The sequence below is a fragment of the Ylistrum balloti genome, unplaced genomic scaffold, assembly GCF_031769215.1.
Source record: "Ylistrum balloti isolate Yb309-2 unplaced genomic scaffold, AGI_CSIRO_Ybal_v1 Utg370568, whole genome shotgun sequence".
NCBI classification, from domain to species: Eukaryota; Metazoa; Mollusca; class Bivalvia; order Pectinida; family Pectinidae; genus Ylistrum; species Ylistrum balloti.
The window spans coordinates 123644-267822 of record NW_026782356.1 but is presented as its reverse complement, the minus strand read 5'-3'; the positions used below and the strand labels follow the sequence as shown (position 1 = coordinate 267822).

Below are 144179 nucleotides of genomic sequence, written 5' to 3'. Positions count from 1 at the left end.
GCGAATATTACATTGTAAGAATGAGAGAAAAAATAATCTGTTCGTCTCTTTGTTAACATTATTTCGTTATTTCGAATAATATTTCTTTATTTCGGAATGTTACTTGGGTTTAATGAAATAAAACAAACATGAAATATGTCAGTAAATGTGTTCCATAGACACGGGGAACATTTACAACAGTTATGCTTAAAGGATCATTAAAAACTATTGTATTAAAGATAATAAAATTTGAAGCATCATCTGTTGGGTCAAAGTTCAATGTTGGTATGGGTACCTATGAAGCTGATACACACCTGGTGTGCCATGTTAACATAACCAACTCCCTGGGCAGACTGACGTGTAATACAGCCTCTGAAAGCCAAGTCTGTCAACAGAAAGGTACGAAAAAGAGTTAGCGCTTGAACACTAGTTGGCAAGAGAACACGATGTAGTGTTGTTATACATGGACGATACGGTACATTGATCAATGTCTAGAGTCGTTACTGGACCTAATTTCAGTAAAACATTTAGCAAGATCAATCTGATCGGCGAACTCTCCGTAATTGATAGATAATGCACACTGACGAATGCAATGAAACTGTCAGACGACCATTGAGATGGGAGATAAGCGATGTTGACATAGCGTCATTTGTGTAGGAGGAATGCCCGTCATCAACGTAGCGCTGCGACGTCGGTAGAGGAAACCGCTTCATCAATAAAAAGAAAACAAAGACAGTAACTAACAAAATAATTCAGTGATGCTAGTTCACCAATAAAAGAAAATCAGAAAGATGAGGACACCGCGTCATCAAACAGAAGAAACAAGGTCAACGCGTCCTCGATACAGAAGAAACAAGGTCAACGCGTCCTCGATACAGAAGAAACAATAATGCCGCCTCATTGCGAGAAAAGAAACAAGGACACCGCGTCATTGGAACAGAAGAAACCAAGACACCGCAAAATCGAAACAAAAGAGACAAAATTATCGCGTCATCGATACAGAAGAAACAAGGCCATCGTGTCTTTAAACAGAAACAAAACCCAAAAGAGACGAGGATACCGTGTCATTAAACAGAAGAAACAAGGTCAAAGCGTCATTGAAACAAAAGAAACAAGGTCAAAGCGTCATTGAAACAAAAGAAACAAGGTCAAAGCGTCATTGAAACAGAAGAAACTAGGATACCACATCGTCGATACAGAAGAAACAAGGATACAGTGTCATTGGAGCAGGAAAAACATGGACGCCGCGTCATGAAAAGAGAAGATAGGACTGCACAGCATTGTCGAAACAAGAGAAACAACGAGGAGGGATCATCACAATCGATAATACTCAGAGGTAAACAATAACACATATTCTGAAAAAAATGGAAACTGAAGAAAGAGAAGATATAAGAACACAGCGTCTTTGAAAAATGCAAGACAAGGACATCGCGTCTTTGAAACAGATAAGACAAGACATCGCGTCTTTAAAACAATATAAGACAAGGACACCACGACTTTGAAACAGATGAGACAAGACAACGCGTCTTTGAAACATACAATACAAGGACATTGCGTCTTTGAAACAGATAAGACAAGGACACCGCGTCTTTAAAACAGGCAAGATAAGAACACCACGACTTTGAAACAGATGAGACAAGACACCGCGTCTTTGAAACATACAAGACAAGGACATTGCGTCTTTGAAACAGATAAGATAAGGACATCGCGTGTTTGAAACAGATAAGACAAGACACCGCGTCTTTGAAACATAAAAGACAAGGACATTGCGTCTTTGAAACAGATAAGACAAGGACACCGCGTCTTTAAAACAGGTAAGATAAGGACACCGCGTGTTCGAAACAGATGAGACAAGACACCGCGTCTTTAAAACAGGTGAGATAAGACACGCGTCTTTGAAACAGACGAGACAAGAATACCGCGTCTTTAAAACATATGAGAGAAGGACAACAACGTCTTTGAAACAGAAGAGGCAACGAAAACACGTCATCAAAAAACAAGAAACAACGACAAAACGTCGTAGAAACAGAAGAATAAAGGGCATTGTGTCATCTATACAGAAGAAACAATTCGTCATCGATAGAGAAGAAACAAGAACACTTCGTCATCGAAAGATAAGAAACAACGACGCTTCTTCATCGAAAGATAAGAAACAAGGACACTTCGTCATCGAAAGATAAGAAACAAAGACACTTCTTCATCGAAAGATAAGAAACAAGGACACTTCGTCATCGAAAGATAAGAAACAAAGACACTTCTTCATCGAAAGATAAGAAACAAGGACACTTCGTCATCGAAAGAGAAGAAACAATGACACTTCGTCATCGAAAGAGAAGAAACAAGGACACTTCTTCATCGAAAGAGATGGAACAAGGACAATACGTCATCGAAAGATAAGAAACAAGGACACTTCGTCATCGAAAGATAAGAAACAAAGACACTTCTTCATCGAAAGAGAAGGAACAAGGACACTTCGTCATCGAAAGAGAAGAAACAAGGACACTTCTTCATCGAAAGAGATGGAACAAGGACAATACGTCATCGAAAGAGAAGGAACAAAGTCAATATCCCTACAGGGGATGCTAGAAGTACACAACTTGTCGAATCAAGGAAAACAAGGAAATGCGTTATCAAACTCGATTTTACTCACCTATCCATTGATAAATAAAAATCAACGACATCGCACCATTAAACCTAGAAAATCAGGGGCTATTCATCAGCTTTAAGAAGACATAAGGACATATCACAAACGATATGTAAACTTACCTAATACAGGGAGCAAAAAGATGGTTCTTCAGTATCACAGGGCATGTAAAGACGTCATAATAGCATATCAAGAAACAGGAAACACAAGCACGCCGCGCCCTCATCAATGTCTAATCAATGAGAAGATTAAGACGCTGCATCTTTATTTACACGCCGGGAATATAATGACACTACGTTGCCATTTTTATACGGGGAGCATAAAACAGCCGGATAGTTACCGATGTACCAGGAGATAAGGACGAAACATCATGGCAACGCGTCATCAACACCAATATGGCGTGTCTTTAATACAACGTCGATATGTACATCACTAAGGGTGTTCTTGGGCGAATTACCGGGGATACAGACGCTCTGTCGTCATCAATGATACGCGGCAAGCATAGGGTTGTCGCGTCTTCATCAATACGCGCAGAACAAAAGAACATTAGGGCAGCGCGTCATCAACACCAGTATGACGTGTCTTTAATACAACGTCGATATGTACATCACTAAGGGTGTTCTTGGGGAGAATTACCGGGGATACAGATGCTCTGCCGTCATCAATGATAAGCGGCAAGCATAGGGTTGTCGCGTCTCCTTATACGCGCGGAACATAAGGACATCAGGTCTCATATATGGTAACTACATGCCATGTTACGGGCATGTCGTTAGGAAACACATTTCACATAAAGTCTGTTTTCGATGCTGATGAATGGCGGCTATAGTCATCTTTTTAAACTAGAAAATCTAAAATGAGAATATGCTATTTATGTAAAAATAATTGGAGAAATTTAAAGAAATTGTATTTTGCAATTATTTTTAACACGCCTTGACGTAGAGGCAAAACAAAAAACATTGAAAGTATTAAGAAAATATTTAATGCTTTGACTCCCTTGAGCCCGTGGTTGACATCCTGATAATAAGAATTAATGATAGCTGATTTTAATGAAAATCGTTTTACACTTAAATAGTACGGGTGACGTATTTACATGAATGAGAGCAAAATTGTGGTGACGACCTCTCCACAGAAACACCACGTGACAATGCTTCATTTAAACAATTGATACACACAGCCGCTATACCATCATCTACTGTCATATATCATGTCCTAAATCCAGCATTTCAAAACAAAATCCACTTTGATAAATATGCATTTGAAACGACTGAATAACTCTAAATTCATGGGAAAATCGATTGGCTCGGTGCTTATATCCTGTGTAAACTATTATTAAACAAATTACAAACACCAGTGTAATCGTTGTAATGATATTATTCAGGTGTGTTCTGAATATCAAAGAGATACAGAACTCCCAGTACGGGCGCTAAACTATCCCTAGCAACGTGTGCACGACACATGTCGACTCGAGCAACTTTGTCGTGTCAACTGCGCTTGTGCAGTCAGGTGTGTCCAGGTATATACATTATCAAATGATTTATCATCATCTATGGTAAATATTGACACACCCACTATCGTGTTAAAACGAGGCCTTAATTACTCCTCATTGGATAATATCAGAAAATACTAAATAACGTATTACATTATTGTCTACATTTTAAAACAACAAGCATCTTTATATATTTCATACCACTCTATCAAGGTTTGTAATAAGATTGATTTAGAATTTTGTTGAAGTGTGAATCCTGCCGTGGAATCGAGATTTGTTGCCCGAGCTCTAGTAAGTCTCAAATCTTAATCACTATGACTCTTTCCAATATAAGCATTTCTGTGATCCTGATTTAATCCTTTCTGGTAAAAAGGATTAATGAATCATTACGGAGGGAAAACAAAACTAAAACGTAACGTAAACAGAATACAAGCAGCAACGAAGACCATGTGGCAGACAATCGGAGCATTTACCAAGGACAGCAAAACGCTCTCCCAGTGTTCATCATAAACATAACTACGTTAATCTTTTTGACAAGACACCTCTCTCATTTTTAGATTAAGTAGATCGTGGCTAGTTATACCCAGGGGATGTAATTGGGTGTGATTGTCGCCAGCGACAGTGACCATTTGATTGGCTATTATCCGGCAGAAGTCAGATCAAGGACGAATTAAAGACATGAAGGCGTCCTTGGTTATCAAATGTGTGGAAAAAGTCAAAAGAATTATTTGTAACGTCTCGTTTGTCAAACTCCTCATTAAAGCAATTATATCGAAGTATAACGAAGTAGAATAAGTAATTAGTTTTCCAATCGTTCATTTAGAAAAGTCTAGAGGCATCTTGTGATGTTCATGACACTTGGATTGTAGAGAATGTTTGTCATCCATTTTCTGTCGCTTGATGCTGAAAAATTGCAATGAAAACACGTCAGCCTTATTATTTAGAAATATTGCGAAAAAGGGTTCAATTACGAAGATACTGATATATCAGAAATTGATAGCGTCAGAAAGAATGCTTGTCCTTCAAAGATCACCAGGGGATGACTGGCATTTTAATCGTATCTATGATAGTACGTAGGTCATACTTAACATTGGCAATACGGAAAAAACTGTTGGGATAGTTTTACAGGTGGTGATGGATCCAAGGACTCGAAGTTGAGCTCCTAAACTCATTGAATTATTTTTCCTACTAGTTAGCCCTTAAGCAATGTTGTTTAAAGATTAAGTGACATCTGTGATCATCTCGCGGAATTTACTCTCTTTATTTCAAAGCATTGGTGGCATACAATTTCCATATAATTTTCATTTGCAGGGTTTTAAATTTGCTGAGGCCATGGCTAAATTTGTGCTGTATCTGATGTGTATACGTCTGAATTCTTTTCGTAAACAGTCTGTGTCGTCTGTGTTAATTGCATCGTCCAAGGACATTTTAGCAAATTGATTCCAGTAGCATCGAATGGTATAATAAAGGACGGTGTGACAGGCATGGGGCTGGTTTTGATAGCTAATGACCTAATTCCATCTATAATTAATGTGAATATGCTTGATGGGTTGTCATCTGCAATTTGTCTAAAATTGTGCTTTTGTGACCCAGTTTTTCCTGATACCAGGTAGTTATTGAGTTTTACACTTTCAAATATTGATTTCCTTGATATGTGCTGAATGGCCGATGACAATTCGAATAAGTTGGACCAGTTAAAACAGTAACAATTGTACAGTATCTGATGTTTCCTACAAATTTCATAAAGTATAGTACCAATGTCCTAACCATTCCAACTGGAAGAATTCAAATTTACGTCATGTTCTGAAATAGCGAGCTTAGATTTGACTTCATATCTAGCTGCAACGCTATATTATATGTGAATGTGATTATATGATTAATGAAAATAACTGTTTTACGACAATTTTTACAGCCAACGTCACTTCAATGTCCGGTCATGATTTTTCGCCAGTATTAAACCCAAATATCACATGTTTGTGGTGAAACATCAGCATACTACATACTTTGATATCCCTGACATCTTTCCAATCGTCTCTGTACCTTTTTAGAGGCTAACTAAAGGAAAATATTCCAACTTTAATATTACACTTTCGGGTTCCCATATCCTTGAGGTACTAAACAGGAAATATTTTATTCAGAGTACTTAGCGCAGATACAGATTATAAAATTTAAAACTGTTCCAATAGGCTATAGAGCGCTTGTTTAGCTTTTTTCCTATGTGATATGTCTCATGTTTACAATGTAAAGTATGATATGGGATCAGATGTCTCACGTTTATATGTTGAAGTGTGATATGGGGTCAGATGTCTCACGTTTACAATGTGAAGTGTGATATGGGGTCAGATGTCTCACGTTTACAATGTGAAGTGTGATATGGGGTCAGATGTTTTAACAATGTGAAGTGTGATATGGGGTCAGATGTCTCACGTTTACAATGTGAAGTGTGATATGGGGTCAGATGTCTCACGTTTACAATGTGAAGTGTGATATGGGGTCAGATGTCTCACGTTTACAATGTAAAGTATGATATGGGATCAGATGTCTCACGTTTATATGTTGAAGTGTGATATGGGGTCAGATGTCTCACGTTAACAATGTGAAGTGTGATATGGGGTCAGATGTCTCACGTTTACAATGTGAAGTGTGATATGGGGTCAGATGTCTCACGTTTACAATGTAAAGTATGATATGGGATCAGATGTCTCACGTTTATATGTTGAAGTGTGATATGGGGTCAGATGTCTCACGTTTACAATGTGAAGTGTGATATGGGGTCAGATGTCTCACGTTTACAATGTGAAGTGTGATATGGGGTCAGATGTCTCACGTTTACAATGTGAAGTGTGATATGGGGTAAGATGTCTCACGTTTACAATGTGAAGTGTGATATGGGGTAAGATGTCTCACGTTTACGATGTGAAGTGTGATATGGGGTAAGATGTCTCACGTTTATATGTTGAAGTGTGATATGGGGTAAGATGTCTCACGTTTACAATGTGAAGTGTGATATGGGGTAAGATGTCTCACGTTTATATGCTGAAGTGTGATATGGGGTAAGATGTCTCACGTTTACAATGTGAAGTGTGATATGGGGTAAGATGTCTCACGTTTACAATGTGAAGTGTGATATGGGGTCAGATGTCTCACGTTTACAATGTGAAGTGTGATATGGTGTAAGATGTCTCACGTTTACAATGTGAAGTGTGATATGGGGTAAAATGTCTCACGTTTACAATGTGAAGTGTGATATGGGGTCAGATGTCTCACGTTTATATGTTGAAGTGTGATATGGGGTAAAATGTCTCACGTTTACAAGGTGAAGTGTGATATGGGGTAAGATGTCTCACGTTTACAAGGTGAACTGTGATATGGGGTCAGATGTCTCACGTTTACAATGTGAAGTGTGATATGGGGTCAGATGTCTCACGTTTACAATGTGAAGTGTGATATGGGGTAAGATAGTCTCCTATTTACATTGGGAATTATGATACGGGGACAAGTAGTCTAGTGTTTTCTTTGTTACACCCGACACATTCAATAAAACGAATTCACTTTTTAATAAAAGTATTTTTATACATTCATAAGAAGATGAAACACGAAAACGTCTGCGTCAGTGATATACAACTCCACAGACGAAAAAAGTAAGGTGAATCACAAATAATCTTATTGCTGAGTTATTGTCTATGAAAACGATAATAACTTCTATATACGGTACCGACGTGTGAAAGTGAGTAGGATACGACCGCGGGAATGTCTATACCCCTGTAAACAGATCGCCAATATCTGTACAATTCTAATAACAAGCATCAGGTTCTACTCAGCCCTTTGTAATAACCATCATATGAAGGTGTTATGACAGCAACAAGATAGAGTTTGGTAACAATAGTTATTATTGCACAAAAAAAGGTTATAAATTTGCAGATATATTTAAATTCTCATTTTCTATGTCTGCGATAACCCGACACAAGGTGATCCCGATAACTTTACGATAAATTACATAAACATTCAAATAAAGCTTTCTCTTCTTTTAATCTTGATATTTTTATAATCCCACAATATTTTGTTACAGTTTCATGAAGTTTCTGATGTTGATTCGTAGTCGCTTTTGTTAATAATTTGTAATTTTGAAATATTTTTCAGGAGTTGCCACTACGAACTTTTGCCTCTTTGATTTGCTGTGGTAACTGGGATCTCTGATAAGTTAAAATGAAAAAGTCTTGATGTTTCGAATCTGATTCAAAGTGTTAAGATTTTGATCTAAAATAGTTAATTTCACCTTGAAATGTAAAAAGCCAACATCTTCGTTTGCAATATAACAGGGACGTTTATGACGTCATCTTAAATATAATTTTATGTTGAATATTTCATCTCTTAGATGGGAGTTTGTTATCGTTCCGAGATGTTAGTTCACCCAGTGTTACTCCTTCGTGAGATAACCATGATGTGATATCGTTCCCATGTGTACTGAACTCACTTATCTTTTTATTGTGGGATGACAATGATGTGATATCGTTCCCAGGTGCAAGCTAACGCAATTATGTTCCTCTGTCAAATGAATATGATGTGATCACGACGATCAGATATCTTTTTCATGTATGACGACTCTGCGATAAAGAGTATAATTGTTTCCCCTTGAATGTAATACAGGTACGTTGAGAAAATATCTATCTTAAACACAAACTGTATTTGAAAGCTTTCAGAAACTTCTGTTTCCTTTATCAAGCAAAGAGTGCCTTTGCGAGCATTCGAAAAAGTCTGTTTTCTGTTGTTTAGCAAGGAAAATATAGTTATTTCAACACTGTTGACAACCGTAATTCAGTTCGGATTGGCCAGGACAAATGCAGTTTACTGCAATTTAATAGGTCTGCATTTTCACAACCTCTGCTGAGGGCACAGCAATGCACTCTTGGAAAAGTTGAAAATTTCGCTTCAGATGCTATACGTTGTTCAGGCATAAATGAATAAAAAAAAAACCCAAAACTTACTTTCATTCTTAAACCTTATATTTCACAACTAAAAATATAATGAATAAGAAATCGAAATCTCTAAAGACTCAATGGTTTCATTATAAATCACAAAACAGAATTTTAACGTTTTTCCGCACAATTTTATAACCAGATACAATGATGCTAAGGGAGTAAGTGACTAAAATTGAGTGACTGAGAAAAAATATCGAGATTGCTTTAAAAAATGCATCGATCCCCTATTTAATTTAACGTCGGATTAAAAACTAATATACAAAGATGTGTAAACATATGCTTGGTTAGGGAAGCATCTATGCTAAGAAAGCACTAGTATATTGAAAGGAACAATGTTACAATTGTTAATTATAAAAAAGGTAACGTAATCCAAAGTATTAAATTACGTACAATATCATTTAATGGCAGATATATGTATGTAATTATTTTGTATTATAGAGACAGTAATCAGAAAATAGTAAGTTAAATGAAACAAAAGACTTACACAGAAGACGAGTTGGACAGAACTATGAGCCATAGTGACAAAGATATCGTCTCGGCTTGATGATAAATGTGGCGTTATTAAGTATATCTAGGATATTGATGTGTGTGGTTGACCGTCTCGGATGGTAATAATGTGGCCAGTGAGGGGTGGATTGTTTTGTGCGTAGATGTCGTTGTTTATACCCAATGTGCAGTGGATTGATTCAGGTGTAAATGCTGTAAATTATGTCAGTGCGTGGTGGATTGTATCCGTGTTGATTCTGTGGTCAATAGATAGTGTGGGTGGCACTGTGGTACCATTGGCGATTCAAAGAAATCACTACCTAGGGGTGAATTAGCTCAATAATTGCTCGCCAGGTTTCGGATACCAGATATTTCAATATGACAAACTTCTATTTTAGGATGATAACAAACAATATTCTAAAAAGTAGTTTCATATCGTGTATTTATGGCCGTGAGTGTAAATCCTGACACATTAAAAGTTGACTTATTGACGTCCTCTGGTCATAAAGCCGAGATAATTCCCCGTACGCCATGATCAGCATGGCTTATAGTTCTGTCCAACTCGTCTTCTGTGTAAATCAAATATTTCTTTACAACTTGCCATTTTCCAATTACCGTCTCAGAATAATTACATATCTGTCATTAGATGGTACCGTGCGTAGTCTCATATTATGTATTTTGTCAGCTGTTTTATAATTGTCGGTTGTAACATTGCCCCTATCGACATACCTGGTGATTTTCTCCACAAAGACACTCCCTTTAACCAACATATGTTTTACACATCACTGTATACTTATTTCAATCAAACGTGACGTTCCTTTGAAATTATACACCGTTAAAGATTAAGGAAATTTAATTTGTAGTTGGTGTATTTCTTTCGAGCAAGTTTGATTTTTTTCCTCAACCACCTGTTCATTGCGCTATTAAGGTACTAAGCATCACTGACGAGTATTAGAAGAACGAAACAGTTGTATGGTGCACTTAGATTATTTATTGTTTGACTATATTGTATACTTTATCTAACTCTGAAATTGTATCGAAAAAGATAAAATTCTTATTTTTGGCTTATAATGTAACCATTGAGTCCTCAGAGATTCCGATGAAATCGGTTACTTCCGAAAGTATTTGAATGTTTAATTTTGGTTCGGTATCATTTGTATTTTGTATTGCTATGGTATTAGAAATTTATTTTTCTTGCAGTGAAATGTAAGGTATTACTACTATTACAATGAAATATGTTTCGATATTTTCACAAAGTTCTGACCAATCAGAGCACAGTATTTGCAATGAAAATGTCATATGCCCCAAGAGCGTATTGCGGTACCCTCTGTAGAGGTTGTGGAAATATAGGCCTATAAATTTGGAAAAAAAAATTATTGATCCTTGCTAATCCGAATTTGGTAGATGTATTGAAATAACTTATCTTATTTTGATTCTTTGGAGATATGTGTTTTGGATTTAAAACTACTCTATGTGTTCCGACGGAGTGATGATAACAAAGCGCTTATATATGTAGAGCGGCAAATTCAATCAGGCAGAACACAAATGTACACATATATTACTACATCTCTTTTTTATTTTTTTCTTGACATTACAAAAGCTGTAATATTTTGTGATAAGTATATAAAAAATCTTACATTTAGACCCATCTCATATATATATATATATATATATATATATATATATATATTTCAAAACTAAATTGATGATTTATGACCTATTTCTAGGTTTAGATTAGAAGTCACCATACAATATATCACTGTTGCTCTCCGATATCGTTACCCATGCCAAAAAAACAAAAACAAAACAAAAAAATCTCTCAAAAAGCATCACCATTTTTGTGGTTCATATAATCTGTTCATATCTGTTGTTTTGTTTAAACTGCCATGTTTCAAAATAAATGAATAAATAAAAAACTGAGAATGCCATAACATGACGCACACAATAGCAATAAAATCCAAAGGCACTGCGGCTTATCAACACAAAACATGCCACTGCGCTTCAGTCTGAAAGTTTCATTGGCTTCACGGTTTTTACCGCTGACAGGACAACAATCAACCGACACCAATTACCTTCACACGTGGTAAGCCATGCACCGAAGATCCTGGATAGAAGATCGATCCAACAGTTTACTATTAGATATCATTGTCAATATCAAAATCATTATGCCCTTCCTTATATTCAACATCAAATTTCAAAAGACTTTACAGTTGACAAAGTTATCACTTCTAGTTATTAAAATACAGAACAGTTCGACAAGTATTTTCCTTTACAAGACTTACGCGAGTGTTAGTATAGTGCTATTACGGTTTTATCTACGATTTTGATTCCATTTCATGTAAAATGGTGCCGATTTTTTAACTGCCCCGAGAAAACTCAGCAAAGCAAAAAGACACTCCATTGCAAGACAAAGCTTAATATTTCTAACAGGGATATTGAGATATGATACATTTGTCTAGTATGTTTTTGATCTTATATCGTTGGTTTAATAGAAACGCTTTCGTATATAGAATACAGTTATAAAAATAAACAGTGTGAAATCAAAACACTTGCATAAGAATACATTACCAAAATAGAATAAATAGTATGAAATAACTCACTTAACTAGGATATATCTACCAAGATAAAATAACAGTATGAAATCACTGAAGATATCACAGCCAAAATAATTATTCATTGTAGGAACGACTGACTACATAATCAAACTGGGTTTGTTACAAACAATGACCGTACAGGTTTTAATGAACAACAGACAATGTGTGTAATGGGTCTTTAATAGGTTAATCTTTATAACCTATTTTAGCATAAACTCTATTTTTAACGTGGTTGCCTCTTTTCTTTCAGAAATTATTAGATAGTTCTACACTGTAGGATTAGTTTTCCCGAAAATCAAAGTCTACTTTTATCAGAATAATTTGTGCTATGTTGAAATCATCCCGGGATAAAAAATTGGATTTATTTTGCAGTAAAGTTTCTTTCCACTCATATTTTCATGTCGACTTCGACCATGTTTGATTTGGCTTATGAAAACACACAATAATGTAAACTTTAATTTGTCGTCGGCGTGTGTTGATAGGGTAGAGACAACTCATTCTTCAGGTTACTAAATAATGTTTAAAAGCATTTTAGGGCTGATTTTTCTTAGACACATTTTTGTTTTCCTCTTGAAATTATTTCCCATGTCTTTTTTTCATTGTAAATTTGTCGTTACGATCCGTAGCATAATAATAATAATGTTCTTGTTAAATGTTGACAAAGTCTGTGGGATCCCTTTAACAGGTGGCACACTAATTTGACAGGAATTACAAAAAATCCCAACCGTGACTAGTCTTCTTTCTTATGTCGTATGTATCGCCATTGATTAATCATTTTACATCATTATTTTAGTCTATATTCTATAGCGTACACGTGCATTCCCAGGCTTTTTGTTTTGTTTGTTTGCTTTTGTATTTTTATATTTTTGTTTGTACATTTTTTAAAAAAATCAATTTTCTCTTCAACATCCAATTTGATGATGAATTCATTAATTTAACGTACATCATGTTTATTCGTCAGATTAAGCATCAATTCTAGAATTTCTAATTTAAGCCTCGTCACCATTTCGTTATTGAACTGAAAAATAAAAAAAATATAAATCGTCATCAATTAAGGTTAATTATATAGCGAAAATTAGACAGAGGCGAAAATTACCGATTACACAATATTTATAATATCATCAAAGTTTAAGAACACGTGGTACGGAATTGATGTATGTAGTAATATCACTTTGTTTTCACCATTTTTATATTCATTATTCCAAAGCTTGTAATTTTCCCCTAATATCGTGACTTCAAGAATTTAAATATTTACAGGAGTTGGACCACGTGCAAAATTGCTATTGATATACATAGGATCTCAACCGATGCTATTCTCAGTTATGTCTTGTCCAAGATGGAAACAGTCAATAAAACGCACAGCATTGGTATAAAAGAATACCACAAACACGACGTAGAATTCTCATACATACACCGTATACTGGTAATTTGTAGTAGTCTTGAACCGAATGTAATATCAAATATATAGTTTTATCCCGGAGCTTTCAGAAGCTCATTTGCATATATTGGGCTCGTAAATCCGTCAAGGCTGTCCATATAGTCTCCGGATGCCTTTGTGATGAGAAATAAAAGATAGGTTATGAGTATATGTTGAGGTAGCAGAGAGCAAAACAATCCATAAATTCTTCCTATCCATCACCTTGAGTACATATTACTGAGTTTCACAATAACGTTGTAGTTCCTACCTTTCTATTTAACCAGAACATAGCTCTTTTATTGAGATGATGCCGAAGGTTTGAATTCACATTTTCATCATAGCAACTTTATTACTATGATGTAATCAGAAGTGATTTTCGTTTCCGTGTGTAAAGCTATTTTCTCTCGCCTTTAGAAGTGTCCCGCTTGGGACACCGATGTTAGATTTATAGATGATCTCACTTGGTTGGGAGGATTAGCCGTGAAAACAAAATGTTTCTTGTCTGATCACATGGATGCATTGGACGTTTGTACTCTTTACAGTAAGTCTCCCCTGATCGCTGATGCAGGCTAGTTTCCATACAACACCAACCGCCAATTTTGACACTATCTTTAAGAGTCAGTTAACAGCAAATTGAAAAATATTAAATGACGAATTCCCTCGACCCCTCTAATTGGTAGTGACTCCCTGCTACACGACTACACGAAAGCACTTAAAAATGCAAATATATGATGACGTCTCCACTTTAAATGCATAAGTTGTATCTAGGTCAATTGCTCACGTTTATTAATGATTAACGTGTTTTTCGATGGATACGCACGTGCTGTTTTTGCGGTTTAACTCATTAGTTATGCGACCTGTTATGGCGTAAGGAAAAGATACGAAATAACGTCAATCACTCGTAGATTACAATATGACGATACAACAGAGACCATTAATATAGAGCCAATCTGAGCTTTGATAAAACCATCCTAAACTAATATAAATTTCATAAATGATACTATCTGACTTTATTTATTCTACCAAGTCTCATTGAAAAAAATCATCGTTCGCATATCAAACGGCTTTTGATAATAGATATCTATTAAACCAAAAACAAGATGGTAGCACTTCATTGATTCCTTAATGAAACCTTCTTAATCATGTAAGAAAAAAAATTGTGACGGTCAATTAGATATCTGTGAATCAGTCGCTTTTATTCGACGTTAGAGGTCAATGTTTTGTGTGACAGCGTTAGTAACGCGTGTGACCGCTGTTTGCATGGTTAACAACATTCCGGCATCGTAAGCTGGTGGATTATTCGAGGTGAGATGTTTCGTTCATCGTTCAAGGCTTGGGTCAACTCCAGCCAGCTTAATGGCTGATTCTGAAATTATCTCTCTGGCGAAAATGTTGTTTAATCCCCCTCCCTCTCCAATACCTCCACAAACCATCGCACTTCCACCCCTAAACAGATCCCTTTCCGCGACGCAGCCGTTCGCGTTAAACGCTCCCCTCACTACGTGTTTTCCGTCACCGTGTAAACAAAATCAGGACCCACAAAGAAACATTTTTCCATTGTCATAAAACCCAACGACGGGGAAGTCGGGTTAAGTTACCGCTATTGTTACGATGACGTCGCAACAAAATTGTCCAATATAGGGAAGCCGCTCGTTCAATTGGTAGACTTTCAACTTGGTTTGGTCAAAATAATGCACTCGTACGTTCCGATTCAAATGTTCAAGCGTAATAATAGTTTACGAAGGTTATCAGTAGCAGTTTTTTGCTGTGATTGGATGTTGAGCCCGTTTGATTTGGTTGCCGTAACACTGCAACCACAATGATGTACCACTCAACGCCGAGACTCCAGTCTGTGCCATTACTGACAGCAGCGGCAGAAAGGTAAAGTTGATAGATACCAAGATGAATTCCGAAATTCTGAGAACCTCCTGAAAAGATGTCAGTTTGATTTGTTATGAAATTCAAGCGAAGATACCAGTTAGTTGCTGTAAACCCCGTGGAGCACTTCCGTTAATACAGACTTTCAAACTTTAATGGTTTTGGTAACCCAGTAGGATTTTGTAATGAAACTTTTCATATATTGAAAATGTTATTTCGTTTTCACTCATTTACAGAATGAAAACATGTAACATTTTATTAAATGAGTATATCTGCAAAAAGAAATCAAGCGTAAAACAGTGTTTCAGAAACTCCGATTGAGGCCTGACCAATTAATCATAAGCAGGTTAGTTGCTACTCAGTCTATACTGAGAGAGACAGAGAGAGAACTTTAGATTTACCATCCGTCCACCCATAAGGTACATGTAGTATGTATCGCTTAATATCTGGGCATGTCCCGTTATCATTTGTTGGAGGAGGAATGCAGCGCTAAAATATTGGATTAGGGCCATTTGGAATCCTTAATTGCATTTTCACTTTCCTGCAAACGACAATCCTTCTTACCTGTTATCCATGGGCGATATTTATTTCCATGGCGTTTGCTTCACGTTCGTCAGTTTGATTGGCAATTTCTTGTTTGCTACATACACTTATTTTGAGAACGTTTCATAGCTTGAATCGACGAAGATTTAAAAAATGTGTTTTGTCAATGAAGCAGAAGACGCTTATCCATCCGGAACACATGACTGTAGTCTTGTACTGTTGCGAATGTCTCAATGTAAATATTTTTCTTTCCTTATTTTAAGGTCATAAGCTGTCAACTTCTGTAGATAAATCTTAAAAAAACATCACCAGCAAACAATTTTCCAAGTTCAAACTAAAAAAACAAATAAATGTTGAATAACAAATTACTAGTTAATTCGACTGATCCCACTTTATATAACGTTGAACATAAGTCTAGCTGAAGAAAAAACCCCTACTTCTATTTCAATATATATGCGCTGGCCTAAACAACATGTCCATCTTACTGAGTAAAGCAAATCAACACCAAGTGAACATCACGTCAAGGATATCGCTGCTAAAACAACCTCGTTACTGCGGTATGAAAAACTGCATTTTTTTTATCATCTATCTTTGTTAAGAAAATTTAGAATCGTTTATGAGGACTATCGGCGAGATTCTCGGAAATGCCTCAAGTTTTATTGCTATAAATATAGAACATGAGACCTATTTTAGAAAATCAATGGTTACGACTACTTCTCTATGTAAATCCTAAATTAACGAACATTTGCGAAATTTGTCGGCCATTACGTATTTATCCTCCGTGTCGTTCGATTATACTCGCTACATCCTTAACTAATTCCAACAATTTCCTTTAGAAATCCATATCACCATGGTTCCCCACGAGAGGACACGAGGAGGAGGTTTCCGGTATCTGAAAATAGATCTGCATAATTTTATTTTTAATACTCCAGAAGATAGTCATACCTAAATTATGTTCTAAAAAACCGTTGACAAGGGTATTTATATGTTAACATTAGTCGTTGTACATGGTTCATTTTGAGTATCCGATGAATAAACTTTTAAGATACTCCTTTTCAAACAATTATAACACCCCTGGTGTGGGATGTTTCTCAGAACATTGCCAAAATAAATATTTTAAAAGATTTAAGGTATTAAAACATATTTTTGATTTTTTGTTATTGAAAACTTATTCATATATCATTAGCACAGACAACAGCTTTCCCGAATCTCTGGTTTTCATATCCGTTCCCTGTGGCAGACTTTACCCCTATCTCTGTGCACACTCGAGTGTGACATGGAGTTCCAGCGTAATCTCCTGTTAACATAGGATTGTGGAGTATCAGTCAGGGGTTTACACCCATAAATGTCGCTGGAACCAAGCTCCGCCATAAATTGCTTTCATTCACTGACAGACGTAATCCCCATGTGTCTAGGTTTTGTTGCAAATTCCCTGAAAATTCTCTGTTAAGGTTGTTGGTATATTTTATGCTTTGGTTTACTCGGTAAATAATTTTTTATACGGATTGCGAGCAATTTAAAAAAAAGGATGCAAGTTTTGAGAAAAATACGGCAACAACTGTATACCATAGCTGAGAGAATAAAAATTCAACAGATCAATTTAGTTGAATACTTTACAAATATGCTCATCGTCACTATACGACCTGATCACGTTACGTAACCTAGACTTCGTGTGTGATTGCACGGGACTATACGTCCCTTGACATACAACTACAACCCTCGCCATTGGTCAACACCAGCCAATATATTGATAAACTTGCCGAGTGACATAATAGATTAGACTGTTACTTTGCAATGGTAATTAATACTGTGGTATATGTAAGGCCATGTTAGTGTATATATATACATGTACGATGTAATAGAGATTTACCCAAAGTATCTAATGTATTTACACCAGTCGCTGGTACCAACTTTGCAGCAACAAATTAAGTAAATCAATGATCATTTAACTCATTTTAATCAGTCAACCTGCTAGCAGTTTGGACCTGGATCTCACGGGAGATTGTATTTCGAGAGAAAACCAATAATTCGAACATATCATTTGACAATTACAACTGTTTCCGATTGTCATTGCCGCCAACATACGGTGTTTATATAAACAAATGAACATCCAATACCAACATCACGCCCATTCCTACTAATGCTTTTTAACATTGGCATTTGTACATGGTAACAGAAGGACAATAGTAGTAAAACTATGGGGATCACAGAGGTATTCCCGTGTATATGGCAAGATCAATCTGTAGTAGTGGCTCTCCTTTGTTAACACACAAGGTTACAACGTTATAAGTGGAGTGACTACACACCAAACAAGTGCTCCCAGGTAGCGCGTGCTGCCAGCCCCTTTCCCTACTGCTGCTAATGCTGAGGGTGTGACAATCACACCGGCATCGATCTGTCATTAACCTTCAATGGGAAGACACCTGTACAGCGCGCGGAGGTGAGAGGTCAGGCCCACTGAACACAGCCACTGACGTAGCACCAGGGACCGGCCAATTGGGAAGAAGGCCTGAAAACGGTGGCAGGGCACCTACGCTTTCTTTAGCGCTACATAAAAATGAAACCTGGACGACGAAGTGAGATTTTACAGACTAAGACAGATAAATTGTGGGTCGGTGGCTTTCCTTTGATACGTGGACTGTGTCCGTTTGAAGTGACCACTGTTGTTTCGTTGCTTAAGTAGGACCATGAAGGTGTCCCTTCCAATGTTCGCGTACTGCCTTATTCAAGTATTTGCCTTCGTTTCTCATGCTGCTAGTTTAACTGCTCTAAACGAAACACAACTTCTACTCTCAAGAACTTTATCTTCCATTAACTCAGCATTGACTTTTTTCAACAAAGAATATGAAAATGTCAACTTGGACACCGTTATCGGGACACGGATACTTGAAGGTAAGATTTGTAAAGATCGTAATCAGTGTTGTCCTTGTATTTGGGTACTCTGGACGTGTGGGTCATATCAAAGAAGATATTATTTATATTATTATATAAAATATATCGGTTTCCAATCAACATTTCAAATCATGCAATTTCAGATATTTTATTAAAACACATAAAACATGACATGTTTGTGATTTTTAATTGGGGTATTTGTTTTTGTTTTCTTTCTTTCATTCTTTACTGAATTATTTGTTTTTGTGTGTGTTTGTGTTTTTTCTCTCTGATTTCCTTGTTTGATGCTCATATGCTATTGTCAAAATAGAAGAAATGGATGAGAGACAAGCTCTGACATCTTATAGACTCTTTTCCAGATTTTTTTCTTCAGATTTTCCAGTATCATCAAGTATGATACATTCACATCGTCTGACAGAGAAATATACATCCATGTCTATGCATATAATAATGAATTTATATTAAATTTATGCCTTGGCAGATGTTTTTGTTTATATCAATTTGTAATTATGGTGCGATGAATTATTAAAACTGTATAATTTATCATTAGGATGCGATGAATTAAACAGTTTTGATACCGGCTGCACAAGTTTATTTGTAATAGCATACACTACCAAACGACATGCTAAACCCAACTAACATTTACTGGTAGGTCAAAGTAAAGACTGATTTTACGGACGATTTACATAAAATATCGTCTTCGCATTTGTTCAGCATTATTTTGGTACAGTATCACATAAAATGTTCGTTGTATAGAAACTTTCGTCATTTTCGTGGTTAGAGACAAACCACTGAAGAAAAGAAGTATGACTTAAGATGGAACAATTGTGTCCATAATTATGATACATCCACGAAGGATTTTCCCCAGAAATTGTGACTTCGGTGAAAACAGCGAACGACTCATGAACAGCATTTTTTATGTTATAGACTTTTGTTGAATGTTGAACAGGAAATATATTTGGAAATAAGATAACTTAGTTGTAGATAAAACAAAAAGACAAATAATACAAAAAAGATTGTGAGAGTTTACTTTTATGGATTTCAAGTATGAAACAGTTAAGAAATATCTACATAAACACGACAATTTTAAATAACTAACGTTATGATGTTAAATAAAATCGACAGATTTGGTGAGGTATCGGGAGGTTTTAATCCTTAACTATCACAGGTAAGGTGAAACATTTGTAGGCTTTGCTCATTTACCATCATAGGAAAGGTGAAGTGTCGGTAAGCATTACACATTTACCATCATAGGAAAGGTGAAGTGTCGGTAAGCATTACACATTTACCATCATAGGAAAGGTGAAGTGTCGGTAAGCATTACACATTTATCATCATAGGAAAGGTGAAGTGTCGGTAAGCATTACACATTTACCATCATAGGAAAGGTGAAATATTGGTAGGCGTTACGCTTTACCATCCAGGAATGGTAAAATATCTGTAATTTAATCCTTTACCATCATAGGAAGGGTGAGATGGCGGTAGGTTTTAATCCTTTACGATCGCAAGAATGGTGAAATGTCTGCATGTTTTTAATCCTTCGCCGTCGCAGGAATGGTTTTACTCTTTTAGCATCACTAGAGTAAGCCTCCTACACATCGTAACATCAAACTAGAACCTTTTTTTACAGTCTAGACGCCGATTTGCATTTTGACGATGAAAAGGATTCTAGCAACTCCGCCATTAGTGGCAGGGTGTACATAAATATAGTAAACAGATGTGATTCTGAGTCTTTATCTAACCCAACAGATTAGTCTAACAATAATGTACCAATATCTTTCCCCCCGTATAAGTTTTTAATTACACATTAAGCAGTTGTTTTGATTCAACGTATGCCTCTCCTTAAATGAGCGATTCTTATGGGACCTTCAATTACACGCGTAAGACAATATCTAGTGAGTTCATTTCGTCTATAGAAAACATCTATTGAACCAAGTCAACCCTGTTAAAGCACTTATCGAAATACAGTCATGTATCGGTGGTGCCGTGGAAAAAGGATTGTCCTAAGAGAGGCGCTGTGGTATTGCGTGAAGACCGAACCGTGCCGTTCCCTGTCAGGTCGCTCTGCCAGGCTGGGTATTGGAAGGCATCAGTATTCCCCGTGGACAGTCAGATGTATGTCACCGTATCTACTTGATTTTTCAAAATTAGCTCAACAAAATAGTACTTATCTCTGTTTTAAATCAAAGTATGCTTCACTTGTTAAGTTACAAGACTTTTATAACTAAGGTTTATTTGACCATGAAATACGGTTACAAGATTATAATTCTATGGTATATTATCAGTAATATTTAGTTGCTATATAACAAGTTTGAATTAATATTACAGATGTGTGATATTTATTTACTGGTTAGTGGCCATCATATTATAATCATGTTTTAAACACCCGAAATATTTTCATTAATATTCAAATGTCAATTAAAAAAAAGATTCATTTGTAAAAAAAAAAAAAAAAAAAAGAACTTTCGACTTCGCGATAAGCATGATGCGGGAGAAAGAATTTCATCAACCTGTAAAACCAATAAAAGACATCTATCAATGTACGTTATCTGTTACTTTCTCTTTCTTACCCAGATATAGTGTTCAGTAAGCTCAATTTATCTAACGTGATGTTTTTCAATGAAATAAGATTTTACAATCTAATCGTTATTTTGAGTTTACTAGCAAATGGTTTCGAGTCATGGAATGCTAATCACACGATCTTTTAATTGAAAAAAAAAAAGTAATTTCAATCTGAATGGATTTCGGGTTAATATATATCATTTGATTTGAAAACATTTTTGATAACAACAATCACACAGACAAAAGACAACATCACAGAATCAACAAAATAACACCTACACCTTAACGGAATTATATTTCAAACAAAAAGTTGACGAATCCAGGAAAAAATTTGAAAAAAGGCAGACGCTTTAACAAGAACAATGCGAAGTAGACAGAGAATAACACCAGGTCTGCCAACTTTTAATTGAAATATTACAATAATTTGACACAATATTGTTTATTTTTACAATGTTACCCGCCACAGCAAGCCTCTCGATATAGCGATATTCCTATCTGATGGACATTTTACTTGTTCCTGGATCATGTTTTGCGACAGAACATATATGATATAATTTTTGTAATAAATTACCATTACGAAGTAGACTAAATATTTTCATTGCAAATTTTAAATTGTATGTCTAAGAACAAGTAAATATCAGAGCCCAACACCAATTATATTCCTTCTGCAAGCTGTTTGATAAAATGATTATAACCATCAACATGTTCAGTACTCTTAGCAGTAACGCAGAATTGAACAAACTCATGAAATCAAACTGCCCCACTTCGCGTGCTGAATTCGGCCTTTTGTAATAATCAGGTAAAATATTTCTGCTTTTAAAATCTGACGTAAGATTAATTGTTCCCACATGCTTGTTCATAAAGAATATCAAAACCAAAAAGCGCTCAGCCTAACACACTATGAATCAATACGCACGGAATTAATGTTTTCCATCGGGGCTGTTCATGACGCCATGCAATTCTCATTAATATCTTCCACTTTTAAATCTTTTTATTAAAAAAAAGTTTATTGAACCTTCTTGTCCAGGTAGAATGTGTTTTGTCAGAGTTAAGATATCTTTACATATATAAAACTACATGAAAACTTTTTTATCAAGTATTTTTTTTGTTGATTGGAAACGAAATATTTTTCCAAAGTGCTTAATCTTCGTTGTTCACTGGAGACTTTATCAGTGTTATTCGGGACGAACCGCTTCACTTGACAATCGTGTTTCAAGTTTGTAATGTTGCGTCACTGACGTGGGAGAATACAACAGGAGCGCAATACGACATTATTTTAATGAAAGACTAGACATCAAAAGAAACATTGTATGAAAACTGAAACAGCGAAATTGCTGTTCAGACTAGAGCTTTTAATATTGCTCTTTTCCGACAATAATGGCATACAATTCTCAAGGCAACAGTACTGGATAACGGTAACGAAATGGACGTTAAAACCGTCAGAATAAATAGTGACAATTACCCCTGTTAAAACCCGATTCAGGTAAAGGCCATGTGATAGTTACACATGCGAAGCAAGTGTTGTAAGTGTTTCAGAAAAAGATCCGATATATCACTACAGTAGTTGACATTTACATGCCGAAAGGATATCCTGTCTTTACTTAATAAAATTTGACTAGCAGCATATACTCTGAAGGTATCCATTTTGCTAACTTAATTACAGAAAACCGCTTCAATATTGAGGGTATATTATTTTAAAAGGTCATATTTCAGTCGCGCATAGGGGGAAAAGCCTTAACGTTGTGCAGCAAATACGTCACTTCCTACAATATATCGGTTGTAACCAGGTTACGTGGCCAGTGCCGTCAGGCTACAAAATGATCGAATTGTTGTTTTAAATAAAATCTGCAAGCTCACATGACAATTATCATTGTGCCATTGGCACTAACGCAGAGTGATATACACTCTTAGCTTTGTAGAAGTATACAAATTGCACTTTCAACAAGTCATGAAAATGGTGTAAATCATCATTTATACTGTTGTATTTTTTAAGAGATGAAGGCTGGTAAAGATTATTGGAAGGTTTAATCCCCACCATCATGACATCATTCGACTATCATTATTTAATATCCTTGTGCGATTTACCGTTAGATGGTCCAGTGATGGTTGATATGCCTGGTAGGTGTGTTATATCTGGTTATCTTTTGAGAACGTGATTTCCTAAGACCTCGAAAACAAGATGACTTCAGAATAATTCTATCATGAAAATAAGTCTTTCGTTTCTGAAGTAGATAGGCCTGCATTTACTTACTATCAAAGGAAATGAACTGATTTTTATTTTCCAGTTTTAAGGGTATTGTTTGGAATGGTACGTTAACCATTCCGGCAAATTAAGATTGTTATCACAGAAATGTTTGTAAAAGTAAAAAAAAAAAAAAAAAACAACAAACAAACAAACAAAAAACAAAAAAACAAAAACCAAACAAATAAAAAACATGTGAATCTCAGTCATGTAAAGTTCTCAAATCCAGAACCGAGCTAACAATAACACTCGGATCCATCAAGCATGCGAAAGGAATTTATTTTGACAGGAAATCATAGTCTGTAAATAAAACGACCTTCTAATCATATATTATTAATGTGAGCTAGTATATATAAACTGTTATTCTTTATAAAAGTTTCAACTGAAATGCTTTTGTCACGCGAACGCAGACTTGGACTATCCTTTTACATCCCGGTCATAGCTAATCCAAGTCAAGTGAGGATGGATGGCAAAGCACACCGAGTAATGCGGAAAAACCAATAATGTCAAGACCATTCTCAAAACTTACGGAATTACCTTAGAGTTATTATATGATGTCATTTGATTTCAACACCTGGCAACGTACACCAGTGCGCGTTTTATTACAGCCACAACTGCCTCTGGTCGGACATACGATGGACGTGTTGACAGCTTTGCGAGTTCAACAGCTGCAAAGTGCAGGGTCTGACGGGAGAACTCAGTGATATCATTGTATACGGCGTGTAGCCTTCTACAAATCACTGACGCCACCTCATCAATGAGCCAGCGGTTATTGTCGGGATTTATAGCGCTAGACGTTAATTGAATATAGAAAGTAGTACTTCATCAGTTGTATAAATTTCCACGTTATTCTTTCTCAGGAGGAAGAAATAGCTAAACTTCGGATGCATTCTTTCCACTAGAGGAATTCGTTAAACAAATGTAATTATCAAATTCATTTCGAATTAATCTTACCTAAGAGGTGTAGATATTAAACAATGTTCTATCAATAACATGATTCGAGATAACGAAAACATAAAAAAGGACGTCCAGAGACATGTGATTAGACAACAGTAATTATCTAATAGGTCTAGAAACTAAAATCAGACTAATAACCCGGGCAACATTTATTGTCTCCGAGGTCTGAAAAATACAAACAAACAAACAACCCGGGCAACATTTATTGTCTCCGAGGTCTGAAAAATACAAACTGACCAACAACCCAGGCAATAGTTATTGTCTCCGAGGTCTGAAAAATACAAACTGACAAACAACGCGGGCAACAGTTATTGTCTCCGAGGTCTGAAAAATACAAACTGACCAACAACGCGGGCAACAGTTATTGTCTCCGAGGTCTGAAAAATACAAACTGACCAACAACAACGCTCCGAGGTCTGAAAAATACAAACTGACCAACAACGCGGGCAACAGTTATTGTCTCCGAGGTCTGAAAAATACAAACAGACCAACAACCCAGGCAACAGTTATTATCTCAGAGGTCTGGAGAGTACAAACTGACCAACAACCCAAGCAACAGTTATTGTCTCAGAGGTCTGGATAGTACAAGCTGACCAACAACCCAAGCAACAGTTATTGTCTCAGAGGTCTGGAGAGTACAAACTGACCAACAACGTGGGCAACAGTTATTGTATCAGAGGTCTGGATAGTACAAACTGACCAACAACCCAAGCAACAGTTATTGTCTCAGAGGTCTGGAGAGTACAAACTGACCAACAACGTGGGCAACAGTTATTGTATCAGAGGTCTCAAGAGTACAAACTGACCAACAACCCAGGCAACAGTTATTGTCTCAGAGGTCTGGATAGTACAAACTGACCAACAACCCAAGCAACAGTTATTGTATCAGAGGTCTGGAGAGTACAAACTGACCAACAACCCAGGCAACAGTTATTGTCTCAGAGGTCTGGAGAGTACAAACTGACCAACATCGTGGGCAACAGTTATTGTATCAGAGGTCTCAAGAGTACAAACTGACCAACAACCCAGGCAACAGTTATTGTCTCAGAGGTCTGGATAGTACAAACTGACCAACAACCCAAGCAACAGTTATTGTCTCAGAGGACTGGAGAGTACAAACTGACCAACCACGTGGGCAACAGTTATTGTCTCAGAGGTCTCAAGAGTACAAACTGACCAACAACCCAGGCAACAGTTATTGTCTCAGAGGTCTGGAGAGTACAAACTGACCAACAACCCAGGCAACAGTTATTATCTCAGAGGTCTCAAGAGTACAAACTGACCAACAACCCGGGCAGCATTTATTATCTCAGAGGTCTGAAAAATACAAACTGACCAACAACCCAGGCAACAATATGTAACTAAGATGTAGTCTTTTGTTCCGAAGACAAACAATGGTAAACGATTTGAGAGGTTTAGAAAACCTAGCTTTGATTAACATTAGATGTATTTTGGACCTGTCTGAAGATATAAAACTGTTATTAGGTAGGTATAGAGACCAAATAATTAATCAACATCAGTAACATATATATACATAGAAGAGGTTAGGTCCCGATTTCCCTTGTAGTCATAGTTAACCAGTGGTAAGTGAATTATTAAAATTGTTGTCACAAGAAAGAAAGAAAGATAAAACTGTTGAAGGATGAAAACAACAACAACAAAAAACAAACAAACAAACAAACAAAACGAAACAAAACTACATGTGAAAATAAGCATAACCTAAACTAAAATTCAAGTAAGCTAGGACGAAATACAGACAAAAGACAGATTTACATGGAGACTCCTGAGTAAATACAATGAAAATAAGACCATGTGTTCCAAGTACCAATAAATGTACAAGTACGCTATGACGAATGATGTCTCCAGTTTGGTTTTATCTATATTAGAAAATTTTCATTTACCATTGCCTATCTCTAAGCAGCTTTTAATCAACAAGGGCTTAATATTTACAGATAATAGCCACACTGAGAGTAAATACGACACGAGACAGAAACACTGTTACAGTAATACTCGACAGGGAGATGTAGAAATAGTCATCGTTAACGACAACACATCATAAAATCAACCAAGACGAACTATGAGATATTGAATTAGTAAGACTGGTAAAAGTATAGTTTACTTCTATATATTTATACGTGTTCAGCTAAGACGAAAACACTACCAGTTTGTCCATGGTGACCATTAATTATGCATTATATATTCAATGAAAGGAACTGGATATCAAATCACAATGTTATAAAGCCTCATATTGTCCTGCAGATATTCAATCTTTATTGTTTCTCTCAACAGGTCAGTTCAAGGTTTTACTGGACATGATTGGACGCTCCCCCGGGGAATGGCAGGTGGATAGCCACACCCTGATGGAAATTCAGCGATTACAACGGACAGCTGGTAAAATCAGCGACAAAGCAATACCTTATATTGCGACGCTAACACCACGCTATTTTTATAGTAAGTTACCTAATTTTGATTACTGTGATTCTGTTATACTATACTTTAGGACTGCTTAAGTAAATCTTCTGTACCAGGGGTCTTACCGAAACCACACTACAAGATTAAAACCACGTGGACAGAAGGAAGCATGGTGCCTTCATTGCCCCACCCGAACACCAAGTATAAGTGAAGTGATAACATGTTAGTAAGTGTTATCATCCTGATGTACGTTATACTATATGTAAGTGCTCTGTGATGAGGGACAAACGATGTGATACAAAGGATAGCAGTGTCTTAAAAATGCTTTGAAAAGCCAATAAAATAAAAAAAAATAAGGATAGCAGTGTCCTATATGTACAGTTTTCAAAGATTTATTTTTCCTACATGAATGGAACTCATCAGGAGAGCCAGAATGTATAAATTTTTCAGAAATGGAAACGAACTTTAAGTTTTAAGATTTTCCGCTTAAATAGACAGCCATACGGTCTTGTGTGTTATCTAAAAACAGCCTCAAGTACTCCAAACAATACCCACATTTTGACTTTTTTTTCGGGAGAGAAATGGTAGTAATCGCTTATGTCTGTTACAAATATAGCCATGAGGACGTCACTACAGTAGCACTTTTGAAGGCCGGACATAAAAATATCGTCATTGGTATTTGTAAGTCTCGATATTACTGACAGACGAGGCCGGTGTAGTACTCGGTGTAATCTGTAACACAAGTCAGGACTGTATCGTATCTACTGTAACATAATAAAGTCGATCCTGTTAATAATTAATGTGTTACCCAAGAGACACTATATTGTTGACAGTCGGTGCTGACCTGACATTTGATACAATAGAACGTTACTGGTGTATCTTCTAGTAGGTTTACTGCAGTGATAGATACGTAGCTACTATCGACATGAACTTTCGCTTGGTTACCACAGTAATAGATACGTAGCTACTATAAACATGAACTTTGCTTGGTTACCGCAGTGATAGATACGTATCTTCTCGAGACATGAACTTTGCTTGGTTACCGCAGTGATAGATACGTAGCTACTAGAGACATGAACTTTGCTTGGTTACCGCAGTGATAGATACGTATCTACTCGAGACATGAACTTCGGTTGGTTACCGCAGTGATAGATACGTATCTACTCGAGACATGAACTTCGTTTGGTTACCGCAGTGATAGATACGTATCTACTCGAGACATGAACTTTCGGTGGGTTACCGCAGTAATAGATACATAGCTACTCGAGACATGAACTTCGCTCAGTTACCGCAGTGATAGATACGTGGCTATTATAGACATGAACTTCACATCGTTACCGCAGTAACAGATACGTAGCTCCTCGAGGCATGAACTTCGGTTGGTTACCGCAGTGATAGATACGTAGCTACTATACACATGAACTTCGCTCAGTTACCACAGTGATAGGTACGTAGCTACTCGTGGCAGGAAGCTGCTTGTTTAACAACAGTGATAGGTATTAACTACTCGAGGTACGAAGGTTGACTTGTCAGTATGGATGTTTGATTGATTAGAAGCTGGTTACCTGGTTAGTGCTTACTAAATGTTCATGTCCTTGAATAACGAGTTTCCTCTCTCGATGTAAAGTGATAGAAATACCTCAACGATTTCAATACAACAACACATAATGATTGTTCAAAAATAGCTACAACGGGTCCAGCGGAAACATAAATATAATGATCTGTACTGATAAACACTTATTTACATGCACATAAACTGTTCCTCTCTATTTAACACGTAAGAAAAGAACTCGTGTTGACAGTTATTTCTGGTGATATACCATTATTCTATAACCATAATCAGTGATTGTTTTATTGACGTCTGTACTTTGTTTATTTCAAATGTCTCCGCCTCCTTCTCTGGTTCGTTTGATATGCTCCTTAACCCTTTTTGACGAGTGTTTTGTATAACGTTATCATATAACAAGGTTGTAGTCGGAGTGATGCAAGTTTTCTTATGTCTGATAACTGTACTTTTCATCTAGTTTTTCGGTACCTCGCGCCAAAGGTTAGGCAGCTCTCGCAAATTAAATTGCATCAGATCCCTCAAGGGACTACTACTGCCTTAATAAGGGGTTGCAGTTGATAGGGTTCCGAACAATGAGAAGTTTGTCGTAACCTGCATGTCACGTTTTGATTTATTTGAATAGTGGCACGGCATGCACTTGACGTTCTTCTTAAATGATCCGATATCTGAAATATTACAAAATCTTCTGTAGCTTTGGGCTAATGCACCTCCCCATCTAGATTGTGTCATTTCTTTCAATGGCTTTGGATTTTTCTCAATCGCCTACTAATATTTAGGCCCTTAGTATCACTGACAAGTCTTAGAAGGATGAAACAGCTGTGTGATGCAGTTTAATTCACTGTTTGGTTCGACTTTACCTTATCTAAATTTATATTAATAGGCGCTATACACTTGTATGTCGCCTGTACATTTTTTTTTTGGTTCAACACATGTTAAAGGGAAATGCATTGTGATGACAATGGATACTACCACAACTACGGGAGTATTCGTTAAATTAGTGATGAAAACACAAGGAATTACACAATTATCGAAGTTAGAGTTACGGCGTAGGTAATGAGCTTAGGGTAAAAAGGTGAAAAAGTGCGATATCTGTAATATAACTAGGTTTACGGTTAGGACATATGAGGTTAAAATGTCCGATATCTGTACATGTGATATAGTGAAGGTTACGATATTGATAACGAGGTTAGGGCATAATAGGTTAAAGTGTGCCATATCTGTAATGTAGTTTTTTTTGTGATATTGTGAACCCATAAAATGGAACTAATTTCTTCTATGAGAACATTTGATTTTTCCACATTGCACATTACCATATTCCACTGAACTGACGGAAAGCCTTAATTCTCTTGCTATGACTATACAAATATATGGTTGTGAATTACGCTGGAGCGTGACTCGAGAAAACGTCAAGCCGTAAGACATACTAGTAAAGAGATTGACATGTACGATACTGTAGAATAGGTATTAGTTTAATCAGACCTGAGATGTTAAAATTCTGGAGACGATTCTACGAGAAACGGAATATCGGTACCTATCGGTACTGTGGTAACGTGATTGGAGTAGGATACAGTTAAAAGTTCGGGCGAAGACTCTGACAACGGTCTATTGTTTGTTGGCGGTAAGGAAGTTAGGTAACGGGATTGGAGTAGGATACAGTTAAAGGTTCGGGCGAAGATTCTGACAACGGTCTATTGTTTGTTGGCGGGAAGGAAGTTAGGTAACGTGATTGGAGTCGGATACAGTTAAAGGTTCGGGCGAAGACTCTGACAACGGTCTATTGTTTGTTGGCGGTAAGGAAGTTAGGTAACGTGATTGGAGTCGGATACAGTTAAAGGTTCGGGCGAAGACTCTGACAACGGTCTATTGTTTGTTGGCGGTAAGGAAGTTAGGTAACGGGATTGGAGTAGGATACAGTTAAAGGTTCGCCCGAAGACTCTGACAACGGTCTATCGTTTGTTGGCGGTAAGGAAGTTAGGTAACGTGATTGGAGTAGGATACAGTTAAAGGTTCGGGCGAAGACTCTGACAACGGTCTATTGTTTGTTGGCGGTAAGGAAGTTAGGTAACGTGATTGGAGTCGGATACAGTTAAAGGTTCGGGCGAAGACTCTGACAACGGTCTATTGTTTGTTGGCGGTAAGGAAGTTAGGTAACATGATTGGAGTAGGATACAGTTAAAGGTTCGGGCGAAGACTCTGACAACGGTCTATTGTTTGTTGGCGGTAAGGACGTTACGATGCGAGATGCTGGTCACGAAATTGGTCACTTAATGCTAGAAACGAGGAATATGATATGCACATATCTTTGAGTAAGTTGACTACGTTGCGATGCCATTTGGGAGATCATGGTAGTATTGTACACACATAATCGATCACGCTTCACCAACAATCTCTCACTTTACATGGCACATAATATGTTTACAGAAACACACTCGCTAATCATCGGCTCGATATCGGAAGGCCTCCAAATTACTCGAGGCCGAGAGCCGATTTGTTCAAGGCAATAATAAAGCGATGAATGAAACGATAAATTAACCGGAAGTTCATTTGTATCGGATACCCATTATCCAAATATGCTATATTCTGTAAGTTCCGGTACATTCAAACATTGGTTTCCGTTTATTGAATTGTAGCACATATAAAAGAGAGCGATTTACGAGAGCAGTTAAGACTTCTGTGTGGTCGGGTGATGGTGTAAAGTACCAAAACAAAGCGGCTATTTAGTCACACGGTAATGAGGAAAGCCGATAGTTGTGAGAAGCGTAAATATGGCACATACTCAATTTCTACCACACAAACCTTTATCACGGAACGTATACACGACGCGTTCAAGAAATAACTGACGTATTTTAAAATTTATTCCTGATATGACCGAATAATTAAACATCTAGATGTACACAAATTGTGTAGAAAGATGAATTTTTAGATCATATGACGCACTTCCGTAATGCAGACAATTCAGTTGTATTAAACTTCATCAATCCCTCCCTTATCGATAGCACGATGCTCGATGTGTCCTGCGTCAATCGGTTAGAGTGTTTGTACAGACAATAGATCACTGAAACTGGAACAAAACGTCAGCCTAGTGAAAAGGTCACGATCATCAATTAATCATTTAATAAGGGTAGTGTTTTATCCGGAGACTCTAGAATTTCGGTATGATAGCCATCTGATCAGGGTAATTGTCTGATGCACATGCCAACCTAGTCACCGACAGTGGTAGTTTGCATTCTGATGTAGGCGTTAGTAAAACTCCGGTCAGAGTACGGACCCCGTCATGGAGGAAAACAATGTTTTCCTTTCCTGATTCTTATCACAATCCTGATGTTTTGATTAATATAAAACATCAAGAAAATACTAACTTAAATTTAACTTAAATTCAATGAAGCTAGGACAAGCTATTAATAAAAGAAAGATTTACACGGAGACTGATTAAAACGGTCGAGAATATAGACCAGGTTCTCCTTGTTTCATGCACTACTTAAGAAACGCACTCAATATTTCTTTCGTAAAAAGAAGAAAATATCCCCTTTGTTTATCTATAGGTAATTACCAGCCAACCATCGTTATATCGCTTTGCTGTATGTAAGTCTAGATTGTACTAAAATTAGCTTTTTTTACTTTTTTCCACGACGTACTTTCTACCATCTTTGGATATTCCCTTAAAGTCGTTTAAGGCTGTTATTTCCCGAAAAATAAGAACTTATATCTTACATCTGAAATGCAGATATTGGCGTTATGTCGATGAAAACAGCATTTCCTGACAAGTTGTCTTTGTAAATATTATGTCATTTTTTCTTTACTGATAGTGGTTTCATGAAGACTCACTTTTGTTTCTTCTTTGAAATACCAGTAATATTTTGGTTTCAGAGATTGGTATGATGCTCCAGAAGGGATTCTGGGAACTAGACTACAACAGTAAGAGTTTTGACGACAGTATGACACTGTGGCCATACAAAGCAGGCGAGGCTCTACACGAGGAGGACTCGGACAATTGTATAGCGGAGTTCTTCGGCACGGGGTAAGTGGGTGGGGTCAGTGCAAGTACCGACATATGTCACCAGGAGTTTTTTTCATGTGTTCGGTAGGCGTAGTTGTTTGGTTATTATATTTCTAGCAAATCAAACATACCTTTATTTGCATCAGTATACACAAGCTTATTTCACTAGTTGATTTTTTTACGTTGCCGAACATAGGCAATATGACTTGTTTACTTAACCTTTGATTTATGTGTGTTAGGTGGGTGTAACTATAGGTGATAAGGGGTCATAGTATGCAGCGTATCTAATAGTTAATGTAAAATCATTAATATTTGTGAGAAACTTGTTTTTGACCATTTCGTGTGCACTCTAAATCCATTTATACACGAAATGGGAAAACTAGCCTAAGTGGATGAACTGAGTTATATTTATCCAAAAATCAAGTGCGCATGAAATGTTTTTTTTCTTTGTTTTTCAAATTGTTTTTATCTAAGTATGTAAAATTGTGAAAAATTCAAATGTTTTGAAGAATATCAACCCGTCTATAAAGAGTCACAACGGAAGTCTTTCTCACAAGAACAGTGTATTGAAAAATGTATTTTTCCCCCCAAGAAAACTTATGTTGTTAATGAGTGAGTATGAAGATACTAACACTATGATTGTAAATAATCGCTTGCTTATGATAATATACTTGTATATCACAATGACTACCACTACTCATGATTTATATACACATTGAATATTTTCTAACCTCGGAACAACCTTACATAAGACAAAAAACAACAACAACAACAGTCGAATAGTCTTATCATATTCATGAAGCTCGTTATTTCACAACCAGATTTTAATTTCGCGTACAAACAATATGATCGCAAAGTGTTAAGTAATTCATTATAATATAAAAAGGAAAATGCGAATTCTTTTTTCATGACATCACGAAGATAATAAATTTACGTTATTCAACTTTTTATGGAAATATCTTGAAATATATCTCCCTCTGATCAGAAGGAAATTTATAGGCACACCTTTACACTGACATAGTGGATGTCTAGGGAATTCCTTTGTCTTCAATCAACTTTCCAGTTAATCATTTCTCCCATATCAATCTATTTTTAATCGCGTTTTGAAAATCTAAGTAAGGGACGACAAAAAATTGATTCCCATGGCGGTCTTTTCACACTTTAAGTTATCAACAGCAATGACCTAGTTCTATCGCAATTTCGAAACAAATACATAATAGATAACCAGCACTAATATAAATTCATTGTGAAATACTTCTCTTGTTGGTGCACCAGTTAATCCAGCAGTAGCACAATGATCAGCTGTTGTAATAAATATAAAATATACATGATCATTGATGCTTTCACCAGTGTAAATCATGGTTATAATCAATTGCCACATTAACGGGTGACTATGAATCCCCGATCGGTGGACCAGGAGACAGTGATCGATAGATCTACCACGCCATACAAGTGGAGTCTATTCACGACCGAAACTGGTTTAAATCAAAATTTTTTTTATATATATATATATTAATGATAATAAGAAATATACCGTGAAAATGTCGAGTTGATTATCCATGCTTGAAAGAACGTTACTGGAGTAAGAAGAAAAACATTCTTCGAAACGTATAGAAAAGAAATCTTACGGCACAGTGCAAACCGGATAAGAAAGAAGACATATATTTAATCACAGCTCTTTTTCAGATCCAATACAGGCGGATGTGTATTAGCATGTTAATTGTGTTGTGGCCGTGTCATGGAAAAGTCACGTTTCCACATATGGCTACGTATAATGTCATGTATTAAGAGCGGGACTGACGTTGATCTGACGTGCTTTATCTGGTCTCGACATACCTTTGGTCCTATCTTAGACACACACATGTTCAGATATATGTATTGTCCATAAATCAGCAACGAGAAATGTCTTTTTAATCTTACCTGTGTCCTGTGCGTTAAACAGATGGACATGACGTTCTGAAATGGTTTGGCAGCGATTGTCATTAATTAAACATGGTCGCTGTTAATATCAGAAACTAATCGTTCACGTGCACTAAGCATATCTGATAAATGTATTGCGTTTGAACACAGTGGCATTTGACGGAACTAATTTTACTGCTTCGTTTTTCTGCTCCGTTTCTCGCGATTCCAAAATAATGTTGTTGATAGGTTGCAATGGGTAGGCCCTATATCGAATGGCAATTATGTGTATTGAGGGCAAGAATTGGTGGACGATGGACACCGGGTCATTGGTTGTCAGATCTGCGGTTAGTAACTTCTTTTAGCACATCAATCTTACCAGCAAATTCCAAGCCGTCCATTGGATTATGGTCTTCAAGTGAGGACAGGATTGAAAAGACAAAACATGAAAATGACATTCACTATTCAACAGAGATTTAAACTGCATCACAGCCGTTTTTCCATCTAGGATTCGTCCGTGATGCTGAGGAACTAATATGTTAAAACTTAAGAGGTTACGGAGAAAACTGGTTTGAAAAAAATGTCCCGTTTTACGTGTAACCAGTGAATTATCACTCATTTTCATCCATATCCAAATATTTCCAAATATTCTTGGGAGAGTGAATAATCTGATGGTATCGTTGTCTGATGTTCCAGATAAACATTGTGGTATCTAGTGTATTTGTTAGCGACTACCTCAGATACACAACTATGAAGGGTGACACGAAATTCTAACTTACTGTTGAATTATTAGATATGAAATCGTTTGCGACATATGTTACACGAAAATCGTTAACAGGAATGTGGCTTTTTTTACATGGAAATCAAACTGTTTATTACAGTAAAATAGATACAAAGTTAAGATATGGCTTCTACAAACAATAATATACAACAGAGTGATGAATACAAAACAATTCAGCAATTCTATTCTCGATTTTTGTTTCTTCTGGTCACGAAGCTATTTATATATACAATGAATATATTTCTGTTCTATAAAACAAAGTCACAATGATCCGTGAATGATGAGGAGTTGAAATATCTATTTTAAAATTGAATATAAGATACATTCTTAAGCATATTAATCATCTAAATTTAATGGTTCGTCATTTTTGAGAAAATAGTTTCAGTTCTCTTATAACATAATGAATCGCGTTTAAACTCGAAGCTATGACGATTCAAAGCAATTTATGATCTACAAGGGAGTCATTCTAATGTTCCAAATTATAGAGTCTGATAAATCATACAACGACGTCTTCACACAGTCAACACTGAACATCTATTCCATATACCACAAGGCAATATGACGGCAAATTGACGATTTCAATGTCACGCGACTTTTGGACCGCCAAGAAGATTATGTAACAGGTCTATCTTAAGTCTGAGACTGAGCGTTTTTAATGCGTACGTAAACAGTCTGGTTTCATTCCGTACGGAATCAAGGAATATCTAATTCTCGTAAATAAACGAATGCGACCTGAACCATGTGCGAATTCTTATATTTCCTACGTGTCGCTCTTTTTTCTTAGGATATTCACTGGAAAAAAATAACCCTGGAATGCTTCTGTACTTCCCAAATAGCTATAGTTGACGTTAAAGATGGAACATTCCAACGAACTCAGCATTGTTTCAACCACCGAAAGGCGGAATCTTTAAACAGAATTAAAGAAATAATATCTACATATGTTCTCGTATAAATTTGTAAATATCGATCTATTTGAATTTCGAAAGTACATATATTTCATATATATATATTATTATAGACTTCCGAAATGAAACCTGTCACATACTTGATTTTAGTACCTTTGTCATGAAGGTGGTACATATACTATGAATAAGAAGTGACAATTTATGTCCTCAACCCAAAAGACCATTAGACATACAATGTCGGTATGATTCAGTTACATATATTTAGGACATATCATATATATGCGCCTGACATACATGGTATATTACCAACTGATATATAAAGCATACATCGTTCCATTTACGCCGTTAATAGTGAGACCAATCTGTGTTGGAGGATTCCTCATGGTCCAAACTAGCAGTAAATGTGTCACAAACTAAGGCATTTATTTCACTATTTTCCGTTCGCTTTTAGTCGTAGAAGTATTAACGCTAAGACATCTACACTACGAGTGTTTTAGTCAGGGATGTGCTTCCCGCAATACAAACACTGAGATAGGATAATTAAACAGACTATCGAACCTTCGCTGTATTACCAGGAACACGTTGGAACATTACATAACTTTCATTGACATGATAATACACAACCGGTTATGACGTTGATAATGTTATTCCAAGTGTTCCCTAACGCCACCTAAATATTAATAATATTACAACATATACCACTAAACCTGAAAAAAATACGCCTCCGTGAAGATTCCGATTTGGCCAATGAATCTATTGCACGTGAATGACTCGTCAGACGTCGTTCTGACAACAATGGGATAACAGGAATGGCAAGTGTCGATACTGTCCATCAGTATTACATTTTGCGCGTGTTCCGTCAGTAAACAGCCGACGGTGTTCGTACCTCGATATTACCATTTTGTAGAATAAAACCTATACTTAGATAACTCAAGATTAAATTCATTTGACATTTTGGACAGCACTTTCGAGTAGACTTAAGTGACTAAGTATATAAATTTCTGGAATACATAAGAAAATACGTTTCCATGACATTCAGATCTAGGACCCAAATGCATTGCCGAGAACTGTTCCCAATACAACAATATTTGTTCCTAACATAGCGTCTAAAATGTAGAAATATTGGAAACTGATTCGCAGGCCTCCATCAAAATACGCTCGACAATATCTCAGATAATCCGGTATCGGGAGTTAATTGCTTTGGAATAAGGACGTAAAAGGAACACATTCATTTCAGTTCTCCGTAATAGTGTATCAACTGATGCTTTGGAAAACGTACGTAAAAGGAACTTATACATTTCAGTCCTCCATAATAATGTATTAACTAATGCTGTTCAACAAGCAGATCATGATGACCTTTTACATTTTTCATAAACATAAGTAGTCTCTTTACATATTTGGTCTTTAAAGGAATACATAGCAATGCGAGACTGATATTTTTACCTATAAGGAATAGATTGTACTGTATGTATTCCTGGACCAAAAGGTGTACATCGTACTACAGACAGACCTATTGTTCTATATGATACCAACGCTAGTTGTTGTGAACGTTACATAAAGCACGTGCTTGAGATGTTCCCGTGGAGATGTTTACTGCATTTTACTTCATAAAGAAGAATTGGAAATTTAATAGCGAGCATAGCTCGAGGGGCCCCACAGGGACCGCAGGCAAAGAAAGCCCTAAATATAACAAGTGCGAAGAGAAAATGAAGTGAAAAAAATCACACATACTATCAGTCATGAAGTTGTGACACGGAAGTGGAGTTCCCTGTGATGTTTTGAACCAATGGAGGATATCAACATGGCAGATATAGCAACAAATAGTCTCGTTCACCAAGGCGCTTAGTAATTAGTATCTTATCCGCCAAACCTACAGAGGTAATACGAAAGAATAAGCTGAGAAAAAGAAAAACATCATGAACTAGTTAGGCACACAATAAATATTCAAGAAAACAATCAAGAATTCTTCAAACTTTATGTTAAATACGTAATGTCGCAAAATATTTTGTCGCGGTTGTTTACCACAATGAAATACATCAGTGATATTACTACGCTCGTTCTAAATGGCTGAGCCATAGTTCATATCATATTTGAAATATTACAATCTACACGTCATGGACTACTGTACAATGCTAGTGTTTGTTCTGAAACAACATGTCACAGAGTTATTTTCGTAGCGTACGTAATTAAGTGTTCCATGTGACCTTTTACTGTAGTTAAACGGTGATGTCTGTCCTAAACCGAACAAACTCTAGTTCACACTTCCGGTGGTATCGACCGGGAGGGTTAACCAATGAAGTCATACGGAGACACTTCCGGTCGTAACGTCATTCTTCACGCCACTGCTATCCAGACACCGGGGGAGGGCAAGACGTTAGACTTATCCTGGCGCGTTGTCTATAAACTGAATGATCGTGTTCCTCGCTGGCTTCATACCTTTATAAATAACACACTGTAGTAATGTATATTTTAGGAGTTCAGTAATTAATTTAAAATAAATCGTTACTTTCCGTTTCCTTTAAAAACCCCACACTGGTGTAGCATTGACATTTATCCCATGTGTACAAGAATGTACAAGATTTCCGCAGATTACACACACAGTTAGACAGACAGGATTACAAATTACTTGTCATGGTTTAATCTTATTGATAGTATCATTTACTTCACTTGTAGGAAGCGTACCAAGAACACGTGTGTCATCTCCAGAAGGTGCTGGGAATCCATGACGTCACCTCTTTACAATGGGTACTCTCTATCACACGAAATATTCTACTTACAAATAGGAAGACAGGTAGCGCATTTCTTGTAACAGCCTTTTCTACAGCAATAGAAAATAATAAAGTGTGGAAATTATTTAATATCAGATTGATAAATGCTTTTGAAATTCGACATTTTTTTTATGTCAAACTGCATCTTATAAACTTTGTTAATAATGCATGTTTTGTCTATACTGTACATCATTCGAACGCTATACAAATTAAGTATACTATTGAGATACGGATACTTTGATTCGGTTTAACCTATTTGTGTCGTGTTTATCGTTTAGTTTGGTTGTGGGGCTGAAATGGAAATGATGCGCTTGGCAGCAGGTCAGGAATCCATAGAGAAAATGCAGGACGATTTTTGCGCCAACATGATGAATGAGGCCACTATTATCGCAAAGGAGGGATTCCCTGAACGAAAACAGGATCTCTTCATGGAACAAGGTACTGCACTCACAAGAGTTCACTTATAGTTCAACCTATGCGTTATCTACTCTCTGTAGTAGAAAACATTTGCCATCAATTCATTATCAAACGACTCAATCTTGTCCCAGAAACATTCTTGTTGAATATATTATGAATATATTATATAAGTATCTAAAACTTATCATAGCTTGATGTTTTTCCGAAGCCGTATAGTCCCTCTATGCATAAATTGTCTTTAATATGATAGCACTTTCCTAACTGGTAATCCGAACTACGTGCTACTTAATATCACAAAGTAACCGTTATTATTTGATGTCACGTGCGGTCATCCGTATTGCTTAGTACCGCGTCGTTGCTTGAAATGACGATATCTGCTACTTTACATCTCTGATTGGGAATCTATGGATTTTCTATTATATAAACCTTAATGACATGTATTTATACATGAATTCATTGCAACACATTTTTGCATTTTAGCGGCATTATGTGGAATGCTGGGATACAGACAATTCTTTACCTCTGATTGGCTGGAAAATATCTTGAGTTGGCAAGACCACAAAACTGGGTGTTACAAGGGGAACCCAGTAAGGGAGACAGATGTCGGTAAGTTGACAGTGAAGTCAAACCACTCCAAGTGATGTCAATGGTTTCCAAATGACTTTGCAAACACACGTCAAAATTATCCACATTATTTAAATATGTGTATAATATAAATATCTGTTTTATCTATATTTGCTCGTCAGACATTTGGGGAACCTACTCGGATACATTCTTTGTTGTGTCGTTTGATGCATTATTTCAGCACCCATAGCTACCCAGTTGCAATAAAAATGCAATCAACACACATAACTTGATTTTTTTTTCAAATTGATCTTTATAACATAATTTAGAACTCTCTGCGGCTATGTACAAAATTAACCCCGAAGTGGGGCCCATCAGACTGCATTTCGTGTTTTGGACTGCTAACTCTCGGAGCAGCCATTTATCGACATATGATTGATGACTTCCTTGGGACTAACTTGGAGACAGAAAGGTCAAACATTAGCAGTGCTGTAGTAGCCTCTCCGGCGGACAGTACACAGCCGACAGTGATGCGGAAGTCCTAGGGAGATCCGCTAGGTGTCGCCACCGGCAGGTCCGTCACCATTATTGATAGTTGAATCAGAGACAATTGAAACGCTGACTTATCACTTTATCACCTAATCAGATATCAAAGATATGTCTTCCTGGAGCCTTACGAGTACAAGTTTCGGTTAACACAACCATGGAACAAAGTCGTCCGTTAATTTTCAAGTTTGAGTGTCATCTTCATTTGTTATTTCTAAAAAAGACAAAATATTCTCAAATAGTCCGGTAAAGATCTGTTGAGATCAGTACATCAATTGAGAGTTGTGACGGTGTCTAAGCCAAATGACTGGTTTGATGATAATCGATAGGAATTTGACGTCTCTTACTGCCCCGAGGACCTGTAAATTTATCTCTCCTAGACTCGTTTCATCTTCATCCGATCCCTGCGTGTCTCATGAGACGCCCTAACTCGATAATTAATGTTCTTTATCTCAGTAAACACAACTAAGGCGCGGAAGATATGAAACAGATAACCCATTTAATATCGAAATCAATGATTAATACTTCTACAAACCTGGCTGCCTCACCCTGTCCAAGAACTGACGCTAACTGACCCCGCCCGAGAGTCCAACGTCACACCTCGCATTATCACATCACCACACACCGATCTCAGGTATCATGTGACGTGTCATCCGGCACGGAGTCTTGGTTCGATTCCCAGAAGGCCTCAAACTAACGTAATGTTTTACTAATCATAGTTCCACAGTGCCGTCAAATAAAGAGTGTCTTGCAATAGAGTCCTCTTTTCTGACATCAACTTGATGTAGACGTCTAGAAAGGTAAATGGTAATTGTTAAAAGACGAAAGTTAGTTTTCATGCTCATGAACGAAATGTGATAAGAACAAATTATGGCTTTGTATGGAATTGTGAAGTTTACGCAACTACAATTATATGAGTATGGTATTTTCACTACAGAATTGAAAAAAAAAACGCGCTTGGAAGTTCTACCCGATCGAATTCCATCAACGCACCCTGACCGGGACGTATAGATATACAGTCAGAATAACAGAGATTTATTCTTTATTCCTTTAGACGCTATGTGTCTGTAAGTTATCTAGAGCGGTGATATTTGTTAAATATATCTAGACGAATGAAAGCTAGCAACTCGAACCGATGCAGCAACGTTTTAATATATCTTTATATTTTATTTCTTGTATAAAATCTTGATGTAAGGAAACGGGATTTTTTGACCTCAAGAAATCGGAAGTCTGAGATGAATAATTTCCAGTGATATCAAAATATATATATCTTAAGCAATTAAATGTTTTTAGGAGGAGAGGATGCTTCTGAACTATGCCTGTTCCCATATTTCCAATTAAATGAGATCTTTCCATAGAATGATTTGACAGTTCAATGTTTTTGATACCAAATAATGAATTTTGTAGCACTAGGCTGTGAAAATAGCGGAGAATATACAAATTTACAAATGAGATCTCTATTATAATTTTGATTTACATTTTCCATAGCTGTATTTGGTTTTGCTGGCTTTGATGAAAAATGTATTAGATAAAAAGCTGCACGACATTTTTTGTTTGTTTCCGTTTGTTGGCAACGTCGAAAGTGTTTAGGAGAGTAAATTGTCACAAAACAATAGAACGGGAGTTTGACTTTACAGAATTAAAAAGTTTTATCAGGCAAAGAACGGAATAAAACCATTATATTAAAGTTGTTGTGAGAACAAGAGCAGTATATCAGACCCGAGGAACTTTAAGGAGACTGTTGTTGCCGCCATGCTTCTGACGGTCCCCGGCACAGACATGAAATAGTGAAATATATGTATACATGGCTGTCTGATTAAATACTGGCAGGCAATCGTTCGTGAATGTCTTAATTTATCGTGTTCGTGTTATGCAAGAAATTCGTAAATTCAGTGTAATATAAAGACCTTGGTTTATGTTGTAGAATACCGTGGGACAAAGCCTCGCATTCGGAACAAGCGAGAAGAACGTCTTCTGGATCACGGATGTCTCTGTCACCGGACCACTGTGGCTGTGGCCGCTCTCGGCCAGTACATCCGATACATGTTGGAGTTCGCCGCCTTCGAGAGAGATATGGACAACTGAAAAAAACACACAAAAAAACTAAAATTTTGTGGAAAAACTTACCAAATCAATTTATGTATAACCTATACATCGAGATACTGAGACTGTAGTGATTTTCAATTTCTCTGTAGAGGTTACGTCTTCGGAGACGTATAAAGAAACAACTATAAGATATGTAAACAATTGCACAAAGATGAAGAGATAAACAGATTTGTATTGAAGAGTGGTTATCTCTAAACAAGTTTTAAATTTGACTATGGGTGAGGTTGTGTGAGATAATCATATCAAATCCCAAGTTTACATTTTAAAGTTAACCTCCGTAGAACTGTGTCCTACCTACCGTCCATTCTTCTCATATCAAAATTCCTACATTAACGATAAACCTGTTTGTGTGTTGTTCTTAACATCGCACAGGCAGACAGAATGTCATTGTTGTACCCTTTTACGGTGCACCGTTATAAAACACTTCATTTGTATCACCCATGATTGTTATAAAACACTTCACCTGTATCACACGATTGTTATAAAACACTTCACTTGTATCACACATGATTGTTATACAACACTTCACCTGTATCACACATGATTGTTATACAACACTTCACCTGTATCACACATGATTGTTATACAACACATCACCTGTATCACACATGATTGTTATACAACACTTCACATGTATCACACATGATTGTTATAAAACACTTCACCTGTATCACACATGATTGTTATACAACACTTCACCTGTATCACACATGATTGTTATACAACACTTCACCTGTATCACACATGATTGTTATAAAACACTTCACCTGTATCACACATGATTGTTATACAACACATCACCTGTATCACACATGATTGTTATACAACACATCACCTGTATCACACATGATTGTTATACAACACTTCACATGTATCACACATGATTGTTATAAAACACTTCACCTGTATCACACATGATTGTTATACAACACTTCACCTGTATCACACGATTGTTATAAAACACTTCACCTGTATCACACATGATTGTTATACAACACTTCACCTGTATCACACATGATTGTTATACAACACTCCACCTGTATCACACATGATTGTTATAAAACACTTCACCTGTATCACACATGATTGTTATAAAACACTTCACCTGTATCACACATGATTGTTATACAACACTTCACCTGTATCACACATGATTGTTATACAACACATCACTTGTGTCACACATGATTGTTATAAAACACTTCACCTGTATCACAACTTCACCTGTGACACACGTGATCGTTATACAACACTTCACCTGTATCACACGATTGTTATAAAACACTTCACTTGTATCACACATGATTGTTATACAACACATCACTTGTATCACACATGATTGTTATACAACACTTCACCTGTATCACACATGATTGTTATACAACACTTCACATGTATCACACATGATTGTTATAAAACACTTCACCTGTATCACACATGATTGTTATACAACACATCACCTGTATCACACATGATTGTTATACAACACTTCACATGTATCACACATGATTGTTATAAAACACTTCACCTGTATCACACATGATTGTTATACAACACTTCACCTGTATCACACATGATTGTTATACAACACTTCACATGTATCACACATGATTGTTATAAAACACTTCACCTGTATCACACATGATTGTTATACAACACATCACCTGTATCACACATGATTGTTATACAACACATCACCTGTATCACACATGATTGTTATACAACACTTCACCTGTATCACACATGATTGTTATACAACACTTCACCTGTATCACACATGATTGTTATACAACACTTCACATGTATCACACATGATTGTTATAAAACACTTCACCTGTATCACACATGATTGTTATACAACACTTCACCTGTATCACACATGATTGTTATACAACACTTCACATGTATCACACATGATTGTTATAAAACACTTCACCTGTATCACACATGATTGTTATACAACACATCACCTGTATCACACATGATTGTTATACAACACATCACCTGTATCACACATGATTGTTATACAACACTTCACATGTATCACACATGATTGTTATAAAACACTTCACCTGTATCACACATGATTGTTATACAACACTTCACCTGTATCACACGATTGTTATAAAACACTTCACCTGTATCACACATGATTGTTATACAACACTTCACCTGTATCACACATGATTGTTATAAAACACTTCACCTGTATCACACATGATTGTTATACAACACTTCACCTGTATCACACATGATTGTTATACAACACTTCACCTGTATCACACATGATTGTTATAAAACACTTCACCTGTATCACACATGATTGTTATACAACACATCACCTGTATCACACATGATTGTTATACAACACATCACCTGTATCACACATGATTGTTATACAACACTTCACATGTATCACACATGATTGTTATAAAACACTTCACCTGTATCACACATGATTGTTATACAACACTTCACCTGTATCACACGATTGTTATAAAACACTTCACCTGTATCACACATGATTGTTATACAACACTTCACCTGTATCACACATGATTGTTATACAACACTCCACCTGTATCACACATGATTGTTATAAAACACTTCACCTGTATCACACATGATTGTTATAAAACACTTCACCTGTATCACACATGATTGTTATACAACACTTCACCTGTATCACACATGATTGTTATACAACACATCACTTGTGTCACACATGATTGTTATAAAACACTTCACCTGTATCACAACTTCACCTGTGACACACGTGATCGTTATACAACACTTCACCTGTATCACACGATTGTTATAAAACACTTCACTTGTATCACACATGATTGTTATACAACACATCACTTGTATCACACATGATTGTTATACAACACTTCACCTGTATCACACATGATTGTTATACAACACTTCACATGTATCACACATGATTGTTATAAAACACTTCACCTGTATCACACATGATTGTTATACAACACATCACCTGTATCACACATGATTGTTATACAACACTTCACATGTATCACACATGATTGTTATAAAACACTTCACCTGTATCACACATGATTGTTATACAACACTTCACCTGTATCACACATGATTGTTATACAACACTTCACATGTATCACACATGATTGTTATAAAACACTTCACCTGTATCACACATGATTGTTATACAACACATCACCTGTATCACACATGATTGTTATACAACACATCACCTGTATCACACATGATTGTTATACAACACTTCACCTGTATCACACATGATTGTTATACAACACTTCACCTGTATCACACATGATTGTTATACAACACTTCACATGTATCACACATGATTGTTATAAAACACTTCACCTGTATCACACATGATTGTTATACAACACTTCACCTGTATCACACATGATTGTTATACAACACTTCACATGTATCACACATGATTGTTATAAAACACTTCACCTGTATCACACATGATTGTTATACAACACATCACCTGTATCACACATGATTGTTATACAACACATCACCTGTATCACACATGATTGTTATACAACACTTCACATGTATCACACATGATTGTTATAAAACACTTCACCTGTATCACACATGATTGTTATACAACACTTCACCTGTATCACACGATTGTTATAAAACACTTCACCTGTATCACACATGATTGTTATACAACACATCACCTGTATCACACATGATTGTTATACAACACTTCACCTGTATCACACATGATTGTTATACAACACATCACCTGTATCACACATGATTGTTATACAACACTTCACCTGTATCACACATGATTGTTATACAACACTTCACTTGTATCACACATGATTGTTATAAAACACTTCACCTGTATCACACATGATTGTTATAAAACACTTCACCTGTATCACACATGATTGTTATACAACACTTCACCTGTATCACACATGATTGTTATACAACACATCACTTGTGTCACACATGATTGTTATAAAACACTTCACCTGTATCACAACTTCACCTGTGACACACGTGATCGTTATACAACACTTCACCTGTATCACAACTTCACCTATGACACACGTGATCGTTATACAACACTTCACCTGTATCACAACTTCACCTGTGACACACGTGATCGTTATACAACACTTCACCTGTATCACAACTTCACCTCTGACACACGTGGTCGTTATACAACACTTTGTCTGTATAACCTTGACTGTTATACTACAGTTCACCACTACCATCTGTGACAGTTAGACCAAGCTTTACGTGTATTACACTGTAAGCTTTTGCTAAAGGTATTCAGATTCAGTCAGAACAATGGTGGAACCCGTTATATTTGTCTATTTTGCCTTGAATACCCCCTCAATAATAAGATTATTAACTTCATCCCCTCATGTATGGGGTACCACACCTGACATTCCAAATAGATCTGATGTTAAGCTCCTAAACCTCCATAAGTACCCCATTTCCCTAAAATCTGTGACCTCCACCATCGATACTAACTTTTGATCCTGTGCAGTAGCCAAACTTTCTACTGCTGCGTCAAAACGCCCTGCTAATACTTGTTGTCTTCACTGTTGTCAACAAAGTAATAACTCCCTCCCACTACCGTGTTTAAAACAGCTTAATGACAAACCCCTCGTGACTGTAACTGTGTTATGTACATGCGACAATGAATTTTGTAGTGTTGACATCCTTTTCAACAGCTGAGTGAACGTATCTCTCATCTACAAATCCACAGGGACAGAATCACGGCTTACATCATGACTTGTGTTGGCTCCAACGCTTTCAACAACACGAAACACAGGTGTGCAACAGTAAATATCAATAAATTAATTGTTAAAAAGCTCTATTGTAACTTTATTTTTAAAAATTTTAACATTAGCAAATGGAAATTTAACTGCTCAAACCGTTTGTGTTTGCCTTGACTCGTGGTGGTTATACAAAGCGATATGACAGGTACTAAGCATACAAAGTATAATAAAATAAATCATACGAAATATGATTAATAAATTTCCCGAGAGAATAAAATATTTTCCATAACATCTTGATTCTGTGTTTTGTTTAATATTAATGCCCACTGAGTAGAATATAATCAATTAATGGTAAAACCAGGTAATGTAACGGCCAGGTAAAAAGAATCGTTGTAGACAAGGGTTAGGTACACTCAGGTAAGCTAACTCTCAGGTAAAAAGAATCGTTGTAGACAAGGGTTAGGTAGTCAGGTAAGCTAACTCTCAGGTAAAAAGAATCGTTGTACACAAGGGTTAGGTAGACTCAGGTAAGCTAACTGTCCAGGTAAAAAGAATCGTTGGAGACAAGGGTTAGGTAGACTCAGGAAAGCTAACTGTCAGGTAAAAAGAATCGTTGTAGACAAGGGTTAGGTAGACTCAGGTAAGCTAACTGTCAGGTAAAAAGAATCGTTGGAGACAAGGGTTAGGTAGACTCAGGTAAGCTAACTGTCAGGTAAAAAGAATCGTTGGAGACAAGGGTTAGGTAGACTCAGGTAAGCTAACTGTCAGGTAAAAAGAATCGTTGGAGACAAGGGTTAGGTAGACTCAGGTAAGCTAACTGTCAGGTAAAAAGAATCGTTGTAGACAAGGGTTAGGTAGACTCAGGTAAGCTAACTGTCAGGTAAAAAGAATCGTTGGAGACAAGGGTTAGGTAGACTCAGGTAAGCTAACTGTCAGGTAAAAAGAATCGTTGGAGACAAGGGTTAGGTAGACTCAGGTAAGCTAACTGTCAGGTAAAAAGAATCGTGGGAGACAAGGGTTAGATAGACTCAGGTAAGCTAACTGTCCGGTAAAAAGAATCGTTGGAGACAAGGGTTAGGTAGACTCAGGTAAGCTAACTGTCAGGTAAAAAGAATCGTTGGAGACAAGGGTTAGGTAGACTCAGGTAAGCTAACTGTCAGGTAAAAAGAATCGTTGGAGACAAGGGTTAGGTAGACTCAGGTAAGCTAACTGTCAGGTAAAAAGAATCGTTGGAGACAAGGGTTAGGTAGACTCAGGTAAGCTAACTGTCAGGTAAAAAGAATCGTTGGAGACAAGGGTTAGGTAGACTCAGGTAAGCTAACTGTCAGGTAAAAAGAATCGTTGGAGACAAGGGTTAGGTAGACTCAGGTAAGCTAACTGTCAGGTAAAAAGAATCGTTGGAGACAAGGGTTAGGTAGACTCAGGTAAGCTAACTGTCAGGTAAAAAGAATCGTTGGAGACAAGGGTTAGGTAGACTCAGGTAAGCTTATAGTCAGGTAAAAAGAATCGTTGTAGACAAGGGTTAGGTAGACTCAGGTAAGCTAACTGTCAGGTAAAAAGAATCGTTGTAGACAAGGGTTAGGTACACTCAGGTAAGCTAACTCTCAGGTAAAAAGAATCGTTGTACACAAGGGTTAGGTAGACTCAGGTAAGCTAACTGTAAGGTAAAAAGAATCGTTGTAGACAAGGGTTAGGTAGACTCAGGTAAGCTAATTGTAAGGTAAAAAGAATCGTTGTAGACAAGGGTTAGGTAGACTCAGGTAAGCTAACTGTAAGGTAAAAAGAATCGTTGGAGACAAGGTTTAGGTAGTCAGGTAAGCTAACTGTCAGGTAAAAAGAATCGTTGTAGACAAGGGTTAGGTAGACTCAGGTAAGCTAACTGTTAGGTAAAAAGAATCGTTGGAGACAAGGTTTAGGTAGTCAGGTAAGCTAACTCTCAGGTAAAAATATTGTTGGAGACAAGGGTTAGGTACACTCAGGTAAGCTAACTGTCAGGTAAAAAGAATCGTTGGAGACAAGGGTTAGGTAGACTCAGGTAAGCTAACTGTCAGGTAAAAAGAATCGTTGGAGACAAGGGTTAGGTAGACTCAGGTAAGCTTATAGTCAGGTAAAAAGAATCGTTGTAGACAAGGGTTAGGTAGACTCGGGTAAGCTAACTCTCAGGTAAAAAGAATCGTTGGAGACAAGGGTTAGGTAGACTCAGGTAAGCTTACTGTCAGGTAAAAAGAATCGTTGTACACAAGGGTTAGGTAGACTCAGGTAAGCTAACTGTAAGGTAAAAAGAATCGTTGTAGACAAGGGTTAGGTAGACTCAGGTAAGCTAATTGTAAGGTAAAAAGAATCGTTGTAGACAAGGGTTAGGTAGACTCAGGTAAGCTAACTGTAAGGTAAAAAGAATCGTTGGAGACAAGGGTTAGGTAGTCAGGTAAGCTAACTCTCAGGTAAAAAGAATCGTTGTAGACAAGGGTTAGGTAGACTCAGGTAAGCTAACTGTAAGGTAAAAAGAATCGTTGGAGACAAGGGTTAGGTAGTCAGGTAAGCTAACTCTCAGGTAAAAATATTGTTGGAGACAAGGGTTAGGTAGACTCAGGTAAGCTTACTGTCAGGTAAAAAGAATCGTTGTAGACAAGGGTTAGGTAGACTCGGGTAAGCTTACTGTCAGGTAAAAAGAATCGTTGTAGACAAGGGTTAGGTAGACTCGGGTAAGCTAACTCTCAGGTAAAAAGAATCGTTGGAGACAAGGGTTAGGTAGACTCGGGTAAGCTAACTCTCAGGTAAAAAGAATCGTTGTAGACAAGGGTTAGGTAGTCAGGTAAGCTAACTCTCAGGTAAAAAGAATCGTTGGAGACAAGGGTTAGGTAGACTCGGGTAAGCTAACTCTCAGGTAAAAAGAATCGTTGTAGACAAGGGTTAGGTAGACTCGGGTAAGCTAACTGTCAGGTAAAAAGAATCGTTGGAGACAAGGGTTAGGTAGACTCAGGTAAGCTCAAGGGTTAGGTAGACTCGGGTAGGCTAAGCTAACTGCCAGGTAAAAAGTAACAAGGGTTAGGTAGACTCGGGTAGCTAACTCTCAGGTAAAAAGAATCGTTGTAGACAAGGGTAGTAATTGTGGACAGGGATTTGGTAAAGGCCGATTAGCTAATGATCAGGAATATGGTATCTTTGTAGACATGTGTTCAATAAAGCCGAGTTAGAAGACAAAGAGGAAAACACTTTAATTGCAAACATATATGTCTAAACAGTAGCGCTATAGACCGCGGTTCCCCGAAGTCGGTTAAATAACGGTAGTAGTCATTATAATTTTAACCTGTTTTTTTTTCAAAGCTATGTAGTTGATGGTTAAGTATGCAGTGCTATTGAAGACCGCAGATTGCCAGATAAGTGACCGGTTACTTATACAAAAAAGACAATATATATCGTATTTAATTAATTACTCCCGTATGTCCATGTTAACATTTCATGAGAAACGAACACGCGATAGGTTATCTATAGGCTTGTTGTTTGATTCAGAATCCTTAATTATCTAATTGGTAAGTACCTAATAGTATAGTAATTCATTCGGTTTCTGGATTAACGAAAACTGTAGGATGATTGGTTAGGACATTTAACATAACTAGACGTTCGGTGGCTGGGCTAAAGATATACAAACAGAAGACAATGCTGACTTGTCTTACAAAGAGAAGCCGATGTTAATTTATCATAACAAACAGAACCCAATGCTAACTTGTCTTACAAACAGAAACCAATGCTAACTTGTCTTATAACCAAAAGTCAATGCTAGCTTCTTTTACAAACAGAACCCAATGCTTACTTGTCTTATAACAAAAAACCAATGCAAGCTTGTTTTACAATCAGAAGCCTATGCTAATTTGTCCTGTAAACCGAAGCCAGGGCTATCTTGTCAAACAAACAGAACCCAATGCTGACTTGTTTTACAAACAGAAATCAATGCTAACTTGTCTTACTAACAGAAACCTATGCTAACTCGTGTTACAGACGAAAGACAACGTTGATATATCCTAATGCTAGCTTACTAGAAGTTAGAAGCCATTTGTACTATCAGCATAAACCGATGGCGAGTTTTGTTAATAGAAACCAATAATATGTTTGCGCACGAATAGAAGCCAATACAAAGGTGTCTTACGAAAAGAAGTCAATGGTCGGTTGTCATATAAACGGAAAACCATGGCAACTGGTCAGTAGGATAGAAGGAAACAAACAGAACTCAATGACAACTGGTCTTGAATATACAAATCAATGTTTATTTATCCTACAAATAGAAAACTACGTTTAATTTCCAAGAAATTGATGTTAATTGTACATTATACAATGAATTAAACTGCACCACACAGCTGTTTCGTCCTTCTAGGACTCGATGGACTTTTAGGACCCCAAGAACCAAAATTTTTAAATTCCAGGCGACGAATGAGGAAAATCTAAATCGACCGAATGAAAAGTCTAAATTGAAACAGCAGCCCCATAATTACATGGATTTCGAATTTTTTTTATAAGTCAGATAATTTTAGAACAGCGTCAAGTACATATGTATAACCTGAAGCGTGTCACTGAATTCAAATGTTGCATGCATGTTACAGAAAAAGTATAGAAGCTAAAGACAACTTGACATACAGAAACCAAAACTAATTAATCCAAAAATTAGTGGTCAAAGCTGACTCATCCTATAAAACATCAATGCTAAGTTGTCTAGAAATAGAAGTCAGAGCTAAATTGTTCTAGAAATAGAAGTCAGTGCTAAATTGTTCTAGAAACAGAAGTCAGAGCTAAATTGTTCTAGAAATAAAAATCAGTTCTGAATTGTTCTATAAATAGAAGTCCGTGCTAAGTTGTTCTAGAAATAGAAGTCAGTGCTAAGTTGTACTAGAAACAGAAGTCGGTGCAAAATTGTTCTAGAAATAGAAGTCAGCGCTAAATTGTTCTAGAAACAGAAGTCAGTGCAAAATTGTTCTAGAAATAAAAATCAGCGCTATATTGTTCTAGAAATAGAAGTCGGTGCAAAATTGTTCTAGAAATAGAAGTCAGCGCTAAATTGTTCTAGAAACAGAAGTCAGTGCTAAGTTGTTCTAGAAATAGAAGTCGGTGCAAAATTGTTCTAGAAATAGAAGTCAGCGCTAAATTGTTCTAGAAATAGAAGTCAGAGCTAAATTGTCCTAGAAATAGAAGTCAGTGCTAAATTGTTCTAGAAATAAAAATCCAGTTCTGAATTGTTCTATAAATAGAAGTCCGTGCTAAGTTGTTCTAGAAATAGAAGTCAGTGCTAAGTTGTACTAGAAACAGAAGTCGGTGCAAAATTGTTCTAGAAATAGAAGTCAGCGCTAAATTGTTCTAGAAACAGAAGTCAGTGCAAAATTGTTCTAGAAATAAAAATCAGCGCTAAATTGTTCTAGAAATAGAAGTCGGTGCAAAATTGTTCTAGAAATAGAAGTCAGCGCTAAATTGTTCTAGAAACAGAAGTCAGTGCTAAGTTGTACTAGAAACAGAAGTCGGTGCAAAATTGTTCTAGAAATAGAAGTCAGCGCTAAATTGTTCTAGAAACAGAAGTCAGTGCAAAAATGTTCTAGAAATAAGAATCAGCGCTAAATTGTTCTAGAAATAGAAGTCGGTGCAAAATTGTTCTAGAAATAGAAGTCAGCGCTAAATTGTTCTAGAAACAGAAGTCAGTGCTAAGTTGTTCTAGAAATAGAAGTCGGTGCAAAATTGTTCTAGAAATAGAAGTCAGCGCTAAATTGTTCTAGAAACAGAAGTCAGTGCAAAATTGTTCTAGAAACAGAAGTCAGTGCAAAATTGTTCTAGAAATAAAAATCAGCGCTAAATTGTTCTAGAAATAGAAGTCAGTGCAAAATTGTTCTAGAAATAAAAATCAGCGCTAAATTGTTCTAGAAATAGAAGTCGGTGCAAAATTGTTCTTGAAATAGAAGACAGAGCTAAGTTGTTCTAGAAATAGAAGTCAGTGCTAAGTTGTCCTAGAAATAGAAGTCAGTGCTAAATTGTTCTAGAAATAGAAGTCAGAGCTAAGTTGTTCTAGAAATAGAAGTCGGTGCAAAATTGTTCTAGAAATAGAAGTCAGAGCTAAGTTGTCTGGAAATAGAAGTCAGTGCTAAGTTGTCTGGAAATAGAAGTCCGTGCTAAATTGTTCTAGAAATAGAAGACAGAGCTAAGTTGTTCTAGAAATAGAAGACAGAGCTAAATTGTTTTAGAAATAGAAGTCAATGCTAAGTTGTTCTAGAAATAGAAGTCAGTGCTAAGTTGTTCCAGAAATAGAAGTCGGTGCAAAATTGTTCTATAAATAGAAGCCAGTGCTAAGTTGTTCTAGAAATAGAAGTCAGTGCTAAATTGTTTTAGAATTAGAAGTCAGTGCTAAGTTGTTCCAGAAATAGAAGTCGGTGCAAAATTGTTCTAGAAATAGAAGTCAGCGCTAAATTGTTCTAGAAACAGAAGTCCGTGCTAAGTTGTTCTAGAAAAAAAACACCAATGCTAAATTGTTCTAAGAATAGAAATCAGTGCTGAGTTGTTCTAGAAATAGAAGTCAGTAGGTTGTTCTAGAAATAGAAGTCAGAGCTAAGTTAGTTAAAATATCTAATGCTCTCAATATTACAAACAATGAAAACGGATCCAGAAATAAATTGATTAATTTCTATTAATCTTTTTCCATGAAAGAAATTACAATGGGTAACAAAGGAAAGTTTATTCAATCAAACAACAGTTTAAAGTTTGGAATGCTTTGTTTAATGCTTTGCCAGTTAAAACTATTTCTCGAACAGACATCATTTGCTTTGTAATTGATTTTTAACTTTGAGCTCTGATGTTTAATGCATTACAATGATATCAGAGGCAACATAAATGTAATATTTAATAAACATTTGTGTCCTTGTGATTTCTCAATATGATACACTTCTACATTGGGAAAGCATCCCTATTTTCCGGTTTTGTTTTTTTTCTTTGCTTGTGATTGTTGTTTTTAAATATAAATTGATCCACAATTTCCATATAAACACAATGAAAACGTGAATTCATTGCAAACTGTTCGAAGTATGCCTTATAGTAAGAATTAGTTTATGTGTAGTATGACAAAACGTAATGCAGAGAGAAGAAAGAATTTATCAAGCAGTCGATGATAATTCTACGAAGGCCTATTAGTGTCACTTTGAAAAGCGAAAAAAAACTTTTTTTCTCATTAAAAAACGTTAATTATCTGGTTATAACGCGTTAAAACGCGTTAATTATCTCGTTAAAACGCGTTAGTTTTCTCGTTAAAACGCGATAGTTATCTCGTTCAAACGCGTTAGTTATCTCGTTAAAACGCGTTAATTATTTTTTGGTCCTGTCTTTAGGCTAGAAACTAGCTATTACATTTGAGAAGCAAACATATCAGTTAACAAGTTAATTTCTCCATCTTCTGACTCCCTTCATCCGATAGTTTCTACACGAAAGAAATAAGCGAATTCATTCCGAAGCCTGACCGTAAACGTCACATCTCTCAGATAGATAACTGTATAAATAACGCATTTTATCTCGTTTTAACGAGATAACTAACGCGTTATAACGAAATAACTAACGCGTTTTAACGAGATAATTAACGCGTTATAACGAGAAAAAAAGTTTTTTTTTGTTTTTCAAAGTGACACTAATAGGCTTTCGTATAATTCAATATAAAGACAATAAAACAGAAAATTGACTCCGCGTATTGTTCATGGTAAACCATGTAACGTTTGGGAATACAAACTTACAAACGTGCGCTTGGACTTTGAGAGTCTGTAGTGTGATGAACTTTCATGACATTTCCACACGTAGATACCATCATTATATATAGAACTTTCTCTCCTCTGGTCCTGTTTGATCTCAGCGAGGTTGCTAGTTGATGGGTGAGAATTATTGGTCGCTGTGTAATGGAGATTGGAGCATGCTCAAGGTTGATTGTGATTCTGTGGTCGATGACACCTCCACAAAGCACACATCAAACATATTACCTACCAATATATTTTGCACGAGGTAGTACAGAAAACAATACAATTGTCCAGCTCTCAAAACACTATATAGCATCATCGATCTGACTTAACACCTGTCCCCTGGTGGTTGTTGATAAGGACAACGTGCTAATTACCCCTTATTCAACTCTAGCTATAACGATCTTTATAGGTTTATCCAAGGTTGTTGGACGTCAACAGGAAGTCACTTAGTGTAATATATATTAATACGCTCATATTTGTCCTGATTTTTTAACATAATTCATTATATAATATATTGTCACTTTTAGCAATAGTTTATATAAATTAACAGCAGTATGTATCTATATAAACTGAGGAATATATCATCTTCCATCTGATTTAAAATATCGTTCTTACACACAGCATGTTTACATCATTTGTCAGATTATACAAATTAACATCATACTTACTGGAGATATCATTTGTCAGCTGATATATATTAACATCATACCTACTGGAGATATCATTTGTCAGCTGATATATATTAACATCATACCTACTGGAGATATCATTTGTCAGCTGATATATATCAACATCATACCTACTAGAGGTATCATCATCTTTAAGACGATCTAAACATCATAATGAAGGTTTCTTCTGCCAGACAATATTTTAATGTCATACCAACAGAAGATATCATCTGTCATACGATACACTTTACAAAATGTTCTGTACAACTGTTAGTTCACGCAGCATAAAACTTTCGTCAACACTACAATAGACCTAGATTATTATCCTTACCATCCGAACAATAAATCCGTGCTGTCTGTAGATAGGAAAATCTACCCGCCTCTGTTAATTACTTATATAACAGAAATGTGATGATGGTACTGGCACAGGATAGATATATTTAGACCCAGGCTACTTCCTAGTGTTGTACGAGTACTGAGAAATTGATTGGATATCAGTAACGCAACAATATTAACGTTTATATAAAACTGATCTCCCTTTCACGAATCTTCCTTAACATAAGAAATCTTCCTTAATCAATATTGCTAATAGTAAATTTCTTTAAATTTTAGTATTTCTTTCGCTTACCTAATGCTTTTCTGTAGTAGTTAAGATTTCCATTAAGTTAGGAAGATTCGTGAAACTGCCTGAAATATTGTAAAAATGGTTATATTTATATTTCACTAGTAAACACAGTTTAATTTCACAATGTCCATGTACCTATTCTAACCTGACATCGCCTACCGCAATGTACCTATTCTAACCTGACATCGCCTACCGCAATGTACCTATTCTAACATGACATCGCCTACCGCAATGTACCCATTCTAACATGACATCACCTACCGCAATGTACCTATTCTAACCTGAAATCGTCTACCGCCATGTACCTATTCTTACCTGACATCGCCTACCGCAATGTACCTATTCTAACCTGACATCGCCTACCGCAATGTACCCATTCTAACATGACATCACCTACCGCCATGTACCTATTATAATCTGACATTGCCTATCGCCATGTACCTGTTCTAACCTTACGTCACCTACCTTAATCTACCTATTATAACCTGACGTGACATACCGCCATGTACCTGTTCAAAACTGACCTCGCCTACCGCAATGTACCTATTCTAACCTTACATCACCTACCACCGTGTACCTATTATAACCTTACATCGCCTACCGCCATATACCTATTATAACCTGACATCGCCTACCGCCATGTACCTATTCTAACCTGACATCGCCTACCGCAATGTACCTATTCTAACCTGACGTGACATACCGTCTTGTACCTGTTCAAAACTGACATCGCCTACCGCCATGTACCTATTCTAACCTTAAGTCACCTGCCGCAATGTACCTATTCTAACCTTACGTCACCTACCGCCATGTACCTTTTCTAACCTGACATCGCCTACCGCCATGTACCTTTTCTAACCTTACGACACCTACCACCATGTTCCCATTCCAACCTTGTCACCTACCGCTCTCGATATCGATAGGTTCACGATCAGCTGGTAGTAATAGATCGTTCCGGTGCTCCAGCTAACTGTGTTAACATTTCATATGGCTTTGGTGACATCAACGGTAATTTATATATAAAAAACTACAAGTTCCCTGACAGATATTTATTAGGTCTAAATCAGTAGAGTAGGCCGCACCACCATAAACCAGTGACGTCAATCTACCCATTAACACTTTGATCATGTCTGTAATCGAAATTAATTCAGGATATTATGTAATATTTAGCTTACTTTTCAATTAAAATTCGTTATTGTTGTGACATATGATAGAAAAATGATATAAATCTTTATGGTGATTGTGTACAATATTTTAAATATGTCTCGTCTTGGCTATCTCTAGGCGATCACGCACAAATTCCCTGGAAATGCAGTTATTTTTGCATTTCATAATCCGTCAGTTAATTACGTTTCAAATCAATTTGAAAAAGCTATTTAAAAAAAACACACAATAAAAATGAAAGTAGATTGAATTGGTTTATGTAAATAGATCGGTCGGAAGTATTTCTTTAACCTGGTACATCGGTATCAATGTTCATCTTTTATGTCCAAACTGCGAGAGGCTTCCTGTGTAATTTACTATTGATCACGGTATACAATCCTTCATACCACTTTGAGAGTTAAAATATCACTTTCAATCCGTATGTAAATAAAAAGGTGTTATACAAATATAAATATATTCATATCCCTTACCTAATGTCAGATATAATATTTATCAAGCTTAATCCACGATTTGGCGTGCTAGCGTCAATATTTGGTGTCGTTTAGTGTAATTAACCCTGGCACACGTAGTATTACATTAATAGAACTCACTATATCTAGATATAATCAATGTCATAACATTGTCGTTCTGTTCTAACGTGATGAACATTTACGTAATCAGTATGATTAATGAAAGTGATAGGACAGTATAATATCGCCTGATGTGCTGTATTAATTCTAGAAAAAACTAACAAGGTGCTACAATGAGGAAAAATGAAGACAAATCAAGTTAATTTCGTAAATGATGGATTGTCTACATTTTAAATACAAATTAAATTGGACAATTAGCACTGCTGACACAACGCATTCTATACAATGTTAAATGTACACGCATACTTAAAAATCAGCGTTCTGCTGCAAAAAAAATAAGAAACGGTTGTGTTTTCTTATTTACACCTATAATTGACAACTTTTCAACGACGAAAAAGAAAACGAGTTTTAAGCAGGATTTATTTATTTTTTTTTTTAAATCTAACTTTCTTTCAAAACAACAATCCGGTGACATGCAACTCTGAAATAATTATCCTGGAAAACCGAAAGGTCATTTGTTAAAATAAACTACTGGAATACATTTTTTTTCGAATTGATAGTTACAATGAAAAAAACACAAATTTCGTTCAAATTATACTTTAATATTAAATCCTGTAAGTATTTGGAGTCAATATGTGTTCCTCTCTCACTAATACCCTGGATCACTTGAATTGTTCGCTATATACAAGCCCAGGTTTGCCAATGCGGGAGTCATGATAATACAACGGCTAAAACGAATAGTTTACATGGAAAATATAACTTTGAGATTCGCAGGAGAATAAATAAATTTAGAAGTCATACAAACAAGTTGGAGATCATTGTGGACCAAATATATTGATTATTCTAATTATTTCGCGATTTCTTGTTAATCGGAAAATGAAATCGAGGAGGAGTATCATAACGTCTTGGTGTGTAACATAATGTATCGACAAATATGATAAAGAAATTCATACAATTTACTTGCCTCCTCGACCAAATTATTTTTGAGGCAAACAAGGTTAATGCGACCATTTCCTAACCCTCCGTCTTGTAGTACGTTTTGTTGAATCGCTGTTCTACAGTATGTTATATATAACATGCAGTCTATAAGAAACTTTGTCCATAAATAAAATATAAAATACATTAATAACTCTATTGTTAAATATGAGGATCACTTTCACGTATATAGATATATGACACTCCATTGCCATCCAAACACGAATCTGTGGAAATGTCATTCGACATTAACTAGTAAAAAAGGCTACAAAAAAACACACTATGACATTTCAGCGTAACCAACACAACCTACTTCTTGAGCATATATTTTAATAAAGATAACAAATATAACATAAATATGACAATATTTACACAGCCTGTCACAATTACAGATATGTACAATGACCACATGTATGTACACAATGTATTAACAAAACATTATTTCACCTAAAGATTCAAACGATATGGTTGTTTACAAATGTCTCTCTCAAACAAAGTGTGTAACACATTATTTGTTTCGATTGCCCAAATACATACACCCTCATCCACACACCCAAACACACCACCACCCCGACACACCCACACATACCCAAACAAACACACACCCTCACAAAATTACACAAGTTAGTTAGCACTTTGAAAGTGATATGTCACAAACGTACCTATAAACTTATCTTTTTAAATGATACCGCTATAAAAAAAACAATAGCTAAACACAGTTTACTTACAGGGATACACACTTGAGTACGAGAATGTGTCCTAAGATAGCATGGGGTTGGTTTGTGAGAACAAGGATTTCAGCGGAGTTTTTTATTGTCTGTAATATATACTTTTAATGATATGGTTTAGCACGATATCTCGGAAATATGACAAAAAACCAAAACTTGTCATTGTCGTAATAGTGACGAAAGCCATTTCAAATTACATAACAGTTAGTCTATTGGCACTTGTACGTACTGATGACCGAAAAACCGCAAAACATTGGATTCACTGTTAACAAGATAATAGTCTGAAGGATTCTGACGCTCTGTCGACTTTTATGTATCGGCTCGGTGAACGTGTTATGTTGAGTGTAAAGGTCCCGTTTTTCAGACTAATTACATACTCATGGAACAAACGATTCCCCTTATTTAACCTACTTATTTTGTTTTCAGACTTATGGCACCAAATGAAATTAAAGATTTCATATATTATTCTACGTCAAGCTGCTTACATTGGTAATAACTGGGAGCGGTAACATAGGATACCCTATTACTAAGCTGTAATATACAAGCGTTAATTTCGATTTTCCTCTGGTGAACTTAACAGAAGTCTCGTCCACAGTATTTACATGTCGCTGACGCACAAACTTGTCACACAGTATTGGAGATGCAGAGTGATGTAGTGTTTATCAGAGGTCAATGGTCGTCATTATTAAATCGCATTAGGGAATATCTAATGTCTTAGTGTGATGTCATTATCGTTAGATCTGATGCTGATAATTATTGTAATGCCAAAGATTAGGAATTTATCCAAAATATGATCTTGTCTTGGTCGATTTCTCCCTATATCAAAAACACGTGAATCTATATATAGTTTTGCTTTTCGGCAAGTTTATAACGACAAATATCGCGAGATCTTGTAACGGCAACCATTACCAAATTAAACTTAACGAACAACACCTTTCACTTTTACGTAAGTTACTTTAAAAATGTAAATTATATAAAACACAGCCCGGAAGTCGACCCATGCATGGGTCGCTAACAGATCGTGTTTTCAATATAAAAAGATGGATATTCAGAATCCTTCAGTCCAATACTTTCCATGTTCTGTTCGAGTAATTGAGAACGCGGTATCATTTCTATTGAATCACATCACTGACTGTTGTCGATGAGGGAAAAGACAGCTTTTCATCCTGAACACGTGTTGTTGTGACAGTGGGATCCCTGTTCCATTTTGTTTCGATCCAATGTGTTGGGTTTTTGAATTTCATTTTTCTCTTGTTCCACGTAAGATTTTGTCAAACGTACGGTGATAGTATACAAGCACACAGTGTCACCAGAGTGTAACAGAGAAAAGGGCTTCATTGCAATAGAAATGTAAGTTACAACAGTTTACCATTGACAAAATCGTAGCTCTCATAGAACTAGACATAACGTCTTAAAACTTGAGTTTGTTGTCTCTTTCCTGTTCGGTAGTATTATTAACATATCTAGTAGGAATGGCTTAAAGCACCAGATCCAGAGTATTTCTTCAGAGTATTATAAAGACTCCTGTAGCACACTATTACGCTTCAGGTAGCATGCCAATAGGCGCTACCTGAGTCAAGGAAAGTACAGATGAGGATGACGAAAATGAAAAACTCCTTAGGGATCGTCAGTAATAAAACACATTCCAGAAAATGGCGAACGCAAAACAAACAAGGTATATTGACAGTGATATCCACCACAAGTATTGTTCATGCAGTTTTTGTTCAAAGTTTTTCAAAACAACAAGTCCCATAGTTAATCCCGCTAGCGCCCCCATTAAGTGAGCGGTGTACCCAACAGGTGGCGCCTTGTCTAAGCTGGAATAGCGGTCCCATATTGCAAAGCCAACGTCTGCGCTAGCTGAAACGGACAATTGAAAATTATTTTACACGCTTTGAAACTCTAAACTTCCTAAAATGTTACACACTTGCGATAACGACATAATGAATATGGTAAATTTATGAATCCATTAATTTACTAATCTCCATTCTCTTCTATCTTTTCTAGATTAATGCCGGCTTAAACCCAAAATACCATACCTTGTCTGTCTTAAAAACAGGTACACATAAAGCAAAAGAAACTAATTCAGATATTTTATCTAAGCATTATTTATCACAGGTCTAAATAATGTCTGTGCAGTTTAGTTTTCAGAATGGGGTGGACTCGTTCCCTCGATAGCAAATTCAGGGAATTAGGCATAAGGTTAGCACTCGGCAATAGGAGTCTAAAACATCTGTTTAAAATGTTACAGACGAGTTGAAGTAACCTGGTACGAAATAGTCAGAAAAGGATGCATGGAGGCACATCAACAGTTATACTTATGAAAGCAAACTCAAGGATTCCAGTATGCTTGGAATACATTGTGCGTGATTTAGGTTTTAACATACAAATAGAGCGGTGATGGTCTGGTTCAGAAGCAATCACAGCGAATGAAAATATCCCAGTAATTCAAATGATTTTGTCACGACAATATAAAGTTCCCTACCACACATATTTAGAATGTCTCTTCATCCAACTCACGCCACAGATATTTTATACAAATTACGTACGATTCCAAATACACTGCCCTCCCCCAAAAAGTGTACAGTTAAGTTCTCGAAACCCTTACCATGCATTGATATTGATTTAGAAACAAGATAAGGGAACCAAAGTGCTTTTTTACATTGAAAGTGAAATTAAATATAGGATATAGGTCCTATCCATGAGATTTGTAACAAATCTGTATACATGTTCCCTCCTAACCTTTCGCGGACACCTACGATTAGACACGTCCACAGCTGTATCAGATACCTACCTACAACAAGAACAGCTGCCAATTTCAGTACACCAAACTCCATGTGAGTATAATTCTGAAACGACATGTTATAAATTAAATATCATTAAAGTGTTAAATTGGTTGGTTAAGAAGTATAATGTCTATAAATTCATTAACTTTCAAACAACACCTCCATGAGCTACATGCGGCTTACTTTCTACGTGTTCATTCCTGTAGGAAGGGAAACAACCCAATTTACAAGATATTGATGATTATAACTGGAGTGACTTCCCTTCGTACACTTACCAGCATAACGTTTGCAAGATGAGCTGCCAGTAAAGCATAGACCCCTCCTGAGGCCCCTACTAGATATACTTTGATGTCAAACACTGACGTCCCAAGAGATCCTGGCGTTGGAAGAAAACACAATTAATTTAATAATTACAAAAGTGATTTGAGTAAAAAGGTGTGATACGAAAAAGTGAATTTTCAGTACAGATAAATTTAAGTTTGAACACATTAAATTTTAAGGGAAAATTAAAGAATAATTCATTGAGAAAGTTTTGGATACTGGAATCTCACTAGATCCTGTTGATGGCACGAGGAGAAGGTTTATTACTGAACTGTTTTCATTATGTATTTTCTTACTTAATATTAATCAAAACAATACACGAATACCAATGAAATAGTAATGCTGGAGATGTGAGTACAATCAAGGTCATATTGAATGCGCAAGCTACGAATATTATACAGAATCACTGCTTTATAAAGACAACAAGCTGTCAATCGCTAAATGACAAGAACCAAGGTCGAAATGTATCGCCAATGAGATGCACTATTATGAAAACTTTCCCGGCTCTTACAAGGCTCATCTACCAACCAAACAAGAAATATCAGTTTTACCTGCCAACACTCCAGCCAGATACACGAGTGCAATCCGGAAAGAACCGTGTACCATTTCCAGGGGAATACCAACTATTATTTGTACCAACATATTGAAAAATAAATGTACCCATCTGAAAAAATAAATAAATAAATAAATAACAAATAAAAATATATTTGGGGACGTCTGTTAAAAACCGTGACATTTGAACTAAATTCTAGAAATCATTTTGTTTACAAACTCTTTTGAACGGACATTCATTGTGACTATAGCAGACTTCTTTCTCCGAGTTAATTTCTTTCACTGAAAGTGCGATACAAGAGCGTTCAGTTCGTTGCGTGTTATCACAGTAACTTTATATTTATCTGATAGAATGCATCGAGGAGCAAATATTGGCAGTTAGGGAGACAGTGGTACAACTTACCCGGCATGTATGAACATATAGAAAATGAATCTCCACAGTTGTAGGCGGCGGTCGGGACGGTAAATGAAGACGCTTTCTACTGGGACGGGGCCGGTAGGACTAATGTTGTTGGCCTCCAGGCAGTGATACACAAAAAAACCCACCTGTCAGAACGTAACCAGAGAGAATAAATGTACGGTGTTAGGTGAATTCTGTATTGACATCGAAAGGTTTCAAAAAGGTTCATATTAAACAATGATACTGAAATGACACTGTAGTGAACTCAATTATATACATATAACATTGAAATAAGGCTGGAATATAGGTAGTTATGGTATACAAAATATCTGGACCAGCAAACATTGGGTCAAGCACTTTCCCAGGCTATTAAACAAACTTCACGAAGTTCTTTTGAGCAAATCAAATGTTATATACCTGGGAATTTATAAATAAAATATAAAAATTATTATGTAGACATTCTAATCAATTAAAAAAAATTAGATTTCCAACAAAGGTTTATGTTAACAGTATCCACATGTTTCAGTTTAGTGTATTACAGGAAACATTCCAATTCTTGAAGATACACAAGAATAACAGATTGAGGTGGCGTCAGCGAGCGGAAATCAGATTACCGAGAATAGTTAGTCTGTTTGAACAGTGAAGGGAATTATTATGTTTACATCACAGAAGCAGAATTTATCTGTTTTAAATCTTGAACAAATAATAGTAAAAAGAGAAAAACAGCTCGAGTCACAATGTACAACAATGTATATATGTTTCTATCGACTCTCCCAGAAGACTGAATACGATATTAAAGGCACCAGTTTAATATGTAATTGTAGTAGAGGCTAGCGATGTATCATAATCACATTAAGGGCTGCCATAGTTAACGAATGCTAACGACCGAGTCTTTTCTGTCTTGTTGGCACTTTAATGTCTGTTGTCAAGGTACATGTGTATTCATCTCCATCATTGATCAAATACACAGATAGTGGACTGTTATCAGCTGATCATTTTATGAATATTTCTATGAATTTTTTGTCGGATATTTGTTGGGCCAGGTATTGATATAAAATAATGAAAAACAAAAAGCACAATAAATTAATGTTTTGTGCTGCAGCAGAATGTGATTAACTGTGTAATCAATATCTATATTAACATCACAGAAACTACATATAAAAGCTGATTATTAATAACAATTCGTCAATGATGTTTTCCATAAAGGACGAGAATGACAATAAAAATTATCTATGCGTTTCCTACAGCAGCACATAACATTTAAAACTTACTCTGATAGAAATAACGCGCCTTTGTTTTGATCTAATCTCGCGATAATTAACAAACCCCGTTTCTACTGCAAACGGGTCAATTTTGCCTTTCGAAAGTTTCCACATTCTGTGTCAAAACCGGATTCGACAGTGATCACGCGGGAGATCGCTGCGTTAGACAGTGATCACGCGGGAGATCGCTGCGTCAGACAGTGATCACGCTGGAGATCGCTGCGTTAGACAGTGATCACGCTGGAGATCGCTGCGTCAGACAGTGATCACGCTGGAGATCGCTGCGTTAGACAGTGATCACGCTGGAGATCGTTGCGTTAGACAGTGACCACAAGGGAAATCACTGCGTTAGACAGTGATCACACGGGGGATCGCTGCGTAAGACAATGATCACGCGGGAGATCGCTGCGTCAGACAGTGATCACGCTGGAGATCGCTGCGTTAGACAGTGATCACGCTGGAGATCGTTGCGTTAGACAGTGACCACAAGGGAAATCACTGCGTTAGACAGTGATCACGCGGGAGATCGATGCGTAAGAAAGTGATCACACGGGAGATCGCTGTGTTAGACAGTGATCGCGCGGGAGAACGCTGCGTTAGACAGTGATCACACGGGGGATCGCTGCGTAAGACAGTGATCACACGGGGGATCGCTGCGTAAGACAATGATCACGCGGGAGATCGATGCGTAAGAAAGTAATCACGCTGGAAATCGCTGTGTTAGACAGTGATCACGCGGAAGATCACTGCTTTAGACAGTGATCACACGGGAGATCGCTGCCTTATACAGTGATCACACGGGAGATCGCTGCGTTAGACAGTGATCACACGGGAGATCACTGCGTTTTCATAAAGTGGTTATGTTTGAGAATGTTGTCGGAGAAATTAACGTGTTGGCGAAAGATAAACGTGGAACGCCACTTTAGACAGTAGTTGCGTGTGGGACCGCAGTCTTAATACGATAGCGCGAGGGAATGACGTCTTAGGAAATTGCCGTGTGAATGAGAATTCTCTCATAGAGACACTTAATTTGTTAACGCGGAGAAAGAAAGCTAAGTTATTAACTATTTCTTAGAGAAATAATGTCTTACCTCTGCCATAGTTATAAATGGAATGAAAAGTGGAGGCGGACAGCAGCTGTACTTGTCTGCGTAGTACTGTCTGTCCAACTCGTCCGTCAGGTACTGCTCGGCTACGTAGCGCACCATTCCGCGGAAAAATGTGGTGTTGTTGCGGTACTGACTGGTCAGTAGAAAATGTTCCTTACCCTGTGTCTCTATGGCGAGTCGGAAACTTGGATTTCTTTTATTACTCATCTGCAACAAGCATACAATTATAGGATTAATCATCCGGTACAAGTACATGTCTAATAGTGTCTCATCCTACATACTGGTAAATGGCTATAGACCTTGTAAAAGGTGAATCACGGATTTTGCGGTCAGCTTCGTGTGTCATTGTTATAATTATTACGTTAGAAATGATACAAATGATACAAGCACTTCCATAAAAGTACTGACGACTAAACAACAGTCCCCAGTGGGAATAGACAAGTGGCACACTGGTTTGGTCTGCTTACTCATGGACCTCGCGGTGTCTGAATGGTATGTTACTTCCATAAAAGTGGCATGAGGATAATCATGTTACCGTGACGCTAGGTGTTATACGTTATACTACAACACAAAAAGTGCAAGACAGGAAGTACCCTAGTACTTTTGCTGCATTTATTAGATTTTCAATACGACTGGAGAAACTGTAAACGAAACTGAGTAGATATGACCTCATGACATGACACATGGCAAACATGATCTTCCCTCCAATCTAACCCCCCCCCCCCCCCCCCACACACACACCCCTCTCAAAAAAATACTCCGCATTTTAATGAATGACAGATCGATAAATCGATACAATATGTATTGCCTATTGTTACATTTGTCATTGGGTTGAGTGATGTAGCTAATCCACTTGTCATCGTACGTAATGTCACCGCAAAATATTCTATTCCAAGTTGTAACGAAGTAACCAGAAAAAACAAACAAGAAATCAAAATACTTACTAATCACCATTTATAAATATATTAGTAAGTACCATTGTATTTGAATATTTCCGTGCACTGACATACCCCTTAAGGGTTTTATTAAAATAGGGGAAATGAGAAAAGTCACAATGAACGTACGTGTTTGGGAAAAAACATTTGCCGTTGAATGTTTGCAATAACAGCGCGATTAACTACAAGTACTTCTCTACAGGCAAATTATCATGATCGTCCTACAAACTAGAAATGACAAAGAATGACTATTTTCAGTTCCTCAGCGTCACCTAAACGTCTTTTAAGTTCTGAAGGAATATACGACGTGGTCGAAGAACAATGTGTATATTATCAGTGTTTTCATCTTCTAAATATAGATAAACGTTATTTTATCATGTTTGTAAATGCAATTATCTGTTTACACATGTTTCCCTGGAAAGTGAAGGGTATAGCTAGTCCTGTTGTACCTTAGAAGTCCCGATAGAAATGTTACACCAAGTCAAGATTAAAATTATAACCAACACTGTTTATGTTTCTGACTGTTACCACTAGTTGTCAGAAAAGAAAAGGTTCTACAGAATAAAGAATATCCGGGTACTTTAGAATATTTGTATCATAAGACGAAGAGCTGAATTCAGGTCTATCAGGTACTGATGTAAAAAATCTTAAATTACCGTTTTTCATTTTATTGTAGAAAATTGACAATTAGAAACGTCAGGCCCATTTACAAGTTCAGAGTATTCGTAATTTAATTGGCCATATTAACACTTAATCGACATTATGTATGACTTTATCATATAGAGAAACTGGGTTAGGGAGCAATACACTTCATATCGATTTGGTTCATTTCATCAACGATCTGTCACAGACAGTATTTAAGGGGATGTGTATGATGCTGGTGCGTGCTGCCTAATAACTGACGATACAAGGATTTCCTTCCGTGCGTTAGGACCGCCTTTCTGGCTCGCAATTAAATAAACGAACTACGTCGTACTGGCTAAAGAAAATCTTTTTCTAGTTGGTAATATTCCCGTTATTCGAAGATAACTGAATTTTCACTTTGTTCCACAAATTGGCGTCAGTAAAAAAGATGGCTATTCTTTTGAGATAAAGCATTCGGATATGAATTTTGAGATACGCGTTTTAATCCAACTATACCCTGTTACGTAAGCAAGGGTAACCAGGGAGAGATATGCCGATCAGATCTTGTCTCTGAGCTCTCCCATATAATTGCTTATTGTATCAAACATGTCCATATTACGAAAATCAATATCAACCGATAGAAAAAGAGCAGTATTAGACGAAGGAAAGGACAGGGGGAAAAGGGAAAGGCCGATCGCGGGAAATGATGCCTTATTTGGTTTCAAAGTTTTGCTAACGGCTCCGCACTGTCAAACACGAACATGGTTTGCATTAAATACATGCTCGAAGTCACGGATGCACTTTTGATAATGGTATATCACAGATAAGAAATGCACTGAAACGTGGTATAATTTCTATATTAGAGGATACTCTTTGTGCAGTCGTTGAAGTTGACATGGGGACCTATATGATAACACACTGTCTAGCCCGGATAGGCATGTGTATATTACAGACGTTGCTGTGAATGTTACAGAACAGTATGTATCACTGTTCGTGTTCGAGTTATTTGGTAAGCGAACCAGATATTTATTGTCAGTTTTTATTGACAACGATCTTGATAAATACACATACAGCTTTAAATAGTCACTTACACGTGTAAAGCACGAGAAAAAGTACCAATCAACAACACATGTAAAAAATCTACAAACGTTTCCGTGCAGAATCAATCATCAGATTCTCCTAACAAATTATATGTTAGCGAAGATAAAATTAGCTACAAACATTAAAATGTACCATTATTCAGCGATTATTTGAAGAGTTCAAAATATGGACTACAGAACATGATGACAGACGTTCATATTAAGACTTTAAAGAGATACTCATTCAAATTTTGATACGAATCACATATATCAATGTCGAAAAAAACCCACAAAATTTTAAAACATTTAAGATTGCAAAAAATATCAGGAATAAAACAAATCCTCGCTTCTCTTTCCGATCATTTGATAATCTTTCATACCATTGACGCTGGGGGTAGAAATAAGGAAACTATAGCATCATCTATATACAACCTTTGATATGTTCTCTCTCTTCCCCATGAGAGACCTCTTGCATGAGAACATGTTTACATAGATAATGAATCTAGGAACCCTATCCTGGCAGCAATCTAAATACATAAAAATGGAAACTTCGCTTAAAATTCCTGATTTCTGAATGGCACTACATGATAGCACGTGATGACTTCAGAAGATTTTCTACCATTTTGGGATCATAATTATGCTGATGAAACATTTGAATATCGAAACATACATGACTCATTGCTGCGGCAGGGATTGGGTAACGCTGGCATCCAGGGGTTGACAGATCATAACATCTCCGCTGTCTTTATGGTACATCATACAGTACTTCTACAGTTAGTGGTATGACCACCTTTCAAAGCAGTGTTAATCCTGATGTAGTCATAATTCTTAGCCATAAGACAGTAATATGACGTCACGTTTGCCAAAGTTACGACGATGCTTTGCTCGTCGCCTCAGATAACACACATTATACTTACAAATCAACCATTTAAATGACCACAATTTTCAGGAAGCTCTTCTAATAAATAAACATACACGGACGAAACTTGATCCAATGGAAACGGCAATATTTTAAAATAGCATCTGAAATTCTGTTATCCATAAATGATTATCAGATTGTATTGGTTGTCGATTTGAATGCAATCTGGATGACAGATAAATAATCATGACATCCTTCCTAGAGGACATCAATCTATTTATCGGTCACACATATCAATATTTGAATAAACACTACGACGTATTCAGATCAATAGCGAGGAAGAGGCTATAAAATCGTCTTAGGCGTTGACGAGTAGCATATCTACAAATAACACATCAATTCAAGTATCGGTATCGAATATGTAAATGAGTCAAGGGGTATTAGTCATGGACTTCCAGTCATATCCAAGTCATAATAATGTTTAGACTTCCTTGTCACCGGCTTATTTGACGAGAACAATTCGTCCAGATTGAGATGATTATGTGTTAAATATCTATTCGAAAGTCATTGCCTTATATAGAAACTGTACGAAGCGAATCTACAAACTGATGATTAACATGTTGTCTGAGTTCCGTTAGAAACCTACAAACTGATGATAGACATGTTGTCTTAGTTCCCGTTAGAAACCTACAAACTGATGATAGACATGTTGTCTGAGTTCCCGTTAGAAATCTACAAACTGATGATAGACATACTGTCTGAGTTCCCGTTAGAAACCTACAAACTGATGATAGACATGTTGTCTTAGTTCCCGTTAGAAACCTACAAACTGATGATAGACATGTTGTCTTAGTTCCCGTTAGAAACCTACAAACTGATGATAGACATGTTGTCTGAGTTCCGTTAGAAATCTACAAACTGATGATAGACATACCGTCTTAGTTCCCGTTAGAAATCTACAAACTGATGATAGACATACCGTCCGAGTTCCCGTTAGAAATCTACAAACTGATGATAGACATACCGTCTTAGTTCCAGTTAGAAATCTACAAACTGATGATAGACATACCGTCTTAGTTCCGTTAAACCTACAAACTGATGATAGACATGTTGTCTTAGTTCCCGTTAGAAACCTACAAACTGATGATAGACATACTGTCTGAGTTCCCGTTAGAAATCTACAAACTGATGATAGACATACTGTCCGAGTTCCCGTTAGAAATCTACAAACTGATGATAGACATACCGTCTGAGTTCCCGTTAGAAACCTACAAACTGATGATAGACATACCGTCTGAGTTCCGTTAGAAATCTACAAACTGATGATTGACATACCGTCTGAGTTCCCGTTAGAAACCTACAAACTGATGATAGACATACCGTCTGAGTTCCGTTAGAAATCTACAAACTGATGATTGACATACCGTCTGAGTTCCGTTAGAAACCTACAAACTGATGATAGACATGTTGTCTTAGTTCCCGTTAGAAATCTACAAACTGATGATAGACATACCGTCTTAGTTCTCGTTAGAAATCTACAAACTGATGATAGACATACCGTCTTAGAAATCTACAAACTGATGATAGACATACGTTCCCGTTAGAAATCTACAAACTGATGATAGACATACCGTTAGAAACCGATGATAGAGTTCCCGTTAGAAACCTACAAACTGATGATAGACATACCGTCTTAGTTCTCGTTAGAAATCTACAAACTGATGATAGACATGCCGTCTGAGTTCCCGTTAGAAACCTACAAACTGATGATAGAAACCTACAAACTGATGATAGACATGTTGTCTTAGTTCCCGTTAGAAATCTACAAACTGATGATTAACATGTTGTCTGAGTTCCCGTTAGAAATCTACAAACTGATGATAGACATGTTGTCTTAGTTCCCGTTAGAAATCTACAAACTGATGATAGACATGTTGTCTTAGTTCCCGTTAGAAATCTACAAACTGATGATAGACATGCCGTCTGAGTTCCCGTTAGAAATCTACAAACTGATGATTAACATGTTGTCTGAGTTCCGTTAGAAATCTACAAACTGATGATAGACATACCGTCTGAGTTCCCGTTAGAAATCTACAAACTGATGATAGACATACCGTCTTAGTTCTCGTTAGAAATCTACAAACTGATGATAGACATACCGTCTTAGTTCCCGTTAGAAACCTACAAACTGATGATAGACATACCGTCTTAGTTCCCGTTAGAAATCTACAAACTGATGATAGACATACCGTCTGAGTTCCCGTTAGAAATCTACAAACTGATGATAGACATGATGATAGACATGTTGTCTTAGTTCCCGTTAGAAATCTACAAACTGATGATAGACATGTTGTCTGAGTTCCCGTTAGAAATCTACAAACTGATGATAGACATACCGTCTTAGTTCCGTTAGAAATCTACAAACTGATGATAGACATGTTGTCTTAGTTCCCGTTAGAAATCTACAAACTGATGATAGACATGTTGTCTTAGTTCCCGTTAGAAATCTACAAACTGATGATAGACATGTTGTCTTAGTTCCCGTTAGAAATCTACAAACTGATGATTAACATGTTGTCTGAGTTCCCGTTAGAAATCTACAAACTGATGATAGACATACCGTCTGAGTTCCCGTTAGAAATCTACAAACTGATGATAGACATGTTGTCTTAGTTCCCGTTAGAAATCTACAAACTGATGATAGACATACTGTCTTAGTTCCCGTTAGAAATCTACAAACTGATGATAGACATACCGTCTTAGTTCCCGTTACAGAAATCTACAAACTGATGATAGACATGAGTTCCCGTTAGAAATCTACAAACTGATGATAGACATGTTGTCTTAGTTCCCGTTAGAAATCTACAAACTGATGATAGACATACCGTCTTAGTTCCAGTTAGAAATCTACAAACTGATGATAGACATACCGTCTGAGTTCCAGTTAGAAATCTACAAACTGATGATAGACATACCGTCTGAGTTCCCGTTAGAAATCTACAAACTGATGATAGACATACCGTCTTAGTTCCCGTTAGAAATCTACAAACTGATGATAGACATACCGTCTTAGTTCCCGTTAGAAATCTACAAACTGATGATAGACATACCGTCTGAGTTCCCGTTAGAAATCTACAAACTGATGATAGACATGTTGTCTTAGTTCCCGTTAGAAATCTACAAACTGATGATAGACATGTTGTCTTAGTTCCCGTTAGAAATCTACAAACTGATGATAGACATGTTGTCTTAGTTCCCGTTAGAAATCTACAAACTGATGATAGACATGTTGTCTTAGTTCCCGTTAGAAATCTACAAACTGATGATAGACATACCGTCTTAGTTCCCGTTAGAAATCTACAAACTGATGATAGACATGTTGTCTTAGTTCCCGTTAGAAATCTACAAACTGATGATAGACATACCGTCTGAGTTCCCGTTAGAAATCTACAAACTGATGATAGACATGTTGTCTGAGTTCCCGTTAGAAATCTACAAACTGATGATAGACATGTTGTCTTAGTTCCCGTTAGAAATCTACAAACTGATGATAGACATACCGTCTGAGTTCCCGTTAGAAATCTACAAACTGATGATAGACATGTTGTCTTAGTTCCCGTTAGAAATCTACAAACTGATGATAGACATACTGTCTTAGTTCCCGTTAGAAATCTACAAACTGATGATAGACATGTTGTCTTAGTTCCCGTTAGAAATCTACAAACTGATGATAGACATGCCGTCTGAGTTCCCGTTAGAAACCTACAAACTGATGATAGACATACCGTCTGAGTTCGCGTAGACATGCCGTCTGAGTTCCCGTTAGAAATCTACAAACTGATGATAGACATGTTGTCTTAGTTCCCGTTAGAAATCTACAAACTGATGATTAACATGTTGTCTTAGTTCCCGTTAGAAATCTACAAACTGATGATAGACATACCGTCTTAGTTCCCGTTAGAAATCTACAAACTGATGATAGACATACTGTCTTAGTTCCCGTTAGAAATCTACAAACTGATGATAGACATACTGTCTTAGTTCCCGTTAGAAATCTACAAACTGATGATAGACATACCGTCTTAGTTCCCGTTAGAAATCTACAAACTGATGATTGACATGTTGTCTGAGTTCCCGTTAGAAATCTACAAACTGATGAATGACATACCGTCTGAGTTCCCGTTAGAAATCTACAAACTGATGATAGACATGTTGTCTTAGTTCCCGTTAGAAATCTACAAACTGATGAATGACATACCGTCTGAGTTCCCGTTAGAAATCTACAAACTGATGATAGACATGTTGTCTGAGTTCCCGTTAGAAATCTACAAACTGATGATAGACATGTTGTCTGAGTTCCCGTTAGAAATCTACAAACTGATGATAGACATGTTGTCTTAGTTCCCGTTAGAAATCTACAAACTGATGATAGACATGTTGTCTGAGTTCCCGTTAGAAATCTACAAACTGATGAATACCGTCTAGTTCCCGTTAGAAATCTACAAACTGATGATAGACATGTTGTCTGAGTTCCCGTTAGAAATCTACAAAATCTACAAACTGATGATAGACATGCCGTCTGAGTTCGCGTTAGAAATCTACAAACTGATGATAGACATGCCGTCTGAGTTCCCGTTAGAAATCTACAAACTGATGATAGACATGTTGTCTGAGTTCCCGTTAGAAATCTACAAACTGATGATAGACATACCGTCTGAGTTCCCGTTAGAAATCTACAAACTGATGATAGACATGTTGTCTTAGTTCCCGTTAGAAATCTACAAACTGATGATAGACATGCCGTCTGAGTTCCCGTTAGAAATCTACAAACTGATGATAGACATGCCGTCTGAGTTCCCGTTAGAAACCTACAAACTGATGATAGACATGTTGTCTTAGTTCCCGTTAGAAATCTACAAACTGATGATAGACATGTTGTCTTAGTTCCCGTTAGAAATCTACAAACTGATGATAGACATGTTGTCTGAGTTCCCGTTAGAAATCTACAAACTGATGAATGACATACCGTCTGAGTTCCCGTTAGAAATCTACAAACTGATGATAGACATGTTGTCTGAGTTCCCGTTAGAAATCTACAAACTGATGATAGACATGCCGTCTGAGTTCCCGTTAGAAATCTACAAACTGATGATAGACATGTTGTCTGAGTTCCCGTTAGAAATCTACAAACTGATGATAGACATACCGTCTGAGTTCCCGTTAGAAATCTACAAACTGATGATTAACATGTTGTCTTAGTTCCCGTTAGAAATCTACAAACTGATGATTGACATACCGTCTGAGTTCGCGTTGGAAATCTACAAACTGATGATAGACATGTTGTCTGAGTTCCCGTTAAAATCTACAAACTGATGATTAACATGTTGTCTGAGTTCCCGTTAGAAATCTACAAACTGATGATAGACATGTTGTCTGAGTTCCCGTTAGAAATCTACAAACTGATGATAGACATGCCGTCTGAGTTCCCGTTAGAAATCTACAAACTGATGATTAACATGTTGTCTTAGTTCCCGTTAGAAATCTACAAACTGATGATAGACATACCGTCTGAGTTCGCGTTGGAAATCTACAAACTGATGATAGACATGTTGTCTGAGTTCCCGTTAGAAATCTACAAACTGATGATAGACATGCCGTCTGAGTTCCCGTTAGAAATCTACAAACTGATGATAGACATGTTGTCTTAGTTCCCGTTAGAAATCTACAAACTGATGATAGACATACTGTCTGAGTTCCCGTTAGAAATCTACAAACTGATGATAGACATACCGTCTTAGTTCCCGTTAGAAATCTACAAACTGATGATTGACATACCGTCTGAGTTCCCGTTAGAAATCTACAAACTGATGATAGACATACTGTCTGAGTTCCCGTTAGAAATCTACAAACTGATGATAGACATACTGTCTTAGTTCCCGTTAGAAATCTACAAACTGATGATAGACATACTGTCTTAGTTCCCGTTAGAAATCTACAAACTGATGATAGACATACCGTCTGAGTTCCCGTTAGAAATCTACAAACTGATGATAGACATGTTGTCTGAGTTCCGTTAGAAATCTACAAACTGATGATAGACATGTTGTCTGAGTTCCCGTTAGAAATCTACAAACTGATGATTAACATGTTGTCTGAGTTCCCGTTAGAAATCTACAAACTGATGATAGACATGTTGTCTTAGTTCCCGTTAGAAATCTACAAACTGATGATAGACATGTTGTCTTAGTTCCCGTTAGAAATCTACAAACTGATGATAGACATGTTGTCTGAGTTCCCGTTAGAAATCTACAAACTGATGATAGACATGTTGTCTTAGTTCCCGTTAGAAATCTACAAACTGATGATAGACATACCGTCTGAGTTCCCGTAAGAAATCTACAAACTGTTTTACATTAACATAAGAGTATATGCACATAGAAGTATATGGATTTGAAAAGCATTTGCGAAGGTGATCAATCCTTACTCTATTATATTAGCTTTCACTTATCTTACCTATTTTAATATATAGATGATATACTTCAAATTATGTAAGTAACCATGAAGTGTGGAAACACATGAAGAACATGTTACCCCATACCATGAGAAGCATTTAAAAATGAAGATAGCAGACTGACATTTATGTGCATTATGAACTGAAATGTAATTTTCAGATTCTTACATAAATCAAGATAATACAGTACACGTCACATATATCTACATACAATCTCTTTTGTTATATATCTAAAGGTGATAAGATATCAGCGTAATTCAAATACACCTCCTTATTATTACGTCTAGTTTACAGAAATTCAGTGCAATGTTCATTACTTGGAATGTTCGTAAATTGCAGATGTATGATTTGCAACGCCCATTTTGAGCTGGCTTCTCTCATATCGCCGTAAATAGGTGCCACTTTTGGACCATTGGTCGATGTTGAAGTGTGAATATCATATCTTACATAATTTTGCTTAACAAACGAGGACAATCAAAGATGGCCACACTTAATTGTCTTTTTCCTCACGGGACGGCAAACCTATTGATGATCCGATCAAATTATCTTAATCGAATGTTAAATATAATGTATATTGTATTGGGCAGTACTTAGACCCCGTGTAAACGACAGTTTGACTCATGATAGTCCTCTACTTTAATCACTGTTGCTTGTCAACACAATAGTTATGTCCCCTTGGTTGCTGTGGAAATTCAATTCACTTTTTACTATACCATACATGCAGTCGGCGTAGCCAAGCAGCATCCATAGCATGTAGGAAAGGAAGAAGAACTCCCGAATTTGATAGACAGAGAAAATATTTCTCCGTCACAATCTGTTGATATTGTACATAAGTAAATGATAACGAGGGGCGAGTTGGCCTTTAGATAAGACAGGAAAGCTTCACGATTTATCGCAGCGTCACGTAAACCTGCACTCAACACACCACTCAACCCGCATAGCAGGGAGTCCGCTTTTTGTGATCTTTTTTTTTTTATTTCGATCGATTACTATGGAAAATGAGTAATTTTTTGATAGATCAAAATTCGATCCAAATCAGATTTTGATTTAATTGTGAAGGTGTATTATGACATCACAAAAACAAACATGAGATCCGTTTCCTGACCACTGTCGGGTTGATCCAGCATTTACCACTGTCGGGTTGGGGACATCATTAACCACTGTCGGGTTGGGGACATCATTAACCACTGTCGGGTTGGGGACATCATTAACCACTGTCGGGTTGGGGACATCATTAACCATGGTATGTTTGGGAACATCATTTATCCTTTATGATTGGGGACATCATTGACCACTGTCGGGTTGCGAAATATCATATAACACAGTAGGTTTGAGGACATCATTTATTATTGTAAGGTTGGGGGTATCATTTATCAAAGTATGTTTTGGGACATCATTTACCATTGTAGGGCTGGGAACATCATTTACCACAGTATGTTTGGGGACATCATTTACCACGGTATGTTTGGGGACATCAGTTACCTCTGTAGGGCTGGGAACATCATTTACCACAGTATGTTTGGGGGCATCAGTTACCTCTGTAGGGCTGGGAACATCATTTACCACAGTATGTTTGGGGGCATCAGTTACCTCTGTAGGGCTGGGAACATCATTTACCACGGTATGTTTGGGGACATCAGTTACCTCTGTAGGGCTGGGAACATCATTTACCACAGTATGTTTGGGGACATCAGTTACCTCTGTAGGGCTGGGAACATCATTTACCACGGTATGTTTGGGGACATCAGTTACCTCTGTAGGGCTGGGAACATTATTTACCACAGTATGTTTGGGGACATCAGTTACCTCTGTAGGGCTGGGAACATCATTTACCACGGTATGTTTGGGGGCATCAGTTACCTCTGTAGGGCTGGGAACATCATTTACCACAGTATGTTACCTCTGTAGGGCTGGGAACATCATTTACCATGGTATGTTTGGGGACATCAGTTACCTCTGTAGGGCTGGGAACATCATTTACCACGGTATGTTTGGGGGCATCAGTTACCTCTGTAGGGCTGGGAACATCATTTACCACGGTATGTTTGGGGACATCAGTTACCTCTGTAGGGCTGGGAACATCATTTACCACGGTATGTTTGGGGGCATCAGTTACCTCTGTAGGGCTGGGAACATCATTTACCACGGTATGTTTGGGGGCATCAGTTACCTCTGTAGGGCTGGGAACATATTTACCACGGTATGTTTGGGGACATCAGTTACCTCTGTAGGGCTGGGAACATCATTTACCACGGTATGTTTGGGGACATCAGTTACCTCTGTAGGGCTGGGAACATCATTTACCACAGTATGTTTGGGGACATCAGTTACCTCTTACCACCTCTGTAGGGCTGGGAACATCATTTACCACAGTATGTTTGGGGACATCAGTTACCTCTGTAGTGCAGTAGGGCTGGGGGCATCATTTACCACGGTATGTTTGGGGACATCAGTTACCTCTGTAGGGCTGGGAACATCATTTACCATGGTATGTTTGGGGACATCAGTTACCTCTGTAGGGCTGGGAACATCATTTTACCACGGTATGTTTGGGGACATCAGTTACCTCTGTAGGGCTGGGAACATCATTTACCACGGTATGTTTGGGGACATCAGTTACCTCTGTAGGGCTGGGAACATCATTTACCACAGTATGTTTGGGGGCATCAGTTACCTCTGTAGGGCTGGGAACATCATTTACCACGTATGTTTGGGGACATCAGTTACCTCTGTAGGGCTGGGAACATCATTTACCACAGGTATGTTTGGTTTGGGGGCATCAGTTACCTCTGTAGGGCTGGGAACATCATTTACCACAGTATGTTTGGGGACATCATTTACCTCTGTTTGGGGGCATCATTTACCACAGTTACATCAGTTACCTGTAGGGCTGGGAACATCATTTACCACAGTATGTTTGGGGACATCATTTACCTCTGTAGGGCTGGGAACATCATTTACCACGGTATGTTTGGGGACATCAGTTACCTCTGTAGGGCTGGGAACATCATTTACCACGGTATGTTTGGGGACATCAGTTACCTCTGTAGGGCTGGGAACATCATTTACCACGGTATGTTTGGGGACATCAGTTACCTCTGTAGGGCTGGGAACATCATTTACCACGGTATGTTTGGGGACATCAGTTACCTCTGTAGGGCTGGGAACATCATTTACCACAGTATGTTTGGGGGCATCAGTTACCTCTGTAGGGCTGGGAACATCATTTACCACGGTATGTTTGGGGACATCAGTTACCTCTGTAGGGCTGGGAACATCATTTACCACGGTATGTTTGGGGACATCAGTTACCTCTGTAGGGCTGGGAACATCATTTACCACAGTATGTTTGGGGACATCAGTTACCTCTGTAGGGCTGGGAACATCAGTTACCACAATATGTTTGGGGGCATCATTTACCTCTATAGGGCTGGGAACATCATTTACCACGGTATGTTTGGGGGCATCATTTACCAAAGTATGTTTGGGGGCATCATTTACCACGGTATATTTGGGGCATCATTTACCACAGTATGTTTGGGAACATTATTTACCACAGTATGTTTGGGGGCATCATTTATCACGGTATGTTTGGTGGCATCAGTTACCTCTGTAGGGTTGCAGACATCATTTAACACTATCGAGTTGGACGCATCGAACATTAATATATTTTTATTCTGAATGTTGTTCAAATTATACCTTTAATGTATTTCAAATTTAATTTGAATATAACAATTTGAATACGAACAGTACAATTCATTTCGTAAATGAGCGTAATTGTTGTCATAGGATCGATATCCGGATCAGGATACCTAAAACCTCCATGCTTTCATACGTATGTCTCCGTAGACTAATGGCAGATTATCCTTATGTTGTCACTACTAGACATCTGTTGTGAAGGAGTGATGAGAAGCGTACCATTCTAAACTTGGCTACTACCGATAACTTGTCATTGTTAGTTTTTTTTTATTGCTAAGTGAAAAACCGTTTATATAAGACATTCTAATGTTGATATAAAAGATGACGTTAAGCTATTGTCATATTCACTCAGTTACAATAGAACTCACCATATAAATATCCACATATATATATAACCCTAGAGAAAGCCATCTCTGTTCTCCCTTAAGCTGTAACTGGTACAAAACAAACTTTTTACTCCAAACAGCCAGTATCTCCACTCAAACATAAACTAAATAACAGATACAGGGATTAACACCTTGATACGTGAACATTAAGGCTTGTTACACCCAGAACACTGAACAAGACACAACTGAATTAGCCAGTCTCTTTCTTATGTAAAAGAAATATAATCCACAGAAAACAGACATGTACACAGAAAACAGACATGTATACAGAAAACAGACATGTATACAGAAAACAGGTATGTACACAGAAAACAGACATGTATACAGAAAACAGACATGTATACAGAAAACAGACATGTATACAGAAAACAGGTATGTATACAGAAAACAGGTATGTACACAGAAAACAGACATGTATACAGAAAACAGACATGTATACAGAAAACAGACATGTATACAGAAAACAGGTATGTACACAGAAAACAGACATGTATACAGAAAACAGGTATGTACACAGAAAACAGACATGTATACAGAAAACAGGTATGTACACAGAAAACAGACATGTATACAGAAAACAGGTATGTACACAGAAAACAGACATGTACACAGAAAACAGGTATGTACACAGAAAACAGACATGTACACAGAAAACAGGTATGTACACAGAAAACAGACATGTACACAGAAAACAGGTATGTACACAGAAAACAGACATGTATACAGAAAACAGACATGTATACAGAAAACAAGTATGTACACAGAAAACAGACATGTACACAGAAAACAGGTATGTACACAGAAAACAGACATGTACACAAAAAACAGTCGATTCTACTTGACAATTTTTCAGAAAACAAGTCCAAAACTCCAAAAATTAGAAAACATCCGTCTATCAGGCCATTAAAGAAAGAAGTATTTATATTAGTAACTTACACAAAACGATATTTTATTCCAAAGAAAATAGAAATCGATACTTTGCTGAACTAAAATAAAAAAAATGATAAAACCCGATATCTTATTCCACAGAAAACAAATTGTTATACTTTCACAGATTACACAAAACGATAAACCATTCCACAGAATATGTATTCTCCTCAGAAAACAGACGTTTATGGTTCTTATAAATATTTATCAGAAACTCTACGCCCCGTTAATGTTATGATCTGACATAAATGGACGAGAAGTGATTTATAACATTTAAAACAGAGACAAGGAGATCCTTGAATTATTTTACGTAATGAATATGTGAAATAAATTCGCTTGCAACATTCAGACAAATAAAATTGTTAGAGTTTCGATTTTCGCTATCATTATTCGAAAAAAAAACCCAAATGCCAAATCGTTTCCTAGTTTTGAAATATTTTGTCTAAAAATCTCCTTGTATCTAAAACGACGTGTTTGAATCTAAATACAAATAATGCAATGTCATTTAGAATCTCACACGAGTCTGTCATTTACCAATAACGATGAGATTTAGATACTAGGTTTAAACTGTCAAAGTGAAAGCCCACAACTGATCAATAAGTGTCTGTTTTGTCCTTATCTAATTACTGTTATCAATATCCTGGTATCTTAATGCTACCTCAGAAAAAACCTGTCTTCTAAATGAAATAACGATTTCCTTCTTAATTGATATTACATTTAAAAACAAAACAAAACAAAAAAAGCAAACAAACAAAACAAAAACTATACTCACAAATCATGATTTCGTCTCATTTTCTGTATCAATGTTTCTTTGGAACATATTTGTAATTCCGAGTTATTGTAAATTAGACATTGTGTGTAATTATGAAATATCCAGCATGGCTCTCTGGCTTATAAATGTATATTGTACCTCGACAAACGATGGAAATCATATGAAGCACTCATCCTTATATACCGAGACAAAAACCGTGGCAAATTACAAGTCAACTAAAACTGTGATAAATATTTAATTTATACGATATAGGGCCAGAAATCTACCTAAATATGGCGACAGAAACAGCGTTTGAATTTCTGTTAAATAATTCAGTACTTTATCATAAAGCATAGCTACCTGACACAGGTGTAACATAGCGTCCGAGTCAACAAAGTCCGTGAATAGGACAATAGCGCGGCAGAGAGTCAGTCTGCAGACACGTAAACACTATTACAGAAATGGAATTGAGTATTCGTCATTTATTGATAATCCAATGTGTCAGAAGTAATGGTGTTTATTCCACATATTTAAGTTCCCCTAGGACCAGGATTAACAAACCTTGTTCACATAGACGACATTTGTAAACTCTCTGGAGACTAAGATTACCCAGCCTCATTCTGATACCACTTTTATTGGATGTTCCAAATCGTTGTCAATATAATTTATTGACCAAAGTGTCGACAACCAACATAGGAACATTACGAAGCCAGAACGGCAATCAAACGAAGGATAAATTATTGCCATCAGTTATAAAACAGCCAGAGGGATACAAATTAAATAAATGTTTTTTTTTGTTTTGAACAAAAACTTTATACTAAATCGATAACAGATTGCAATTTATGTAACAAGGGCGATTCAACCAGAGGAAGTGACATCAACCGTTGACTTTGAACAAACTGAAAAGGCAGACTCCCTCCTTTTCCTCCCATTGATTGTGTTACACTAGTAGCCTAAATCTGGAGAAGCATCGCGGCAGTAGGTACTGTAACAGTGTGACGAAGATGTGTATCTTTTTTGTCCCTGTCTCTGTCTCACATCTTTACGCTGGATGACATATCAGAAGTTGCTAGTAATTACATATAGATAAAACGGTATGTTTTTATTCCTTTGAAGAGTATGACCATTTTGTATGTTTTGTAAAAAATATATATTACTTACACGTTATCTAGATTAACAACATTTGAATTGTACACACCGCTTCACATGGATTATTCTCAGTTTCAATACATCTAAACGTAAAGTGAGGAACTCTGCTTAGGGAAACAGACAACATTTAAATCTGTATCACTGATGCATGGCATGATCATTAATAATCCAGCAGGTCACAATGGATAACCATTCAAGCGTGAAGGACTCTTTTCCTCATTTAAATCGTATTGATTTTCCTCGCTGTACAAATGTCTATCATATTTACATTTAAAAGATGAATATCACAGATGGTTGACAAGCATGGGCAGAGTAATTAGTCCACAATCTAAAAAGTGTTCAGATGTACTGGGTCAGACAGCTGTTTAAAAGCCATGTTTTTTAAACTGTAAATATTTAATAAAGCATTGATCTGTGTTGTCGTGCTGTTGGATTCCTTCAATAATCATTACTTGCCAACAAACCAACTATACAAAAACAGGTATAATAAGCACCTTGTCGATAGCATAGTGATATTGATATGATGAAGGGTGTGATTACAGTGTGAACCAATAATATAACGAAGGGTTGTGAGGAACTTTTACTGACGATCACTAACACGTCTATAAGAAATGTCTACAAGAGAGGACGATCAACATGTCCATAAGTACAGGGTATATCGAGAACAGCGAAGTAGTTCTACACATAAATGTAGCGATAGTAGTCAATACACGTGTCTGAAATATACGGCGGATCGTTCGTAGCTTACGTTAAATATGAGTAACATATAACTGGTGTGTAATCAACCTATTTTTTCAGAATACTTCATTGGATTAATACTTTACATGCCTAGCGAACAATATTTTTCAATTACAAAATAAACGCCTTGACGCGTATAAAACGTTACATTTCGTGTCAGAAATCATTTTGTATCGACCATGTGTAGATACTAAAGGAGTAAACAGTGCGTCATATGACGGGTTGTTGTTATCAGCTAGTCATTAAAAACACTCCCGTTCAACAGAGCTCTGTTGTTACAGTCTGATCATAACTTAAGAGACAGTTTAAAAACGTAAAATTTGACGCTAATGTACCATAAAAAAAAATCCAGTTCCAAAAAAATGTTATGTAAAGGAATTAACCCATTCTCTGAAAACATACAACCTACTAAGTATCTAGACATCTATCAAAATTTATGTTTAGAAAATGTTTGTTATGTAACGCAGGTGCATAAAAAGTGTTTATAGTATAGACTGTTTAACAAACAACGTACTTTTCACATTATAATACTGAGAACAAAATACTCCATGTAAACGTAATTAACTTGGTGAAACCAAATGATAATTATATATATTATGACATATTATTATTATCATTATAACTTTCTTGTTAAGTTAGCGCAAGGATGAATTAAGCGTCAGTAAAAATTGCCATATAGTCAGCACACAGAAACTACAATTGGTTAAATGATATTTTAGCGCAATACTTTTCAGGTCAAAAAGTGTGAAAATATAAAAGCCGCTAAAATTAGTACCTTAACAGTCGTCACTAATCATCACAACCCTTGCAATGCTTGTCTAAAATATTCCAGTGAAATATAGAAAAATACAAAATACAGTTATATAAAGAATTATGTATCTGCATTTATAGATCATAAAAAGACTGTATCAACAATATGAATAAGAAAAATAGTCCGTTTTCATTAGAAATAATAATAAAAAAATTTTCATTTTTGTTTTGAATATCTTTTGAGTAATGTATTTAACTAATATTTTGATACCTGATTTTGTTGTAGAACTGTTTAACTAAAGAAGAATAGACACTATCTATAACATGTTTGGTAAGCATTTCATAAGGAATACCATTCATGTTCGATTGTGTTAACAACTGACATTAGATTACAATTTGTACGTGACCAAGATTTGTTGATCATGAAGTCGTTAAATAATGTTTTTGTTGATGTACAGATATACTGCTCCACCTGGTTCACTGAGTTATAAGGTAAAAAATAAAGTCTCGCATTTCGTGACTGACTACAGATATCACACATAAAATACATCATACAAGAAAACATTTAACACTTCATGTTATCTATATCATGACAGTGGACGGTGTTCTATCACTGTTATTTCATGAAACGTGACTCATCATCTTATCCCAGTAATTTCGGGACGCGTCTGTATCGATTGGTTAACAGGACAATAGACTACATAGGTATGAATGTATCGCAAGGATAACTGGACATTGTAATGATTACTAATACAGTATTACAGTCGCATTAACAACAAGACAAGTCACAAACACCGTAAACTTGTCATAATTACTTCATAGCTCAGCAATATATATATTGTTTCGCAATAACATGATACGTATTGGCGTTATAAACAAATAGAATTCAATGTAAAATCCGGCCTAGATTTTGAAATAATTATATAAGCATGTAAAGGAGTGAACAGCATTTGAAAGTATCGAAATATATAGCATTAGAGGCGACTAATGTGGCCTCCTCTACAGGGCTATTTCACTTAGGCAGAAGAAATCAAGAATTTAACCAGGATAAACCGAAGAATCCAAATTGAAATGGTGTCAGCATTGAATTTTTTCTCGTTTTCTTCCACAACTGCTCCTTATTAACTATGGTTTGTTTTGCTCTTGTTGATCAATGGAGCATGAAAAGGTATGCTGTGACCTGTCAATGAAATCGGCTTTTCGCAGGTAATTCGGTTTTCTTACGCATAACCAAGTACCCAGTACCTATAGTATTGGTATACTGATGACATTAAGGTCACGAATTGCAAATCGCTGTTCAACATAGCCGAATTTTTTATCGGCCGCGAAGATATCGTTCTTTGAAATAATCTGAAACCAATCTGAGAGTATTGATTAATATGTATTAAAATCTCACAAACTTCAAATGAAATTCTTATCGACCATATCTCATCAGTTCTTCGTATACAGCTGGGATACTCACCACTACAGTCTATGGAAAATGAAAAAAGACATATTAAAATGTTGACTTCTCGAAAGACATTACAAGCAAGAGTTTTTACTTACAATATTGATAAATTCTTGATAGGATATGAACTGACGATTAGGCTCCAGACACTTCATCATTAAGACCTCTGCAGTGTGTCTGTCCAAGTCCGGATAAAATTCGGGATCTTGTAGGACACGCTCAAAATCCTCAACTGTCATTTCTCCGCCACCTGTCCGGTCTACCTTCGAGACAAAATGAATAAGGGTTAATTTTTTCGGTGAAATGTTTTATAAAACACAAGCATTTAAGTTAAATGCGGATTTCTTACTTTTTCAAAAGACTGGATATTTAGATTAAGAAATCTAAGCAACATGTAATGTAAACACACGAGGAAAATAAGTGAAATGACAATACCAAAATCTTGAACTGTCGAAACAACAATACCAATGACTGAAGAGTCAAAAGACAAAACAAAAAGCTGAGGAGACAAAAGACAAAACAAAAGATCTGAGGAGACAAAAGAAAAAAACAAAGAGTTGAGGAGACAAAAGACAATACAAAAAGCTGAAGAGACAAAAGACAAAACAAAAAGCTGAAGAGACAAAAGACAATACAAAGAATCGAGGAGACAAAAGAAAAACAAAGATCTGAGGAGACAAAAGACAAATCAAAGAGTTGAGGAAACAGAAGAAAATAAAAAGAGCTGAGGAGACAAGAGACAATACAAAGATCCGAGGACACAAAAGACAATACAAAGATCTGAAGAGACAAAAGACAAAACAAAGATCTGAAGAGACAAAAGACAAAACAAAGAGCTGAGAAGACAAAAGACAAAACAAAGAGTTGAGGAAACAGAAGAAAATAAAAAGAGCTGAGGAGACAAGAGACAATACAAAGATCCGAGGACACAAAAGACAATACAAAGATCTGAAGAGACAAAAGACAAAACAAAAAGCTGAGGAGACAAAAGACAATACAAAGATCTGAAGAGACAAAAGACAAAACAAAGATCTGAGGAGACAAAAGACAAAACAAAGATCTTAGGAGAAAAGACAAAACAAAGATCTGAAGAGACAGAAGACAAAACAAAGATCTTAGGAGAAAAGACAAAACAAAGATCTTAGGAGAAAAGACAAGGCCAATATTGAAGGAAAAATAAAATGAAGAGGATCCTCAAGATTTTATTTTCCTAAAATATAAACAAAGTTTGTGTCGAAAGCACGATAAATGTATTTATTGTGAATGATATCGCAACTCACGTTAACACGCCTCAACACAAGAATTAATTACGCCAACAGGATTTGAAAAAAGTTCGAAACTTTGGTTTTTACTTTAAAATCATGAAATATCGACTGGTTTGTGTAGATATGATTTTGATTGTACTTAAAATCCGATAAATGCGAGGTTCTTTTATACCGCTTTGTTGAAGCTCTGACTGAGCGTTTCACAAATTTTCAAAAATATCCATGTATATTGCTATTAGCCTAAACGTTTACTCAACTTCCTGGTGGCATACAGCAGGAAGAGCCATTCCTTACTTATAACCTATACAACATGTAAAGCGCCTTGTCCATATATGGCGCCCGTGCCAGTAGCCGAACTAGTCCCCTTTATATCACCAGCCAAATTTAATGTTACTAGACTTTGAATTTAGATAGAATTTTAATGACATAACCAACGCGAGTCACAGACAGTTTTTTTTAAAGATAACTATCTTAAAAAATAAATTTGTCATTTGTGGAGGTTGAAAACTTGTGAATGTCAAAACCACGAAAAAAAATCATTTTTTACCCAACGAATGGAAAAAATGGTGAGCGCGGAGGAAACATTAATACTGACGTATGGTAATAAGTCAGAAAGATTTTTTTTTCTTTTTGCCACAACATAAGACATTTGGAGCTTGTGCTAGAATAATCCTCACTTTGGAGAGATATGTGCGTTACAGAAGGATAGTTTGCATAACGTGTCTACAGTCGGAGGGACACCTTCTCTAACAAGCATTCTTACTGTTGATAGTTACTGGCGAACTTCAATTTGACGTGACTGTGCACACCCTGAAATCATCAGCTCCATAACAACTGGGGGTTTAAAGGTCAAACATTTTCTAACGACAGTATAGCTACACTCAGCAACGTAATGTATCTCATTTGGCTTTTCTTGACAATACAAAATAATCACGTAGACTTTTTATTTATTCACCAAACATATATACACTATATGGAATTGCCTCATTTACGCCTGATGCTGATTTTCGACATTGAAGGTGATGTAATGCTGTATGTAGACCTAGAATACCATCCCTACCGTGAATATCTACATTATCTCACGATGCATCTGTATTAAATATAAGCGAATTTAATCAGTGTTGTCAGGCTCCACACTTTAAATTCAGTTTCTAGTATTGATTAGTCGGACAAAACAGCGTTACAATCTTGCAGTTCTTACATTAAGTTGAAAGCTATACCGGTGAGGGACAAGACATGACTACACTATCAGAGAGGCTAAACGTTCGTGGTAAGATAAATCACCATTGTCTAGTGCCTCTCAGTCACACTTATGTCAGTTCCTAATGACAAACAATAAAACCAGACTAGGGAAAACTCTTTGTAATGTAAGTATGTCTCGTCATGATTTTATGAAAAAAAGAAGATGCGTTATACTAGCATATGAGGCAAGAGACCTCTTTGTCACTACGACCGTTATTTCCGATTATCTGATGACGTCAGTTCTTCATCCGACACGCGCTCCCAGTAGAGATATATAACGGTTTAGATCTAAGAAAAGCAACCGAGAAAAAATAACATTAAAAAAATAGGGTTATTGTAACATCCAAGAAAGGTAATACCGGGTCATTCTAACATCCAACCTAGAAAGGTAATACCAGGTCATGCTAACATCCAACCCAGAAATGTAATACCGGGTCATTCTAACATCCAAACAAGAAAGGTAATATCGGGTCATTCTAACATCCAACCCAGAAATGTAATACCGGGTCATTCTAACATCCAACCAAGAAATGTAATATCGTGACATTCTAACATCCAAACAAGAAAGGTAATACCGGGTCATTCTAACATCCAAACAAGAAAGGTAATATCGGGTCATTCTAACATCCAACCGAGAAAGGTAATACCGGGTCATTCTAACATCCAACCCAGAAATGTAATACCGGGTCATTCTAACATCCAACCAAGAAATGTAATATCGTGACATTCTAACATCCAACCAAGAAATGTAATACCGGGTCATTCTAACATTCAAACAAGAAAGGTAATACCGGGTCATTCTAACATCCAACCCAGAAATGTAATACCGGGTCATTCTAACATCCAAACAAGAAAGGTAATACCGGGTCATTCTAACATCCAACCCAGAAATGTAATACCGGGTCATTCTAACATCCATCCCAGAAAGGCAATATCTGGTCATTCTAACATCCAAGTCATACCCCTAACATCCAACAAGAAAGTAATACATTCTAACATCCAAACAAGAAAGGTAATATGACAACAAAGTCATACTCCAGAAATGACCTGACAACAAAGTCATTCTAACATCCAAATGACCTGAAACAATAGTCATACTCCCCAAGAATGAATACCTCAACAAAGTCATACTCCCCTAATGACCTGACAACAAAGTCATACTCCAGAAATGTAATGACCAAAGATACTCAATGACCTGACAACAAAGTAATACTCCCCTAACATCCAAACCTGACAACAAACAACAAATGTCATACTCCACATTCTAACATCCAAACAAGAATGTAATACCTGACAACAAAGTCATACTCCCCTAATGACCTGACAACAAAGTCATACTCCAGAAATGACCTGACAACAAAGTCATACTCCAAAGTAATGACCTGACAACAAAGTCATACTCCACTAATGACCTGACAACAAAGTCATACTCCTGACAACAAAGTCATATATCTAATCCAAACAAGAAACTCCCCTAATACCTGACAACAAAGTCATACTCTGCTAATGACCTGACAACAAAGTCATACTCCCCTAATGACCTGACAACATTCTAACATCCAAACAAGAAAGGTAAAGTCATACTCCCCTAATAACCGGGCAACAAAGTCATTCTCCCCTAATAACCTAACAACAAAGTCAAAAAATCTTAAGATAACCTGACAACAAAGTCATACTCCACTAATGACCTGACAACAAAGTCATACTCCACTAATGACCTGACAACAAAGTCATACTCCACTAATGACCTGACAACAAAGTCATACTCCCATAATGACCTGACAACAAAGTCATACTCCTCTAATGACCTGACAACAAAGTCATACTCCACTAATAACCTGACAACAAAGTCATACTCTGCTAATGACCTGACAACAAAGTCATACTCCACTAATGACCTGACAACAAAGTCATACTCCCATAATGACCTGACAACAAAGTCATACTCCCCTAATGACCTGACAACAAAGTCATACTCCACTAATGACCTGACAACAAAGTCATACTCCAGACCTGACAACAAAGTCATACTCCACTAATGACCTGACAACAAAGTCATACTCCACTAATGACCTGACAACAAAGTCATACTCCCTTAATGACCTGACAACAAAGTCATACTCCACTAATGACCTGACAACAAAGTCATACTCCAATAATGACCTGACAACAAAGTCACAAAGACAACAAAGTCATACTCCACTAATGACCTGACAACAAAGTCATACTCCACTGACAACAAAGTCATACTCCACTAATAACCTGACAACAAAGTCATACTCCACTAATGACCTGACAACAAAGTCATACTCCCCTAATGACCTGACAACAAAGTCATACTCCCCTAATGACCTGACAACAAAGTCATACTCCACTAATGACCTGACAACAAAGTCATACTCCACTAATGACCTGACAACAAAGTCATACTCCCCTAATGACCTGACAACAAAGTCATACTCCACTAATGACCTGACAACAAAGTCATACTCCATACTCTAATGACCTGACAACAAAGTCATACTCCCTACTCCCCTAATGACCTGACAACAAAGTCATACTCCACTAATGACCTGACAACAAAGTCATACTCCACTAATGACCTGACAACAAAGTCATACTCCACTAATGACCTGACAACAAAGTCATACTCCACTAATGACCTGACAACAAAGTCATACTCCACTAATGACCTGACAACAAAGTCATACTCCCCTAATGACCTGACAACAAAGTCATACTCCAATAATGACCTGACAACAAAGTCATACTCCCCTAATGACCTGACAACAAAGTCATACTCCCCTAATGACCTGACAACAAAGTCATACTCCAATAATGACCTGACAACAAAGTCATACTCCCCTTATGACCTGACAACAAAGTCATACTCCACTAATGACCTAACAACAAAGTCATACTCCCCTAATGACCTGACAACAAAGTCATACTCCAATAATGACCTGACAACAAAGTCATACTCCCCTTATGACCTGACAACAAAGTCATACTCCCCTAATGACCTGACAACAAAGTCATACTCCACTAATGACCTGACAACAAAGTCATACTCCAATAATGACCTGACAACAAAGTCATACTCCACTAATGACCTGACAACAAAGTCATACTCCAATAATGACCAGACAACAAAGCCATACTCCAATAATGACCTGACAACAAAGTCATACTCCCCTAATGACCTGACAACAAAGTCATACTCCACTAATGACCTGACAACAAAGTCATACTCCACTAATGACCTGACAACAAAGTCATACTCCCCTAATGACCTGACAACAAAGTCATACTCCCCTAATGACCAGACAACAAAGCCATACTCCCTTAATGACCTGACAACAAAGTCATACTCCCTTAATGACCTGACAACAAAGTCATACTCCCTTAATGACCTGACAACAAAGTCATACTCCACTAATGACCTGACAACAAAGTCATACTCCCCTAATGACCTGACAACAAAGTCATACTCCACTAATGACCTGACAACAAAGTCATACTCTGCTAATGACCTGACAACAAAGTCATACTCCCCTAATAACCTAATGATCTGACAACAAAGTCATAGTCCACTAATGACCTGACAACAAAGTCATACTCCACTAATGACCTGACAACAAAGTCATACTCCACTAATGACCTGACAACAAAGTCATACTCCCCTAATGACCTGACAACAAAGTCATACTCCACTAATGACCTGACAACAAAGTCATACTCCACTAATGACCTGACAACAAAGTCATACTCCACTAATAACCTGACAACAAAGTCATACTCCACTAATGACCTGACAACAAAGTCATACTCCCATAATGACCTGACAACAAAGTCATACTCCCATAATGACCTGACAACAAAGTCATACTCCACTAATGACCTGACAACAAAGTCATTCTCCCCTAATAACCTAACAACAAAGTCAAAAATGACAACAAAGTCATACTCCCATAATGACCTGACAACAAAGTCAATGACCTGACAACAAAGTCATACTCCAAAGTAATGACCTGACAACAAAGTCATACTCCACTAATGACCTGACAACAAAGTCATACTCCACTAACCTGACAACAAAGTCATACTCCACTAATGACCTGACAACAAAGTCATACTCCACTAATGACCTGACAACAAAGTCATACTCCACTAATGACCTGACAACAAAGTCATACTCCACTAATGACCTGACAACAAAGTCATACTCCCCTAATGACCTGACAACAAAGTCATACTCCCCTAATGACCTGACAACAAAGTCATACTCCACTAATGACCTGACAACAAAGTCATACTCCACTAATGACCTGACAACAAAGTCATACTCCACTAATGACCGGACAACAAAGTCATACCCCCTTAAAATCTGACAACAAAGTCATACTCCCCTAATGACCTGACAACAAAGTCATACTCTACTAATGACCTGACAACAAAGTCATACTCTGCTAATGACCTGACAACAAAGTCATTCTCTGCTAATGACCTGACAACAAAGTCATACTCCACTAATGACCTGACAACAAAGTCATACTCCCCTAATGACCTGACAACAAAGTCATACTCTACTAATGACCTGACAACAAAGTCATACTCCCCTAATGACCTGACAACAAAGTCATACTCTGCTAATGACCTGACAACAAAGTCATACTCCCCTAATGACCTGACAACAAAGTCATACTCCCCTAATGACCTGACAACAAAGTCATACTCTACTAATGACCTGACAACAAAGTCATACTCTGCTAATGACCTGACAACAAAGTCATACTCTGCTAATGACCTGACAACAAAGTCATACTCTGCTAATGACCTGACAACAAAGTCATACTCTACTAATGACCTGACAACAAAGTCATACTCTGCTAATGACCTGACAACAAAGTCATACTCCACTAATGACCTGACAACAAAGTCATACTCTGCTAATGACCTGACAACAAAGTCATACTCCCTTAATGACCTGACAACAAAGTCATACTCCCTTAATGACCTGACAACAAAGTCATACTCTACTAATGACCTGACAACAAAGTCATACTCTGCTAATGACCTGACAACAAAGTCATACTCTGCTAATGACCTGACAACAAAGTCATACTCCCTTAATGACCTGACAACAAAGTCATACTCTACTAATGACCTGACAACAAAGTCATACTCTGCTAATGACCTGACAACAAAGTCATACTCTGCTAATGACCTGACAACAAAGTCATACTCTGCTAATGACCTGACAACAAAGTCATACTCTACTAATGACCTGACAACAAAGTCATACTCCACTAATGACCTGACAACAAAGTCATACTCCACTAATGACCTGACAACAAAGTCATACTCCCTTAATGACCTGACAACAAAGTCATACTCCAATAATGACCTGACAACAAAGACATACTCCACTAATGACCTGTCAACAAAGACATACTCCACTAATGACCTGTCAACAAAGACATACTCCACTAATGACCTGACAACAAAGACATACTCCACTAATGACCTGACAACAAAGACATACTCCCCTAATAACTGGCCAACAAAGTCGTACAATTTTAAAATAACCTTACGTTAAGTGACACTCCCTTAATCAACTGATAACAATGTTTAACTCCATTACTCACCTGACAACAAAGTCATACTCACCTAATTACAGATTTTATACTCGCTTGATTTACTAGTGACCAGATATTACTCCGAGATTTCGGGTTATGTTTATAAACAATTTATTCGCCTGATTTACCAATTGTTTCTCGTAGAATTCCACGTAAAGAAGTTTATTCCAAGATACCCTTCTACCAATAATGCCGACTATTGACTTTTAGTCCCTTTGCGGAGGACATTGACACATACTTAATCTCTTACAGACAGTTTATAGCCGTTCGGAGGAATCCTTTGTACAATGCCGAAAATATCATACAGGAAAAAAATTGTGTTAGAGTAAAGTCATATAACAAAACACTTAAGTCTCAGTCGCTACTCCCAGACAAATGTGGCACAGCAATGTGAGGCGATGATTATAACGGTACTTAACTGATTCGAATCTCGCGCCTCCCTGTCGGAATCGAGTGAAATATGTTCCATTCGTTTCCCGGATTGGATGTTGTTCTCTCCTTATGAATGATTCTAAAAGGGTTTTGTAAAACATCTGTTTGGACTATCTGTTCAACTACCGGAAAGGTTTCTTTACAATGCAAAATGACACCTTGGTCATCTACAAGCTTTGATGTATTTGTGGTATAGTGTGGTAGGAATGATATCCAGTTCAAAAATTAAACTGAATAAAAGAAAGGTATTCTGAATTACGAAAATTTAAAAGTTTCCATATCATTACATGGTATTTAACTGATCATCAAGAAACAAGGAATTTTCTACTTATTACATTTTTGCAGCCCTGTTGATATGCTCACTATATTAGCATATCTTACGATACAACATCCAAACAAAAGAACATAAAGTACACGGAACACTCTAATTATTTCATTCAGAATGAGATAAAGATTTTTTATTCTATGAGGTAAACTAGAGCTATTGTTTTTCAAGGAGTAAGGTTGCATTTTTCTCACTTTTCGTTGATGTCAGCTCGAAATTGCATCTCTATTTAAGTGCTGTTATCATTACTCCGCCGGATAATATATTACCGTAGTTTTAAATCTATGAAAAGTGTCACCAGTTAATTCATAATAAATTATAAAACATATGTAACATTAACAACTTTAAATGTCGGTAGAAAGTTAGCCTGCATAACATCATGTTAAGATATACGCGGTCTGATTCTACCCTGTGTTTGTGGAAGTTGAGACACGGAACGGTCTAAGCTGAAGTAGTTGTATCATCGCTGCGAGACAAGAATTTCTCTGGAGGACACGGGCCTTCTGTATATTGTTCAGTGAAGTAGCTACGAGCTACTGAAAGATAACAAAATGTTATCATCTCTATCCCCAGAATATCATACAATTAATATAATTAATTAATGATTAATATATTTATCCGAATGAGGGGAAGCAACTCTCATTTACGTTTTTCATCTTTTTACGATTTTTTTTTTTTAAACTGTATGTATTCCCGTCCTCCTATGTGGAGCCTTCTCAAAATAAACACGCTCATTATTGTCCGGGATGCAGTAACATATTAATAATCTTTCATTGATCTTACAAGTCGCAGTCCATTCTAACGCAATAGGGCGCCCGGAGTCAATGCCCGATAGGTGCCCTGGCAACATGGCAGCATTTAAAATTGAATATAAAGCATTCATATAGCCACGAGGAAGCAAGTTGGACGATTATTTCATGGCGATAGTTGGACAAGTTATAAAAAAAAGAAAATAAAGAAAGTAAAATACATATACACGTCTCCACCTCAGCAAATTATAGAGCCCCGCACGCTGTGCTTTTATGACCAAAACACGCTCAAAATACCGCTACATACAAATTAATATCTATAACAACATGGTCGATAATCCATCTACACAGTGAGACAAAGCGAGGACGAATTTCTCAGACTTAATATTGCGTCAATAGATAATTTTACAGTACATAAGTTTGTCTATATCTAGCCTCCCCTGATGTAGTTCCCGCATTCGTCTGTATTCTAGACATAATTCATTCGTAGTACATCGCCGGGCAATAAGTCTAGCTGTGTTTATTCTATACTGAAGGATCTAAATATCAGATTACACCAAATTTTCAATCATTTTGTAAACCATATATTACAAATAAGTCACCATGACGCTATGGGAAATCAATAAGTACAATTAAGCGTCTGAAAGGTCTGTATTCAAAGACACCAATATTCTTTTTAATTGGTGTTGCTATCTTGCTTCTTAAAAAGCGTGAAATCAGTGCAATACAATTATGATCTCTCTGAGTTACTGCCAATCATTTTCACTCTGTCACTTTAACAGCCAATGTGGGCCCAGTATGGTGCAATACTAGAAGTAGTCAACCCAACCTCAACTGTCGAGTACAAGAAACGGCCAAAACCACACCTCCACTGTCTAGTACTAGAAGTGGCCAAAACCACACCTCCACTGTCTAGTACTAGAAGCGGCCAAAACCACACCTCCACTGTCTAGTACTAGAAACGGCCAAAACCACACCTCCACTGTTGGGTACTACAACCTCCACTGTCGAGTACTAGATGTGGCCAAAACCACACCTCCAGTGTCTAGTACTCCACTGTCTAGTACTAGAAACGACCAAAACCACACCTCCACTGTTGGGTACTACAACCTCCACTGTCGAGTACTAGATGTGGCCAAAACCACACCTCCAGTGTCTAGTACCAGAAGCGGCCAAAAAACCACACCTCCACTGTTAGGTACTAGGAGTGGCCAAAACCAAACCTCCACTGTCTAGTACTAGAAGCGGCAAAAACCACACCTCCAGTGTCTAGTACTTGAAGCGGCCAAAACCACACATCCACTGTCAAGTACTAGAAGTGGCCAAAGCCACACCTCTACTGTTGGGTACTACAACCTCCACTGTCGAGTACTAGAAGTGGCAAAATCCACACATCCGCTGTTGAGTATTAAAAAGGGCCAAAACCACACCTCCACTGTCGAGTACTAGAAGTGGCCAAAACCACACCTCCACTGTCGAGTACTACAACCCTACTAACGAGTTTTATTTACGGTCACTACCTACCTCAACTGTCGCGTACTATAGTATAGCTCACTAACCCTACTCTACTAACGAGCATTGTTGACGGTCACTACCCACCTCAACTGCCACCTACTATAGCACACTGTCTCATCTCTACTACTGAATATTATTGATTGTCACTACCCACCTCAACTTCCACCTACTATAGTATAGCACACTGTCTCATCTCTACTACTGAATATTATTGACGGTCACTACCAACCTCAAGAGGCGAGTAGCGGTTACCATACCCAGCTCCACTGACGTGCACTAGTGTGCATGCAACTACCGAGTACTACAAAATGTATTTACGGTCACTTTTCCTTTCTACTGCCGGGGGGAAATGTCCACGTTACTAGACAAAATCTGACAACAATGGTGACTTAGAAATAAAATAATTCATTTTAGCTGTCGAGAGTTTCCTACGAAGCTAAGCCATGCATATATTTGATATTGATTTAAACATTTGACTCTATCAAAATCTGTATGCAAGTCAAAACGCTTGTGGTGTCTATTGAAAGGTTGGATTAGAAGGCTTTAGTAACTTACTGTTTCGAATAAGGCTTTCCATTTCTGTAATAGAAAGGCAAAACAATTGATTATACAACAGTGAGTTATTACACTGTATCCACAACGACATAATCTCTACAACTATTGTGTTTCAATACGTTCCCTCGGTCACAATGAAAACAACATCTGGTACAATTCCGCATACAGTTTGATCGTTACAAAGATCGTGCTATTTAGATGATTTCTGTTGAATTTCCAGAAAAAGGGAAAAGATGTTCGGTATTACAGGCAATGAAGAACAGATAAATTTTCCATTCAATTTAAATTTAAATTTTACTTAGAAATTTGAAATAACAAAACGCTAGACTGAAATGTTACACTTAAACATGACTGCACTTCTCAATACAATTCGACCATTTCGCCTTTAGCGAGTTGAAAATAAAAAAAAAATGACAACGAGTTCCATTAATCAATTATCAAATGTAAATGAATTAAGGACATTTGTAACCACTTGGATATTTATTCTGGCAAATATTTTCTAAAACAGACTTGTCCACGTCAAAATTGAGAGTAATTTCGGGCTCATATCTATAGTCTTTATTGTTATGTTACACAGTCATCGGCATGAGGTCTGGCGTCATTTCATTATCTAAACCTGATGTCAAAATAGGTTATATTACGCTTAATGTACAATTTAAAAAAAAATAAATGGGTACATTCACTGAATTCTGAGGCAAACATTTAACTCTCACACAACCACACTTTGATCAAAGCAAGTAGAGTTCTGAAAATACAGAATTAATCTAACAGAGTCATGGAAGTACGTTCTATATGTGTGTCCTATTCCCAAAGGATTAGCTATAGTTTCAAAGCGATGTCACTCAGGCCGTTTTTCCCAACTGACAAATACAAAAAAACACCCCTAGACAACAGTAAAAATGGACTGTTCTTGACGGGAATGGATATAGCTGTTAAGTACACCAGATGACTGTAAATCTTGTCACTATATTTCTACTTTCTTGTCTCTGTCACTGGCATCAAGAAATGCATCATCCAATACACTGTCCAATTCAGTCATTTATATCACGCCTAAATCTCCATTTTCTACTCTCATCTACTGACAGATTATACCGTCTGTTTCATCTCAGTAGCATGTTGTTTTCACGGGAAGAAAAGAAACCGTTTGCAGTATACCGTAGTGATGTGAGACGACAAAGGCAAAACAAATTGTAATAAAGTACTAAATTCTTTACAGTATATAGGTAAATATCTATATAATAAACCATATTTGGGATTCGTTTCTAACGTCTTATATCAGTACCATTCCTTATAACATTCACGTGAAAACATAACTTAGAAGAGACATGGCCATTTGTACTACTCACATCTATTTGGTGATTGGTAAGGGACTGGATATAAACAAGGTCAACATCGTTAGGTGGCCGTGACGTACTTCCTCTTCCGGTTGTCGATACACTCCCCCGCCCATTTGTGGAAGTACTGCTTCGTCCAGCGGTGGAACCAATGGTGGAAACACTCGCACGGCCATACGTAGACGTACTACCCACCCGTCTGCCACGTCCCGGGCTCGGCGTTTCTCTTCCCTCCATCGGTAACACCGTGGCGACTGACATCGTGCCGTGGATGGGAGAGACTGGCGTCTGTATGGAAACAAAGTTTACAGTGGTAGTAAGATCACACAACCAGTGCCATAGATAAAATCATACCAAGAGAGAGAATCACGAACATCATCATCGGGCATTAGGCAAAACCGAATTAGGCTTTTCAACAAAATGTTTCCTCTTATATCTAAAGTTTTTTTATAATTCCTACTCACACGAAATCTAAAGCATCATACCACAGCAAATCATTTCTCAAAGGAGTTATGACTGATTTTATCGATAATCGTATCACTACTTTAATCTAGAACTTCTTCTGACGGCGTTCAAATTTGATGGCCGCTCTATACGACCACAAGAGAAATCACATGACAAATTGAGAGACTCTCATGCCGCACAGGAATTCCCGACACCAGATGACGCCACTTGACTTTAACCGCTTGCTAATTGTGCGCAAAAATCAGTTTGCTGCATGTGTACGTATTAAATGGAGGGAGAGGAGAACAAAAAAGAAGGTCAAACGCAAAGACTTGCCATTCTTCTGAAGTATACATTTGTGTATAAAATCTAGTGGTGTTTTCTAATCGGACAACTTATTCATCGGGTACTCCATCAGTCTACCACGTGACAATATTCGGGTCACGACATTTCGCGCGTTAGACACGTTATATCATATCGTTTAAGCTGTTTATCATGAGTGTGCGGCGGATAAATCACGCATTTTAAATTGAATAGAAGTTTTGGATTTAGATGAAATATAATTCCATGAGAGTAATGTTGGCGAGTCTGCTTTCTTAGAAAGATTTCAAGGAGCCCTTGTAACAATTCCGAGACAGTATACATATGCATAGTTATGTATATTTTACAATCTGATAAACACAGTTGAACATTCCTGTGTTTATTTAAAATTCTCAGTGCTGTATCGGGTGTTATAAAACGAGTCTTATTTATTTAATTTTTGCGAGTCAAGATTGAAGCAGACATTTAGGTGTGTTATTTTCAGTTTTAGATGTAACATCATTGTCCATGTTATGACATCACAAACGGACTTGCGCAGCGGGTAGGAAACGCTACAGGGTATATTATTACACCAATGCCTTATACCGAAAAGAAATGAAATAGGCGAATTCATTGAATAAAAAGACTATGTGATAAAAAAGGAAAGTCCTTCATAATATTCTATGTATACTAAAGTACACAATACGGCAATCTCCTGACTGTATATATTAACAGCTATAACAATGGCCATCGACAGTGATAACAATGGGCATCAACAGTGATAATAACGGGCATCAACATTGATTACAATGGGCATCAACAGTAATAACGGTCAACATTAACAGTGGGCATCAGGAGTGATAACAATGGACATCAACAGTGATAATAACGGGCATCAACATTGATAACAATGGGCATCAACAGTAATAACGGTCAACATGAACAGTGGGCATCAGGAGTGATAACAATGTGCATCAACAGTGATAATAACGGACATCAACTGAGATAATAACGGACATCAACTGAGATAATAATGATCATCAACAGTGATAACAATGGGCATCAACAGTGATAATAACGATCATCAAGAGTGATAATAACGATCATCAATAGTGATAATAACGATCATCAACAGTGATAATAAAGGGCATCAACGGTGATAATAACGGTCATCAACGGTGATAACAGCGGGCATGACCAATAATAAAGGTCAACATTAACAGTGGGCATAACAATAACAACGGTCAACATTAAAAGTGGGCATTAACAGTGATATTAATGGCATCAAGAGTAATAACAATGGACATCAACATCGATAACAATGGGCAGCAACCGTGAAAACGTCGACATTAATAGTGGGCATCAACAGTGATAACGGTCGACATTAACAGTGATAACAGTGGGCACCAACCGTGATAACAGTGGACAGATATGGACAGCGATAACAGTGGACAGATATAGACAGCGATATCAGTGGACAGATATAGACAGCGATAACAGTGGGCAGACATAGATAGTGATAACAGTGGACAGATATAGACAGTGATAACAGTGGACAGATATAGACAGTGATAACAGTGGACAGATATGGATAGCGATAACAGTGGACATATATAGACAGCGATATCAGTGGACAGATATAGACAGTGATAACAGTGGACAGATATAGACAGTGATAACAGTGGACAGATATAGACAGTGATAACAGTGGACAGATATAGACAGTGATAACAGTGGACAGATATGGACAGTGATAACAGTGGCCAGATAAAGACAGTGATAACAGTGGACAGATATAGACAGTGATAACAGTGGACAGATATAGACAGTGATAACAGTGGACAGATATAGACAGTGATAACAGTGGACAGATATAGACAGTGATAACAGTGGACAGATATAGACAGCGATAACAGTGGACAGATATAGACAGTGATAACAGTGGACATATATAGACAGTGATAACAGTGGACAGATAGAGACATTGATAACAGTTGACAGATATAGACAGTGATAACAATGGACAGATATAGACAGTGATAACGATGGACAGTGATAACAGTGGACAGATACAGACAGTGATAACAGTGGACAGATATAGACAGTGATTACAGTGGACAAATATAGACAGTGATAACAATGGACAGATATAGACAGCGATAACAGTGGACAGATATAGACAGTGATAACAGTGGACAAATATAGACAGTGATAACAGTGGACAGATATAGACAGTGATAACAGTGGACAGATATAGACAGTGATAACAGTGGACAGATATAGACAGCGATAACAGTGGACATATATAGACAGTGATAACAGTGGACAGATATAGACAGTGATAACAGTGGACAGATATAGACAGTGATAACAGTGGACAAATATAGACAGTGATAACAATGGACAGATATAGACAGTGATAACAGTGGACAGATATAGACAGTGATAACAATGAACGATATAGACAGTGATAACAGTGGACAGATATAGACAGTGATAACAGTGGACATATATAGACAGTGATAACAGTGGACAGATATAGACAGTGATAACAGTGGACAGATATGGACAGCGATAACAGTGGACATATATAGACAGTGATAACAATGAACGATATAGACAGTGATAACAGTGGACAGATATAGACAGTGATAACAGTGGACAGATATAGACAGTGAACACAGTGGACAGATATGGACAGCGATAACAGTGGACACATATAGACAATGATAACAGTGGACAGATATAGACAGTGATGTCAGTGGACAGATGTAGACAGTGATAACAGTGGACAGATGTAGACAGTGATAACAGTGGACATATATAGACAGTGATAACAGTGGACAGATAGAGACAGTGATGGACATATATAGATAGTGCGATAACAGTGGACAGATATGGACAGTGATAACAGTTGACAGATATAGACAGTGATAACAATGGACAGATATAGACAGTGATAACGATTGACAGTGATAACAGTAGACAGATACAGACATTGATAACAGTGGACAGATATAGACAATGATAACAGTGGACAGATATAGACAGTGATAACAGTGGACAGATATAGACAGTGATAACAGTGGACAGATATGGACAGCGATAACAGTGGACATATATAGACAGTGATAACAATGGACAGATATAGACAGTGATAACAGTGGACAGATATAGACAGCGATAACAGTGGACATATATAGACAGTGATAACAATGGACAGATATAGACAGTGATAACAGTGGACAGATATAGACAGTGATAACAGTGGACAGATATAGACAGTGAACACAGTGGACAGATATAGACAGTGATAACAGTTGACAGATATAGACCGTGAAACAGTGGACAGATATAGACATTGATAACAGTGGACAGATATAGACAGTGATAACAGTAGACAGATATAGACAGTGATAACAGTGGGTAGATGTAGACAGTGATAACAGTGGACAGATATAGACAGTGATAACAGTAGACAGATATAGACAGTGATAACGATGAACGATATAGACAGTTTTATGAGCTGGTAGATATATACAGTGATAAATGTAAACAGATATATTTAGTGATAAAAGTGAACAGATGTATATAGTGATTAAGTTATAGAGTATTGTAGACTGTGTGTAATGAGTCGGTGCAGTACAGTATACGTTACCTCTCCGATTAACATTCAGTCTAATTAACGCGGCATTGTCTCCGACAGCATCCTTCACCAGTCATATCCGTCTAATCAATACAGCCCTTTCTTCTACAATGGTGGTATCGAACATCTACATATATGTACTCCTCGATACATTGACAGGCAGCAGTCTTGTTAGCACGTACTCGTCAAAATCTCTCATCAATGATAGGATATGATGTATGTCAGACCACGAGTTAGTAACTGACGGTTAGAGCTAGGCGCCTGCAACTCAAATACTACCATTACATGATGTAATTCTGAAGATCACACACATGATTCCATGCACGCGCATATAGAGGTTAGCACGTGCTATGACGATATGGCCTCCGAAGTTAGTTTAGTAGCCCGGATATGGCGGTCAATATCCGAGCTGGACCATTCCGATCTCAGCGATTAGACGCTGGGCGGTGAGTGGTCAATGCTTGACGTTGTGCTGAGTACATTGGACTAAGAATTGGTGTGTAGTCACCCCCGCCCCGAGACCTACTCATACTGTTTTACGATAGAGACAGGCCATACGTCACACCGGCTGATCGATTAAGACAGATTTGGATTCCCCCTATCTCTAATATCAAACGAGAACAAGGGCACTCACGTACGTTGATTTCAAGCACTTCGATAAAGATGTGCCATGTCGTTTCTTATCGCCTAATTTAGGGATGATGATCTTTTCAAAAAAAGTTTCATTTGCAAAATACTTAAGAAACAACAGGACTCCATAAATAAAATTTAATGTGACATCAGTACAAATTAAAGTGAAACAATATCTTATAGTAATAAGCTTGCTTAAAGAAAAATGGCCGTGCTTATTGTACATAATGGGCGGCTGAGTTTAAGAATGGAAACGTCGCGGTCCATTATGTTATATAATTGACTGGTACAACAATACATGACATCATAGCTATGTTTTAAATTCCGCTTATAAGAAGTAAGCAGCTTCATTAGCAGACTGCAATTGTTTGTTTCTTAAAATCATTGCTCAGTTATGTCTTTGATGCGCTTTTAAAATTCTTCGAATATTACTTGTCTGCCATTTTCAATTACTGAAATTGTGAGTGTAAAGAACAGCTGATAACCTTGGCATGGGTTAGGTTTGCAAAGAAATAAAGACGGCATACAACGATCCGTGAGTATTCTAATACAATGACAAATGTTCAACCTTTTATCATCAGTGTTAAATTTAGTTTTATGAAACCAAGTAATAATTGTGTAATTCTGAGAACTTAGTCTGGTATTTTGTACCCCTGAGGAGTCCCTCTCAGTTCTACTGTAATAAAATCGGTAAAATTATGTAAACGTAGCCTCGCCTATTTTGAAGTTCAATCTAACAGAACTTTTCAGGAAAAAATGAAACGTCATCAATGACTAGAGACCACGATTTAATGCTTTCAAATGGCACAGAAATTTAAATTCAATGCCTACCTTAGACTTCTTGGTGAAGCCATTCATCTCTTCACCGTCTCATTATTGAAGTATTGATAAGTTCCTCCATCGAAAATGAAGATTCGATTTTCTCAAAATGTTATCAAATCTGTATGATGGGATTTTATTTGACATCAATGTCCTAACCATGTTCCAGACAACTACACAATAATAAGTGTTAGTAGTGGAACATCTGGGGAGAGCTTGGATTAATCAGAGTTATGAATACAAGGGAAGCTTGGCACAGTTCCTGTTTATTAATAAGCTACAGCTTTGCCCTTTCAAACTGTAGAGTTCAACAATAGTACATTAAAACTTGGATCAATCAAGCATTGTTTCGATTTCCTAGAACATGCGACTCGACTAAATAGGTATATCAAAATAAAGATCCAAATGTGTTGTGTCAGCATCACTTACTTACGTAGTTATCTTATAAACTGTAACCTTTTTTTCAAGTACGAATTGTGCTTCCTATGGGCCTGTGCTCCGTCTAGTACCATGACCTGTGCTCCGTCTGGTACCATGACCTGTGTTCCGTTTTATACCATGAACTGTGCTCCGTCTAGTACCATGACCTGTGCTCCGTCTTATACCATGAACTGTGCTCCGTCTTATACCATGACATGTGCTCCGTCTAGTACCATGACCTGTGTTCCGTTTTATACTATGACATGTGATCCGTCTAATACCATGACCTATGCTCCGTCTAATACCATGACCTGTGCTACGTCTTATACCATGACCTTTGCTACCTTTGGTACCAAGAGGTGCTCCCTCTGGTATAATGGCATGTGCTTCCTTTTGTACTACGACATGCTCTCTCTGGTTTCATGACACGTGTTTCCTTCTGTATGACGACATGCTCTCTCTGGTTTCATGACACGTGTTTTCTTTTGTACCTAGACGTGCTCCCTCTGGTTTCATGACACGTGTTTCCTTCTGTATGACGACATGATCTCTCTGGTTTCATGACACGTGTTTAATTCTGTATGACGACATGATCTCTCTGGTTTCATGACACGTGTTTCCTTCTGTATGACGACATGCTCTCTCTGGTTTCATGACACGTGTTTTCTTTTGTACCTAGACATGCTCTCTCTGGTTTCATGACACGTGTTTTCTTTTGTACCTAGACGTGCTCCCTCTGGTTTCATGACACGTGTTTCCTTCTGTATGACGACATGCTCTCTCTGGTTTCATGACACGTGTTTCCTTCTGTATGACGACATGCTCTCTGGTTTCATGACACGTGTTTTCTTTGGTACCAAGACGTGCTCCCTCTGGTTTCATGACACGTGTTTCCTTCTGTATCACGACATGATTTCTCTGGTTTCATGACACGTGTTTCCTTCTGTATGACGACATGCTCTCTCTGGTTTCATGACACGTGTTTCCTTCTGTATGACGACATGCTCTCTTTGGTATCATGACACGTGTTTCTGCTGTATCACGACATTCTCTCTCTGGTATCATGACACGTGTTTCTGCTGTATCACGACATGCTCCCTCTGGTTTCATGACACGTGTTTCTGCTGTATCACGACATGCTCTCTCTGGTATCATGACACGTGTTTCCTTCTGTATCACGACATGCTCCCTCTGGTAGCACATATTGCAGTCCTAGTGACTTTATCATTTCGAGTTACAGAACGGAATTGTTTATTGTATAAAACATTTGGCGCCATTCCATACGACTCAGTGGAGATCTACGTGTGATATCTTAACATTAAACATAATATAAAATGAAAAGATTTTAGATACAGGCCTTTCGTGACATATCTGATCCAATATGTTGGACAGGACAGTTGATCTGACTGAACACGGTGTACTACTGCAGTGTACCACTGATGTTGTTTCTAGACTTCGCCGAGTCTGCCGGATGTTGCTTGCGGTAATGACGAATATTCCTCGTCCCTTGGGTGTCAGGAAGTGCGTGCTCTCATACAAGATGTAAATGTAGCAATTCACTAAGAACCAGATAATGTATTTAGAACTACATGACAAATACCATCATTGGGAACAAGGTCCTATCTTAATTCCATCAGTGTTAGCTAAGTTGATGTTAACTTCCGTCTATTCAACATGTTACACAGTTAGAAGAATGTCATTGAATAATTCAAAATATTCTTAACAGTCACCGTCTTATCACATTATTTGACCTTGTTTAAAAACGACATCGTTTTATGATTTTTTGACTCTGGGTATCGCAGTGGAGAAGGTCATGTCAATAAACAGAACTGCAATCAGAAAGTCAAGTAGTTAAGAGTTACAGCACCATCTTTACAATCGCTCTTGTTCCTCTAGTGACATATTAGATTAAGTGCTGTACACATCCCAAGCACCGTTTCAGGCAAGTGATTTCCGGCGAATGACAACTTTACATAAGACGGAACCGAGATAAGAATGTACACAATCATTCAAAAAACATTTTTTTTCATTATAGTGGAAAATCTATAAATCACAGAAAACAACAAAATTCTGAGCCAAGTATTTTAATACAGACTCGATGGTGGTAATCAAATATTCCTGTATATCGAGACCTGTGTTGTTATGGGAAGAAGTTTTAATCGTGGAGGTGTGTTGCTGATACTATAAGTGGTGTCTCACATAGGGCTTATGGTAATGATGACTTGGTTTTGGCAGAAGAGAGCTCGAAGGGTATTTTAGTAGATGTTGACACGGGTCAGGCTGACGGTAGTGATGTCTGGGATTGGCAGTAAGTTTTAGGGTCTGTTTATAGGGAGTGCTATCTGAAGTCGGACTGACGATCGTAATATCTTTGACCGAGCTGACGAAAGTGGTGTCTATGGTCGGCAGAAAGGGAGTGATATCTGGGTTAGGTTTATGGTAATGGTATTCTGGGAGAGAGAAACAGAGATAGAGGGGGTGGGGGAGGGAGGCTGACGGTGGTGATGTTCCAAACTGGTGTCCACGATTGAGGACTCGGGCTGACATTGGTGGGTTGTTTTGTTGTTGCTGTTTAACGAGGATGGCGATATATATTGTATCGGGGAAGTAGTTTAGCGATGAGCGATAAGTATGAGAGGCACTGCCAGGACGGAAGTTTATGTGTTACTGATGGGCGATATGTATGATTGATCAGTACTGGTTTAGATACAAAATGTTCTGACGTGTGATGTTAAAAACAGGAACTCAGAATATATATTGAGGGCAACGAGTTACTTTCCATACTAAACTGATAAGTAATTTGATTATTACATAACTACCACAATAATCATTTTACAGTTTTCTTGTTTCTACCGCAAAACACACATAAACAGACGAGCGTCATCGATAGAATGGTTAGGCCTAGTCCAGCGTACGTTATGTGATCCTTCAGGCTGCTATTCATCGCCTCCGTCACTATCACTTTGATGGTCGCCACGTGTCGCCGCTTCAGCCAGCAGCTATAGGGGGCACTGTCGTACACTCGCAATGCTCGGATGTGCAGTCTGTTGGCTCCGTCCATACGAACTCGTCCTCTGGTCTGCCGTCTGATGTTGAGTGGGTTAATTATTACTGTCCCGTTCTGCCATCTCACCAAGGAAGTTTTGTCCGGTTTGACAGGGCATTTCAAGATCAGATTCTTTCGTGTCACTTCGTAAATCAAGCTCCGCTTAACCATAGGTGGGAGTGTGGGCTTTTCCCTGTAAATTAAAAAAAATTTTTCATAAACTTATAAGTCTGTCCCTATACTTCGTTCGGTTGGATCGAGTCATATAGCAAAGGAGTTTTTAGCATGCAAAAATATCAATTAATTGAAAAAAATCATTAAGGTTTGGGGAACTCACTTGTCCTCTAGATATCGATGTTGAATTGAAAGAGTTTTCGGCAAAATAATCTTACTTTGACCCCTGTATAAAGATTACATCTCTGTTTGCATCTGAATATGGATGATCGGGACAAGTCTCTTATTTTAAAACTACAAAACATTGTATCTTAAACACCAGTGCTAAAGAAGATATTTTTCGTGTGGTTTCTATATAATCTATGTGTATTTGGATTGGGTAATTTCCCGTGCAAAATAATGTGGTATATTTTGTACCGATTTTTTAAAAGTGCTTTACCTTCATAATGACACAATAAATCATTTGGATTGAATTTTATAGCCACAGAGAGGAAGGCAAATCCAGTACCACGAGTTCCATGCTGTTTATGCCCATTATGATGCATGCTACACATTTACGACACATGGGACTCGTCAAATTCCGCAGAAAGTCTGACATTGTATGACGTCATACGCCACAGGAGGATTTAGATCCTAACGCTCTTATTCATCCTAAACATGCTTGATTGGAGACAAATCTGGTCTTACAACATGCTGTAGTTATGCCCCAACAACACGTGCAGTATGAGGAGGTGCGTTGTCCTGCTGCAAAATAACGTGATTACGTATAATTTGGTTATGACAGCGTTGGTCAAGTTGCCTTCCACTATTGCCAAAAGGGTCCTTCCTTACGTTGTAATGCCATCCTTGACAGACGTGCTCCCTTTGCTGAACTGCCGATTCTAAATCACACCAACGGCCTACGGTACGCCTGAAGTCGACAATCTTTTTTACATAGTATAAAGGCGAAATCTGGACTCATATATGAATAGCACTTCAAACCAGTTCCTGTTGGTGTGTCGCAGATGTCTCCTGTACTATGCTAAGCACGTGACGTTGAAGGAAAAGTGGACGGATAGCGGGATGTCGCGGGCGGATGTTGACCACTCCAAATCTGAGGTCCAATACTTCAAGCTGTCTGACACATTATTCTGTGATATACATGCCTCTAGCATGCAAACTTTCGTTTTCGCACATACGTGGCATGTTCATGGTAAACCCTATCAGGAATGTTTCCTAGCACAGTGTATAGAATATTATCTATTAAGGTTTGAATATTCTAGGAGTGAAACTGGAAAAAAATATCATGACCAATGAAACGATGTTTATAGTGCCAATCAAATAAAGTATTTAAAACGTCAAAACAGAATTTTTGAAATTATCGACGAGAAAGATCTTCTGACTATTTTTTTCTAGACTTGTTTTAAGGACACACAGTTTTTCCCCCCGTGTGTATATTTTCAGTAAATTCAGTGCTTCGGCCCTAGATCCTGGCCATGGGCTACTGCTGTGTAAACCAAAGCGTCCTATGAAATGTTGAATGGTATATACAAACATTCGAGTCGTTAAATGGTGATATGGTGATGAGAAGGTTAAGTAGTAAGCTGTTTTAGGTCGGTTCTAACAAAATCTGGTGAAGCATTAGGGGCCATTTGGTTCCATAAGTGCTTTATAAATATCTATAGATATACTACTTAGCGTACATAGACACTCGACTTTAACCATTAATCCGTTTTCGGTTTCTACTTTACTGTGATGGTCATTTTGTCTCGTCGATCAATATATTTCACAACTGACAAGGTTGATATGCACGTAGCATATCCACGCTTGGTTGTACGGGTTATCGTTCCTAACACACAGGAGAAACTCAATAGTACAAGTTATCCGAGAAATAATGACAAGACGATAAGATAAGGAAACATCACACAGACTACAGTATACATCAGTTGTAACATGGCTGTTTAAACATTCTGTTTGATATAATTCATAGCGAGCACAGTAAGAGCTGCATGAAATTGTGGGTGGAATTAAAAAAAAACCATCGATAAAATAATACCTTGACCGACAAAATACCTTTTCAAGCATTCACGAAGAAATGAAAATATGCTAAAAGTTTTTAATAATCAAAATAAATTTCACGAACATATACTTTAATCAATTGAAACTCAAGCTACCTAAAATTTAATCCCATTTTAGCTAATCAAAATAAGAGCACACCTGGTTTCCTGCTTAACTGACTTCTGGGGCCTTTGCCACTTTCTATACACGGAAGGTGCCGAAAGGACCCGATCTGGCACGAGAGTTGCGATATTTGTGTGACTATATCATCTGGATTTCTTGTGATATTTGTTTGAGTTGATTATATTTAAATGATTATGATTGTTAACAACACATACACAACTCGAGTGAAGCCGTGAAAGAGGCAGTTCTAAATGATGTTTACACTAATTATCCACATTCTTTATCAAATCGAACTTGCTTTTAGGTGGTGCCTGTATTCCATACTAACAAAAGTGTAAAGTTATTTTTTAAATGCTAGAACGCGTCCCTCTTAACCTATGATGTCATGTTCTACGAGTCTTTAAAAACCCGCAACTTTTACGAGATGTAACAATAATGAAATAACTCAAGAAACTCACTTTAATGAGTAGTATCCCGGCTGAATGACCTGCAGGACCTCTCCGTTCTTGTCTGTGACTACCCTAGGTGGCGCTACAGTAGGACACCTCTGGTAACATTTTTCAAGGATGGTTTCACTTTGTCTACGTCGAATCGGCTTCAGTCTGGCGATGTCGAGCGGGAGGACGGTGGATCGACATGGAATTCCCCGTGGATACAGTTCAATAATTGGTAAATCTACTGGCTCCACGGGGTCGGTGTCGTTTATCTTATCAACCATACAGAGTCCCACCTTACGACGATGTCCGACCTTCCCACACCTGTTGCAGTCGCTCCAGTCTGACCACAAGGTAAACAACTTCAGGTTATTATCTTCCAAAGCCTTTACTGGTAAAATATTGCGCCTTTCGGAGCCGGCTAAAACTTTTCTTCTTTCTCTGAATAGGACATCCAATTGATATATTTGCTCTATTTCTCTGTCCCTCGTCCTCACACAAAAGAACTGTCCGGCATCACTTATGTCTACATCAGATATGATGAGAGACATTTCATCTGTGAATTTGAATTTAGAACTTTCGTCAACATAACGCATTGCACTATCTCGTGTACTCATATGTTGCCATTGAATACCTAGACGCCCAGATTCCTGATCCGGACGTAAACAGATCGGACATTTTAGTTCAATATTTTGCCCTTCTAAAGACAGAACTGCAGTAATATCTAGTTTGCTATTTTCAGATGTTTCTCTTTTCATTAAACACTCGTAATATGCATCAAACACTTGAAGAGCGTCTGCAGGAGAAAGTTCCCATCCCATTTTACGGTATACAGATAAGTCGATAATTCTCTTCTTTTCTTTTGCCGCTGCTCTCTCTGATCTGGATCTTTTAGCCGTGTGGAGTCGCAACATTCTTTGAATAATTTTATCGTCTTCATTTGTATCGCATCCATCACAAGAGTCCTTTTTAAGAAAACTTTGGACATTAGAAATCAAAAACAATGTGATGAGGGATAGTGTGGTGAAAATTAACAACAAGGAAGTGGCATGACGCCTCATCAGTGTACTACCTGTTGCTTCCATGGCGGTAATGTTACGTCATCATGACGTCACGTGTTAACGTTATATAACGGCGGGGACGAGGAAAGCAATGTTGCTTGAACTTTACAAGATAATTTGTCTTGGAACAAATAATGGAGTTGAGGCCAACAAAAAGTCGAATGAAAACTGTAACTGCCCTTTTCTTACGTGTATATGATGACTGATGGCCGTCGAGGACAGGGTATTGTCGAAATTAACATCACCTCGCTCGCTCTGTTGGTGCAAATCATGTGAAGTTCCAGTCAGATTGTTTGGCCTCTGCCTTACGTCTCAGTTTTATAATTCTATTGTTCACTACTTTTGGCAGCAAAACTATCCCGGTCATTGTTCCTACTAACCGGCGAACGATATAACATATATTTAGAGTAACAGTGCGGTCAGCAGTTCTGAGATCGAAAATTGAAATTGAAAGTTGAACCATTCCACGGTATTTGTATTCGTAGATTATTTAAGATGTACATAAGTTAAGTTTATTCGACCCCTGCGGAGAGAAATTCGACTGAAATTTTGCTTTTAAATGTTATTCCTTAAAACCTGGGTAGATTTCAAGCAAATTCGATAAGAAACGTCACTCAAGGAAGGCAATCATAATTTTGATTTACGAAAGTATTGTAACCATAGTTGCCGAGTGGCGAGATCCATGACAGGTCCTCTCATATGCCTGGGTAGACTTCACTCATAGTTGGCATTAAACATCATCAATCGTGTTGTAGTTTCTATAAATGAAAATATTGCGACTCATAGGAGCCAAGAGTCGAAGTCCATCAAAAGAGTCTGGGAAATTGGGCTTTAAAGTCGTCGCCAGTTTTTTGCCTGGACAGGTTTACCCTTTGGTCTGAAATATCACTTGGGAAGGGCAGCTGTGATTTATCTAAATGAAGGTATACAGATCCCTAGTTGTTATAAGATGAAGCTCACCAGGGGAAATTTGCAAATACATGTCTTCTGATATGATATTACAGATTTCAACTCTGTTTGGCAGGACAGATCATTTGAGGATGGCAATCATATCTCATATAACTGACGACCCGTAGGGGCCAAAGACCGTGACCCATTTAGGGGTATTAGAGGAACTTCTCTTTAACAATTCTACTCATATTTCAATCTAATTCGACATGGAACATCAAAAGGCAGGACAATAATGTCCCAAAAATTGCTTGATGGGTCACGTTAATAATTTTTCCCTTTTGATATTTTGTGAAAAACACCTATATCCTCTGTTAGTTTAGTGAGACGACCGTTAAGACCTACAGGCCTCTTTTATTACTAGTACTTCGTTAAACGTAAGTAATAAGTATAACACACGTATGATTATATTATGCTTGACTCGTGTTAATAACATATTAACTTGTTACGTAGTTAACGAATAGAGCTGAATATGTATTGTGAAATAAGATGATCATGAGCGTTGTGTACAGTACATACTCTTAATTGTCGTGTATGTCAATAATTTGTCACGTGTTCGTTTTGAACATTGAACTCACCAAGTGTCATGTTGTCATTTACTATATAACACAAAATAAAAAATGTTTGGATATTCACGTGATTTGGAGTCATCTCTGTTCAGTTTGATTTCTATGTTTGTGCGAGAGTTATCCCTCTTTGTGTATCTTCTATATACACTGCCTCTTTCAAAGGCTGTAACGATATTTCATGAAGTCGTTGTGCAAGTGTTTTAAGTCATCGATGGGGCCCTTTTTGCACCTTTCATCACCAAAGTTTAGCAGTAACTGTTTTTTTGTTTGTTCTTTGTTTTTGTTTTTGTGTGTGTTTAAGTTGTAATAAACACCTGAATGAAAGATTATCGTTTGTATAAAACACTGTAGAGATCGGTGTGAACCTTTACGATTTACATCACATCAACGCGATATTGAGTAATATTGTATATCAGTTATTGGTCTGTAAGGTGTTTGTAATTTAACAACACATCGTTTTGATATTGAAAAGTGTTATCTAGTAAAAACAATCCAAGTGTATAGTCGTCCAAGTGTGTCGTACCTCGTTGCAAGAACACCCATGTAAGCGTGCTTGTTTATACATTATCGTCTGTTGAAACGAAAACCATTAGACATATAGTTACCCTGTTACTAACATTGGGTATCAGTAGTGGCTTGTCGTGAGCAGTGACCGATACTTAATTGCACGCTTTGATTCGTAACAGTCAAAATATTTTTCGATGAGTTAAGTGATTAGTATATGAGAGATTGTACAGGATGACTTTTAAAACGACTTTCACCATTTTCACTTAGCCTCGAGATTTTTGCTTTAGCGCTGTAACCTTTCATAGACATCGCAACATTATAGCACACTATGGTTGCTCTGGAAACCATTAAATCTCACTGGTCTTTGTTTCCAAAATTTGCATGTCTAAAAACACTTAAATTTTGCCCAGTTATTGAAAATTTGAAAGTTATTACATATCTAATACATAAATAAACATGTTTGTCATTGTACGATGATATTTGTTTCCTGTTATGGATTTGTCTATTAAGACAGTTTTACCAATCGGCGTACCTATGGTAGATTTATAATTAGTTCTGTAATGTAAATACGTACTGATATATACAACATATGTACATAGCGACACGTCTTACTGAACAAACAACAACACGACCAGTGTACCCATCTATCGTGTTTTATTAGTGTATTGGATCGTACTTTAAAAGTACAAAAATAAAAAACAAAATGACTAACAAGTTATTACAAATTTAAGGACAAAATTTTCGTTTTAAAATGTATAATAAGATTAATGGTCACTGTCATTATCGATAACAGCGAGAACAATTAACAATAGAAAACTACAGGTATGCACTCATAAACATATGTAGTGTGTACCTTTGTTTTACATTTTAATATTATCGTTAGTTCCTAATGCATGAATATGTCTCTATATTTCATAAAACTGGTATCAGATTTTTCTTATTTTAAAAACTCTTTTTTAAAAATATTGCTGTTTAGTAAAGACTTTTTCTCTGATACGATATTGTCCTCGACACGAGGTGTTGAGACTCACGCTCCGATTACTTATTGAGAGCTGTAGGATTAGAACAGATTGGAAGATAATTCATAACTTTAACCATGGATCTTAACAACATATTCAAATATAACAATTCAGTTTGAGAGTTTTCAGCTTTTTATGTGATTACCACACTTTTTCAATATGAGATACGTGTACAATGTACCTATAATTCTACAGTGAATGCAGACATGCGAAACTTGGCAGTATTTTTTAGACGAGTCCATCATAAAACAAAACGACATAAAAATGTGAAGTAAACAGATAAGAATATGAGCATAAATATTGTGCTAATGTTCTAAATCTGACGGAATTCGCCCCAGCTGTGTGATTTATAAGATCCGTTAACCATTATCCATTCGTTCTAATGAAAATATAGTCACCAGTTTAAACATACATTTATAATGACATCTTAAGATGACGTCACTGGTTTGCCATGAATGTTATCTATCAATCAACACAGTTTTCCAACAACAGTAAATTACCGGCCCTGATTTGTTAAAATACAGAAATGCTGACATATGAACCATAAACACACTCGCACATACATTACCATATGTGAAGAAAAAAAAAAAAAGAAATTAAATCAAAATATACAATATTAGAACATACACCACGTGACGACGTCTATATCACAGACCAATCAACACAGCTCTCCGGCAGTCACGTACTCGGAGCTGTCATTACAGAAAAATCGTCAGCAGTATCACCCATTTCTAGCACTACCGTACTAACACAAAATTTACAGTCGTAATTAAGATGGCTGACATAATCATTTTCATATTTACTTATTTCGCAGTAAAATAACGTTTTTTTGTCAACAGAGTGACTAGTAGACGTGGATAAGCAACGATAGAACAACAATAATTGTTGTCTTCGTTCGTCGGAGCTGTAGAATAAGTAGTTCCGTTTTCTTCGTGCCTGTAAGCGACAAAATTAATTTGATTGGTTTCTGTTGCAAAATAACGAATTGGCACATATAAGCCATCATACCGTGTAGCCGAGCCGAAAAGTGGGTGTATAATAAAAGGTTTTCTCAACCTGTATCACATTGCTAACATACAAAGACTGCGGAAGGCGCTCATACTATATAGAATATAATATCTATAAGTTTCAGTATATTCATAAAATTTTGATTCCCTCCATGATAAATATGTTCATGCGTATACATGTATTGGGTGATTGCCTCAAAACCCATCCACTTGACACGTACATCCAAACAACTTTAACATTATGTATGCTTTCATACAAGGATTGTTTCAGTGATGTTTAACAATTGATTGACAAATCTTCAAAAGTTATCGTCCAGAAATACAAGCCATGAAATCAAGTTTTGCGTAATGATGCCATCGTAATGATGCCATCAAATCGTCACAGAACAGATAAAAATATTTGTTTTTGGTTGAAGCTTGATGTCGGTCAGTCAACACCTTAGTCAATGTACGTCCCCAGACCTGGACGAGTGCCATTAATACCACTTTAATTGGTTTTAATTATCATAACATGTGAAAAAAACAATAGCGATGAGACTTTAAAACCAGTCACACCATGCGAAAGTTAATCATCTAATTAAAAATTAAAATTGATAATATTCAGTTAATATTTTATCTATAGAGTATATTGTTGTTTCGAAATAGACCACTATTTATGGAAAAAAAATATATACTTGACTTATCCAAGCAGATTATCGAAAATTCGTAAACAGAATTTTGTGTGTAAGTGATAACTTATTGTTTAAGATTCTCAGTGTAAACCAGATACAACGTGTGGCCACCACCGCGATCCTCAATGTATACCATGTACAACGTGTGCACAACGCGATGATCGTCAATGTATACCAGGTACAACGTGTTGCCAACGCGATGATCCTCAATGTATACCAGTTACAACGTGTGCCCAACGCGATGATCCTCAATGTATACCAGTTACAATGTGTTGCCAACGCGATGATCCTCAATGTATACCAGGTACAATGTGCGCTCACCGCGAAGGTCCTCAATGTATACCAGGTACAACGTGTGCCAAACGCGACGATCCTCAATGTATACCAGTTACAACGTGTGCCCAACGCGATGATCCTCAATGTATACCACTTACAACGTGTGCTCAACGCGATGATCGTCAATGTATACCAGGTGCAATGTGTGGCCAACACCGCGATCCTCAATGTATACCAGGTACAACGTGTGCCCAACGCGATGATCCTCATTGTATACCAGGTACAACGTGTGCCCAACGCGATGATCGTCAATGTATACCAGGTACAACGTGTGGCCAACACCGCGATCCTCAATGCATACAAGGGACAACGTGTGCCCAACGCGATGATCCTCAATGTATACCAGGTACAACGTGTGCCCAAGGCGACATCATCACTGTAAAGTAAATACCAGTGCAACACGTGCTCAATATGTCTAGGTAGTCCCGAGTAACCAGAGGCGCAGTACTAGCCCGATTATTCTGAACATCCATTCTCACTTGTTATCCCTGTACTTGATAGGATATTTTAACTTAAAAGGACACACCGATGATTTCATACGCACTCAACGACGATAAGATTACGTAGAAAAACCAAAGAAATAAGATGAGCAAAGCCGTTAAGACTTTGGGTACAAATGGTCCTCCCAGCTCTGCTCGACCGAAAACGGCCAAGTTCCTCCTGATCATCAGTACAACTAGGGTGACAATAGCGCATGCAGTGTAGAGAACAACTGTAAATCCCAGAGCATCAGATGACACGAGAAACCTTTCACCCTGAAAACAAGACATAAATTCCTCTATCAGACCAACTTTGATTATATACACGTGATCAGACACTTTGTTACCGTTTTACCAAAGTCGTAAGGACGAGTTAAAGAGTATTAATTAACATAAAAATACAACAAAAGTTTAGAATTAACCTGTCCTGGTTTGTCCTAGAATTCATACCAGTCTTAATACGTCTGGCGCCACTCTTAGGAAACAAAAACGTGCACTCTAACATGATGATAACTGCTCAAGAATTCGCACATAATAAGAAATATGCCCTACTTAGAATATCTGGAATAAATAACGGTCTATAATGTAAGTGCTACAAACCTAATTTAACCAGTCAACGATATGTAACATACCTATCTCACCAGTTTTGTTTCGGCCATGTTGATATAGACTACGAGTCGATGATCACTGCACATACCTTTATTAACATTTTCATCATTTACTCCATATAACTAACATATAACTGATAAACACGGAACCTGTTGTTTAATGTTATTAATGTATTTTCATTTATCAAAATGGTCGAAAATGCGTAACATACTTCCATTGTCTAGTAAATAGTTTCATTGATTTTCCTTAGTTATCCAATTAATCACTGTTCGCAAACTTAATCCAGCAGATGATTGTTACGGTCTGTCTTAGTTGTCAAGCAATCGGATGAATACTGTGACCTACCTTAACTGTCCAGTAGGTGTTTGCTGTGCCCTACCTTAACTATCCAGCAGATGGTTGCTGTGACCCACCTTAACTGTCCAGCAGATGGTTGCTGTGACCCACCTTAACTGTCCAGTAGATGGCTATTGTGACCTACCTTAACTGTCCAGTAGATGGCTATTGTGACCTACCTTAACTGTCCAGTAGATGATTGCTGTGACCCACCTTAACTGTTTAGTAGATGGTTGCTGTGACATACCTTAACTGTCCAGTAGATGGTTGCTGTGACCCACCTTAACTGTCCAGTAGATGATTGCTGTGACCCACCTTAACTATCCAGTAGATGGCTATTGTAGCCTACCTTAACTGTCCAGTAGATGATTGCTGTGACCTACCTTAACTGTCCAGTAGATGATTGTTGTGACCTACCTTAATTGTCTAGTAGATGATTGCTGTGACCTACCTTAACTGTCCAGTATATGATTGCTGTGACCTACCTTAACTGTCCAGTAGATGATTGCTGTGACCTACCTTAACTGTCCAGTATATGATTGCTGTGACCTACCTTAACTGTCCAGTAGATGATTGCTGTGACCTACCTTAACTGTCCAGTAGATGGTTGTTGTGACCTACCTTAACTGTCCAGTATATGATTGCTGTGACCTACCTTAACTGTCCAGTATATGATTGCTGTGACCTACCTTAACTGTCCAGTATATGATTGCTGTGACCTACCTTAACTGTCCAGTATATGATTGCTGTGACCTACCTTAATTGTCCAGTAGATGGTTGCTGTGACCTACCTTAACTGTCCAGTAGATGGTTGCTGTGACCTACCTTAACTGTCCAGTAGATGGTTGCTATAAGCCATGGTAGTCCTAGACCAAGGAATACGTTTACGGCGTTGCTTCCATTGATGTTGCCAACAGAGCTATCGGCAGTTTTCTCCCCTACAGCAGCTTGCTTGCTAGCGAAAAGATCCGGCATACTAGTGCCAAGAGCCACTAGCGTAATCGCAGTGACCGTTTTCTTCAATCCTATCAGACACCCAAATATGGAAGCCAGATCACCAACGATAGCAGTAAGGAAGCCGATCACCATCAGCGAGCAGCTGAAGGTAAGCCAGCCACCTCCGATTGACGTGGGTGGAATCAGGGTGGCAAACATCACCTAGAACAGAGTGTTGTCACAACGTACAATGTTTTGTATGATAGAATTTTACTTGCATGACTATCATCAAAAAAGTACATAGTCAGTTTCTTAAAATATACGCAGTATTTTGGCGAGGGTGGAGAAGGACAAAAGTGGCAAGCCTCTCGCGAGTCACTTTTGTCTTTCTGTCCCGAGCCTTGTATGGTTTTTATTCTGCAACATTGATTGAAAATTGGACAATCAAACCCACAACATTGTTGTTGTTCAATCTTTGTTTACCTGTCGTTGACGTTACGCTGAATTTTACCTAATGACGTGCTCGAAAATAATTACTCCACGCAGAAATATAGTTTAATGAATTGTCTTTCAATGACTTGTTTATTACAACATATAAAATCGCTTATTTTAACAGATTTTATTTTCTTGTTTAACGCAATTTCTAAGTAATTTCAGAAAGGAATTCTGTCGAATGAACGCACGTTCTAAAATACAGCTGTTTTTCGCCGATGCCGACTTCAGCAAAAATGTATGTGGCAGATGTATTCCGACAATGGCAGCGCAGTTGTAGAATAAATTTATATATATGTACGATGCTATTGTTTGTTGTATTGTTTACATCAGGTTCCAGGTAAACATGGACAAAGAAAAACGCTAACGTCTATACAGAAGGTCTTTAACTTTATATAAAGAGTCCAAATGGAGGGAATACAATTTACCAGTTCCGTTCATAGTGTTGTAGAATGAAAACACAATGTTGTTAAAGTCTTCAAAAATAAACCAATATGATCTACTGATTCAGGTACTTGATGAGTAAACCACCATAGTTTTTGGACCAATTTGCCGACGTTTCTTCTGGGTTTCAGTATTTTTGGTTCCAAGCGTCGCAGCTGCTTGTAACATCATTAAATGTTAATCTTACAAGTGGGCGTTACATATCAATTTACCTTCCAGAAGAATGTACAGAAATGCATGATGTAGTCTACAACGGTGGCATTCTCTGTGTCTCCACCATTGACATTCATTGCGTCGTGGAATTGTTCTCCCCATGATGACGAGTCCAGCCTCAGACCATCCAGGTTCTTCATGGTTTGGTTTGCTATCCTAGACACTAGACCCTCAAACTCTACAATAACAAATTATTCGTCATAACACGCTTCATTTATAGCCTTACTGCATTGATATTTCTACGAATTTATGTGATCTGTGATTGTTTTGTATATAAAATGAAAATAACAGCAATATACATTGTTTCCACTGATTAACAACCAGATTGTAATAATCACGTACAGACGTAACGTGTTTTGAAAGTAAATTTGTATGTTTTCAATTTCTGTTAAATTATGTTTATAGATGCATGAAAATGCTGAGATCGAACCTGTATCTTTTGGCTATAGTCGGACTAGCGAGCAGGGCGCCCATTTAATGCCAATTACCATAAATGATCAAAGACAACACCTGAAGTATGGAGACCAATCTACATTTTGAATTGCTATCATGTATACGTGTTTTCATTTGACCACAATCTATAGATAAATCTCAATTGGCTTTACGAGCTGTTCTGAACTCATGGAAATTCCTAAAAATCCGTTGCTTCGTATTACTGTTCAAGGGATTAATCAATTTTGAGAAATTAACTCATATTCTGAGGAAAATAATTTATTTGAGTTACTGTTTATGAAAAAGTCAGTTTACCTTCATCGTTTACAAGAGTTACTATTGCCTTTCCTATCCTTCCTATCTCAGCGCCACCTGTCGGTGATAATAATTCCACCTGAAAGCTATGTTCTCTCTCGGCAAGCTGTAAAAAACAATAACATTTTATCTAAATTAAATACAAAACAACATTCGTTTAATTAAATTAGCATAATATTTTAACTATTTGTGAAACAAAAAAACTGTTGCATGAGATAACGCAGTGCATTGTAACATGTTTGATAATGTATTAGCTCTTAAAACTATCGACAGTTGTCAGGGATGGAACCTCGCTAGTGCCAATACCGATTAAAGGCACTCAGGGGTACCCTGGAACCAAGCCGCTTGATTGATCAACGAGAAACTCGCCAATTTTTATGTTTAAGTGTCTGTTTAAATAAACCATTATAATTGTGAAGCTGTTATTTCTTCACTGGGAAGTGATAGAAAATTAAAGCACTGACGTTGCCTAGTCAGATACAGATGCCATTAGTTGAATGTTTTATTTCCTTGGTAACTATTGTGTACAACATACAACGGGATTCAGCGGAGCGGTCACCCTTCCAAGTGCTAACTATTCTCGACGTTCCCATTATCGCCGTCAACTGAAGGACAAACTTGTAACACAAAATATGCAGGCCATTGAAAATTATTGGGGAGTTGTACGGTCCCGTTGGTTTATACCTTGTTCTCATCTGAGAACGTGACATGTCTTACTTGGATTGACCAAGGCTTATATAGTGGGTGTCGTCAATGAAGCAGAAGACGCTTACTCTTCCGGAACATCTGGACTGATTTTTCTTGTACTACACCAGGAGTCTCCGTCTAAGTCTAAGTCTTTTGTTCATAGTTTATCTGCTGCCTATCCCGTTTTTGCCTCGTGGCACATATGGCCTTTACGAGTTTTTCATCTCTTCCGGTCCACTGCCACTGTTAGTACTATTTTTCAGGATCTCCAGTCAGCTTCATCCCTCACCTTCTCTTCCATTCTCCTCCATTTCGTCCTGGTCTCCCACTTTTCCGGTTTCCTTCTGGTACCCATTTTAATGCAACATTGCAGTTGTTGTTCTTCATCTGCCGCATACTATTCCAATCATTTTCCATTTAAGGCTTTGGTCTCCTCGCTTACTAGTCTCATCTATGTTCTTTCTATAAAGTCTTCTATTCTAACGTGTTCTTTCCACTGAACTGTGTAAATCATTGTGAGGCATTTGTGGAAAACCATCATGTCATCCTCTTTATTCATTTTCCACGTCTCATATCCATACAATAAAACTCGTATTACTAATGATTTTTATAGCCTCAGGTTTGTTCCCCTCGAGATGTTCCAAACACATTTTAGTCGTGTAAAAGCACCTCTACCTTTTGATAGTCTGTTCTTAATGTCCTTCTTTGCACACTTTACATACCTAAGAACAACCGTGTGTTCATATTTTTTCCTAGGTTTTTTGCATACGCAATTCTCACTCTTATTTTTCAAAGTAGTGCCGCCTCAGGACTAGACCCTCTCGCCCACAAATTTGCAGGAATATTTTTCAACCAAATGTAACGTGCATTGGGGTGCTGACCACGATCGCCGTTGCTTAACTTCAGGAAATGGTCACCATGTTGAACCGCACTAATGCCACAGATACAGTATTTCGAACAAAAAGAGAGATGTTTATGAAACATTATGCTCCCGGTTTCAACAAATTCTAAAGTGGGACATTCAAATTATAATTTGAGAGGCATGTGCTAATGCATGTACACTTGTGAGACATTTATGTCTTCATTGTGCAATAGTAATTGGTCAATGTAACTTTTTCAAATGTATGTCAAAGGTCCCGGTAAAGGTTACATGGTCAATCACCACCGCCGAAAAGGTCTTATCACAAGAAACATACATGCCAAATATGAAAGCCCTGCTTCATACAGTACCATAGTTATATACAACGTTAAAGTTGACAACAGGCAAACAAACAGAACAAAAACAATAATCCCCGAGTACAATTCATAACTATAAGATTATCAATCTGTATATAAGTTACTTTCTATTGGTTCCATATTGTAGCCACTATACTATCTAATAATTAGATTTGATGGTGACTAGTGATTCTACAATATGGATAATCTTAAACAAGTACAGACTTTATTAATATTGACACACGACTGATCCACACTTTTTACACCATACACCATTTCCATACTATATCTACTATCAGTAGAACGTATACAATCTACACTCAATGTATTGACATACACTGAAATGTAAATACCTTATTCATACTTTGTACTTTTTCCCTATTGCAGGTTGATCCTCCACAAAGCTTTATTCCAATTAGAGACGGACTACGTACTAATTCCAACTAATATACACGTGTGCTTTAATATGCAAGTACATAAGTGTATATCACTAAACCTAATTCACATGTTATAAACGTCGTGAAGGTGTGGTCTTCCAAGAAACGTTTGCTAGAGGGCGCTCAACAAACGCTGTCAATAAGAATAAACATGGAAACACATATAAAACAGTAATCGATTGCCATCATCAAAGCTTAGAGCTTGTTGTCTTGTTTCTAATCATCAAGACAACCAATCAGTGCATTATCGTTGTCTATATTCATTTTATTTATTTTGTACGTTCCAAGACGTTTGAGACGGGAAACTGGGTCAGACAGCATTGTGAGTTTAAATGTAAATGTTGCCCTCTTCCAATACGTCCTACTCTGTATTCAAGTCAAGCACATTTAGATGTGTCGAACAGAAAGTCACAATTGAACTTACCCCCGAATCCAGAATTGTCAGCACCAGGACTTTGCTAGTCTCGCCGTGCTCAAACGTCAGTGTACCATCTCCTCCGATATAATCCTTTGCATTAACGGCCGTCAGATCCCTCGTCCTCCATGACACTGTCACAGACCCGTCAGCTCCATTGACACGATTCACAAACAACTGTGCTTTTCCAGAAGTCTCGTTTACGATGTAGCTAGGCTTTGAAAATTCAAATTTGCCTGGTTCTGTTGAGAAAAAAAAAGATGATAAGAAAATGAATAAAGAAAAGTATGAGTAAGCTCCGCATAGTCGCAATATATCATTTGATAGCATATGCTCACAAAGAAATTAAATATTCTATTAAAACATCCATTCAATAAACAGTCTTTAATCATTTTTGAAGTCTTAAAATCTCATGACGTCAGCAGCTTTATCAAAATGGTGTTTGGCAATAGTTTCTATACTGTATAAGAAACCTACCGTCATCGTTAATGATGGTGACTTGATTGATTGCCGTCTTGCCAAGTACGACGTCCTGTTCTGACTCCTCAAGCCAAAGTTTGACGAAAAATATCTCATCAGGTTCCCAAACGTCATCGTCAACGATTACTACGTGCACAGTCTGTAAAGTCTCGTTTTCCTTAAAATGAACCTTTTCTTTCAGTGGTTTGTAGTCACTTCCCGCTTCAGCCGTTCCGTCAATAGTTTCTACCCTGTAAGTAATAACCATGTTTCTTCATATTTAAGCAGAAATGTTCAAAAAAAGGTAGTATAAGTATGAACATAGGCGGTACAAAATAATTCCATGAGAAACCAACGTGACCGGACATGTGCCCCCCTACCTTTTCAAGACCGTTCCGGAAATCAAACCCTGGACGACTAGGTGAATGGCGGGTGCGTTTTTACTGCGCCACCCGACCACCCTAGGTAAAGGTATTAGATATAAACTTTAATTATTGGATATCTGTATAATTCATTTTATTTCAATTGATTAAGTCTGCCGTGGAAACAGTAAGAACAACGGCACCAAAGCCCTTTCTACAACTATTTTAGGACACAGGGATGCACAAGCACGCCGTAACAGCATACGAGAATGTGTTTATAGATAAATATTTGATAAAGGAGAAATGTAACATCGATGATGGTTTTATATTGCTTAACGTCCTACTTTTTGTGGTTTAACGTCCTATCTGTATAAATATCTGTGGTCACTTAAGGATGGCGAGGAAAATGTCGCGGAGAACTCGGCTACAAATTTACAGAAGATATACATATTTTCAATAGCGAATAGTTAAGAGATTTTCAATCATGTACCGAAAAACTGGTATCCATTCAGAAACAATACAATATCTATTACAGAAAGACAAAAAATGTGAATAATCTATGTCTCATAACCACAAATCAGAAAGAAACCATGCTGTGTGTTATCTTACACGGGGTTACACCATTATGTGGCGAACTATAAATTTATCTTGATTTGGCATAACAATATGAAATGACTTGTGACGTGTTTAGTTAAGCAAATACAGTAATCGCATTCTTCTCATTTAATTCCTTCTTAAACATTTGAATAATAACTGCCAGAGATCCTAGGAAAAAGTTAAAAAACGAATCAACGTCTGCTGTTGGTGGAGTCTGCTGGTGCGCATTTCTGGAGTTTTACTAAGTGGATTGTATCAAATGAACCATGTTTTCTATGAGCACAATCTAGTATCATTACATGTGCTACTTCGCAGTAATTTGATGTTCGAATTGATCTAAAGCAGCATCGAGATATCCATTTCAATTTTCAAACAGATATAGACTTAGTTTTTAGAACTGCGGCTATCATTCATAATTTTCGTTTTCCGCTTTCAATAAAACCTAACGAGAAATTATTAGATTAGATATCAATGTCCACTGGAACGCTTGTAACAAATCGGCATTTGCCAGAATTTCCATCAGTTTGTGATTGTTTAAACGGCCAGATGTTCAAAACTCAAATGTAATCCAAAGAAGACATGACTTCAATGTTTTGATATGGAATAGAATTACTTGTTTCAAAGTCTGGCTGTCGTGAAGAAATATTCAATTATCTGAAAATATGTAAGGCTGACAATATCCTTCCAAAGGTGGGATTTCTCAATGTCAGACTCAATTAGTTTGGAATTATTGGCATGTCTGAGGAAGAAAAGTAGAACCGTTGAGTTATGTACAACGGCATTTATTTGTCGATTCGTTTTCTTCTTTAGGTGACATTTAATGTTGAGCCTATCGAAGAGAAGATTATTTCAAATATCAAGCGATTAGATTCTTGATATTGAGATTCACGCCATGTGTTTCCTCACAAGGAGACTGCAAATATGTCTTGATTTGGTTTAACAATATCAAATAACTTGTTAAGTGTTCAGAAATCTTAAGAAACCTAGGGTTCTCATATTTCTCTCTTAATTGATTCTTAAATATTTGAATATTCATTGACAATGTTTGGCATTTGGCAATGTAACAGAATTAACTTTTGAAATGTTTCAGTGAGAAACAGAGATTTGGTTATCCCAAACAAATAGTTCGATGATATAGCTTGGTAAACCTCACTAAATCTTCTCCAGTTAAGACTCAATCGATGATCAGGTAAAGAATAACATTGTAATACTAATATTTGGCCAGGCTTAGAGGCTATAACACTTCTAGTATTGACAAAAGATATGTCGACTATCGAAAAATGTAATTTGATATAATATAATAATGTACATTATTTAGTATATATCCGAAGTCCCAATTAGGTTTAAATACTCCATCCACGATACTCCAGGGGTTACGCTTACTTTCGTTCTCTGCACTCCTGGAACATGACATGGCGAAAATGAATGCACAAGAGAAGTAATTTGATTGGTCCAAACAGAAAAGAAACTGACCAATCACAGGCTGATACGCTCCTTTTGAAGCTTGCACAGGAGCGGCATCCAACATTCAAAGCCATTGCAATGTACTGTTATGCTACCTCGAGATTCGTTTGATGTACAAAGAATCTAGTCTTTTCGCCTTATCCAAAAGGTGTTGAACATGGAACCTTCAATTTGTCATGGCATGTTCCAGTTGTCGTAACATCTGGAGTATCGAGGATGTAAACATGAACTTACCATACATCGATGGGATTTTTACAACAGCCGTATCTTCGTATTCCAATGCGAACATTTCCTTCATTTTCCAGAACTGCACACGAGGGCGCTGTAAACTCGATGACGGCCTTGCTTCCGCCTTCCGTCAGATCTATCATGGACAGACTTTGACGTGATCCCAATTCGGTTGTTTGACGGGCTATTTTGTCCTGTGACTGCTCGTAGAGCTGTGTGAAAGAGTACGATGTGAGTGAATACAAAGAGTTCCAAACACTTTACTGATTTTCTTTATGATCATCTTGAACATAAAAAACGACATTTTTATTTTTAGCATTGATTGCAATTGGTTAGTAGGGCTCTGTAACAATATCTCACAGAAACAAGTCAGTAAAAGACAGTTAATTAGAGGGTCTATTTACGCAGACACATTGAATGAAATAAAACCTACATATATGATCCAATCCTCTATGAAACAAGAATTGTATTGGTCATATTTTAAATGTTTTCCCATTAGATTAGCCAATGCGGCCATGAAAGAAATTATCAAGGAAAAGAGCCGTTACGAATGTAAAATCATTAATATATGTGGTTAGAATAAGGATGTAATTATGTTTTATGGTATTGATCCATAATTCAAGGAATGACGTGCCCTCTTAGCCTTTATTTAGAGTATACTCCATTTTTGTGCAATGGCTCAGCAACATAAAAAATACAATTCATCCATAAAGAACTCGTGAACTATAACAGGTTGTGACATTAGCAATAGGCAAACTGTCTCAAATGTACCTGGCGACCTGATTCTGCCATCAGTCTGTGCAAACGTATATAAAAGTCACATTTTTATGTTACATTACATTTGATACCTAACAAAGCCAGAATCCAGATCGCAGAAAACGTACTCCAATAAAAATAAACCAATAGACAAAACTGTGTTGTTGATTGTTCAAATGCCAGATGCCCTGAGAAGATGTAATATTGTAACACAATATGTCAAAACGGTTTTAATTGAATGATAACATCTACCAATGTTTTCGTGATGAATTCGGAAAAAACGAAATCTGAAAAAAGATCAGTTATATATCTTTGGTGGCATATATTCATGTGATAACAAAATACATTGCATATCATGTGTATATCTATACGCATAAAGTGTAAATTATATTATTTATATTTCTTAAATACCATATAAACGTGAAAACCTCGATTAGTCGCGTGTAAGTTTAAATGTATCAATACATTGTCGCGGATTCTATTTCAGATGAGAAATATGTCTGTATGTGTTTCCGAGATCTTTGCAAATACAGATTAACAGAATATTTGGTTTTTAATATTGGTTAATAAGTTTTGAGTTCTACTGATTGATTATTATTTAATACAAATTGATACTCAATGTACTGCTTTGGGTTTGGTCATGGTTCAGGAGATTCATGGCTCACTGGTACTTATTATGTGTATTTCTTTTCTGTATTTGTTTACACTTTCTGCATAAATCTCTTCTATTGTCAAAGCTTTTGTATTCGTAATCCCCGACCTCAAATGACCATTGCGAAAATTGTCTAAAGCTCATAATGATTTTCATTTTTTTTTCATTTTTCATTGCGCTTAAAATTAACATAACTGTCAAAGCAGAGAATACTGGTCATTCGCTGTGAACTGTTAGCTACTGACAAGAATAAATAATCCAAGTTTAATCCATCTACATTCAAATTGGTTTCTGCGAATTCAAAGTCCTATCAAACGGAAATTCTCATTTGGCTTAGATAGTGCTGACGACCATATACAGACACATATAAAAAAGTATTCGATTATAAATGAGAGCGTGTTTAGGCTTAAAGGAAAGTTAAAATAAAATGACCTTGTCCTGTTATTTTCTAGTCATAGGAAGTAAAATGGTCTTGTTTACAAATTAAAAAAGGAATGCATCTAATGTAAAAATATTGGTCGCGAAGTAAAAGTAAAGTGGGTTAGATATTAAAAGAAAGTCCTTGTGGAGCTGTTGCAGAACGAAAAAAAAAAGAAAGAAAATTGGTGAAATGTTGAAACTACCTAATTCAACTGTGATTGGTGTTTGTCGGAAATTTTCTGACACGAGATCTGTCGACAACAAACCGAGAAGCGGCCGGCACCCAAAAATCAACCCCGTGACTATCGGATGTTGGAAAGGACTGTGTAAACAAATAGTAGCTGTTCACTTTCGTTACGGCAAATGTTAACGACGGAAGAAACCAGAACATGTAAGTAAATGGACAACACTTTGCTTTAGAAAAATTACAGGAGGAATGCTACCAAAATAAACTGGCTATAATGAAATAATATCGTTAGGAAGTAGCTCTCTTGCTGTCGGGGGAGAGACAGTGGTGAAATTATAATTGGACACGACGAAATAGTTCCAATATAGAGATTAGAAAAGAAGAAGGATGGAAATCCTCAGAGGACTGAAGCAATGATATGTGGTTGCATCCTATGGAATGATATCGGAACTATGACTCTAGTAGAAGGAAACATCAGTGCTGTTAAGCACCAGAACATCTTAGAGGGAACTTGTGGCTTGTTCGTGAAAGACATTCGCCTCAACATGGGTATTTCTTTCATGATGATAATGCGCCCGTCCACCGAGCCAGGTTTACATAAACACAAGAATATGAGGACAGAAATAATATCAAATCTTTCCGCTGGCCTGCTCAGTCACAAGACTTCAATATAATTGAAAATGTATGGATACTCGTTAAAAAATATTCATTCACGCACCGAAACAACAAAATCGAAAGTTGGTATAATAGAGAAATTTCAGGGTATTTGGCAGAGATCACGGCTCTATCCCCAAAACGCATTCAACGGTTAATCCGACAAAAAGGAACATTTCAATTAGTTGTTTTATTTTCAAAGATTTTAAATTGAAATTTACGCTTCTTGAATTCGTAGTACTGTTTACGGTGTACATGCGATGCCATTTTGACCGAATACGTGTCTACACGATCACTTACTTCCTGTAGCGCCTTGTTGATCTGTGGCACCAATTTATGGCCGCCAGTTATATTCCGAGTGGCGTGTATTCTGTACCATAAGGAGCTGTGATGCTGGTTTTCTGCCAGTTTGGCAGCGGCAAGCCTTGCTGCATCTTCCTCGCTGAGGTCCTTGTTCCGCCCTAACTCTCGCGCCATGTGTATAATGTCTGCAGTTCCGGTTCCGCCTTCAGCTTCGCCTCGACTCTTGTCATCGCTATTAGAAAAATCTGCAATACACAGAGGGCGATAATGACATGCTTGTCAATAAGTTGATATTAAAAGACCATAACGGTGCGCATTCGTGAAACATTGATTTTATTGATTAAATCTGTCAATAAAAACAAGGTAAATGTAGGGCAGATAGCAACAATTCGAAATATTTGACAATATTGTGTTATAAATCAAATGTAGGTTGAAATTGGTTATTAGTAATGCTAATAGATTTGTGAGAAACAAGATCGCTGCTTAGCATGTATAACAACTAAACAAACCCAATAAATCTGTACAATTGCCCACAGATAAAATACTTGAGACAGATATGGTATAGAAAACAGAGGTTTTATAGCCAAACAATCATTGCAGTTGAGCAAAGCTTGATTATTATTCCACAGCGTGATTACATCATGCCAGGCGTATATATGTATGTGTAGAACAGACTGCCAACATCATAACAAGTACAATCACTTGTAAATATTTGACCTGTGGAAGTAAACACACTGACAAAGGAGGACACCAGGTATCATTCACAGTTCTTTGCACATGTTGTGTTAATGCTGGTACTCATATTGTACCCATATGCAATACTTGTCATGGTATACGGATGTCGAGGGAGCCGTTCCACATGATTGAGGGTATGGATTTTCTATAAGTGTAACTGTGAACCTGTGTGACAGATGCTTTGTAGTCTCCCATCCGTTGAGTGCGAAATGTTCACGGAAATTTATTTTGGTTCTTCCTTCTTTAAATGCAATTCAACCTATAAAGATAAAGACTGACCACAGCCATGTGACCATGTGACCGTAACTAACCAGCATTGTAGTTCAGTGGCTACAGAGTCATTGCAGTTTGTTGTAAAATTGAACGATTATAAAACAGTTTGTGTCATCGCTAAGCAACTGCAGGATGCTTGTATGTCGGGTTTATCGACCTGAACGGCCAATGATTTTAGGCGTAAATTTTCTTTTAGTAGCTGGTGGCTACCTCACTGAATAACATACGAGAGGGATGTCCTTTGCCATTCAGGGCAAGCACTGAAAAGTATCTTGGACAGAGACAGGAGCACAAACCGCCAAGGGAAGGGAGCGTCGAACCACACACCTCTCGGATTAACACCTGAGGTTGTTTAGTCTACGTTCTGCAAACTTAGCTTTAGATTGATTACGTATAAGCCTTTCCCATAGTTTTCGTGGGTTGATTAGCGAACCGAGAAAATAAAAATGCAAATGATGTTCGTTTTACATGTTTGAAAATCTATTATTCCTTGGGCTTTTTAAGAATGTTGCGTGACGGTCGTCTTAACGTATATATAATTGCTTTCTGTGTTGTTTCTATTGTTGTCGCGTACTTTATCGTTGTCAACACACGCCCCGTCTTGTTTACAGAAACCATGACTGCTGCATGTTTGAATAAATCATATAAAATGTAGAACCCTAATTGGGCGTTACAAACATTGGTTTGTTTGTTAAAATTAAACATATTATCAATACCTGGACACCGCCTAGCAATGGTGATTGATTGACATAATGTTTGTCTTATTTAGGGAATGGGCATAAAAAAAAATGCTGTAACGGGTAAACATAAGCAATGATGAGGAATACAAGGAATGTGTTCCGTCGGATTAAATCCTGTCCTTAAATGTTTTTGTGATCCATTGATTAATGTTTCACGCGCGCATGCGCTGTGTGTGCTAGATACATATCCGCCATAACCAATCACATTTTGACGTATCTAGGAGTAAAAATTGGCTGACGTCATTAGGAGTGGACATTAAGAGGATGCTAATGGACATTGTACATAAATAACAGGCAAGTTCTTTGTCACTAATATGAGAGGAGCAATAAGTTTGGGAGTAGTAATTACGTGTACATAATGAATGTTAATTAATAAAGAGTTTTTTTCGGAATGAGGAAGGGAATGGGAAGGGGACAGGGGACTGTATAGCTCTATCACATCCACATGGCAGCAAATCAACAATGATAGAATTGACGTTGAGAATTATTTCGACATAACGTACAATTAATGGTTCCTCGTGGAACTATCTAGTCCACTGGACATTTTTGTCGTGGTTTTCCTCTCGTTTCATCGGTCTTGAGTTTTAATTACGACTTCGTAAGTAATTTTTACTAGCTCAGAACACCGACTGATGAATCATATATAACACATCTTGCTTTGGAATTGTTCAATTGGCTCTCAAATAGAAGTAGCTAAATAGTGTTACCATACCACATCCCTTTCGAAACATGCGTTAAGCATCATCTTAGTTAATTTACAATCTGTCCAGAACTGGCATAGATTAACCAGATCGAGGTTACGGTATGACAATAATAGTAATCTTCACTATGGATATCCGTTGCTGGTAAGTAGAAACCACATCGTTTTATGTAACCTAGACCTAAATTATATCATAAAATAGATAAAAAGATTGTTTAGAAACATTTATTTAGAAGCTCGTAGTATAGGTCTGCTGTTAAGAATATGTTGTAGAAAGAACAAATATGTTTTGGACATATTTGGTATACATATTCGTTGATCGAACTTTTTTCGGAATAAAATGTAAACGTTGGTCAGATTTGCTAGGAAATGTTGATGTATATTGGTTAAAAAGCTGTCCGGAACATGTCGTGCACTGCTAGTCAGACTGTAGAACTATCTCGCCGCAGACATCTATTTCGATTTTGTCCATGTCTACCCAAATGGGCAAGGCGGATTGACCTTCGTCACTGGTTGAAGGGCAGATCTGGCGGAGTGACGTACCTGATATATGTATACTAGTTATTTCTGTCGAATATATATAATCTATGTAGACAGTAGACCCTAATGCCAAAGTGTCTTTGTACCTTTTAAAGAACAAAAATAACTTTAGCCTGAAGCTTGACGTCCTTATTCGGTTTTGAATGGATGAATTTCATCAGACTAGGTGGCCTTTTTTCCATGTGTGCTCTCACCGGGCGGAAATGAATTTTGCATTTGGTTTAGAAATTTTGATCCGAAACTGCAGTCATTTCAAGCACACGAAGGGGAACAAGTTCGATGCTAAGTCTGAAATTCATTATTTGGTTCTACTCTTTCTATTCCTAAATCTGTATTGAAAAGTGATGAGCACTTCTGTATCTTTTTGTACAATTTCTTAAACAAAGTGAGTGAAGTAGAATATGGTTGTGTCATCAGTGATACAGATCGATATCAAAGCTTGGAATCGTGCTTTTCATGCTATAATGCTATAAAAAGCGGTGAGAAGGGTAATGAACATGTGCCAAATCATTAGGAACGCATGCTGAAGATGGCTGTCGTGTACTGTCCCGGGGTAGTAGCTAACCCCATTAACTACAATGCACGCTGCAGCTTCTATGTTAATGTTTTCACATCTTCAATAAACATTGGCTTTGTCATGATATCGACATTCGAATATCCCATGATATATTTCTTTTGAAGACAGCGGGAGATCTTCACATCAATTCTAAATTTACATCCTGAAAAGATGAGATTCAACGTTATGAATAGTTTTAACGAAACCACGACAAGCCAATTACACTTGGAGCGGGTATTGTAGAGCTGCGATGAAACTCCGTTGTAGGACGACTTCCAGCTGAGAGAAAGGCTGTCGACTGCTTGTGTCGGCCGGCAATCGTCAGGAAACAGTGGTAAGGTTACTTGATCCAAGAGAGCGAGACATTGGATGGATAAGGACGGGGAGAAGTGAGCTGGAGAAACTAAAACTGAAAATAAATTTAAACTAACCAATTTTACATTCTATAAAACAAAAACCCTATTTCAAAGCTAACGACGCATACCAACGGAAAGAAAATGCATAAAGGAAGAAACATATTTCAGAACTTTGGCAAGACTCGCTACGGAAAAAAAGTCACACGGACCACAGCATTCATACGATTTCAACCTCAAAACTCAGAATCAAGACAAGGACGTCAGTCTGACAGAGATCGAGAACTGATAAAAAAGCAACTTTCCGACCTGGATCTAGAGGTCAAAAGAAATATGGAGCAAACAAATGAAACATAAACAATATTGTTCAAGAAAGATATAACAGGAAATACGACGAGCTATACTACTCTTTCACAGACACTGTACCTACACAGGTCTTCTATCTAATCCTTTTAAAGAGAGTAAATCTTCCGAGTTGCCTAGGTTGAGAACAGGCCATATCTTTTTGTTTTTAATAAGAAACGTTTCAGGACTCCAGAAAACACAATAATAATTATAACCCTTTACATATTTCTGTAAATGATAACCCATTACATGTCTGTAAATGATAACCCATTACATATTTCTGTAAATGATAACCCCTTACACATGTCTGTAAATGATAACCCTTTACATATTTCTGTAAATGATAACCCCTTACACATGTCTGTAAATGATAACCCATTACATGTCTGTAAATGATAACCCATTACATGTCTGTAAATGATAACCCTTTACATATTTCTGTAAATGATAACCCAGGGTAATGATAACCCTTTACACATTTCTGTAAATGATAAACATAACCCTTTACATATTTCTTCTGTAAATGATAACCCTTACTTACACATGTCTGTAACTTACACATGTCTGTAAATGATAACCCATTACATGTCTGTAAATGATAACCCATTACATGTCTGTAAATGATAACCCTTTACATATTTCTGTAAATGATAACCCATTACATGTCTGTAAATGATAACCCATTACATGTCTGTAAATGATAACCCATTACATGTCTGTAAATGATAACCCTTTACATATTTCTGTAAATGATAACCCCTTACACATGTCTGTAAATGATAACCCTTTACATGTCCCATTACATGTCGGTAAATGATAACCCATTACACATGTCTGTAAATGATAACCCCTTACACATGTCTGTAAATGATAACCCTTTACATATGTAAATGATAACCCTGTTACATATAAATGATAACCCTTACTTTCTGTAAATGATAACCCTTTACATATTTCTGTAAATGATAACCCTTTACATATTTCTGTAAATGATAACCCCTTACACATGTCTGTAAATGATAACCCATTACACATGTCTGTAAATGATAACCCCTTACACATGTCTGTAAATGATAACCCATTACATGTCTGTAAATGATAACCCATTACATGTCTGTAAATGATAACCCCTTACACATGTCTGTAAATGATAACCCATTACATGTCTGTAAATGATAACCCTTTACATATTTCTGTAAATGATAACCCATTACATGTCTGTAAATGATAACCCATTACATGTCTGTAAATGATAACCCTTTACATATTTCTGTAAATGATAACCCATTACATGTCTGTAAATGATAACCCATTACATATTTCTGTAAATGATAACCCCTTACACATGTCTGTAAATGATAACCCTTTACATATTTCTGTAAATGATAACCCATTACATGTCTGTAAATGATAACTCTTTACAGGTGTTTGTAAATGATAACCCTTTACATATTTCTGTAAATGATAACCCCTTACACATGTCTGTAAATGATAACCCCTTACACATGTCTGTAAATGATAACCCTTTACATATTTCTGTAAATGATAACCCCTTACACATGTCTGTAAATGATAACCCCTTACACATGTCTGTAAACGATAACCCTTTACATATTTCTGTAAATGATAACCCCTTACACATGTCTGTAAATGATAACCCATTACATGTCTGTAAATGATAACCCTTTACATGTAAATGATAACTGTAAATGATAACCCTTTACATGTCTGTAAATGATAACCCATTACATGTCTGTAAATGATAACCCATTACATGTCTGTAAATGATAACCCTTTACATATTTCTGTAAATGATAACTCTTTACAGGTGTTTGTTAATGATAACCCTTTACATATTTCTGTAAATGATAACCCATTACATGTCTGTAAATGATAACCCATTACATGTCTGTAAATGATAACCCACACATGTCTGTAAATTAACCCTACAATTTCTGTATATAACCCTTTACATATTTCTGTAACCCATTACCCCATGTCTGTAAATGATAACCCCAATGTAAATGATAACCCCTTACACATGTCTGTAAATGAACCCTGTACATGTTGTAATATTGTATAACCCTCATGTTGATAACCCCTGTTGTAAATGATACCTCGGTTGTCCTTATAGCCTGTAATGGAAGCAAAGATAGAGAAACACCAATAAAACAATAAACATCATTCCGCGCGCTGTTACCACAAAAATGGTTGTCACAAATAGGTGTTCTCACAACAAACAGTTTAGTCATTTTAGTATTTTAACACGTTTTTGTTTTAAATAACTGTGTTTATGGCATATAAGCTAGTATCGCATAGGCATGGCGCCACATCTGTAAAGGGTGTTATAGATTAATTGATCTATTTCTACTTTAAGCCACCATGGAAATATCCGATTTGTATTTAACATAGACAATAAAATCAATAATTAACATTAGTTTTATACGTAATATTATGCTTAACCTTAAAAGTCACCATTTTACTTAATTATTTGAGCGTTTTTGTTTAAACGGATTATCCCAAGGTGAGGTAGGTAGGTATGTCCAATCTCTCGTGTTTACGCTGTATACTTAGAAGTTTAGATTGTGATATGAAGGCACTCTTGCAGTCACATACCTTGTATATAACAAAGTACAAACAGACTGCACTACGTGACTGCTGTCAATAATGTATTCCAATTAGACACACGAATGGCGATGATAAGACAATTGGGAAAACTATGTTCCTTTTGTTTTGAATCGATTTTTTAATATCCACTGAGAATTGACGACCTAATTCTGTTGCAGCTGACGCAACCGTGATGTTCTGTGTAGTTTGTCGTGAACTATTGTTCTTTATAACCTTCTATAACTATACTACTATAAAAATACTTTGTATACATTTACACTTTACAAGTAAGAATACTTCACTGATGACTTAACTGCATACGTAACAAACATTTCATATAACATTATGTACAAACTGCATCCTGCACAAGTCGTTGTAATAACACTTCGTTGTATCACCATACTGCACAAATAGTATTACTTTATATATAATTATACTTAATAAGTAATATTGTTCTGCAGATAATCGAAACCATGCTGCACAAGTACAACAGTTATTCATAGATAACCACTCTGCACAGGCAATTTTTTTCCATAGCTAATCATACTGCACAAGTAACATTCTTCCATAGATAACCCTACTGTAGAAATCGCAATATTTCATAAATAACTATACTGAGTAACTAATATTTTATAGATAACTATACTGTATAACTAATGTTTTACAGATAACATATTGTAGAAGTAAATATATACATGTGTAGTATCATGTTAAATGTGAAGTATCATGACCAGTTCTAAGTTGAAGTGACCAATTTGCCCTTGTCACTATTCTATCACGCTTGTGGCACTCTTTCTCTAATGACTTAGCGACTATACCTTCCAAGATGTCAAAATGACCGGAAATGAAGAGTCATGTCACATATTTACAGTTATCATACGTGATTAGTACGTTCAGAAGACGAGTCCTGTTACAGGTTAATTTGGCTGTTTTAAGTTCCAATTTTCTAATGACATTCCATGTACTAAATCAAGTATTGTCTTTTCCTTCGGGAAGTGTAATCGGATAGTATTGCAAAGAGAGATTCGTAAATTTATTACTTCACAGATAATTAAACAAAACCCTTGGGAAAGGACCTTGACCAAATTATAACCACCTATACCCTATACTTTGTTTTCCGTGATGTCCTTGTTATAGGGAAAATAACAGGCTGGACAGCTTGTGAACGATGTATCTGTATATAGCATATGTCTTTGGGTGTAACTAGGAGAAAGTGAGTTGTCAGAAAAAAAAGTTCAAATATACGTAACAGCTAAACACTATCCCAATTTTTCAGTGATCAAAGGGGATAGAAAACAAATATTTCGATGTGCGAAGTTATGGAGAAATTCCTCCTCTTGAACGTGTCTAATTCGTCAAGTTTCCTTTGAATTGGATTCCACGTAAATAAAGGTGTTTCACTATAACTCCGAAAGAATTATGATCTATTGTGTTTAGAATAAAAACGAAGGCACAGAACACAGAGGTAACGAAAGCGATCGTTTTAATTGTTATATCTCAAAAACATTTTCTAGTCTAAAATTCACAATAGATGTTTTCAGTGAAAGTCTCACAGTATTTCTTCGAATATTGACACATCGACAATTCCATGTTCTGAATGGTACTTGTGTTTCGTATAATGGTTGCAGATTGCTGTGATATTTTTGTATATGTTATGGCCACCAACTTAGGATGCCATCCCGTATGCACTTAACTATTTCATGAAGCATCATTTCAATTATTGGTTAGACTGCAGGAAACTACATCCCAGTTGTGACATACATTTGACACTTAATGTTAAAAATGGTGTTTACATGAATTCCATGCGCTTTTTAAAAGTGGCTATTAAGCACAGAAGCAAATGCAAAGTTAAAGATTTTTTCATGTCAAATGTCGATTGTACTTTACTATGTAGAGCATGTTTGGAGAACACTGTGTTCTACATGTTAAGATAACCTACTGTCTGTGGACGTCCCTTATCTGATAACTATCTACTTAACAAAGAACATGGTATAAATGGCGTGAAAGTCTGGAGGATGCCTCGTATTTAATAAATTATACATCGCGAATGACGCCTTGGTAAAGTGCTCATAACAAGTCTGCAATCAATATGACGTTACGGACACATATCAAAAATCCTCTCAGGCCAGCCAATAAAAGGTCTTCATCGGACTCTGATCAATCCCAGCAACAGGTACCCGGCACCATATCAGGCCAGCCAATAAAAGGTCCATCTTCATCGGACTCTGATCAATCACAGCAACAGGTACCCGGCACCATATCATGACAGCCAATAAAAGGTCCATCTTCATCGGACTCTGATCAATCCCAGCAACAGGTACCTGGAACCAAATCAGGCCAGCCAATACACGTCCAACATGATCGGACTCTGATCAATCACAGCAACAGGTACCCGCCACCATATCAGACCAATACAGGTCCAACATGATCGGGTTCTGATCAATCACAGCAACAGGTAACCGGCACCAAATCAGGCCAGCCAATACAGGTCCAGCATGATCGGACTCTGATCAATCACAGCAACAGGTACCCGGCACCATATCAGGCCAGCCAATAAAAGGTCTTCATCGGACTCCGATCAATTACAGCAACAGGTACCCGGCACCATATCAGGCCAGCCAATACAGATCCATCTTCATCGGGCTCTGATCAATCACAGCAACAGTTACCCGGCACCAAATCAGGCCATCCAATACAGGTCCAACATGATCGCACGCTGATCAATCACAGCAACAGGTACCCGGCACCATATATGGCCAGCCAATGAAAGGTCTTCATCGGACTCTGATCAATCACAGCAACAGGTACCCGGCACCTAATCAGGCCAGCAAATACAGGTCCATCTTCATCGGGCTCTGATCAATCACAGCAACAGGTACCCGGCACCAAATCAGGCCAGCCAATACAGGTCCAACATGATCGGACTCTGATCAATCACAGCAACAGGTACCCGGCACCATATCATGACAGCCAATAAAAGGTCCATCTTCATCGGAATCTGATTAATTATAGCAACAGGTACCCGGCACCAAATCAGGCCAGCCAATACAGGTCCAACATGATCGGACTCTGATAAATCACAGCAACAGGTACCGGACACCATATCAGGGCATCCAAAACAAGTCTATCATTGGAATGTGGTCAATCAACATCTAGACAGTTGCCATGTTAGACCAAACTTGTTCGATATCAGTGTGTGAACGGAACTGGTATCTATAATAGAGATCTCGATAATCTATAGTGCCAGTTAAGTACGTAGGTTCGTTCCATTTAAAAGTATACATGTACTGGTTTGTACTGGTTTTGTCGTGTGATTGTTATTACATATCCGTAGTACACAAACTATTTAAGAAATCGGTTTAAAATCAAGGGACAAAACGCCTAATACAAGAAGTTTGTTACCTGAGGTAAAGATTGTTTAAAAACACAGCCCAAGTACGAACGCCTTATACACGAATACAGTTTGTCCTTATAGGACAACCTGCGAAGTACAAACGCCTAATACACGAATATAATTTGTCCTTATTCGACAGCCTGCGAAGTACAAACGCCTAATACACGAATATAATTTGTCCTTATTCGACAGCCTGCGAAGTACAAACGCTTAATACACGAATATAATTTGTCCTTATTCGACAGCCTGCGAAGTACAAACGCTTAATACACGAATATAATTTGTCCTTATTCGACATCCTGCGAAATACAAACGCCTAATACACGAATATAATTTGTCCGTATTCGACAGCCTGCGAAGTACAAACGCCTAATACACGAATATAGTTTGTCATTATAGGACAGACTGCGAAGTACAAACGCCTAGTACACGAATATAATTTGTCCTTATTCGACAGCCTGCGAAGTACAAACGCCTAATACACGAATATAATTTGTCCTTATTCGACATCTTGCGAAATACAAACGCCTAATACACGAATATAATTTGTCCTTATTCGACATCCTGCGAAATACAAACGCTTAATACACGCATATAGTTTGTCATTATAGGACAGCCTGCGAAGTACAAACGCTTAATACGCTAATAAAGTTTGTACCTTATACGACAGCATGCGAAGTACAAAACATCGAATACACGAATGATATTTGTACCTGTCGCACTGCTTCCTTCATAGAAAACACCTATTACACTAATATGGTTTGTCCCTGTAGCACAACCCGCTCAGTACACAACTTCTGATACAAGAATACAGTTTGTACCTGTAGTACAGCCTTCTAAGTATGAAATGATTAATAAATTAATATGGTCTGCTTGCTTAGCAAAAGAACGCCAAATACACGAATGTAGTTTTCCTATAGCACAACATTCTCAGTATATAACGTCTAAAACATTAATATGGTTTTTCCCTGTAGCACAATGTTCTTAGCAGAAAGCACTTATACACAAGTAACACAAATCGTCTGATACGTATATATAGTTTTCCAAATAGCACATCGATTTTTTTTTATCTTATTTCATTTTATTTCTAACTTTCCATTTATTTTTTAATCATCTTTATTTCAAACTTTTCATTTTGCTTTTATTATTTGATTATTTGTTTGTTTGAGGGGGAGGGATGTCTTTCATATATATATTTATAAATACATTTTTCGTGGATTAAATTTTGGTTATGCTTTTGACTTGGTACTTGATTGTCTTTATAGATCAAACTAATGATTCTGAAGGGAAGGGAAGCATGAAATATCTTAATTAGTTAATTAGTTAAATAAAGTGTTGTTTGACACGAGAAACGGTATGAACTGATCTCTTTCGAAGATGTATCATATTTTTGACTTTGAACAAAAATATTCGGTTAGTTTTTTAATTGATAGGTATAATATTCAATTAGAATCATTAATTAATATTAATTTTAGCTGACTTGACAGTTAGAGACACCACTTGACATTTACAATATCTATAAAGAAAATTCGTATTCGTTAAAGGAAGACCAACTTACCTATTCCAATCTCCACCTCAGATGAAGTCTTATTCTTCCTGCACCAGCAGCCTTTGTCGACGGCGAAGGACACAAGGATAAGCGTTGGGAACATAAGGAAGGTAAGGATAGCCTCCCATAACTTAATTTCCCCAGGACTGATGAAAATCAGGACCACAATCATCCAAATATACGCGAACATACTGAAGCATGTGGTTACTGCATAAACACCTATATTGCTGATTCTACGGACTTGTCCGTTTGGAATACCTACTAAACACACCGCAGTTATGGCGAACAGATTAAATGCAGCAGATCCTACAATTGTTCCCGGTCCAAGCTCTCCCGATTTGAAGCCTTTGCCACAAATTTCTATTACTGACAACAAAATCTCTGGAGCACTAGTTCCAAATGCCATAAGACTGAGATTAGCAACAGTGTCATTCCAAACTTTGACTTCCACCTCTCGGACCCCACCCTTACTGTCCGGGTCGGGGATCTGAATAACCCGTGTCTTGCTGGTGATTTTTTCTATTCCACACATAAAGGTATCTGCTACTATTGCTATTCCCAGAAAGCACCATAACATACCGAGAAGGTACAGAAATGCACGTGCACCAATGCTCCATGTGTACTCGTTGATCACCGGAAGAAGCAATCCTTCATCGGAACACTCATAAGTACTTAGGTCAATTGTAGAATTCATACTGTCTCTTTTAGTAATCAAGTATCATACCTAAAACAGAAAAAGCAAAAAAATACCAGTTACTTTCAGTTTAATTCAAGTTGATGTTCAGCATTCACTTCCTCTATGACCGTCTGGTCTAACTCTTCAATACATATCAACCTGACGTTCAGTGATTTTCGAGAAATCATGAGATCAGTTGGTATGTCGCCACCTGTTTCCCTAGGGATATCTCTGTGAAGAATTTTATTCAAATTGATAGATGCCAGAGAAATTTCATTATCATATGAATTATGAAGGAAAGGTCCCTTGGCAGTAATAAAATGTCTGTATAGCTATATAGGTATCCAAGGAAACCTAGGACAGACCAAACGTTTGAGATACCAACAGTCACAACGACCATAAACTTCTATCTGCATGACAATAAAAGGAAGGGATGGCTTTATACACGTGAATTGTGTGATGACATATTGCATAATTTCATTTCAGAGTATTTCATGGGTAAATTTTAAAATCGATAAAAAGTTGACAACAAACAATATCAATAACTTTGATTGAAGTCCATTCCTTACAATAGGAGCAATTAACCGTTTTATGGAACTATGTTATAATATTTGTTATCACACAATCAATTATCAAAAATCATCCCTCTAGTCAGACTTGAGCTAATCATATAATTCTAAACGTAAATTTCTATGCAAAATGCATAGGTAGCAAGATGTTCAAGGTAATAAAGTATTTATTATATTATTTATAGGGTATATTCAGTGTAACTTACAGGGTTAAATTTAGGGTAACTCACTGGAATATATTCAGTGTTACTTACGGGGATATTTTCAAGGTATTCAATAGGATGTATTCAGTGTAGCTTACAGGGTTAAATTTAGGGTAACTCACTGGAATATATTCAGTTTTTCAAGGTATTCAATAGGATGTATTCAGTGTAACTTACAGGGTTATTTAGGGTAACTCACTGGAATATATTCAGTGTATTACGGGGATATTTTCAAGGTATTAATAGGATGTAACTTACAGGGTTAAATTTAGGGTAACTCACTGGAATATATTCAGTGTTACTTACGGGGATATTTTCAAGGTATTCAATAGGATGTATTCAGTGTAACTTACAGGGTTAAATTTAGGGTAACTCACTGGAATATATTCAGTGTTACTTACGGGGATATTTTCAAGGTATTCAATAGGATGTATTCAGTGTA

The 144179-nt window shown here is 37.1% G+C and overlaps 4 protein-coding genes across 4 annotated transcripts; 1 reads left to right on the top strand and 3 right to left on the bottom strand.

The window, feature by feature from the left end:
* Window positions 1-18693: 18693 nt before the first annotated feature.
* Window positions 18694-42600, top strand: LOC132556453 (UPF0764 protein C16orf89 homolog). Its single transcript, XM_060220864.1, has 7 exons — window positions 18694-18898; window positions 26949-27110; window positions 32506-32656; window positions 38894-39011; window positions 39267-39426; window positions 39886-40011; window positions 42440-42600. The coding sequence occupies exons 1-7, from the start codon at window positions 18694-18696 to the stop codon at window positions 42598-42600; spliced, it is 1083 nt and encodes a 360-aa protein (XP_060076847.1).
* Window positions 42601-60886: 18286 nt separating this feature from the next.
* Window positions 60887-103803, bottom strand: LOC132556439 (rhomboid-related protein 3-like). Its single transcript, XM_060220850.1, has 10 exons — window positions 103617-103803; window positions 99227-99502; window positions 97881-97904; window positions 86257-86421; window positions 66286-66510; window positions 63936-64078; window positions 63532-63644; window positions 62935-63035; window positions 62668-62722; window positions 60887-61733 (listed from the first exon to the last, which is right to left on the bottom strand). The coding sequence occupies exons 1-10, from the start codon at window positions 103629-103631 to the stop codon at window positions 61501-61503; spliced, it is 1350 nt and encodes a 449-aa protein (XP_060076833.1). The 5' UTR covers window positions 103632-103803; the 3' UTR covers window positions 60887-61500.
* Window positions 103804-108300: 4497 nt separating this feature from the next.
* On the bottom strand, window positions 108301-112372 carry LOC132556390 (Ig-like V-type domain-containing protein FAM187A). The gene is made up of 2 exons (XM_060220793.1): window positions 111312-112372; window positions 108301-108712 (listed from the first exon to the last, which is right to left on the bottom strand). The coding sequence occupies exons 1-2, from the start codon at window positions 112370-112372 to the stop codon at window positions 108301-108303; spliced, it is 1473 nt and encodes a 490-aa protein (XP_060076776.1).
* Window positions 112373-117917: 5545 nt separating this feature from the next.
* Window positions 117918-142983, bottom strand: LOC132556446 (sodium/calcium exchanger 2-like). The gene is made up of 10 exons (XM_060220857.1): window positions 142299-142983; window positions 136857-136874; window positions 130495-130742; window positions 127532-127737; window positions 124893-125125; window positions 124425-124657; window positions 121662-121767; window positions 120914-121092; window positions 119655-119987; window positions 117918-118160 (listed from the first exon to the last, which is right to left on the bottom strand). Exons 1-10 carry the CDS (start codon window positions 142981-142983, stop codon window positions 117918-117920), a joined length of 2484 nt encoding a protein of 827 aa, XP_060076840.1.
* Between the last annotated feature and the right edge of the window lie 1196 nt (window positions 142984-144179).

Excerpts from the sequence above, each read along its gene's own strand:
- LOC132556446 (XM_060220857.1), bottom strand. The coding sequence starts at position 142,983 with ATGAATTCTACAATTGACCTAAGTACTTATGAGTGTTCCGATGAAGGA. Across the intron at positions 127,738-130,494 it reads TCAACAAGGCGCTACAGGAA|CTCTACGAGCAGTCACAGGA; the intron begins GTAAGTGATCGT and ends TCTTTCACACAG. Across the intron at positions 119,988-120,913 it reads TCTGTACATTCTTCTGGAAG|GTGATGTTTGCCACCCTGAT; the intron begins GTAAATTGATAT and ends ACTCTGTTCTAG.
- LOC132556439 (XM_060220850.1), bottom strand. Across the intron at positions 86,422-97,880 it reads GGAAAGCCTTATTCGAAACA|GTAGACCGGACAGGTGGCGG; the intron begins GTAAGTTACTAA and ends TTTGTCTCGAAG. Across the intron at positions 66,511-86,256 it reads ATCAAGAATTTATCAATATT|ATGAGTAATAAAAGAAATCC; the intron begins GTAAGTAAAAAC and ends TGCTTGTTGCAG.
- LOC132556453 (XM_060220864.1), top strand. The coding sequence starts at position 18,694 with ATGAAGGTGTCCCTTCCAATGTTCGCGTACTGCCTTATTCAAGTATTT. Across the intron at positions 18,899-26,948 it reads CGGGACACGGATACTTGAAG|GTCAGTTCAAGGTTTTACTG; the intron begins GTAAGATTTGTA and ends TTCTCTCAACAG. Across the intron at positions 27,111-32,505 it reads AACACCACGCTATTTTTATA|AGATTGGTATGATGCTCCAG; the intron begins GTAAGTTACCTA and ends TTTTGGTTTCAG.
- LOC132556390 (XM_060220793.1), bottom strand. The coding sequence starts at position 112,372 with ATGGAAGCAACAGGTAGTACACTGATGAGGCGTCATGCCACTTCCTTG. Across the intron at positions 108,713-111,311 it reads CCGGGATACTACTCATTAAA|GGAAAAGCCCACACTCCCAC; the intron begins GTGAGTTTCTTG and ends TTTAATTTACAG.